This window comes from Aquarana catesbeiana, linkage group LG13 (assembly GCF_042186555.1).
Source record: "Aquarana catesbeiana isolate 2022-GZ linkage group LG13, ASM4218655v1, whole genome shotgun sequence".
NCBI classification, from domain to species: Eukaryota; Metazoa; Chordata; class Amphibia; order Anura; family Ranidae; genus Aquarana; species Aquarana catesbeiana.
Window position 1 is genome coordinate 182,728,350 of NC_133336.1, and position 109,287 is coordinate 182,837,636.

At 43.8% G+C, this 109,287-nt stretch overlaps 1 protein-coding gene across 9 annotated transcripts; it reads left to right on the forward strand.

The window, feature by feature from the left end:
* Nucleotides 1-8,815: 8,815 nt before the first annotated feature.
* LOC141117115 (coagulation factor XIII B chain-like) lies at nt 8,816-99,942 on the forward strand. Of its 9 annotated transcripts, none has more exons than XM_073609746.1 (12): nt 8,816-8,973; nt 13,665-13,847; nt 25,912-26,121; nt 28,889-29,068; nt 29,674-29,859; nt 35,175-35,384; nt 44,432-44,611; nt 48,039-48,248; nt 50,984-51,163; nt 82,080-82,262; nt 94,464-94,672; nt 99,484-99,942. In XM_073609746.1, exons 1-11 carry the CDS (start codon nt 8,889-8,891, stop codon nt 94,667-94,669), a joined length of 2,013 nt encoding a protein of 670 aa, XP_073465847.1. In that variant the 5' UTR covers nt 8,816-8,888; the 3' UTR covers nt 94,670-94,672; nt 99,484-99,942. The 9 variants fall into 9 exon arrangements, 8 of the variants coding, with proteins under 8 accessions (XP_073465847.1, XP_073465843.1, XP_073465844.1 ...); XM_073609742.1 differs by lacking the exon at nt 99,484-99,942 and adding an exon at nt 97,944-98,492; XM_073609743.1 differs by lacking the exon at nt 99,484-99,942 and adding an exon at nt 98,003-98,492.
* Nucleotides 99,943-109,287: the final 9,345 nt, after the last annotated feature.

A 109,287-nucleotide genomic window follows, 5' to 3' on the forward strand; every position in this document is an offset into this window, starting at 1 on the left:
GGGGTGAAAAGTGTGCCTAGAGTGTTCTACTGTAAGTGTTGTGTTGGTGCAGACTCACTTCATCTGCCGCTGTTTACATTACAGCAGCAGAGGAAGATTTTCATTCGTTGGGAGCGATCGCAAGGGGGTGGCCACGATTGAGTGGCCTCCCCCTCAGCACGGATCGCTCCCCTATCAATGCCGACTGCCTCGGGCACCGGGGGGGCGTGATACCAGGTACGTGATTTTGCCTGCCCTTGCCATTCTGCCGCAGTATATCTGCATTAGGCGGTCGGCAAGTGGTTAAGGAGAGCAGTTTCCATTGAGTGTTGAGGGCAAAATCCGAACTGAATGGGATCAAGAAGTTCGTTCTCAGTCAGATGGTCGCTCAGTTGTAGAGCAGACATTCAAGTAGTTTAGAGGAAAAGGGGAGTAGGGAGATGGGGCATAAGTTGAATTGATAGAACTGTAAGCAAAGCTAAAGTCAGGGATAGGGGCACGTGTGGGAAGAAATATTATGGGCTCAGCTTTGGATAGATTGAGTTTGAGGAAGTGGTGTGACATCCAGGCTGATATGCCTGTTAGTAAATTATGCGTGAAGAAACTGATGGAGCATGCTGAGGAGTAAGAGATAGATTTGGGTGTCATCGGCGTAGAAATGGCTATTAGCTGACCCAAGGAGGAGATGTAGATTGAAAATCGGAGAGGTCCAAGAACAGAACCTTGTGGAACCCCGACAGAGAAAGGAAAAGGAGAAGAGGGAGTAGAATTGTAAGTGACACTGAAGGTGCGGTGAGATAGGTAGGATGAGAACCAGCGAAGTGTACAGTCACGGAGACCAAAGGAGTGGAGTTTTTATGAGAAGAAGGGGGTGGTCCACTGTGTCGAAGGCAGCAGAGAGGTCCAGGAGTAGAAGTACAGAATACAGAATACAGAATAATGTACATTGGCCATTATTATATAATTTGTGATTTTAAGGAGAGCAGTTTCCGTTGAGTGTTGAGGGCAAAATCCGAACTGGATGGGATCAAGAAGTTTGTTCCCAGTCAGATGGTCGCTCAGTTGTAGAGCAGACGTTCAAGTAGTTTAGAGGAAAAGGGGAGTAGGGAGATGGGGCATAAGTTGTTACAATTGGTGGGGTTTAGTGAGGGTTTTTTAAGGATGGGAGTGAGTAGTGTAGGTTTTAGAGAGTTGGGGAAGATGCCAGAAGAGAGGGAAAGATTGAAGATGTGAGTTATAGAGCGTAGAATGGAGACAGAGGGTGACCGTAGCATTTGCAAGGCAGCAGGGTCCAGGGGGCCAGGTGGTTAGGTGGGCATTAGAAGGAAGTTTAGCAACTTTGTCAATAGTAGCAGGGTTGAATGAGGGAAGTAATGATTGTACCTGTGGACATGGGGTGTTAAGTGGGGGAGGTATTTGAGTGTTGGAGATCTCCTCACAAATTGTATCAATGTTATTTTTGAAGTGTTTGGCGATATCCTGGGCAGTGAGTGACTTAGTGTGGGGAGGCAGTGAGGGTGAAGAAGAGAGTTGTGGGTAGAGAAGAGTTGACAGGGACTGGATGAGAAGGTGTTAATGAGAGCAATAAAATAGTATTAGCGGGAATAGTATTTTTAGAGGGCAGATTTATATTGGTTAAAGCCTTTCTGGGACTTCGGATGTCATCTGTTTGCCCTGGTTGTAGGTGTCGGGCCTGATTGTGTGTGTTTAGTGAGAAGGGGAGAGCTTGTCTCTGGAGGATGACAGTGAGCTGTTGTAGACAGAAGTGGCTAGGTTGGGGCAGGACAGGGGTGAGATTTTGTCATAGAGGTGGTCGGTAGCAGAATAGAGATGAAAAGGGTTGAGGTGTGAAGGTTTCTACGGGTAACTGGTAGGCAGTTGGAGGGAGAGGAGGTGGAAGATGGGGAGAAAATGAAACTAAGAAGGTGGTGATCAGAGTGGGAGAAGATGATTTGTAGAGGTTACAGGGAGTGCATAGATAGGAGAATACAAGGTCAAAGGTGTTGCCATTGGACTGAATAGGAGCCTGTATACATTGCTTTAGGTCAAAAAAGGAGGTTAGGCTGAGAAGTATAGAAGTAGCAGTAGCATTTTCATTAACAGGGATGTTAAAGTCACCAAGAATGATTGTGGGGATTTCAGAAGAGAGAAAGTAGGGTAGCCAGGCAGAGAAGTCATCAAGGAAGGTTGATACCAGTCCAGGGGGCCAGTAGATCACAGCAATTCTTAGAGAAACGGGAGAACATAGACAAATACAATGTGCCTCAAAAAAAGGAGAGTGCCAGAGCGGGAAGTTGATGGAGTACCTGATGGGTGCTGCGTGGGGCTAGAAGGATTCCCACTCCGCCTCCTTTCCATTCACTGGGTCTGGGGGAGTGAGTCCAGAGTAGGGAGAGGAAAGCAGAAGAAGCAGTGTCAAATTCATGAAGCTAGGTTTTGGTAATGGCAAGTAGGTTAAGAGAATTTGTGATAAAGAGGTTGTGGAGGTAGGTGAGTTTGTTACAGACAGAGTGGGCATTTCAGAGGGCGCAGGAGAAGGGGGAGGCTGGTTTTGGGAAGAAAAGGAATGGAAACTAAGTAATGTGAATTGTGGCTGCTGCCAGAGGGTGTAAGGTGATGGGAGTGTTGGGCACAGTTAAATGATGGAGCCCCAGGGTTTGGCGATATGTCACCAGAGGTTAGGAGAAGCAGAAGGGTGAGGGAGATAATGTAAAGGGAAAAATTCATAGCGCAATAATGCTGATAAAAGCCACATTTATTCAATATCAAAAATTAATCTGCTCACATTTAGCCAAAAATGTAATTGCATAAGGTAGTCAAACAAGATGAATTCCTGTTTCCAGGCATTATGATCAGGTCCACAGAAGAGACCCCTCTAAGACATTATTTGTAGGGATTGATAAGTACAAACCCCACTGGCGAGGCAGTTCACTTATTAGGGAGATCTCCAAGTTAGAGATGTCCTGGATATATAAAGTCAAAAGTTACGTGCCATTTGGCATGAACGTTGATACAGACGTGAATGCCTTTATTAATAACGCCTAACCTACTGTTGGTTCCTATTTTCTTCCCCCCCCCCCCTTTTCCGCTCCCCCCCACCCCTTCCCCTCCCTTTACAAATACATAATGGTGTTTGATTATGCAGTGTATACATATTGAATTTATGAATTTATTGTCAAAGTCATCGCTCTGGGTCCTCATAACTGGAGCACCGGATGAGCTTTCGATTTTTCCAATCACAGTGTTTTGGTGGTATGCACCAACATTATTACCTCCTCCTTTTTTTGGAGATTGTGGGAGGGAACTCTCATTAGTGTTTCTTTGGGTCTAGCCTACATTTTAATACTTTGGGGCTTTTATATTTTTAGTATATACTGGCCCATTGTTTTATTTTATTTTATTTTTATTAATCTTTTCATCTTATTTAAAAATATTTTTTGTATTTTTATATATTTCCATTTTTATATTTATACATGTACCTACATGTATATCCATCCACTCATCGTTCATGCAAATATAAAAACATTTTTTGCATGCAAATTCTAGGATGGCCACCAGGGGTCCCTTCTTTTATGTCCCCGGAGGCCCCAATTTTATGCTTCATGTATGTGTGTCACCACTTAGACTTTTAACAATATGTTGCGGTGTGGACTTGGATTGTCCGCCCCGGTGTGGACACATGTTGTCGTGATGGAGCGTGGGTCCTTCTGGGGTGTGCACTTTTTGCTTTGATGAGGCATGGTGCGTGAACTCGATGGATCCTTTATGAGTGGCCGGCGTTTATCTATTTCCTTTTTTTCGGCCTTGGCTGCCCATGCGCAGTAGAGCGACCCAGTCAGCCGTCTGACGCAGCATCACGTGATGCAGGTCAGGGTTTAGGGCGCGCAAGCGCACATGCATTCTGCCAATCCTCATCCTGGGTGTCTCCAGTTAACCGTCCGACGCAACATCATGTGATGGAGGTCAGGATTCAGGGCGCGCATGCGCGCCTGTATCTAGCCATTTGCGCTCCAAGCTAATGTGGAAATCCGGTTTAGACGGAACCCAGAGTGAGGCTTCTAATTTATTATATTTATTATTTAAGGGAGGTGACGTAATGTGCCGCCCGTGCCCCTGGAAGACGCAATTTTCTTGCGAAACGCAGTGTAGGGCTGAGCGGTGTCATCGTGTCACCTCCCTCTGTCGTTGTAACTCCAGCAGGACGGGCTGTCTGTGAACATCCGGCCGGTGCCACAGACTGTCTTTCTTCAGAGGACGTTTTACCTGTTTTATATGTGAGTGTTTACTAACTTTTTAATAAATATCACCTGATTTTACACTATTGGAGCCCTCTTCTGTTTTCCCTTTATGATGATATTACTCCGCTGAGGGCTGAGCCTCTTTTTCCCTGTGGATCCATCCATCTGAACCACAGCTCGTGATGTCCCATTCCAGCTTTCATCTTGATTCCCTGGCGGCCCGGAGTAGCAGGATTTCACAGCTCATTTAGACCCCCTGTAACGGGGGGTCATGGGGTTCTGGTAAGCGGCCAGGCACTTCATCTATGGTGGTGGACCCACACACCTGGGATTTCATACAATCGGACAATTTTGTATTATTACATCACTTTTGGGTGTTTTTGTATATGGACTTCTTTTTTTATTATTTTTAATTTAGTCATCTGCTTGCATTATATATTGCAGCCCTTCAATTTTATGTTTTTGCACTAATGTTTTGACATATCATAATAGATATATTTTTTATATATTTGCTTAAGGGGAGGTTGGATCACTTTTCAAACCTTGCACCTGGTTTTGTCTATATTATTATATGCTTATATTTTTTCTTACATTTTGCTCTCAATGAGGTTGGGAATACTTTTCAGGTATACACATTGTAGTTTGTTTTAAGCGCGAGTCATCAATTTTCTAATCTAACTTTTGTGTGTTTGTATCACATATAGGATTCTGCAGCACATATTATTATCATTATTTTCTTTTGATGCGCAGTTATTTTTCACTTTTTTCTTTATCCTGAGATTCACTACCCTTCCAGGTACCGGAGTCACCGGAAATTACGTCACTGGCCCGACCCGATGCATTACATCACTGGTCACGTGAAGGAACCCTGAAGAAGTCATGTGACCAGTGATGTCATTTCCGGTGACGCTGGTACCCAGTTACAATACAAATCAATACAGGAGGGTTCAGAGGGCCCTATTTGTTAGAGCTTTCAATCTAGAAGGGAGGGTCAAGTGGAACAAAAGGTAATAACTGTGGGGGATGAGCTGATGGAGAAAATGAAAATACAGTTGTTAGGTGTGGGTAGGATAGGCTTCTCTGAAGAGGAGGGTTTCCAGGGATCGTCCGCAAGCTAATAGAGTAGGAGATAATCGGACAGATTGGGGTAAGGCATTCCATAGGATTGAAGAGGCTCTGGAAAAGTTCTGGAGGCGAGCATGGGAGGAGGTGACGAGGGAGCTAGAGAGCAGGAGGTCCTGAGAGGAATGAAGAGAATGAATAGGTTGGTATTTAGAGAATAGGCTAGTGATGTAGCTTGGGGCTAAGTTGTGGATGGCTTTGAAAGTAGTTGTTAGTATTTTGAATTTAATTTGTTGGATGAGTGGAAGCCAGTCGAGTGATTGACAGAGAGGGGTAGGAGACAAAGAGCGATTCTTAAAGTGGATATGTCTGGCAGCAGCATTCGCATTCATGATGGGGGATAGACTATGTAGAGGTAAGCCAATGAGAAGGGAGTTACAGTAGTCGAGGCAAGACCACTTGTTGTGTCATTGGTTAGAAAGAGGCGTATTTTGGAGATGTTGCAGAGGTTTAGGCGGCAAGATTTGGACAGTGATTAGACGTGGGGAGAGTTCAGAGCCCAGGACTACATCTAGGACCTTGGCATGTGAGGATGGGATTATAGTTGTGCCATCGATTTTGACAGAGAGGTCAGGGGAAGGGGCACATGGGGGAGGAAAAATTAAAAAGTTTGGTTTTGGATTGATTGAGTTTGAGGAAGTGGTGTGACATCCAGACTGATATATCTGTTAGGAAATTTGTGATACGTGAGGAGATGGAGGGAGTGAGCTGAGGGGTAGAGAAATAGATTTGGGAGTCATCAGCGTAGAGGTGGTATTGGAAGCCATGGGAGGCTATTAGCTGACCCAGGGAGGGGAAGGTGTAGATTGAAAATAGAAGAGGTCCAAGAACAGAACCTTGGGGGACCCCAAAAGAGAAAGGAAGAGGAGAGTAGGAAGTAGAATTGTAAGCAACGCTAAAGGTGCGGTTGGATAAGTAGGAAGAGAACAAGCGAAAAGTACAGTCACAGAAACTAAAGGAGTGGAGTTTTTTGAGGAGGAGGGGGTGGTCATCCGTATCAAAGGCAGCAGAGACGTCCAGGAGTAGGAGCACAGAATAGTGTCCATTGGTTTTGGTCCATAGTAGATCGTTTGTTAGTTTTAGGAGAGCAGTTTCTGTGGAGTGTTGAGGGCGAAATCCAGACTGAAGGGGATCAAGAAGGCTATTATCAGCAAGGTGGTCGCTCAGTCAGTTGTAGACGTTCAAGTAGTTTGGATAAAAAGGGGAGCAAGGAGATGGGGCGTAGGTTGTTAAGATTGGATGGGTCCAGTGAGGGCATTTAAAGTACTAGTGCAGTTTTAGAGTGTTGGAAAAGATGCCAGAAGAGATGGAGAGATTGAAGATGTGGGTTAGAGAGTGTAGAAAAGAGCCAGAGGGTGAATATAGCATTTGTGAGGGAACAGGATCAAGAGGGCAGGTGGTAAGATGGACGTTAGCAAGTAGTTTAGCAACCTCATCTATAGTGGTGGGGTTGAGGAAGGAAGACATTATTGTACCTGTGGGTATGAAGTGTAAAGTGTGGAGGGTATCTGAACAGCAGAGATCTCCTTGCGAATTGTATCAATCTTCTTTTTGAAGTGATTGCCGATCTCCTGGGCAGTGAGTGAGTTAGTGGGTGGAGGTAGAGAGTTGAAGGTAGAGAAGAGTTGACGGGGACAGGATAATAAGTTGTTAATGAGAGTGATAAAATAGGTCTGCTTGGCAGATTATAACAGATTCATAAACAATAGATCAAACACATATACATAAGTGAAAAGTGATTAAAAACTTCTCAAAGGTCCGCCATCTATCCAGAGTCCAAACGGGCTCAATGGATACAACTGGTCGGCCTGAATAAAGGTAAGGCAATCAGCCCAATACAATAATATATGAGATAACCAGAACAGGTCAAATCTTAAAATGGTTGATAATGAATAACGGTAGCCAGCTCAGGAAATGTCAGTTCTGCTTTTCAAAGTACAAATGACGTGCTCAACTAGTTTTGTGACTGTATATGCACTTCTTCTGGAGCTGAAACGATCTGATAATAATTGTTATACAAAGAAAAAAATGCAACAAGTGCAAATTTCTGAGATATAGTATATAGTAAAACAATATTGGGGAAAAAACAGTACTTATACATATAAAACAAAATTTGCTGTCAAGGCGGCAGAAAACCCAATTGGTGATGAAGTAAAGGTAGGGCTGTCAAGGGGACAACCACACAGGTTATATGGAACAGTAGGAAATACAGGTAGATATTATCAACCATTTTAGGATTTGACCTGTTTGGGTTATCTCATATATTATTGTATTGCGCTTATTGCCTTACTCAGGTTTATTCAGGCCGACCAGTTGTATCCATTGAGCCCGTTTGGACTCTGGATAGACAGCGGACCTTTGAGAATTTAATCACTTTTCACTTCATGTATATGTGTTTTATCTATTGTTTGTCTATGAATCTGTTATAAATAAAGTAAACTTTGTTATACTGCTTTTGTTATACTGCATTTAAGTATGCTTTTAAGTATGCCTATAAAGTCCATTCTTTCTAAACTAAGTCTTGAACTAATCTTAGGACGTGGCATATGATATTCTGTTAGGCTGTTCACAGCACCCTCCTGTGGGGACAGCATTAACATTGATAGGTGGCACTGATGGGCACTGATGAGGCGGCACTGGTGGGCACTGATCTGGAGGCACTGATGAGACTGCACTGATGGGTGGCACGTATAGGTACTGATAGGTGGCACTGATGGGCACTGATAGGTGGCACGGAGAGGTGGCACTAATGGGCACTGATAAGTGGCACTGATGATGAGGCACTAATGGGCACTGATTGGCAGCACTGATGGACACTCATAAGTGGCACTGGTGGGGAATGATTAGCAGTACTGATGGGCACTGATAGATGGCACTGGTGGGCACGGATTTGCAGCACTGGTGAGCTCTTCTGTTTGCTTCCGTGATCAGCTGTCATTGTCTGACAGCTAATCATGAGGCAAAGGGCCCGCTGGGATTGGCCCTTTACCCTGCTCTGTGATCAGTCGAGTCCCAAGAACCCGGCAATTACAGAGCGCGCCTAGGGGGCACGCCGGTGGCGCGAGAACCGGAGAATGTACATGGACGCCCTCCCAGCAGCTGTAGCTGTCATTCAGCTATAGCGTTGATGTCAAGTGGTTAAGGTAAACACATATAGAGAGTTATTTGTGTACATGAATATTTAGTTTTTTTTTATTTACTCATAATTTTATATTTCCACAGTGAGACTGCAAACTTTCAAGAGTAATTTGCTTGTTTAAATTGAATGTTGATTGGCATATGTCGCAATGTGCTCCCAAAACGTACAAGGAAGCTAGCGTTACCAGTAAATCTGAAATAAAAGTTTACATTGTGCAATTCTGGATTTACCAAAGAGTACGAGACAAAGTAGGACCGAATACAAAGTACCAAAGCGTACCTCCCATTTCATTCTTTAACAGGGATTGTGTAATAATTACGCAAGAGTATAGTTCATATAAATACAAAGACAAGGCTAGTGAGGGGCCCAGAACATTTTGGCACCTGCTGGAGCACCAGATATCTTATATAATGACTTTACCGGCATATTTACTTGTATTTTTTGGCGTGTTATACTGTACTGCAGAACTGGCATCTGTATCTGAAGCAGCTCCAGGTAAGACATACAGAAATCCAATGATAGTTGTCTATAAGATGTGTAATATGTGATATTACATTATTATTTGCATTTGAGGTGCACAACTGTATTATATACACTATGAGGTGGATTTAGCAGCCTATGTGCCTTTAATAAATGTCCAGTGCCCATTAGTGCCTCATCATCACTGCCTCCTGATCAGTGCCACCTATCAATGCCCATCGGTGCCACCTTGCATTAGAGGTACTATTATATACAGTATGAGGTTGATTTATTATAGGCACAAAATAACTCAGCACACAGCCATTAATGTCTAAACCGCTGGCAACAAAAGTGAGTACACCTCTAAGTAAAAATGTCCAAATTGGGCCCAATTAGCCATTTTCCCTCCCTGGTGTCATGTGACTTATTAGTGTTACAGGGTCTCAGGTCTGAATGGGGAGCAGGTGTGTTAAATTTGGTGTTATCGCTCTCACTCTCTCATACTGGTCACTGGAAGTTCAACATGGCACCTCATGGCAAAGAACTCTCTGGGGATCTGAAAAAAGAATTGTTGCTCTACATAAAGGTGGCCTAGGCTATAAGAAGATTGCCAAGACCCTGAAATTGAGCTGCAGCATGGTGGCCAAGACCATACAGTGGTTTAACAGGACAGGTTCCACTCAGAACAGGCCTCGCCATGGTCGATTATAGAAGTTGAGTGCATGTGTTCTGCATCATATCCAGTTATAGTCTTTGAGAAATAGATGTCTGAGTTCTGCCAGCATTGCTGCAGAGGTTGAAGGGGTGGGGGGGTCAGCCTGTCAGTGCTCAGACCATACGCCGCACACTGCATCAAATTGGTCTGCATAGCTGTTGTCCCAGAAGGAAGCCTCTTCTAAAGATGATGCACAAGAAAGTCTGCAAACAGTTTGCTGAAGACAAGCAGACTAAGGGCATGGAATACTGGAACCATGTCCTGTGGTAGGAGTGTCATGGTCTGGGGCTGCATGAGTGCTGCCAGCACTGGGGAGCTACAGTTTATTGAGGGAACCATGAATGCCAACATGTACTTTGACATACTGTAGCAGAGCATGATCTCCTCCCTTTGGAGACTGGGCAACAGGGCAGTATTCCAACAAACCAACCCCAAACACACCTCGAAGACGACCACTGCCTTGCTAAAGAAGCTGAGGGTAAAGGTGATGGACTGGCCAAGCATGTCTCCAGACCTTAACCCTATTGAGCATCTGTGGGGCATCCTCAAACAGAAGGTGGAGGAGCACAAGGTCTCTAAAGTCCACCAGATCCGTGATGTCATGGAGAAGTGGAAGAGGACTCCAGTGGCAACCTGTGAAGCTCTGGTGAACTCTATGCTCGAGAGGGTTAAGGCAGTGCTGGAAAATAATGGTGGCCACACAAAATATTGACACTTTGGGCCCAATTTGGACATTTTCACTTAGGGGTGCACTCACTTTTGTTGCCAGCGCTTTATGGTTGTGTGCAGTGGCGTCGCTAGGGGGTGGCCTTTGGGGCTATAGCCCCGAATCTGGGGCCCATAGCCCCAAGTCTCTCAGAGACAGCCGTGGCCTCTCTGCAGCTGGGCCACAAGTGCGGCAGGCAGCACGGGAGAGCCGGGCAGGCGAGAGAGCAGAGAGATATCATCTCTCACTGCCTGCCCTGCATCACCACTGTTCCGCTCCCACTGTGCAGCCGCAGACAGCAGAGAGATGACATAATCTCTCACTGACCGCCCTTTCTAGTGACCCTGATGTAAGGAGCATCTCTCTGGGGACTCTGAGGTAAGAAGGGGCTCTCTGGGGACACCTGATGTAAGGAGGGGCTCTCTGGGGACCCTGATGTAAGTGTGTGTGGGGGGGCTCTCTGGGGACCCTAATGTAAGGGGGCTCTCTGGGGACCCTGATGTATGTGTGTGGGGGGGCTCTCTGGGGACCCTGATGTAAGGGGGCTCTCTGGGGGCCCTGATGTAAGTGTGCGGGGGGGGGCTCTCTGGGGACCTTGATGTAAGGGGGCTCTCTGGGGACCCTGATGTAAGGGGGCTCTCTGGGGACCCTGATGTAAGTGTGTGTGGGGGAGGCTCTCTGGGGACCCTGATGTAAGGGGGCTCTCTGGGGACCCTGATGTAAGGAGGAGAATTTTTGGGGACCCTGATGTAATGGGGGGCTCTCTGGGGACCCTGATGTAAGTAGGGGGGTTCTCTGGGGACCCTGATATAAGGTAAGGCTCTCTGGGGACCCTGATGTAGAGGGAGGCTCTCTGGGGACCTTGATGTAACGAGGGGGGCTCTGGGGACCCTAATGTAAGGGGGCGGTTCTCTGGGGACCCTGATGTAAGGGGGGCTCTCTGGGGACCTTGATGTAAGTGGGGGGCTCTCTGGGGACCCTGATGTAAGGGGGCACTTTCTGGGGACCCTGATGTAAGTCAAGGGCTCTCTGGGGACCCTTATGTAAGGAGGGACTCTCTGGGGACCCTGATGTAAGTGGGGGGCTCTCTGGGGACCCTGATGTAAGGGGGCACTTCCTGGGGACCCTGATGTAAGGAAGGGCTCTCTGGGGACTCTCATGTAAGGGGGAGGCTCTCTGGGGATCCTGATGTAAGGAGGGATCTCTCGGACCCCGATGTAATGATAATATATAATATTATTGATCGGACATTCCGACAACAAAATCCTAGAATTTTTTCAGACGGATGTTGGCTCAAACTTGTCTTGCATACACACGGTCACACAAAGTTGTCGGAAAATCCGATCATTCCGAACGCGGTGACGTAAAACACGTACGTCGGGACTATATACGGGGCAGTAGCCAATAGCTTTCATCTCTTAATTTATTCTGAGCATGCGTGGCACTTTGTCCGTCGGATTTGTGTACACACGATCAGAAATTCCGACAACGGATTTTGTTGTCGGAAAATTTTATATCCTGCTCTCAAACTTTGTGTGTCGGAAAATCCGATGGAAAATGTGTGATGGAGCTTACACATGGTCGGAATTTCCGACAACAAGGTCCTATCACACATTTTCCGTCGGAAAATCCGACCGTGTGTACAGGGCATAAAGGTGCCCCTATGCTCCTTCATCCAGAGTGGACTCTTTATTACCGATACTTGTATAGTGCTGTCAATTTACGCAGCGCTTTGCATATACACTCACCGGCCACTTTATTAGGTACACCTTGCTAGTACCGGGTTGGACCCCCTTTTGCCTTCAGAACTGCCTTAATTCTTGGTGGCATAGATTCAACAAGGTCTTGTAAACATTCCTCATAGATTTTGCTCCATGTGGACATGATAGCGTCACACAGTTGCTGCAGATTTGTTGGCTGCACATCCATGATGGTAATCTCCCGTTCCACCACATCCCAAAGGTGCTTTATTGGATTGAGGTCTGGTGACTGTGGAGGCCATTGGAGTACAGAGACCCCATTGTCATGTTCAAGAAACCAGTGGTGAGATGATCGGAGCTTTGTGACATGGTGCATTGTCCTGCTGGAAGGAGCCATCAGAAGATAAGGACACTGTAGTCATAAAGGGATGGACATGGTCAGCAACAATACTCAAGTAGGCCGTGGCGATTAAACAATGCTCAATTGGTACTAAGTGCCAAGAAATGATCCCCCACACCATTACACCATCACCACCAGCCTGAACCGTTGATACAAGGCAGGATGGATCCATGCTTTCATGTTGTTTACACCAAATTCTGACCCAACCGTGTCGTAGCTGAAATCGAGACTCATCAGACCAGGCAACATTTTTCCAATCTTCTATTGTTCAATTTTGGTGAGCCTGTGTGAATTGTAGCCTCAGTTTCCTGTTCTTAGCTGACAGGAGTGGCACCCGGTGTGGTCTCCTGCTGCTGTAGACCATCTGCTTTAAGGTTCGATGTGTTGTGCATTCAGAGATGGTATTCTGCCTACCATGATTGTAGCGAGTGCTTATTTGAGTTACTGTCTGCCCATTCTCCTCTGACCTCTGACATCCACAAGGCATTTTCTTCCACACAACTGCCACTCACTGGATATTTTCTCTTTTTCGGACCATTCTCTGTAAACCTGAGAGATGGTTGTGCGTGAAAATCCCAGTAGATCAGCAATTTTTTAAATACTCAGACCAGCCCGTCTGTCACCAACAACCATGCCATGTTCAAAGTCAATTATATCCCCTTTATTCCCAATTCTGATGCTCGGTTTGAACTTCAACAAGTCATCTTCACCACATCTAGATGCCTAAATGCATTGAGTTGCTGTCATGTGATTGGCTGATTAGCAATTTGTGTTGTCAAGCAATTGAACAGGTGTACCTAATAAAGTGTCCGGTGACTGTATATTAGGGCCAATTAACCTAGCATGTCTTTAGAGTGTGGGAGGAAACCCAGGCAGGCACAGGGAGAACATGGAAGCTCCAGGCAGGTAGTGCCGTGGTTGGGACTATCCCAGTGCTGCTAGGCAGACGCGCTAACCACTAAGCCCCTGAGAAGTTGACCATTGTAAGCAACCCCAGTTGGGTACTACAGTATGGTTTCTCCTAACTCCTGTTAATGTCACTTTCACTGCATAGCTTGCATTGCAAGAAAGATATAAACAAAGACGTGTGAAATTAAAAAAAAGATTAAAATGAATAAACAAAATACTATCTTAACAAGCATTAACCCGTATTCTTATTAAAACGCATATAGCAAGCCTTTAATCCATCTGTGTTTTTTTTTGTAGAACTTGGGCAAAGCTGTGGTCCACCACCATCAGTCCAGAATGGAGAGAATGTAGGAGTAAAAAAGCTTAAGTATCCATCTGGTTCTATTGTATACTATAAATGTGCCGAGTGGTACACCCTTGAAGGAAAGGCGACAACAACATGCAGGCATGGAAAATGGGATGCAAAACCAGTTTGTCGAGGTATATTTATTACTTTGAGAAGATATAATATACCGTATATACTCAAGTATAAGCTGGGTTTTTCAGCACATTTTTTTGTGCTGAAAGTGCCCCCCTCGGCTTATACTCGAGTCAAGCACTTTTCTGCAGCAAAAAATGTCATTTTCCGAACCGAATTTGGGGCCCCGTATCTCGGTGCTTGGTGTGCAAACCCAGTGGAACTAGAATTACAACATACCCAAAGCTGGGGTTCCTAGCCCCAAGTGGCACCGAGATACGGGGCCCCAAAGTCGGTCAACTGTGTCCATCTGCAGCAATGTCATTTCGGGACCCTTTGTGTCCAGAGACCCCAAATTTTGGCTGCGGCTAGGGGGCATCTAGGAACCCTTAACTATCGAGTTTGAAGTTCAGGGGACCTATGGCTGCAAATAGGCACAGTGAGGCTGCAAATGGGCATTGTTGACCCTCTTTTCCACTTACAGTAGCTGCGCATTTCTCACCCTCGTCTTATACTCGGGTCAATAAGTTTTCCCAGTTTTTTGTGGTAAAATTAGGTGCCTCGGCTTATATTCGGGTCGACTTATACTCGAGTATATACGGTATACAGTAAAGAATCCCAACTTTAAGTGGAATTGGCAGAGTCCGACACACGGCATAAAAAACCCAGAATTCAAAGAACTAATGAACACTTCTAATGTGGGATGGCGACAACTATATATATATATATATATATATATATATTCATAATCAGCTCCCCCACCCTTATTTTGAAGAATAATCGTTTTATTTTCTGCTAGGTTAAAAAAAATGGGTTGAAGTTTAGCATTTCAGGGTTTTAATTTTTCCATGTCCCTTGGGTAGGGTTGCCACCTGTTCAGGATTCACCCGGACAGTTCAGGTTTGAAATCTTGTGTCCGGGTTTCACACTGTCTGAGACCTTGACAAATTATTCAGACCGGACTATGGCTTCCAAGCAGGGTTGCTGGCTGCAGTTGTCTAAGCTGAGAGTGTCTGTTACATTCTCTTTCACACTGCCCAAAGCCAGCACTAACAATCCCCTCCAAACACACACACCGATGGGAGAGGAGAGAGGGCTCACTCTGCTCCTCTTCTGCCCTCCCCTACCCCTCTGTGTCTGCCCACACTCCAGTCCCTGGCACTGTGGCTCCGAAAAGGAAAGTGGGGGTGGGAAATTTGAAGCCCAGCAGCCTTAGATACATCTGATGAGAGGTGCTGACTGCCAAGTTGTGAGTGAGCTCACCATCCATCCCTGTCTGTGACTGAAGTCTCCCCCCTTCTCTCTCCTGCCTCTAAGTCAGTATGCTAAGGTACATCAGGGTTCTCAGAGCACCCCTTACATCAGACCTCCCCTTTACACCGGAGGCCACAGTGTTCCCCCTTACATCAGAGTCCTCCATAGCATCCGTTATGTTAGAGTCCCAGAGTTCTCCTTTACATCAGAGTCTGCAGAGTCCCCCCTTACAGTGAAAGGGAACTTTGCGAGTTCAGATGTAAAAGGGGAATTCTGCAGATTTAGATGTAAAGGGGGAACTCTGTGGACTCTAAAATAAAGGTGGAACTCTGCTGACTCTAAAGTAAAGGGGGAACTCTGTGGACTCTGATGTAAAGGGGGAACTCTGTGGACTCTAAAGTAAAGGGGGAACTCTGTGGACTCTGATGTAAAGACTCAACATCTATGCATAGTTTATCTATGCATACTATGAAAAAAAAATAGCTGTGCGATGCTGAAGTGTTCGGGTTTGACTTGAAGAAAAGGTGGCAACCCTACCCTTGGGGCACCCCAATGTCTGATCAGTTTTGATCAGACAGGTGCGCCAATTGATTGTGGGAAATTCCTAGGTTGCACCCTCCCTTCTTTTTCTACTTTGGGTAGCAAGGTGACCCTCATTTCCACCCTGATGTGTGGGGGGGAGTTCTAATGGCATGGACGCCAGATTAGATTGCCTGCCTCACTATTGCAGTCCCATTATAAGTCACTGGTCGCCGTCATTATTAGTATAAAAAAAAAAAAAACTTTCTTGAAAAAGTATTCATACCCCTTGAAATTTTCCACATTTTCTCACTTTTGTCATTTTGTTACAATCAAAAGCGTAAATGTATTTTATTGGGATTGTATGTGATAGACCAACACAAAGTGGCACACAATTGTGAAGTGGAAGAAAAATTATAAATGGTTTTCAAAATTTTTTACAAATAAATATGTGAAAAGTGTGGTGTACATTTGTATTCAGTCCCTCTGAGTCAATACTTTGTAGAACCACCTTTCACTGCAATTACAGCTGCAAGTCTTTTTGGGGATGTCTCTACCAGCTTTGCACATCTAGAGAGTGACATTTTTGCTCATTCTTCTTCGCAAAATAGCTCAAGCTCTGTCAGATTGGATGGAGAGCGTCTGTGAACAGCAATTTTCAAGTCTTGCCACAGATTCTCAATTGGATTTAGGTCTGGACTTTGACTCGGCCATTCTAACACATGAATATGCTTTGATCTAAACCATTCCATTGTAGCTCTGGCTGTATGTTTAGGGTCGTTGTCCTGCTGGAAGGTGAACCTCTGCCCCAGTCTCAAGTCTTTTGCAGACTCTAACAGGTTTTCTACTAATGCCACGTACACACGACTGGACTTTTCGGCAGAAAAGGTCCGACGGAACGAATCCGTCGGACATTCCAATCGCATGTGGGCTTCATCGGACCTTTTCTGTCGAAAAATCTGACGGACTTAGAAATAGAACATGTTTCAAATCTTGTCCATGTTTCACCCTGGACAAGCTCGCTCCCCTCACTACACACAGAATCAGGCCTCGACCCCTACAACCCTGGCAAACAGATGACACTAAAATTCTTAAAAAACATAGTTGTGCTCTTGAGCGTCTGTGGCACAAGACTAAGTCTCTCAAAGACATCAACCAATACAAATCTGCCCTCCAAAAATACTATTCTTTCCTCCACACTGCCAAGCAAACCTATTTTACAACGCTTATTAACACCTTTTCATCCAGTCCCCGTAAACTCTTCTCTACCTTCAACTCTCTACTTTGTCCTCCACCGCCTCCACCCACTGACTTACTCACTACCCAGGAGATCGCTAATCACTTCAAAAACAAGATTGATACAATCCGTGATGAAATCTCCACTCTACAGGTATCTCTCCTAGCTAAGACCCCATGTCAACAGGTACAACTGACACTCCCCCTATTCAAATCTGCTACTACAGACGAAGTTGCTAAACTCCTTTCTATCGCCCACCTAACCACCTGTCCCCTGGACCCTATTACCTCTCAAATGCTACGGTCGCCCTCTGACTCCATCCTACACTCTCTAACCCACATCTTCAGTCTCTCCCTCACCTCTGGCATCTTCCCCAATGCTCTAAAACATGCACTGGTCACTCCCATACTTAAAAAGCTGTCCTTGGACCCTACCAATCTTAACAACCTACGCCCTATCTCCTTGCTCCCCTTTTCCTCTAAACTACTTGAGTGCCTGGTTTACAACTAACTGAGCGACCACTTCATTAAAAACAACCTTCTTGATCCCCTTCAACCTGGATTTCGCCCTCAACACTCCACAGAAACTGCTCTTTTAAAACTCACAAATGACCTACTAACTGCAAAAACCAACGGACACTATTCTGTACTCCTACTTCTGAATCTTTCAGCTGCCTTTGACACGGTTGACCACCCCCTCCTCCTCGAAAAACTTTACTCCCTCGGTCTCCGTGACTGTGCTCTTCAGTGGCTCTCATCCTACCTATCCCAACGCACCTTCAGTGTCACTTACAATTCTACTTCCTCCACTCCTCTTCCCTTTTCTGTCGGGGTCCTCCAAGGTTCTGTTCTTGGACCTCTCCTATTTTCAATCTACACCTCTTCCCTGGGTCAGTTGATAGCCTATCACGGCTTTCAATATAATTTCTATGCTGACGACACACAAATCTATCTCTCCACCCCTCAACTCACTCTATCAGTCTCCTCACGCATCACTAACTTACTAACAGACATATCCGTATGGATGTCACACCACTTCCTCAAACTCAACTAGTCCAAAACTGAGCTTATAATATTTCCTCCCCCACGTGCCACTTCCCTTGACTTCTCTGTCAAGAGCAATGGCACAACCATCCACCCGTCCCCACATATCAGGGTGCTAGGTGTTATCCTGGACTCTGAACTCTCCTTTCGGCCCCACATCCAATCACTTTCCAAAGCCTGCCGCCTCAACCTCTGCAACATCTCTAAACTACGTCCCTTTCTAACCAATGAAACCACAAAGCTCCTGATTCACTCCCTGGTTATCTCTCGCCTCAACTACTGCAACTCCCTCCTCATTGGCTTACCTTTAAATAGACTATCCCCCCCTTCAGTCCATCATGAATGCTGCTGCCAGACTCATCCACTTTACAAACCGCTCAGTGTCTGCTACCCCTCTCTGCCAATCCCTCCATTGGCTACCACTCACCCAACCAATTAAATTCAATATACTAACAATAAGTTACAAAGCCTTCCACAACTCTGCCCCCAGCTACATCACTAACCTAGTCCCAAAATACCAACCTAATCGCCATCTCCGTTCCTCCCAAGACCTCCTGCTCTCTAGCTCCCTCATCACCTCCTCCCATATCCGCCTCCAGGACTTCTCCTGAGCCTCGCCCATCCTCTGGAATTCCCTACCCCAATCCGTCAGACAAATTTATCCACCTTTAGGCAATCCCTGAAAACTTTCCTCTTCAGAAAAGCCTATCTTGTCTCCATCTAACAACTGCACTATTTTCTCCATTAGCTCATCCCCCACAGCTATTACCCTTTTGTATAACTTGACCCTCCCTCCTAGATTGTAAGCTCTAACGAGCAGGGCCCTCTGATTCCTCCTGTATTGAATTGTATTGTACTTGTACTGTCTGCCCTAATGTTGTAAAGCTCTGCGTAAACTGTCGGCGCTATATAAATCCTGTATAATAATAATAATAATAATAAAAAATCTTTCCGACGAATTTGATTCCTATTGAAAAAAAGTTTGTTTGTATGCTAGTCCAACGGACCAAAAACGACGCAAGGACAGCTATTGGCTACCAGCTATTGAACTTATTTTTCTAGTCTGATCGTACGTCATCACATTCGAAACGATCGGACTTTGGTGGGATTGTGTGTAGGCAAGTCGTTTCGTCGGAACTCCGTCGGAACTCTGTTGAAAAGTCCTTCGGAGTTCAGTACGATGAGAAGTCGATTAGAATTAGATTGCCCTGTATTTGGCTCCATCCATCTTCCCATCAACTCTGACCAGCTTCCCTGTCCCTGCTGAGAAGAAGCATCCCCACAACTTGATGCTGCCACCACCATGTTTCACAGTGAGGATGGTGTGGTGTAGTGTTCGTTTTACACCACACATAGTGTTTTACTTTTAGGCCAAAAAGTTCAATTTTGATCTCATCTGACCAGAGCACCTTCTTCCACATGTTTGCTGTGTCCCCCACATTGCTTCTCACACACTCCGAACAGGACTTCTTATGGCTTTCTTTAACAATGGCTTTCTTCTTGCCACTCTTCCATAAAGGTCAGATTTGTGGAGAGCACGACTAATAGTTGTTCTGTGGACAGATTCTCCCACCTGAGCTGTGGATCTCTGCAGCTCCTCCAGAGTTTGGTCTGTCAGTTTAGGTGGATGGCCATGTCTTGGTAGGTTTGCAGTTGTGCCATACTCTTTCCATTTTCAGATGATGGATTGAACAGTGCTCTGTGAGATGTTCAAAGCTTGGGATACTTTTTCATAACCTAACCCTGCTTTAAACTTCTCCGCAACTTTATCCCTGACCTGTCTGGTGTGTTCTTTGGCCTTTATTATGCTGTTTGTTCACTAAGGTTCTCTAACAAACCTCTGGGGGGTTCACAGAACAGTTGTATTTATACTGAGATTAAATTACACACAGGTGGACTCTATTACTAATTAGGAGACTTCTGAAGGCAATTTGGTCCCATTAGATTTTAGTTAGAGCTATCAGAGTAAAAGGGGGCTGAATACAAATGCACGCCACACTTTTCAGATATTTACTTGTAAAAAATCTTGAAAACCATTTATCATTTCCCTTCCACTTCACAATTATGTGCCACTTTGTGTTGGTCTATCACAAATAATCCCAGTAAAATACATTTACGGTTTTTATTGTAACATGACAAAATGTGGGAAATTTCAAGGGGTATAAATACTTTTTCAAGGCACTGTATATACCATAGGTTGTGGGGCGCTATAACTTTCATGCAAACCAATCCATTTACACTTATTGGGATTTTTTTTTTTTTTATCAAAGACATATAGCTGAATACATTTTGCCTAAAATTTATGAAGAAAGTTGTTCTTCAATCAGAAAGTAAAAAAATGGGGTTTTTTTTAACATTTTCGGTCTTTTTTCATTTATATCGCAAAAAATAAACCCAGTGGTGATCAAATAGCACCAGAAGAAATCTGTGTTTCCATGAAAAAAAATATATATAAATTTAATTTGGGTACAGCGTTGCATGACTACGCAATTACCAGTTAAAGTAACATAGTGCTGAATAGCGAAAAAATGATCTGGTCATGAAAAGGGTTAAACCTTCCGGAACTCAAGTGGTTCAATGGCATTCTTCCATTCCTGTATCTACTTGAATAATAGATTTTGTTTCCGTTTCAGTTGCTAGGGCCTATTTTTTATTTTGGGGTGAGCAGTGTACACTTGTTGCTGGCACAGGCAAAGCTGCTCTTTGTTTTCAGTTTGTCACTGGCACATACTTGTGTGGTAAGGTAGTGTGTGCCAAAGCACGGTATCATAACTCCAAACTTTTTGAGATGGGAATGAGGGACACCTATCAGCAAAAGTATGTAGGCATAGGACACGCCCCCTTGCCACGCCTCCTTAAAGGAGAATTATACAAAAAAATGATTAGGTAAACCCACAAGCATAGCGCCCAACTGTCCCTGATTTCGAGGGACTGTCCCTGATTTAGAGCAATGTCCCACTGTCCCTCTTTCCCCCTCATTTGTCCCTCATTTTGGTCTGATCTATATAGTTGTATATAAAATGCACTTTTTATCTTTCAAAAAGTGTTTCCCTCCCAGTGCTAAACCTTTCATCCAAATTCTAAATTGCTGCTTTTGTAAATTTTAAAAGCCAGTATAAAGAAATAGTAGTGGTTAAAAAAAAGCCCCTTGTGGATTTAATTAACCTTTTTTTTAGGTTAATTCTCCTTTAAGGGGGTGTGGCAGGGGGTGTGTCCTATGCCTACATACATTTGCTAGTAGGTGTCCCTCATTCCCATCTCAAAATGTTGGGAGGTATGTTTTCAGTATGTCACTGGCGCATACTTGTGTGGTAAGGTAGTGTGTGCCAAAGCACGTTATCATACCTCCCAACTTTTTGAGATGGGAATGTGGGACACCTATCAGCAAAAGTATGTAGGCATAGGACACACCCCCTGCCACGCCCCCTTAAAGGAGAATTATACAAAAAAAATGATTAGGTAAAACCACTACTATTCCTTTATATTGGCTTTTGAAATTTTCCAATGCAGCAATTTAGAAATTGGATGAAAGGTTTAGCTCTGGGAAACACTTTTTGAAAGATAAATAGTGCATTTTATACACAACTATATAGATCAGACCAAAATGAGGGACAAATGAGGAGGAATGAGGGACAGAGGGACATTGATCCAAACCATGTACAGTCCCTTCAAACCAGGGACATTTGGGATATGCGGTATATTTATCCCCCCCCCCCCCCCCCCCATTGCCAAAACTGCAATTCAATTTAGGTAGACTCCTTCAATAAAAAAAATGTCAGGCTGACCTAAAGTCAGAGGAAGAAGTTCTGTGTGGTTGTAGTAGGGGGCAAGCAGGTTCTGCAGGACAAAGCAGTGGTTGGGGTGCTCCAAATACAGTCAAGGCATTACTACCTTTTCTATTAGGTCTGTTTCACACGTGTTTCAGCTTATATAAGAGCAGTGTGAACAGCAAGTGTTTACCAAGCATTTGCAGAGCTTTCAGCAAACTTTGTTGAAGCTTTTAAAGTACCATCCAGCTCCAGTTTGTAAATGCTGAACACAGACCATCGTGGGAGGGCTGATTGCCACTTTAACCACTTAAGGACTGAGTATGGTTGCCACCTCATCCCTTTAAACCCGAACACATATGAATTACACAGGTTCTGTGGCTGATTAAGGTGGTAATTAAACTCACTTGGTGCCTTATGTGCATTTAATTAGCCTCAGAACCTGTGTAATTCAAAGGTGTTCGGGTTTAAAGGGATGAGGTGGCAACTCTAGGACTGAGCCTCTTTTTTAGATGTGTTGTTTACAAGTTAAAAACTGTTTTGTTTTTTTTTGCTAGAAAATTACTTAGAACCCGAAACATTATACTTTTTTTTTCCAACACCCTAGAGAATAAAATGGCAGTCCTTGCAATACTTTCTGTCACACCGTATTTGCGCAGAGGTCTTACAAGTGCACTTTTTTGGGAAAAATACACTTTTTTTAATTAAAAAATAAGACAACAGTAAGGTTAGTCCAATTTTTTTTTATATTGTGAAAGATAATGTTACGCCAAGTAAATTGATACCCCAACATGACAAACTTTTACCCTTAAAAATCTCCATAGGCGACGTATAAAAAATTCTACAAGTTGCATGTTTTGAGTTACAGAGGAGATCTAGGGCTAGAACTATTACTCTCGCTCTACCGATCGCGGCGATACCTCACATGTGTGGTTTGAACACTGTTTTCATATGCGGGCGCTACTCATGTATGCGTTCGCTTCTGCACGCGAGCTCGGCGGGACGGGTCCCATTTAAAAAAAAATTTTTCTTATTTTTTTACCTTTTATTTTTTATTTTTACACTGTTTAAAAAAAAAACGTGTCACTTTTATTCCTATTACAAGGAATGTAAGCATCCCTTGTAATAGAAAAAAAGCATGACAGGACCAATTAAATATGAGATCTGGGGTCAAAAAGACCTCAGATCTCATATTTAGACTAAAATGCAATTAAAAAAATGTTAAAAAATTTGTCATTTAAAAAAATAATTAAAATAAAATGTCCCTTTAGGAGCTATGGGCGGAAGTGACGTTTTGACGTCGCTTCCGCCCTGTAATGTCATGGAGACGGGTGGGGGCCATCTTCCCCTAACTCATCTCCATGCCCAGCCACAATGAGGACCGGATCGCCTCTGCTGCTGCCGATGGCTCCGGTAAGCGGCGGAGGGCACCGGAGCGTGGCTCTCCCGCAGCCAATAAAAGTGATCTTGCGGCGAATCCGCCGCAGAGACCACTTTTATCTTGTAGCGGACCACCGGCCGAACACGAGGATACCGGGGTTATGGCAGCTAGCTGCTGCCATAACAACGATATCCGTCCTCAAAGTAAGGACGTATATCGGCGTGCGGCGGTCCGGAAGTGGTTAAACAAGCTGCTAGCAGACTTCAGCACTTCTTGCAACTTGTTGAAGCCTGCTGAAGCCTGCTGAAGCCTGCTAGCAGCTTGCCTAAAGTGACAATCAGCACTCCCATTAAGAGCTCTGTTCAGAATTTACAAACTGGTGTTGAGTGGTACTTCGAAAGCTTCAACAAAACTTACAGAAAGCTCTGCACTTGCCTTGTCAAAGCTTGCTGTTGACACTGCTGTTACGCTGGCTGTGCTAGAAAAATAACACACACACAGGAGGTAGCAAAATGGCTGACAAAGCTTTTCTCTTCTTTTTCCTCCCAGACACAGAGCAGCGTTGTGCCAGTTGCTGCTGCTAATGCACTCTCTTCCTCCAACTCCTCCTCTTCTGTTAATCCCACCATGGCTATAAGGAGTCAATGGAATCATTTGATCAAACCATTGGTCATGCATAAGCATTTTTCCTTTTGGATATTGAGGATGAGGAAGATGAGGAAGATAGCACCATGACTATAGAGGGAGGGGACATCAGGCAGGGATGTTGTAGCTGCTGGAGCTTACGGCAATGTGAGTGCCAGCGATAGGGAGGGGGTGGATAATGAGGGGGCCATGGGTGCCACCAATTTGAGAGGTGGAGAATTCTAAGGCAGAACCACAGCAAGGGAAAAATTTGTCCTGGGGCAAGCAGAGCTCGCAAAGGGCTAGAGGGAGCAACCATGCTAATCCATCTAGTGTCACTTTTCCACAGGCACAGACTACTGCTATCTCCAGGGTCTGTCCACAAAGGTCTGCAGTATGGGCCAACCCAGCGTATCAACCAATGGCGGCTGGTGCTCAAAATTTTTGGGGTGGCGCAAACAAATAGAAAAATTCTGAAAAAAACCTTCAAAAGCAGCCACTGTGCCCATCAAACGCAGCCACTGTGTCCATCAATAGCAGGCACTGTGCCATCAAACGCAGCCACTGTGCCATCAAACGCAGCCACTGTGCCATCAAACGCAGCCACTGTGCCCATCAATAGCAGCCACTGTGCCATCAAACGCTGCCACTGTGCCCATCAAGTGCAGCCACTGTGCCCATCAACATAGCCACTATGCCATCAAACGAGGCCACTGTACCATCAAATGAGGCCACTATACCATCAAACGCAGCCACTGTGCCCATCAAATGCTGCCACTGTGCCATCGAATGCTGCCACTGTGCCCATCAAATGCCACCACTGTGCCATCAAATGCTGGCACTGTGCCCATCGAATGCCGCCACTGTGCCATCAAATGCCGCCACTGTGACCCCCCGCCCGCTCGCCGTCTGCCCGGCACTTACCCTGTCTCAGTGGCGCAGCGGGTGACAGCAGCAAGCGGTGTCCTCCATGCGTCTCTTCCCCTCCTCTCCTCCCATCCTCTCCTCCTAATAGGTGTCCAATCACAGCGCCTGTTGTTTCAGCCAATCAGGTGACGGGTAACAGACCCGAGCACCTGATTGGCGGAGAGGCGGTTCAGTGTTAGGAAAGCAAATATTCATTCGCTTTTCTAACACACCTGGGTGGACTGTGAGCACCAAGCATGGTGCTCGCAGTTCACCTATTTTGAAGCCTATTAGAGCCTATGCCTCTAATCAGGTGCTTCAAAAACACCTCCGCCGCTGTAATTCAGGCACCGGGCACCCGAAAAGGGGCCGGGTGCCTTAATAGGGGGTGGCAGCGGTGGCCATGGATAGATTCATGCTATGCGTGAATCTATCCATTGGTCATAGAGGGGGTGGCTGGAGAGAGGGGGCGGCGCTCGTGCCCCCCTTATGGACTGGTACCAACCATTTGGGTACCCCATGTACAAGTAAACACGAGTCTGCACCACAGAGCAGCGCCTCACTGAGACAAGTCAGTAGCAAAAGGTCCACACTATTCCTCCTTGATCCTCACTTTCCACATCTCCTCCCCTAAATAACAATCTCCTTCTGCATGTCAGCCGGCTTCCCGACCCCTCCTTAGCAACCAGCCATATAGAGTGTGTTTACAGTGTGTTTAAAGAGAAAAAAAAACATAAAACGCAAAATGTATGAAAACTGCATGCAAAAACGCATAAAAAACAAGGGTTTAAAAAGCAAAATGCACAGCAAAACGTTCCTGAAAAACGCATCAAGCGCAGCCGCATAGATGTGAACCTAGGGTAAGTGCATGTATTCTTCCATGTCTAGATTTGGTGGCCTCTGGTCTCACATTAGTTACCAGTATGCTGGTACATTTTCAAGAATTTTCTTTCATCTTCTTTCTATCCTGTAGCACAGTGGTCTCCAAATTGTGTCCCAGGGCCCAGATGCAGCCCTTTGCTTGCTTTTAACGGGCTCTTTGGACATTATTTCCTCCACTGACACAACGAAGGGGCCAATGATGGGGCACAATTATTTCTCCCGATGACACCAACAATGCGGCCCAGTGACACTAATGAAGGGGCATAATTCCTCCCAATGATGCCAATGTTGGGGCACAATTTCTCCCACTGAAATACCAAAGATAGGGCATTATTTATTTTATTCCCAATGACCACATTTCAGCCCCTCTAAAGTCCAAAAGGACAGTATACTGCCCCTTTGTTGAGAAGGTTTGGAGACCCCTGCTGTAACATATTGACATATTTATTGTATGTGTTCTCTACTCAATTGCAGCGCCTTGTATTGTGAGATCAACTGATATGTTACAAAACAACATTAGGCGGAAATATACAATTCCAGAGCATAAAATGAAGGAAACATACTCTGTGCATCTTCATAACGAAACATTTGAGTGCACACCTGGATATGGCATTCCCGATGAAAAAAGTCTGACGGTTCAGTGCTTGGAAGGTGTGCTAAAATACCCAAAATGCTTAAAGGAAGGTGAGTAGCAGATTGCCTCCTAAATACTTCAGATTATGATTGTCTATGTAATACATTCCTTCTCTGTATGTATGTTATATTGCAGAGTAGGGATGAGCCGAACACCCTCCTGTTCGGTTTGCACCAGAACATGCGAACAGGCAAAAAATTCGGCAGAACACACAAACACCGTTAAAGTCTATGGGACACTAACATGAAAAATCAAAGGTGCTACCTTTAAAGGCCTATATGCAAGTTATAGTCATAAAAAGTGTTTGGGGGCCTGGGTCCTGCCCCAGGGGACATGTATCGATGCAAAAAAAATTTTTTAAAACAGACGTTTTTTTCGGGAGCAGTGATTTTTTTTTTTAATGCTTAAAGTGAAGCAATACAAATAAAATATTCCTTTAAATATTTTGCCTGGGGGGTGTCTATAGTGTGCCTGTAAAGTGGCGCAGTTTTCTCGGGTTTAGAACAGTACCACAGCAAAATGACATTTCTAAAGGAAAAATTGTCATTTAAAACTGATCGCGGCTATAATGAATTGTCGGGTCTCGGCAATATAGATAAAACTCATTGAAAAAAAGAGCATGGGTTCCCCCCTCCCAGTCCATTACCAGGCCCTTTGGGTCTGGTATGAATATTAAGGGGAACCCCAAACCAAAATTAAAAAAAAAATGCGTGGGGGTCCCTCTAAAATCCATACCAGGCCCTTCAGGTCTTATATGGAAATTAAGGGGAACCCTGCACCAAATTTAAAAAAAAATGGCGTAGGGCCCCCCCTCCAAAATCCATACCAGACCCCCCAAAATCCATACCAGACCCTTCAGAGTGCCCCCCCCTGAACCGTACCAGGCCACATGCCTTCAACATGGGGAGGGTGCTTTGGGGTCTGACCCCAAAGCACCTTGTTCCCATGTTGATGGAGACAAGGGCCTCATCCCCACAACCCTTGCCCGGTGGCTATGGGGGTATGCGGGCAGAGGGCTTATCAGAATCTGGAAGCCCCCTTTAACAAGGGGACCCCCAGATCTCGCCCCCCCCATGTGAATTGGTAATGAAGTACCCAATTGTACCCCTACCATTTCACAAAAAAAGTGTCAAATGTAAGTTCACGCCGCCCGACGGACCAAAAAAAAAAAAAACACAACCGATCCACCTCCACGGGAAGCTCCCACCGAGGGATGCGTCTTCTCTGTGACAGGACCACCTGGGGGGGCAGGGCCACCCGGTGACGTAAACGGGTGGCCCTGCTCCCTCTGACACCACATGGAAGCCATAGGGAAGTCCCCATAGCGTCAGAGGGGGGCAGGGTCACCCGGTTACGTCATCGGGTGGCCCCGCCCTCAGTTGTATAAGAATTGCGACAGAGAAGACGCATCACTCGGCAGGAGCCTCCCATGGAGGCGGATCGGTTGCGGCTTTTTATTTTTTATTTTTCGGTCCGTCGGGCGGCATCAACTTACATCGTGGGACATTTTTATTTTTTTTATTTTTTAATAAAGGACTTGTCCCAAGCTGTCTTTTTTTTGTTAAATGGTAGGGGTACGATTGGGTACCCCATTACCAATTCACACAGGGGGGAGGCCGGGATCTGGGGGTCCCCTTGTTAAGTATTTCGGACACCTGTCTTTACACGCACATGAACTTTAATGGCATCCCAGTCTTAGTCCGTAGGGTTCAAAACTGAGTTGGCCCACCCTTTGCAGCTATAACAGCTTCAACTCTTCTGGGAAGGCTGTCCACAAGGTTTAGGAGTGTGTCTATGGGAATGTTTGACCATTCTTCCAGAAGCGCATTTGTGAGGTCAGGCACTGATGTTGGATGAGAAAGCCTGGCTCACAGTCTCCTCTCTAACTCATCCCAAAGGACTCTATGCAGGCCAGTCAAGTTCCTCCACCCCAAACTCACTCATCCATGTCTTTATGGACCTTTTTTTTTAGCACTGGTCCAAATCAGTTAGTGGAGGGGGGATTATGGTGGTGGGTTGTTTTTTAGGGGTTGGGCTTGGCCCCCTAGTTCCAGTGAAAGGAAATCTTAAGGCGTCAACATACCGAGACATTTTGGACAATATCATGCGCCCAAGTGGTACAAAAGCTAATAACTTTGGCGATGTAGCTCAAGGCAGTGTTGTAAATGGCTTTGTATGTTGTTGTTAGTATTTTGAATTTTATTAGTTGGGTAATTGGAAAACAGTGGAGGGATTGACAGACAGTGGTGAATTGATGGTGACTGGCATTGATCCAGTGTGGGAAACCTCCAGTTACTGCACATAGCATATACGGACTCTTAAGGGTTGATTTACTAAAGGCAAATAGACTGTGTACTTTGCAAGTCCAGTCACATTCTGCAAGGGAATTTGCGTCAGAGCTTAGTAAATGAGGTAAAGCTTCAATTTGCTTCAATGCAAATTCTCCAGGCATGTGAATACCCAATCACATGCAAGAAAAAAAAAACAGCCTTTTTGCTTGCACATGATTGGATGATGGAAGTCAGAAGAGCTTCCTTTCATTTACTAAGCTTTGGAGCAAATGCAAATCAGTGGCAAAAGTCCCTCGAGGACTAGGAATTTTTGGTCCCCTTTAGAAATACAGCACAAAATATTGCACACTGCACTACCAGCCCTCCTGGCTGTTTATCTACCAGCCCACCTGGCTGCTCTGAAGATCTCCCAGGGCAAGGGATAGAAGGGTTAAGCACAGCGATGTCCTCCTGAAAGCTTGCTACATGTGGCAGTCTCTCCCCTTGTAAATCCCCAGGTGTACTGATGTACTTTGTTTGGCTCTAGGTTTCTGTATAATACAACAACAAGAAATGGTCTTAAATCACATTCGATACAGTAAAGGCACCGTGATTGAACATGGACAACCGGTTGTATTTGAATGCACTGAAGGAATGGTGCCACTGAACAACCTGGAAGGCAAATGTGAAAAAAGATACATACATTACCCAAAATGTGTCTCTACAAGTAAGTTTACATTCGAGGTACAGAGATGTGAGGGATGAGTGTGAGATAACTATAACCCTAAGGCAGGGGTAGGCAACCAGTAGCCCTCCAGCTGTTGTGGAACTACATTTCCCATGAGGCATTGCAAGGCTGGCAGTTAGAATTACTCCCAGAGGAATAATGGGACTTGTAGTTCTGCAACAGCTGGAGGGCCCCAGGTCGCCTACCCCTGCCCTAGGGGGTACCATCTCATATGATATATATATAAGACAATACATTGAAATTTGTGGGCCTTTACATGTGCCCTCCGGGGTTTAATAAATGCTAAACCAAATGATTAAAAATAAAAAAAAACATTTTATTGAAGATTACATATAGATTGTCTAAAAGAGAAACAGGATTGATTAGAATTTAGTTACAAGCTAGTTGTCCAAGGTATGACCATCCTGGCTAAAAGATCCGGTTGGATTGGCCGACATGTTTCATGGGCTAACCCGCTTCGTCAGGGCCTCGGAAATTCTCAAAGTACTCAAAATACTGTAACAATATTTAAACAAGATATTATCACAAAAAGACATTTGATATAAAGGTACGTTCACTTTTAGACATTAATTTTTTTTGTTTAGCTCTAGGTTTCTGTGTAATACAACAACATGAAATGGCCTTAAATCACATTCGATACAATAAAGGCACCATGATTGAAAATGGACAATTGGTTGTATTTGAATGCGCTGAAGGAATGGTGCCACTGAACAGTCTGGAAGGCAAATGTGAAAGAAGACACATAAATTACCCAAAGTGCATCTCTACAAGTAAGTTTACAATAATCTCAAATGTCTGTTTTTGACTTTTTGCATTTCTTTTTTGACTTTTAAACATCACTCGTTCTGCTCATTAAAGGTCTTGCACCTATACAGATTAATCCCAGGGAATAAAACGAATGCAGGGCAAAGCAGATTCACTCACAGTAGAATTTAAATTGTTGGAAACCCTTCCATATAATTAGTGAAGTCCTCCCATATAAATTGTACCTATTTATCTGCAGTCTTCTCTTCTTTACATCATTGTCAAGTGCTGAATATTTTAAGCTTGTCTGAGAGTTCAGAAAAAAAAGGGGGCGGAGAGCTGAAGTCACACTCAGTGAGGAGAGCTCTGAGAGCCAGGGGTGTTGCTAGGTGGCAAAAAGACCAGAGGCTTCAGCCCGCAGTCCAAGGCCGGCACGGGGGTGGGGGTGACTGTGCTTTTTGGCTGGGCGGTGGGGTTGTGTGGCGGGGGGTAAGCTCACTTGCTGATTGCTGCCTGGCTTACCAGTGCCCATCAATGCTGACCACTAAAATCACCTACCTGACATACACACACTGACTTACCTGATATTCACACACTGACCTACCTGACATACACACGCTGACCTTCCTACCTGACCTACACACACTGACCTACACCCACTGACAGGGCCGTTAAGTATGCTTAGGCCTGGTAAGCCACCAAACCCTTCATCCAGGCCAAGCACGTTCCCCTCAAGGACGGTTACATCATCTGCACCTTAATAACCAGGTCAAAGCATAACAGAGAACCGGGCAGAATATATCATCATCACAGAAACGATTTGCTTGACGAGATTATTGGATCATCTTCACCACAATAGCTGCTTACAATCCTTTGTTTAAAGAGGCCGCTGTCTCAGCATCCCTGGAGTGCAGGTGTCTCCCATACTCAGAGAAGGACAATGCTTTGCATATCTCCTGGGGAGGAGCTGATGCCATAGAGGCACCTCATATCATGCATAGTGACTGAGCCTACCAAGGGGCTACTCCACAATATAAGAAGATCAATAAAATCAGTTCAATCAGGAAATTTATGAAGCATTATTAACACAAAATTGGCCTGTCTAATTCGTCTGATCCCAACAATTACCACCCTGACATTTCCAATGGTGTATATATTTTCTATTCCCGTTGGTCTATGCATCCAGCTTGGCATATACAGTTTTTTTTGTGATAGAGGTCTACTGTAATTCTTCTCTGTACCATTACCTGTTACCATTACCATTACCAACAATGAGAGACATACACTGACCTACCTACACTGACCTACCTACCTGACATACACGCACTGACCTACCTGACACGCATTGACATACACTGACCTACCTACCTGACATGCACTGACATACACTGACCTACCTACCTGACATGCACTGACATACACTGACCTACCTACCTGACATACACTGACCTAACTACCTGATGGTGGTGTGCGAAGCAGCCCAGAGGAGAGGAAGAGAGCCGAGCGCCGAGCGGGCATCGATGAGGCTGCATTGTAATTACCGCCTTCTGGAGCCTGCAGCGCCTATGATGGACGTCACACGTCCCGTGGTCCCGCCATTGGACCAGTGGGACGTCCATCAATGGCGCTGCAGTCTCCAGAAGGCGGGACCTACTATGTGACTCGGCCGCACTCGGCAGAGCTCGGGATCAGATCGGTCCCCGCTCGGCGGCAGACGGCGGCGCTCGGGGCTAATGATAAAACAGTACCCACCCTAGACCCGGGGCTTGTTGGCGACCCACTCGGGGCTTCAGCCACAGTCAGCCCCCCCTGCTGACGCGCCTGCTGAGAGCTGATTGGACGGAAAGGGACAAACCCCCCTTCACACAGTTCACAGGAACAGAGCCGAGGCTGTCAATCAGCTGGAGTTTCCTCCCCTGACACCATTTTTCTCTTGGTGTCAGGAAAACTTTTTAGAAATTACATTTTTTTTTTATTTATTTATGAAAGCTAGTGGGGGAGATCTCCTGCTAGCTGTCAAAATTGACTCAGGGGGGGTGTGGGGGCTGGTGAATTTGTTGTATGTTCCATGTTACACCCTGAACATGTTACAAAAGGTGAACCTATCTTTTGAAGCCCACCACACAACAAATGCTTGGAGGTATCTTTTTTTGTTGTTTTGTTTTTCAGCAGAAGTTACATTGTATTTCTCTTCTACCAAAAAAAGCACTGCAGTGTACACTACCGGCATGTAAGATGCTAACCATTCAGAAAGGTGGTATAATATAAATCCAGTTACATCATCATCGGTCGCCCAATGGCCGAAAAAAAAATACCGGTCTTGAAGAAGCAGAGGAAGATATGGCGTGTTCCTGCTGCAAATATTGCCCCATTCTTAACCAGAAATGTACTGTAACAGCTCTCTACACATTTCATGAACAACATTCACTTCTTCAGGAGACTGTAAATATGTGGTGGTGTTACAATCTGAAGTCAGGCATGGAGACCAGTAGCTATAGCAGTAGCGAGGCTCCTTAGAACCAGCAATATCCTGGTCCTCCTCCCATTCTGTCAACTGATTATTGATTTTCTCACAATATATGCCCATTAAATTTTTGGCTATGGGAAAAGTATTAATAATTGGGTCTTCCTGGGACCACAGTTGTCACCTAATGTTCCCATGAGTGAGAAGTGGCTATCTCACAAGGTTATCATTTGGGTGGGGACTAGCTGGTATAACCCTAAGTTTACACCTATGCTTTTATTAGTGCATTTTGCAGTTTGCAGAAATGCACCACAGTCCATTTAACATGGTTTCCTATGGTACACATTCACATCTACTGCCGTGAACACACGGGTGGACTTTTCGACCAGACTGGTCCGACGGAATGAATCCGTCGGACAATCCGACCATGTGTGGGCTTCATCGGACCTTCAGCTGACTTTTTCTGTTGAAAATCAGATGAACTTTAGATTTGGAACATGTTTCAAATCTTTCCGCCGGACCCAGTTCCTATCGAGAAATCCGCTCGTCTGTATGCTAGTCCGACGGACGAAAACTGACGCTAGGGCAGCTATTGGCTACTGGCTATGAACTTCCTTATTTTAGTCCGGTCGTACATCATTACGTACAAATCCATCGGACTTTGGTGTGATCGTGTGTAGGCAAGTCCGTTCGTTAGAAAGTCCGTCGTAACTCCGTCGAAATCCGTCGGAAAGACCGTCGGACGGCATAAGTGGCCTGCGGTCCCCACAAAATCCATACCAGACCCTTTTCCAAGCATGCAGTCCGGCAGGTCAGGAAAGGGATGGGATGAATGAGTGCCCCCCCTCCCCAAACCATACCAGGCCACATACCCTCAACATGGGGAGGATGGATGCCCCCCCCAAGTGAATGGGTATCGAGTACATCGTCCCCCTACTCATTCACCCCAAAAAGCAGTGAAATGTAAAAAGAAAACAAGAGCCAGTTTTTGACAAGTCCTTCATTAAAAATAGCTCTGAGTCTTCTCACGCTGCTGTCTTCTCCCAGTGCTGTCTTCTCCCACTTCCGTCTTCTCCCAGTGCTGTCTTCTCCCACTTCCGTCTTCTCCCAGTGCTGTCTTCTCCCACTTCCGTCTTCTCCCAGTGCTGTCTTCTCCCGCTTCCGTCTTCTCCCAGTGTTGTCTTCTCCTGCTTCCGTCTGCTCCCAGTGCTGTCTTCTCCTGCTTCCGTCTTCTCCCAGTGCTGTCTTCACCCGCTGCTGTCTTCTCCTACTGCTGTCTTCTTCCTCGCCGCCGGTTACCCGCTAAAAAGAAAAAAATCTGCTCTTTTGTGGCTGTCTTCCTCCATTGTGTTGTCGCCCGCTGTCTGGTATCTCTTATATAGCCATGGGGTGTGGCCATCCGATGACATCACCAGGAGCAGACGGCAGCAGGAGAAGATGGCTCGGAGCGTTTTTTTTTTTAATAAAGGACTTGTCAAAAACCTGCTTTTTTTTTGCTTTTTTTTTTACATTTCACTGCTTTTTGCAGGGAATGGGTAGGGGTACCTGATACCCATTCACATAGGGGGTACCGGGATCTAGATTTCCATAAGCCCCCTCCCGCAGACCCCAATAACCACCGGCCAGGGTTGTCGGGAAGAGGCCATTGTCCCCATCAACAAACACCTGCCCCCCATGTTGAGGGTATGTGGCCTGGTATGGTTCAGGAAGGGGGGGCGCTCGCTTGTCCCCTCCCTTTCCTGACCTGCTGGGCTGCATGCTCGGTTAAGGGTCTGGTATGGATTTTGGGGGGGACCCCACACCATTTTTTTTATATTTTGACATGGGGGGGTGGTATGTCCTGGTATGGACCTTGGGGGGGGGACCCCACGCCGTTTTTTTGAGAATTTGTTTTTGCTGGCAATTTTGTTTTTTTACATTGAGCCGTCAGAAAGGAACCCAGCTGACAGCTGATGACTCATCGGTTGTTAAGTGCCGGTTCACTACTACGGAACCGTTCTAATAGGAGCGACGTAAGTCGCTCCGACTTAGAAAAAGGTTCCTGTAGTATTTTTGGGGTGACTTCAGGCGACTTACGTTGACTTCTATACAGAAGTCGTTTTGCAAGTCGCCGCTGAAGTCGTGTGCAGGTCGCCTCGGTGAGGTGACCTGCAAGTCGTGCCACCCCTGTGTGAACCAGCACTAAGAATGCAGCAGCTGGTTTCCCAGCCCCCTCCTTAGCAACCAGATATATACAGTGTGTTTACAGTGTGTTTAAAGAGAACAAAAAAAAAACATAAAACGCAAAATGTATGAAAACTGCATGCAAAAACACATAAAAAAACAAGGGTTTTATAAAAGCAAAACGCACTGCAAAACTTGCCTGAAAAACGCATCAAGCGTAGCCACATGGATGTGAACCTAGGGTAAGTGCATGTGTTGTTCCATGTCTAGATTTGGTGGCCTCTGGTCTCACATTAGTTACCAGTATGCTGGTACATTTTCAAGAATTTTCTCACAGTGGACTCCAAATTGTGTCCCAGGGCCCAGATTCAGCCCTTGCTTGCTTTTAACCGGCTCTTGGAACATTATTTCATCCACTGACACCAACAAAGGGGCCAATGATGGGGCACAATTATTTCTCCCGATGACACCAACAATGTGGCCCAGAGATACTAATGAAGGGGCATAATTCCTCCCAATGATGCCAATGTTGAGGCACAATTTCTCCCACTGATATACCAAAGATAGGGCATTCATTTTTCTATTACCAATTGACACATTTCAGACCCTCTAAAATCCAAAGGACAGTATACTGCCCCTTTGTTGAGAAAGTTTGGAGACCCCTTCTGTAACATATTGACATATTCATTGTATGTCTTCTCTACTCAATTGCAGCGTCTTGTATTGTGAGATCAACTGATATGTTACAAAACAACATTAGGCGGAAATATGCACGTCCAAAGGATAAAATGAAGGAAATATACTCTGTGAATCTTGATAACGTAACATTTGAGTGCACACCTGGATATGGCATTCCTGATGAAAAAAGTCTGATGGTTCAGTGCTTGGAAGGTGTGCTAAAATACCCAAAATGCTTAAAGGAAGGTGAGTAGCAGATTGCCTACTAAATACTTCAGATGATGATTGTCTATGTAATACGTTCCTTCTCTGTATGTATGTTATATTTCAGAGACCGTGTCTAAGGCCTCATTCACACGGGCTGAAAAAAACCCTATTCAGAGGCATTTTGGGATTTTTTTCCACCACTAAATGCACTTGCATGTTTGTTAATGTGCTCATGCAGAGGTTTTTATGCCTTCTGAGGCACAAAAAATGGCCTAAGCACACATTTTTGCATTTTTTCCACGAAAACGGTCATACGTTTATTCTAGTGAATGAGTACATGAATATTCTAGCCAATAGAATTAGCTTATGCTCAAAAACTTCTGTCCCACACCACCAATGGCTCACCCTCACCAGGATCCAAGTAACACCAAAACACCATTTAAACCTTTAGCTGGACTTTATAAGAACTAGCAATAAGCCCTGAAAAGAGATAAACTGATTAACAGAATACCAATATTAAATGCAATGATATAATACAACTGCTCAGTAAAGGAAAACAGGATTTGTGTTTGTTCACTTTAACCACCAGTGGGAGGCCTTGCCTGAAATGCACTGAACGAGTGGTGAACGAAACTGTACAATACAATACAAAAATAATGTTCAACAATTTCCCAAAAGTGATATTACAGACTATAAGATCCTACCTAGGTCTTGTAGCTTCTAGCTAACCACTGGCCAGTGGGAGTTCTATTCACACAAACACACACAGAGTCTGCCAGCGTTGGGGCCCCTTAAATCTTGTGATTGAGTACTCAGACTTTTGTGAAGTAATATTTGTAATCCACAGAATGGAAAGGGGTATCTTCGCGAAGTGTCACAAAGATTAACAGATGTGGTGATCCACCTTCAGATAGAGCTGCATTAGCAGTAAATAGAACCTAGCAGGATTAAGCAAGATCCACTTACACAAGGATGGCAGAAGATCTCTCACCATTAGATGCACTTGATATATCTTCCTTCCAGCAATTGGTAGATTGATCGCTGTCTCAGTCAACAGGATGGCAATGGGAGCAACACATGCCACAGAAACCTCCAAACAGGATAATGATGATGATTGCTGCAGTACTGAAATGCGTCTCTAGATTTCTCTGCACTGTTAGCACATCTTCAGTAATCAGGCAGCATAACACACTGCAAACTCCCCTCTCAAGTGTGCACCTTCCTTTAGGAGAGTCACAGGCTCTGGAAGTGCTCAGGAGATAAACACATGGGATACTTTTTCTGTCTGCCTGCCACAATGCCAGTCTGTCTCCCTTCCTTTGTCCTCCTCTCTCTCCCCCAATCACATCTCTCCTGGGCTGCTGTCCAATCCTGTCCTTACTTGTTTTTGTTGTTAGGGGTGGGCTTCCTACTTAGCTACAGCAGGACCCAATAGAGTCTCTCCTCCTGCTATCAGTTTAGCCAGAAAATGCAATGCAATGTTTCAGAGAGCAATACTCTGCATATATTACAGAGACAATACTAAGCCAGTGCTACATCCACCCCCTTCTAAAAAATCTTTGGTCCCCCAAAGAGAGAAATTAGTGCAGTTAATAATAACATAGCATTTTTACAGTAACTTTACACATGGACCAACAACTTAGGCCTATGATCTTAGGCTGATTTTATGACATTTCCTAACAAATGCATTAGGTAATGGGACCTGCCACCAAAGTATGTTGGGAGATGGGTTGGGGACATCAGTCACTGGTACCACCATAGAATGTGCCTGGGAATCAGGAAGTCTGCGAACAGTGGGAATAGCTTCTTCTGAGCTTGTTCCAGGGGTGTCATATGTTAATCTGAGTGGGGGTTTCACTGTTCTCTTAACTCTCTGTTCTTTGGGTTCAAGACTAGTCTCTTCACAGGATTCTCCATCAGGTTCAAGGTGGCTTTCCTCAAACAGTTCTTCTTCAAGTTCAGAGGAACTCCCATCTGGAAACCTTTCATCAGGTTCATGGACTAACTGGTAGGCTTGCTCTACTAGCTCTGAATTGCCTTGCACCTGGGGCACAAATTCTGATGCATCAGGCCGAAGCACACTTGAGGGCTGATTAGCAGTTGATGTGGAGGGAGTGGCATCCAAGGGCTCAGATGGCCACAACCATCCTACCCCCAGATCATCATCACTGTCATCTTCTATTGGTGTGGCCTCATCTGGCAGTAGAGGTTGAGACCTAGTAACTGGAACTTGCCTGGAAGCAGATGGTTTGGGCAATGAAGCCTCAGTTCTCACAGGTACCCTGACGGTTTCACTCAGAGGCAGTAAATGATTTCGATGCCAGGTCTTCAGGGGACCTGTTTTCCCATCAGGCCGATTTGGTATACAGGAAGACCAGGCAGTTGCTTACAGACGACATATTGTTGAGAACTCCACCGGTCAGCTAACTTATGCTTTCCAGAGAGACCAAGATTCCTCAGCAACACCTTGTCACCCGGCTGTAAATCATGAAACCTAACTTTCAAATCACAATTCTTCCTGTTCCGCTGACCTCTAACACCAGAAGCTTCTTGTGCACTGGCAGACGAGCTCTCTTCCAAACATCAGTCTATATGGTGAGTAACCCGTTGCAACATTTTCAGTACTATTATAGGCATGAACCACAGCGGAAATGTGCCTGCTCCAATGCTGTTTTCTATCAGATGGAAGGGTTCCAAGCATGTTAAAGAGGGTACGATTAAACCTCTCTGGTTGAGGATCCCCTTGAGGGTGGTAAGGTGTTGTTCTCGATTTCTTGATGCTCAGAAGATCCAATAGCTGTTTAATGAGCCTGCTTTCAAAGTCTCTTCCTTGGTCAGAGTGAATTCTCTGAGGTAATCCATAATGAACAAAGAATTTCTCCACGAACACTTTGGCGACTGTGGCAGCTCGTTGATCTCTTGTTGGATAAGCCTGGGCATAACGGGTGAAATGATCGGTCACTACCAACACATTCCCTTGACCACTCATTTCGGGTTCCAGACACAAGAAATCGATGCACACTAGATCCATAGGACTTTAAATCTGTAGATGGCCCATTGGGGCAGCTCTGGAAGGCAAAGTCTTTCTCTGGATGCAGCAAAGGCAGGAGTGACAGTAACTTTCAATTTCAGTTCGCATACACGGCCAGTAGAAACGATCCCTAACTAACTTAAATGCTCTATCAGGTCCCAAGTGTCCATGTTGATCATGTAATGCATTCAGCACTGTCCTCCTATGCTTCTCTGGGAGGAACAGCTGCCAACTCTCCTCTGGATCATCCGAGGGGCCCCTTCGGTAGACCACCCCTTCTGAGAGCTGCAGTCGTTTCCACTCCTTGTGAACCAATCGAGCCTCCTTTGGGGAGTCTGCTGTGAGTAGAGGTTCTGGGCGACCACTCTCCAAGGCTCTCAAAGTCAGAGAACAAAGGGGATCTTCTGTTTGATCCTTCCTCAGGTCTTTCTTGGAAAGGGTAGGCAGTCCCTCATCCCTCACATGGGTCAAGTCACAGTAGAGCTTTGGGACCCCAACAGTGGTGACTCCAATGGCTTATGCCCCTGTCACTCCTCTGGCTCGGTACTCAATCCCTTGACACAAAGCCTGAATGCCTTCTGTCATCAGTTGAGTCCACCCTTCCTTGAGTTAGTGGGTCATAGGGTTTCCTTGACAGAGCATCGGCATCCCTATTTCCAACTCCAGGTCAGTACTTCAAGCTGAAACGGAAACTAGAAAGTGCTGCCAACCTTCGATGTCCCGTGAAATCCAGCTTGGCCGTGGTAAGGACATATGTGGGTTGTTATCCGTTTTGACTTCGAATTCTGCACCATACAGGTATTCTTTAAGCTTGTCCACGACAGCCCATTTCAACGCCAAAAAATCCAACTTGTGGGTAGGGTAATTCCTCTCAGATAGAGTAAGGATTAGACTCACATAATCAACATTTCTCAGATGTCCATCATGTTCTTGGTGCAACACACCACCTAGTCCTTCTCTGCTGGCATCAGCATGGAGCTCATAGGGCTTGTGGTTGTCAGCGTAGGCTAAAACTGGTGCATTGGTCAAGCTCCGTTTCAATTGAAGAAAAGCTTGTTCGCATTGATCAGACCATTCTCCCTCTATGGACTCCCGAGACTTTCTCACTCCACTAGTTTGCCGGACTACTTCTGGGACCTCTTGCTCTCCTAGACATGTGCATTTCGTTTCGTTCCGAATCAAAATTCAGAACGAAATTAAATGAATTTTTCATTATTCGGAAATTTGGATGCTCTTGAATTTCCGAATTACAAAAGTAATGAATTTAAACAAATCGGAAAAAAAGCGAACAAATTCAAATCGAATTCGAAAACAAATATGAATTGAATTTGAAAACATATTCGAATCGAATTTGAAAACAAATTCGAATCGAATTTGAAAACAAATTCGAATCGAATTTGAAAACAATAGAAATCGTTTTTCTAAAAAATACAATAAGATAGAATATAAAATCATAAAGCAATAGAATACATATATATAATATTTTTTTAATTCTGTTTTATTGTTTTTCTATGCTTTTCTTTTCTATTATTTCCTATTCTATAATAGTATTTTCTATTCAAATTCAAATTCATTCTATACAAAATTCGAATTTCGGAACATGATTTCTGAAGATCGAATTTCGTATAGAATGAATTTGAATTAGAATAGAAAAGATTTGAATAGAAAAGAATAGACTAGAAATTTTAACATCATGTAGAATTTAATCGAATTTGAATAGAAAAGATTAGAATAGAAAAGAAAATAATAGAAAAGAATAAACTAGAAAAACATATATTGTATTTTATTCTATTCTGTTCTATTGTTTTTCTATTCTATTCTTTTCTATTATTTTCTATTCTATTCTAATCTTTTCTATTCAAATTCAAAATCATTATATACGAAATTTGAATTTCGGAAAATGATTATAATATATTTTATATACATATATATATATATATATATATATATATATATATATATATATACCGTATATACTCGAGTATAAGTCGAATTTTTCAGCACATTTTTTTGTGCTGAAAGTGCCCCCCTCGACTTATACTCGAGTCAAGCACTTTTCTGCAGCAAAAAATTTCATTTTCCGAACCGAATTTGGGGCCCCGTATCTCAGGGCCACTTAATGCTAGGAACCCCAAATTTGGTGTGAAAACCCAGTGGAACTGGTACCACAACATATCCAAAGCTGAAGTTCCTAGCACTAAGTGGCCCCGAGATACGGGGCCCCAAAATCGGTTCGGAAAATGTCATTCTCTGCTGCAGAAAAGTGCTTGACATTTTCTGAACTGATTTTTGGGGCCCTGTATCTTGGGGCCACTTGGTGCTAGAAACCCCAGCTGGCAATTTTATGCTGATACGGGGCCCCAAATTCGGTCAACTGTGTCCATCTGCAGCAATGTCATTTCGGGACCCTTTGGGTTCAGAGACCCCAAATTTTTGCTGCAGCTAGGGGGCATCTAGGAACCCTTAACTACCGAGTTTGAAGTTCAGGGGACCTATGGCTGCAAATGGGCACAGTGAGGCATGCAAATGGGCACAGTGATGCTGCAAATGGGCATTGTTGACCCTCTTTTCCACTTACAGTAGCTGTGCATTTCTCACCCTCGTCTTATACTCGGGTCAATAAGTTTTCCCCATTTTTTTTGTGGTAAATTAGGGCCTCGACTTATACTCGGAACGACTTATACTCGAGTATATACGGTATATATATATATATATATATATATATATATATATATATATATATATATAACCATTTTCAGAATTTCTAATTTCATATAGAATGAAATCGAATTAGAATAGAAGAAAATAATAGAAAAGAATAGACTAGAAAAACAATAGAATAATATATATATATTCCAAGGTTGCTGCACTTAAAAAATTGCTGCATTATTCCATCTAATCTTTAGAAAATTATCTTCTATTTTCATTTTATTATATATACAAAATATAATATTTTTTATCTATTCTGTTCTATTGTTTTCTATGCTATTCGTTTATTCGTTTCTATTATTTTCTATTCTATTCTAATCTTTTCTATTCAAATTTGATTTCAGTCTATATGAAATTTGAATTTCGGAAGATGGCTTTCGTATAGAATGAATTCGAATTTGAATAGAAAAGATTAGAATAGAAAATAATAGAAAATAGACTAGAAAAACAATAGAACAGAATAGAATAAAATATAATATATATATATATTATATTTTATTCTATTCTGTTCTATTGTTTTTCTAGTCTATTCTTTTCTACTCTATTCTAATCTTTTCTATTCAAATTCAAATTCATTTTATATGAAATTCGAATTTCGGAAGATGGTTTTATATATATATATATATATATATATATATATATAATTTTTTTCTATGCTGGCCTATGGTTTTTCTATGCTATTCTTTTCTATTATTTTCTATTTTATTCTAATCTTTTCTATTTGAATGCAAATTCATTCTATACGAAATTCGAATTTCGGAAAATGGTTATATAGAAATAGAATGAAATTGAATTCTAATAGAAAAGACTAGAATAGAAAAAACAATAGAACAGAATAGGGAAAAAAAAAAAAATATATATATATATATATATATATATATATATATATATATATATATATATATATATATATATATATATAAAAACATCTTCCGGAATTGGAATTTGGTACAGAATGAATTCGAATTAGAATAGAAAAGATTAGAATAGAATATATTATATTTTTTTCTATTCTGTTCTATTGTTTTTCTATGCTATTCTTATTTTCTATCCTATTCTTTTCTATTGGAATTCGATTTCATTCTATATGAAATTTGAATTTCGCAAAATGGTTATATATAGTTTACGTTTTCAAATTCAGTCAAATTTTTTCGAATGCGGTAGAATTTTTTCGAATTTGATAGTTTTTTTGAATGCGGTAGAATTTTTTCGAATTTGATAGTTTTTTTAGAATGCGGTAGAATTTTTTTTGAATTTGATAGTTTTTTTCGAATGCGGTAGAATTTTTTCGAATTTGAATACGAAACGAATCCCAAAAACGAATGTAACGAATGCAACAAATTTAACTAAACTAATTTAGTTAAATAACTAAACGAAACTAAACACATTTTTTCATCCTGCACATGTCTAGCTCTCCTTCATTGTCTCCAGCCCGCAAAAGTTCAGTGAGAGGTCTGGCTATTTTGGCAAATCCCTCCACAAACCTCCTGTAGTAGGAGCAGAACCCTGGAAAAGATCTCAGCTCTTGCACATTTCTGGGCCTGGGCCAAGTGGTAACGGCTTCCAACTTCTTGGGGTCAGTGGCCACTCTCACTTAGGCAATACTAAGCCAGTGCTACACGCATTTAGGCATTTAGAGGCATATTTTCTGCCACCTTCTGACAGCATAAATTCATACACTTATATGCATAAGGCACTAGCTATTCCTTTGACTGAATACAGTATGTACAACAGGTACTTGCTTATTAAAACACACATTTTTGAGTCATATATACACTATATTACCAAAAGTATTGGGACACCTGCCTTTAAACGCACATGAACTTTAATGGCATCCCGGTCTTAGTCCATAGGGTTCAATATTGAGTTGGCCCACCAACTCAAGCTATAACAGCTTCAACTCTTCTGGGAAGGCTGTCCACAAGGTTTAGGAGTGTTACTATGGGAATGTTTGACCATTCTTCCAGAAGTGCAATTGTGAGGTCACGCACTGATGTTGAAGAGAAGGCCTGGCTTGCAGTCCCCTCTCTAATTCATCCCAAAGGTGTTCTATCGGGTTGAGGTCAGGACTCTGTGCAGGCCAGTCAAGTTCCTCCACACCAAACTCGCTCATCCATGTCTTTATGGACCTTTTTTTTTGCACTGGTACAAATCAGTTGGTGTAGGGGGAATTATGGTGTGGGGCTGTTTTTTAGAGGTTGGGCCTGGCCCCTTAGTTCCAGTGAAAGGAAATCTTAAGGCGTCAACATACCAAGACATTTTGGACAATATCATGCTCCCAAGTGGTACAAAAGCAAATAACTTTGGTGATATAGCTCAGGGCAGCGTTGTAAGTGGTTTTGTATGTTGTTGGTATTTTGAATTTTATTAGTTGGGTAATTGGAAAACAGTGGAGGGCTTGACAGACAGTGGTGATGGTGACTGGCATTGATCCAGTGTGGGAAACCTCCAGTTACTGCACATAACATATACAGACTCTTAAGGGTTGATTTACTAAAGGCAAATAGACTGTGTACTTTGCAAGTCCAGTCACATTTTGCAAGGGCATTTGAGTCAGAGCTTAGTAAATGAGGTGAAGCTTCAATTTGCTTCAATGCAAATTCTCCTTGCATGTGAATACCCAATCACATGCAAGAAAAGAAAAAAAAAAGAAAAACATAATTTTTGCTTGCACATGGTTGGATGATGGAAGTCAGAAGAGCTTCCTCTCATTTACTAAGCTTTGGAGCAAATGAAAATCAGTGCAAAAGTCCCTTGCTACATGTGGCAGTCTCTCCCCTTGTAAATCCCCAGGTGTACTGAATGTACTCACACTGTCCTCTTTGCTTCCTTTTGCTCCTTAGGCAGGATTCCTTCTCAAACCATTGTGCTGAGCGGGTCTTCCCAAGCCCAGCCTGGAGGCAGAGCCACCCTAGACCCAGGGGTTCCCTCCTGGGCCACAATAGCCTTATCAGCACATCATCTTCCACCTAATTCCCCTACTGGCTAGTCTCTCCCATATTGAAGGGCTGATCCATCACCCTGCCCAGACATTTCACCCAGGGATTGGTCAGATTCCCCTAGTTATGCAGATAAGCACTTCCTGGCCCCTGCCTACTAACTTCCAGAAGCTTCTACCAGCTTCTAGAACCAGGGGGAGGTACAGGAGACCCGCCTCTGTAAAGCCATTCTGCCTGACCTGCAATAACCCAACCCAATTTCTGACTCACATAATTTACCATGAGTCATAGCTTAAATTTGCCTACACTGGCACTAGTGGCACACTAGAGGGTGTTACATAGATAATACAATTTCAAATGTTCTAAAGATATTTTTTACAGATGTATGGATATTTGTTTGGCTCTAGGTTTCTGTGTAATACAACAACAGGAAATGGCCTTAAATCACATTCGATACAGTAAAGGCACCGTGATTGAAAATGGACAACTGGTTGTATTTGAATGCGCTGAAGGAATGGTGCCACTGAATAGTCTGGAAGGCAAATGTGAAAGAAGACACATAAATTACCCAAAATGCATCTCTACATGTAAGTTTACAATAATCTCAAATGTCTGTTTTTGACTTTTTTCATTTCTCTTTTGACTTTTAAACATCACTCGTTCTGCTCATTAAAGGTCCTGCACCTATACGGATTAATCAAAGGGAATAAAACGAATGCAGGGCAAAGCAGATTCACTCACAGTAGAATTTAAATGGTTGGAAACCCTTCCATATACCTAGTGAAGTGACTGGTCCAAGATTAAACAAATCCTCCGGTCTTCTCTTCTCTAAATCAATTTAAAGTGCTGAATATTTTAAGCTTGGTTGAGAGTTCAGAAAAAAAGGGGGCGGAAAGCAGAAGTGACACTCTGCAGAGCTCAGTGAGGAGAGCTCTGAGAGCTGATTGGACGGAAAGGGACACACCCACCTTCACACAGCTCACGGGAACAGAGCCGAGGCTGTCAATCAGCTGCAGTTTCCCCCCTTGTCACCATTTTTCTCTTGGTGTCAGGAAAACTTGTCAGAAATGACTTTTTTAAAATTTTCCTTTATTGTTATTTTATGAAAGCTAGCAGGGGGAGATCTCCAGCTAGCTGTTAAATTGGACTCAGGGGGGTGCGGGGGCCATTGCATTTGTTGTATGTTCTATGTTACACCCTGAATATGGGTGTAACATGTAACATGTTACAAAAGGCAAACCTATCCTTTCAAGCCCACCACACAAAAAATGCTTGGAGGTATTGTTTTTTTTTTTTGTTTTTGTTTTCTTTTTTAGCAGAAGTTACATTGTATTTCTCTTCTGTACACTACCGGCATGTAAGATGCTAAGTGTTCAGATAGATGTATAATGTAAATCCAGTTACGGTCGCACAATGGCCGCAAAAAAAGATACAGGTCTTGAAGAACCAGTGGATAATATGGCGTGTTCCTGCTGCAAATATTGCCTCATTCTTAACCAGAAATGTACTGTAACAGTTCTCTACACATTTCATGAACAACATTCACTTCTTCAGGAGACTGTAAATATGTGGTGGTGTCACAATCTGGAGTCAGGCTCAGAGACCAGTAGATATAGCAGTAGCGAGGCTCCTTAGAACCAGCAGTCTCCTGGTCCTCCTTCCATTCTGTCAACTGATTATTGATTTTCTCAGAATACATGCCCATTACAGTTTTGGCTATGGGAGAAGTATTAATAATTGGGTCTTCCTGGGACCATATTTGTCATTTAATGTTCCCATTAGTGAGAAGTGGCTATCTCACAAGGTTATCATTCGGGTGGGGATTCAGCCAGTATTACCCTAGTATAACCCTAGGTTCACACCTATGCGTTTTTTTAGTGCATTTTGCAGTTTGCAGAAACGCACTACAGTCCATTTAACATGGTTTCCTATGGTACACGTTCACATCTATGCGTTTTGCGGCCGGTGTGTTTTTGAAATAGGTCGGGGAATTTTTTTCTGTGTTTTGCATGTAACACACTGGAATTGCACCTGGGTCCCCGCCAGGTCCATATGAGGCCCTTCAGGTCTAGTATGGATTCGGAGGGAAGCCCCCCACGCCAAAACATTTTTAGAAAATGGCGTGGGGTCCCCCCAAAATCCATACCAGACCCTTATCCGAGCATGCAGCCTGGCAGGTCAGGAAAGGGAAGGGACGAACGAGCGCCCCCCCCCCCCCCGAACCATACCAGGCCACATACCCTCAACATGGGGAGGATGGGTGCTCCCCCCATGTGAATGGGTATTGGGTACATCGTACCTTTACTCATTCACCCCAAAAAGCAGTGAAATGTAAAAAAATAACAAGAGCCCGTTTTTGACAAGTCTTTCATTAAAAAATTTAAAAAGCTCTGAGCCGCCTTCTCACGCTGCTGTCTTCTCCCGCTGCTGTCTTCTCCCACTTCCGTCTTCTCCCAGTGCTGTCTTCTCCCAGTGCTGTCTTCTCCTACTTCCGTCTTCTCCCAGTGCTGTCTTCTCCTACTTCCGTCTTCTCCCAGTGCTGTCTTCTCCCGCTTCCGTCTTCTCCCAGTGCTGTCTTCTCCCACTTCCATCTTCTCCCAGTGCTGTCTTCTCCCACTTCCGTCTTCTTCCAGTGCTGTCTTCTCCCGCTTCCGTCTTCTCTCAGTGCTGTCTTCACCCGCTGCTGTCTTCTCCCACTGCTGTCTTCTTCCTCGCCGCCGGTTACCCGCTAAAAAGAAAAAAAGCCGCTGTTCTGTGGCTGTCTTCCTCAGTTGTGTTGTCGCTCGCTGTCTGGTATCTCTTATATAGCCATGGGGTGTGGCCATCTGATGACGTCACCAGGAGCAGACAGCAGCAGGAGAAGACGGCTCGAAACGATTTTTATAATAAAGGACTTGTCAAAAACCTGCTTTTGTTTTTTTTTTACATTTCACTGCTTTTTGCAGTAAATGGGTAGGGGTACGATGTACCTGATACCCATTTACATGGGGGGGTGGGATGTAGATTCTGATAAGCCCCCTCCCGCAGACCCTGATAACCACCAGCCAGGGTTGTCGGGAAGAGGCCCTTGTCCCGATCAACAAGCATCTGTCCCCCCCTGTTGAGGGCATGAGGCCTGATATGGTTCAGGAGTGGGGGCGCTCGTTCATCCCCTCCCTTTCCTGACCTGCTAGGCTGCATGCTCGGTTAAGGGTCTGGTATGGATTTTGGGGGGGACCCCACACCATTTTTTTTCTTTTGGCATGGGGGCGTGGTATGTCTTGGTATTTTTTTACTGGCAAGTTTGTTTTTTTATATTGAGCTGTCAGAAAGGAACCCAGCTGACAGCTGATGACTCATCGGTTAATAAGGATGCTGCAGCTAGCTTCCCAGCTCCCTCCCTAGCAACCAGATATATACAGTGTGTTTACAGTGTGTTTAAAGAGAAAAGAAAACATAAAATGCAAAATGTATGAAAACTGCATGCAAAAACAGATAATAAAACAAGGGTTTAAAAAAAGCAAAATGCACTGCAAAACTTGCCTGAAAAACGCATCAAGTGTAGCCGCATAGATGTGAACCTAGGGTAAGTGCATGTGTTCTTCCATGTCTAGATTTGGTGGCCTCTGGTCTCACATTAGTTACCAGTATGCTGGTACATTTTCAAGAATTTTCTTTCATCTTCTTTCTATCCTGTAGCACAGTGGTCTCCAAATTGTGTCCCAGGGCCCAGATGCAGCCCTTTGCTTGCTTTTAACGGGCTCTTGGGAAATTATTTCATCCACTGACACCAACGAAGGGGCCCAGTGACACTAATGAAGAGGCATTTTTCCTCCCAATGATGCCAATGTTGGGGCACAGTTTCTCCCACTGATATACCAAAGATAGGGCATTCATTTTTCTATTACCAATGACCACATTTCAGACCCTCTAAAGTCCAAAAGACAATATACTGCCCCTTTGTTGAGAAGGTTTGGAGATCCCTGCTGTAACATATTGACATATTTATTGTATGTGTTCTCTACTCAATTGCAGCGTCTTGTATTGTGAGATCAACTGAAATGTTACAAAACAACATTAGGTGGAAATATGCACCTCCAGAGGATAACATGAAGGAAATATACATTGTGAATCTTGATAACGTAACATTTGAGTGCACACCTGGATATGGCATTCCCGATCAAAAAAGTCTGATGGTTCAGTGCTTGGAAGGTGCGCTAAAATACCCAAAATGCTTAAAGGAAGGTGAGTAGCAGATTGCCTACTAAATACTTCAGATGATGATTGTCTATGTAATATATTCCTTCTCTGTATGTATGTTATATTTCAGAGACCGTGTCTAAGGCCTCATTCACACGGGCTGAAAAAAACCCCATTCAGAGGCATTTGGGATTTTTTTCCACCACTAAATGCACTTGCATGTTTGTTAATGTGCTCATGCAGAGGTTTTTATGCCTTCTGAGGTACAAAAAATGGCCCGAGCACACATTTTTGCATCTTTTCCACGAAAACGGGCATAAATTTATTCTAGTGAATGAGTACATGAATATTCCAGCCAATAGAATTAGCTTATGATCAAAAACTTCAAAACATCATAGGCATGTAAATACGCATTTAGGCATTTAGAGGCATATTTTCTGCCACCTTCTGACAGCATAAATCCATACACCCATGTGCATAAGGCCCTAGCTATTCCTTTGGTGGAATATGTAAAACAGGTACTTGCTTATTATCACACACGTTTTTGAGTCGTATATACACTATATTACCAAAAGTATTGGGACGCTTGTCTTTACACACGTATGAACTTTAATGGCATCCCAGTCTTAGTCCGTAGAGTTCCACAAGGTTTAGAAGTGGGTCTATGGGGATGTTTGATCATTCTTCCAGAAGCGCATTTGTGAGGTCCGGCACTGATGTTGGACGAGAAGGCCTGGCTCGCAGTCTCCGCTCTAATTCATCCCAAAGGTGTTCTATCGGGTTGAGATCAGGGTTAACTTGCTCATTCATGTTGTTATGGACCTTGCTTTGTGCACTGGTTCAAATCATTTGGTGGAGGGGGGATTATGGTGTGGAGTTATTTTTTAGGGTTGGGCTTGGCCCCTTAGTTCCAATGAAGGGAACTCTTAAGGAGTCAGCATACCAAGACATTTTGGACAAATCCAACTTTGTGGGAGCAGTTTGGGGATGGCCCCTTCTTGTTCCAAAATAATTGTGCACCAGTGCACAAAGCAATGTCCATAAAGACATGGATGAGCGAGTTTGGGATGGAGGAACTTGACTGGCCTGCACAGTGTCCTGACCTCAACCCGATAGAACACCTTTGGGATGAATTAGAGCGGAGACTGTAAGCCAGGCCTTTCCTCACAAATGCGCTTCTGGAAGAATGGTCAAACATTCCCATAGACACACTCCTAAACCTTGTGGACAGCCTTCCCATTAGCGTTGAAGCTGTTATAGCTGCAAAGGGTGGGCCAACTCAATATTGAACTCTACGGACTAAGACTGGGATGCTATTAAAATTCATGTGCGTGTAAAGGCAGGCATCCCAATACTTTTCGTAATATAGTGTATGTAGTGTACCTTCACATTGCCCACATTCTAAAATGCTCCATTTAGAATGCAGGCTGCTGTACATTTTGTTAGGCAGTGATTTTCATTATTAATATTATAGCGTTTTTTAAACGCACCAACAGTTTGCACAGCACTTTACAATATAAAGAGAGACAGTACAGTTACAATACAATACAATTCTATACAAGAGGGTAAGGAGGGTCCTGCTCGTGAGAGCTTACAATCTAATAGAGAAGGGAAAGTGGTACAAAAGATAATACCTGTGAGAAGGATGAGCTGATAGAACTATTAAAAGTTCAGTTTTTAAGTAGAGATGAGATAAGCTTTCCTGAAAAGAGGAGTTGTTAGGGATCTCCTAAAAGATGGATAGAATGGAAGATAGCTGGACGTATTGGGGTAGAGAGTTACAGAGGAAGGGAGAGGCTCTGGAGAAGTTCTGAAGAGGAGCTTCGGAGGAGGACACAATCGATCTAGAGACCAGTAGGTCTTGGCAGCAGCAGAGAGGATGATTTAGGTGATATATTTAGACAAGATTGGAGATACAGTTCATGGTAGAGTTGTAAATGACTTCGTAGGTTGTTGTTAGTATTTTGAATTTTATTTGTTGGTCAGTCAGAAGCCAGTGGAGGAATTGACAGACAGGGGTGGTGAGCACTAAGCCATTGGTAAGGTAGCTAAGCCTGGCCGCAGAATTCATCATGGACTGAAGTATATATAAACTGTCTGGAGGTAGGCCTATGAGAAGGGAGTTGCAGTAGGCAAGGCAAGAGATAGCAAGGGAGTGAATGAATGGTGAGATGAGAGATGAGATGGTGGTTTTAGTGGTTAAGAATGGGCATATTTTGGAGATTCTACAAAGGTGACGGTTATTGGATATGAGGCTAAAAGAACAGGTCAGAGTCAAGGATTCCACCTCCGGTGCCATCCAGTGCACTGAGGATAATGCAGCATTTCTGCATTTTTCCGCACTGCACATCATACCAATGTTATAGTATAAACGGGTCACAATTGTTTTCTACGTACCCTGGCATTGACTGGCATTGATCCAGTGTGGAAAGCCACCAGTTATCGCATCGTGAACAGACTCTTAGGTTGATTTACTAAAGGCAACTTTGCAAGTGCAGTTGCGCTCTGCAAGGGCATTTGCTCCAGAGCTTGGTAAATGAGGGGAAGCTTCACTTTGCAAAAAAAAAAAAAACAGCATTTTTGTTTGCACATGATTGGATGAAAGCTTCCCCTCATTTACTAAGCTCTGGAGCAAATGCCCTTGCAGAGCACAACTGCACTTGCAAAGTGCACCGTCTATTTGCCTTTAGTAAATCAACCCCTATATGTGATATAGATAATACAATTTCAAATGCTCTAATGATATTTATATATATGTATGGATATTTGTTTGGCTCTAGGTTTCTGTTTAATACAACAAGATGAAATGGCCTTAAATCACATTCGATACAGTAAAGGCACCGTGATTGAAAATGGACAACCGGTTGTATTTGAATGCGCTGAAGGAATGGTGCCACTGAACAATCTGGAAGGCAAATGTGAAAAAAGATACATACATTACCCAAAATGTGTCTCTACAAGTAAGTTTATATTCGAGGTACAGAGATGCGAACGATGAGTGTGAGATAACTATAACCCTAGGGCAGGGGTAGGCAACCAGTAGCCCTCCAGCTGTTGTGGAACTACATTTCCCATGAGGCATTGCAAGTCAGGCAGTTAGAATTACTCCCAGAGGCATAATGGGGCTTGCAGTTCTGCAACAACTGGAGGGCCCCAGGTTGCCTACCCCTGCCCTAGGGGGTACCATCTCATATGATATATATAAGACAATACATTGACATTTGTGGGCCTTTACATGTGCCCTTCTGGGTTTAATAAATGCTAAACCAAATGATTAAAAATAAAAAAACATTTTATTGAAGATTACACATAGATTGTTTAAAAGAGAAACAGGATTGATTAAAATCAAAGTTACAAGCTAGTTGTCCAAGGTATGACCATCCTGGCTAAGAGATCCGGTTGGATTGGCCGACATGTTTCGTGGGCTAACCCGCTTCGTCAGGGCCTCAGAAATTCGCAAAGTACTCAAAATACTGTAACAATATTTAGACAAGATATTATCACAAAAAGACATTTGATATAAAGGTACTTTCACTTTTAGACATTAAGTCTTCTCATTATAACTTTCTGACATAAATCTTTATGACATGTTAATGATATATGTTAAATAAGCAATAGGATTTTCTCATCTCCGTTTTCGGTTTTTGCTTACCTGCCTGTTACATGTAAAAAAAAAAATTAAAGAGAATAGATAATTTAAAAAAATATTTTTTAAAAATTGACAGCGCCCCCATCCCCTTGTGCTCATGCACAAATGCAAATGTGTACATTGGTCTCGCACACATATGTAAATGGCGATTGCACAGTGTTCTAACCTCACTACTATCAAGGCCACAATCTCTGAATCAATGGACAATTTTTCTTTAACTTATTGTATATGTAGCGCTTACCCACAAAGGAGACGCTTTTTCTTGGGCCTCCCGTTCCTGTGCCCATGACTCTGCAAACAGCCCCACGGACTCTGATACATCTGGCTGTGTGGGGAATTTTCATTGCATATGTGCATGCAGTGCCCCAATGGAAAAATAATATTATATGAGACAGCAACAATAATACAGCAAACAGCTAAACCCTAGCAGGGAATATATTGCAAATAGGTGAACAATAGAACGAAATACACAGTAAAGAAAACAATCAATTTGTTGTAGAGAGCAACTCCCTCCCTAACTAGGGAGAATTACATCACACTAGCAGTTCAGCAGTCTGTAATATACTTGCATCTGCTGGCCAGTTCGTTGGGGCCCAACTGCTATGTTGGAGCATTCAGGATAATGTCCCTGTAAGGGTTAATTCTGCTTAGACCTGGACAATCAGTAGAATTCTTTCGGAGCTCCAGAAGCATTCAATGCACAAGACAAGATAGTCATTGAATGAATGCTTGGCTTTAATGGTAAGACTTGCATCTTTATACAAATTATGAACAAAGAATATTGCACAACTTACAGAGGAGGGAGGGAGGACAGAGTTCATCACATGACACATAATCCTTATACAAACATATAGCCTCTCAGACATAGTCTTAAACTAGTATTTTAGCTGACAGGGGATATTACCTGAAAACATAATTTAAACTATTTAATGCTGACGTTTCTGACTTTGTCTGAAGACATCATTTCAAAACCAGTTTTTACCAGACCTTATCTATACTGTGGTCATCGTGAAAAACAAGACCCTAAAATAAGAAATATTCCTCTGTCAGCTATATTCAAGTTTCAGTTGTAAATAAAGTTGCATTAAATTGAAAAATCTCTAATAAGAGACCAAGTGGAGGTGAAACAAACAAAAACAAATCAATCGAATAGTACAAACATATGCAATAAATAAATTGAATATTAAAAATAAGTGTCCATATGCATCAATAGTGCGTTAAAAATAAAAATATGAAAATAAAATGAATGTCCATATACACCAATAGTGCAAGAAATAGTGTCCTTTAGAATTGTGTACACAGTTGATAAGTGTATGGAGGAATAGGTAAATTTGGGCAATGAGGGCCACAGCAGGTAGGGATTCCGAATGACCACCTTAGCCCTTTAATACCACAACTGACAAAAAGGGGACTCAACCTGGAAGTGAAGCTCTATATATGAGAACCCTTACCAGAGCTGGTGGACCCCCTAAAGAGCAGGGTCATAAAATCAGACAGATTAAGCCCTCTGCAGGGACACGTGGATCCTCCAATATCTCCGATCCTTCGATTGCCTCAGATGGTTGGTGGAGAATTCGCCAAATGTGATGATACACTCACCAGATGGATGTTCACAATCTGAAAAAAACACACTCGGGCTTAAGGCCACAAGTGAGCAAACAGAGAGGGACTCCGATTGTGTAGTAGATTAAAAACATAAAGCTTTAATGCTAAATAAAACAAGCAGGAGCTCGCAAAAGGACATATACAGATGGGTTATATAAAAAGCCGGCTAACTAAAAGCAAACAAACAGAACACCAGTGTGCTGGGGTTACATGTGGCGTGATTGCGTCAGCACAACGCACCGCCCTACATGTTTCACAATACCTTGCTTCTTCCTGGGGCACGGGCGAGGTGCTGACACATCACTCGGGCACCATATTGGAGCTCAAACACATACAGCAGAGACCAAGCCTCATTTTCACCTGGGCACCATATTAGAGCTCAGAGAACACATGAAACGCAAACAGGAACCAGACCTCGATCTGGAGCTCATATGGAACGCAAGTGGGAACCAGACCTCAATCTGAATTTCATACAGGTCACATGATAGCGCCTCTATTTTATATTAGTACATACATATCATGAATGAACATATAAAGCATTATAAACTTATACAGCAATGCCATCAATCTATTACAAACTTGGTAATTACTCCAGATGTAGATAAGGTAAGGGAAAAAAAGGGCGAAAGGGAAAATTGTCTCCAGATTAACTTCACATCAAAAACGCTTATGTAAGGACACACAATTGTAAAATCTGTACATAACAGAAATACTGACAAACTATTTAGCTCGGCAATACTCATGAAGTTTTAGGAATTGTCAATAAAAGAATTAATTTCAACATCTGTATTCAAACCGGAAGGTTTGAGGCATCTAATTTTATATATCCAGCTCATTTAGAGCTTTGAGATAGCCCGCCTCTTTGGTCCACCCCTCCAAGGTAATCTAAGCCTATCCATCCCTATCATAGAGGTACCCTTATGCCGCGTACACACGGTCAAACTTTCTGTCCTACTTGGCCCGGCACACTTTCTGACTGACTTTGTCCGCCAGGTGCGCCGGACTTTAAAACGGACGGACTTGCCCACACACGACCGGACTTTGCGGCGGGCTAAGTCCGCCCGTTTTTCCGACGGACTTTCGCCGGAGTTACGGCGGACTTTCAGAATGAACAAACTTGCCCACACACGGACAAGTCCGTTCATTTTGAACGTGACTCAGGTGCGACAGGACTAGAAAAGGATGTCAATCTTGCCGCTTTTATCGGCGAGATTGACACCTTGTGAGCCCCGTCACGGGGCATGCAAGGCCCTTAGGTCTGATATGGATTATAAAGGGGAACCCCCCTATGCTGAAAAAATGGCGTGGGGTCCCCCCTAAAATCCATACCAGACCCCGATCCGAGCACGCAGCCTGGCCGGTCAGGAAAGGGGGTGGGGACGAGCGAGCGCCCCCCCCCTCCTGAACCGTACCAGGCCGCATGCCCTCAACATGGGGGGTGGGTGCTTTGGGGGAGGGGGGCGCCCTGCGGGCCCCCCCACCCCAAAGCACCTTGTCCCCATGTTGATGAGGACAAGGGCCTCTTCCCGACAACCCTGGCCGTTGGTTGTCGGGGTCTGCGGGCGGGGGGCTTATCGGAATCCGGGAGCCCCCTATAATAAGAGGGCCCCCAGATCCCGGCCCCCCACCCTATGTGAATGAGTATGGGGTACATGGTACCCCTACCCATTCACCTAGGGAAAAAGTGTAAATAATAAAACACTACACAGGTTTTTAAAATACTTTATTAAACAGCTCTGGGGGGGTCTTCCTCCGTCTTCGGGGGTCTTCTTCCGGCTTCGGGGGTCCCTTCGGTTCATCTTCTCCCGGCGTCCGGTTGGTTCTTCTCCACTCCACTCCACTCCAAGTCCTCCGCTGTCTTCAGGTAGCTCTCTTGCCAGCAGAGGTCCGGACTTCTGGGCTTCTCGTCTTCTCTTCTCCAGATGTTGGCACGACGCTCTCTCCGGCTGGACTGTTCTCTGAGGGCTGCGTTGTGACTTATATAGGCGGAGACCCCGCCCCCTTATGATGTCACAGTCCCTGGGCATGCTGGGACTGTGACGTTTTAGGGGGCGTGGTCACTGGGTGATGTTGACCACGCCCCCTAAAACATCACAGTCCCAGCATGCCCAGGGACTGTGACATCATAAGGGGGCGGGGTCTCCGCCTATATAAGTCACAATGCAGCCCTCAGAGAACAGTCCAGCCGGAGAGAGCGTCGTGTCAACATCTGGAGAAGAGAAGACAAGAAGCCCAGAAGTCCGGACCTCTGCTGGCAAGAGAGCTACCTGAAGACAGCGGAGGAGCCGGCCGAAGGACTGGAACACCGGGAGAAGAGAGCGGAGAAGAACCAACCGGACGCCGGGAGAAGATGAACCGGTGGGACCCCCGAAGCCGGAAGAAGACCCCCGAAGACGGAGGAAGACCCCCCCCGGAGCTGTTTAATAAAATATTTTAAAAACCTGTGTAGTGTTTTATTATTTACACTTTTTCCCTAGGTGAATGGGTAGGGGTACCATGTACCCCATACTCATTCACATAGGGTGGGGGGCCAGGATCTGGGGGCCCTCTTATTATAGAGGGCTCCCGGATTCCGATAAGCCCCCCGCCCGCAGACCCCGACAACCAACGGCCAGGGTTGTCAGGAAGAGGCCCTTGTCCTCATCAACATGGGGACAAGGTGCTTTGGGGGAGGGGGGGCCCACAGGGCGCCCCCCTCCCCCAAAGCACCCACCCCCATGTTGAGGGCATGCGGCCTGGTGCGGTTCAGGAGGGGGGGCGCCCGCTCGTCCCCACCCCCTTTCCTGACCGGCCAGGCTGCGTGCTCGGATCGGGGTCTGGTATGGATTTTAGGGGGGACCCCACGCCGTTTTTTCAGCGTAGGGGGGTTCCCCTTTATAATCCATACCAGGCCTAAGGGCCTGGTATGCCCCGCGCTCGCCGCAATAGGAAAATTTGTTTTTCCTATTGCAGCGAGCGCGAGATGCAATACCCTGCCCTCGCGTCGTATCTGGTCCGTTGGACCAGCATACACATGAGCAGGCTTTCTGTCGGACCAGCACACAGACGAGCGGACTGTCCGCCAGAAACTGAGTCCGACGGAAAGATTTAAAACTTGATTCAAATCTAGGTCTGGCGGGCTTTTGGGAAAAAGTCCGCCGGCGCCTACACACGGGCGGATTGTCCGGCACACTCTGGTCCGCCGGACCAAGTATGCCGGAAAGTCCGACCGTGTGTACGTGGCATTAGGGTTTTGTTGGTGAACCTCTAGATAGTGTCTGGAAAATGGATGACCTTTAAACCCTCTCCTAATGTTTCCTATGTGTTCATTCAACCTGACCTGTAGTGGGCGTACAGTGCGGCCCACATACTGAAGCCCACAAGGGTAGATCAGGAGATAGACCACACAGGGAGTAGAGCAGGTTATAAAGGATTTAATGGGAAAAGCTTGGTTCGTTCTTCCAGAAGTAAACTGTGTGGTCTTCCTAACCTTAGTGGCATTGACAGAACAGACAGCACAGTTGTTACATCTATAGAACCCAACTAGGTTCTGAAAGAACGTTGATTTATTTGTGGGTGGATCACAAACACTGGGGGCCACCAGTTGTTTGATTGAAGGAACCCCCCTAAATACCACATGTGGCCTATCGGGGAGGACTGGACCCAACAAATGGTCGTTTTTAACTATGTGCCAGTGCTTGCGTATGAGCTTTTTAATAGAAAAGTGCCCTTGAGAACAGCATGCAATAAAAGGGCAAGAAAAATTATTAGATTTGCAGACCAAAACAGTAGGTTTATCTGCCAATAGAAGATCACAGTCTAACATTCGAACTTCCGCAATTCTATCATTAAGTGTGGTCATATCATAACCCTTGTCATTAAGTCTGTCTCTGAGTATTCTACTTTGTAAATCAAAATCATTGACTTTAGTACAATTTCTTCTCATACAAATAAATTGACTCTTAGGGACTGAGTCTAGCCATGAGCTATGATAGCAGATATCTCGAGGTATAAATTAATTTCGATCGGTCGTTTTGAAATACGTGAAGGTGACCAATGTGTTACCTTCACTACGAATAGTCAAGTCTAAAAAGTTGATGGTGTACTGACTAGCTTCGTATTTGAATTCTGCCTCGATGCCTTCTTCTATGCCTCGATCGTTGTTGTTAAGCAAGGTCATAAATATCTGTAGGGATTCCAAGGTGCCATCTCATAGGAGGAGGACGTCATCTATGTACCTGGCCCAGAGAATCAGTTCAGGTCTCCTATCGGCATAGATGACGTCCTCCTCCCATTTGCCCATAAACAGAATAGCCAAACTGGGGGCAAACTTTGCCCCCATGGTTACACCCCTCCTCTGAAGGTAATAGCTGTTACTATGCCAGAAAAAAATATGTGTGGTGGCATACTCTAAGAGCTCCATAATGAACTCTCTTTGTCTTCTAGACAGGGTGGTATCTTTCTTTAGAAAGTAATCCACTGATAACAACCCCCAATCATGTGGAATTATGGTATACAGGGGCATCACGTCTGCCGTGACTAGCCACAAACCCTCCCTGTACGCACAATCTTTAAGAAGATTGATTGTATGTCTGGTATCTTTGATAAAGGCAGGCAGGGATCTCACCAGAGGTTGAAGGAACCCATCAATATATTTACCCGCTCGTGAAGTAAGGGAATCAATCCCACTAATAATGGGTCGGCCCATAAAAGACCAGGCAGCCAAAATAGACGAATTAGAAAATAGAAATCGAAGAAACAATGTAAGAGTAATTGGCATGCCTGAGCGGAGTGAGGGTCCTAACCCCATAGAATTTTTGGAGGGATAGGTTAAAGAGACATTTGGGGCCACAACTTTTTCTCCATTCTTTGGTATTGAGCGCGCACATCGAGTCCCCTTTAGATCTCGTCAGGGCAAAGAGTACCCAAGGCTCATAATCATAAAATTGTTCAACTTCAGAGATAAAATATCTTTGCTCCGGAAGGCAAGAGAAATGAGAGAGATCCTCTATAAAGGGGTAAAAATTTCATTATATCAGGACTTTTCTCCAGATCTGCAAAAACGCTGAGCGGCATATATACCAATTAAACGCGCGTTACAGCAAATCAAGATGGACTATGCACTGCTATACCCTGCCCGTATGAGAGTAACTACTACAAATGGCATACACTTTTTTGATTCCCCATGGAGTGTAGAAGAGTGGTTGAAGGACAACGGGAAAACAGCACAGAATATAGAAGACGAGAGATCAGAGACTAATTAGACTTTTTCTTTTCCCCTTTTTTTTTTTTTTCTCTATCCCTTTGGACCCTGCAGCGGACATAATATAGAAATAAAATAGTTTTTTTTGAAAACACAGGGGTAGTGGGAAGGGAAGGGGAAGATAGCGATAATAATTAATAATTAAATAAGAAATAAATAAATGTTTAACGTTGGTAAGTAAAACACGGACCAGGGGGTGGAGTGGGATTAAAACAAAATAGTAGATTAGATATATATTAACTAGATTAAAATGGGGCTGATATGATGAAAGTATTTATCCTTAAAACACAAAAATTCATGCACATGAATAGCACTAAAAAATGGTTGGAGAGGGGGGGAGGGGGGGAGTTAAGGACCCCAGGAGCAAGGGGGTATAGAGATGTATTGTATAAATAAGGTTGGATGGTGTATGTTGGGGAGTGAGTATAGGTGGGAGGTCAGGAACAAAGCCCCTAGGGTAGGCCCAGCTGGGCGGGGGGAGGGGAGGGGGAGAGAGGAAGGGGGGGGCAGGAACGGGAGGGAGCAGGGTGGAAAGGGGGGAGGGGGGAAGGCATGAGAGGGGGTGGATTTATGCAAACGAGAAAGGGAAGATATCACAAGTATAAGTTTTGCCACAAATGTTTTTTATATCTCACAACCGATAAACGGGGGGAACAAGGAATGGCATGTAGAAATGTATTGTACGCTGGCAGGGTCCTAGGGATGGCTAAAATCCAGAAGGATAATGGTAGTGTGATTTATTATTTATGTCGCTGCTTTCGGCTCTATGAGTACAGAAAATGGTTTGCTCTCATGCATGAGTAAGGGGGGAAAAAAGAGGTATCCTATTAATGACATGGAATGTAAGGGGGCTGGGGGATAGGGATAAGAGAAGTGCAATGTTTAAATATTTTGATAAAATGAAACCCCAGATAATTTGTCTGCAAGAAACACATATGTGGCCCGATTCTGTGCATTTATTGCGCTCAAGGAGATACCCGATACAGTTTCATTCTATGTATACCTCATATTCAAGGGGGGCTAGAGTAATGATCTCCTCGGATGTCTCCTTTGAGTGCTTGCAACAGAGGGTGGATAAGGAGGGAAAATTAGTTTTTCTACTGTGTAAAATTAATGGACTAATATGTATAATAGCCTCTATATATATTCCCCCGCCATTTTCAACAGTTCCCCTTGGGTGCCTTTCGCAATTTATGGCTTTACATCCGGGTGTCCCGGTACTAGCATTAGGAGACTATAATAATATCTTAGACAATTCCCAAGATAGAATGTCTTTGACATCTAAAAATACGAGACATACATCTGGTAGGACGGCTTTTGCTGCCCTGCTTGAGGAACTGGGACTTCGGGATGTATGGAGGGAGAGACATGAAAAGGATAGATGTTACTCTTGTTATTCTGCATCACATGGTGGTCTTTCTCGTATCGATCTGGGTCTGGGGAATGAGGCACTTTTGCAGTGGGTAGAGGACTCAGCATATGAGCCGTGCCTACTGTCTGACCACTCCCCATTCTGGGTACGGCTAGGCACTATTGGTACTTCGGGACGCCCCCTATGGAAAATGAACCCATATTGGTTAACCCTGTTTCCGCAGGTAGATAAAACGGGAGGGGCTTTACGGGAATTTCTGCAATTCAATGGGGGATCAGCCAGTGCAGCGGTAATTTGGGATACACTCAAGGCATTCTTGAGGGGTTGCCTCATTAAAGAAATTGCGGGAGTCAAAACTCGATCCAGAGAGTGGGAAACTAGGGTATGGGAAGAACTGAAAGAAAGGGAACAGGCTTTAATAATGGACCCATCACAATCCAATCAAGAGTCATGGAGGGAGGCACAGGTAGTATACAACTCGGTGTGGTTATCTGCAGCAGAGAAGAGAAGATATTTTCAGCAACAGAGCTATTTTTAAGAGGGGGAAAATACTGGTTGCCTTTTTAGCTTTAATAGCCAGAGAGCAACGGGAATCTACCAACATTCTAGCTGTAAGGACTGAATCTGGAGAGAAGCTGACTCTTAGCTCAGACATTTTAAACAGCTTTCAGCAGTTTTACAGGGATCTATATTCCAGTAAAACTAGGTACAAACCATCTGACCTGGAACAGTTTTTACAAACCTGCCCTTTTCCGCGGTTAACGGAGGAGAGGGAAATTTTGAACCGCCCAATTTCACTGGCTGAACTAACAGAAGCATTGGAGGGGGCAACGCATCATAACTCTCCAGGCCCAGATGGATTACCGGTGGAGGTATCCTCCCATTATAGGGAGGTCCTCCTACCATTATTGTTGTAGACTATAATGGAGGCTGGGGAAGTGGGTAGGTTACCAGATAGTATACAAGAGGCAATAATAACAGTACTTTTAAAGCCAGGAAAAGATAGACTTCTAATGGATTCATATCGCCCAATTTCGCAATTAAATACGGTTGTCAAGTTGTTTGCCAGTGTCTTGGCTAAGAGGCTTTCCCGGGTAATCGGCAAGCTGGTTCATTGTGATCAATCTGGCTTTATGCCAACGCGCTCCACGTCTGATAATATAAGGAGGCTATATATGAATCTACAGATGCCAGTGGACAATCCGGGGGTAGGGCCATTCTGTCACTGGACGCTACAAAGGCGTTCGATAGTGTGGAGTGGCCCTATCTCATGGAAATATTGGAAAGATTTGGAATGGGAAGTAAATTTATATCCTGGGTAAGGGTACTCTATTTTAAATCTAGAGCCAGGTTGCGCATCCATGGTGACCTCTCCTCTCCATTTGGATTGCACAGAGGAACTAGACAGGGTTGCCCGCTGTCTCCATTACTGTTCGCCTTGGCGATAGAACCCATGGCTATATTGATCCGAAACTCACCAGAGGTGGTGGGGTTCCGTAGACATCAGAGAGAGGAAAAAATATCTTTATACGCAGACGATGCACTCATATATCTAGGGGACATGGCCTCTTCTTTGCGAGCAGTGATGGAGATAGTGGGAAACTTTGGCAGCTTCTCGGGCTTAGCTATCAATTGGTCGAAATCAACCATAATGCCGTTAGATCAGCCGAGGGATAGACTCCCAGAGGGGGCGGAACAAATAGCTATTGTTAATAGCTTCAAATATCTGGGAGTGATGGTATCCCCAGAGCCGTCTGAGTATCTTCGACTGAATCTGGGGCCACTACTTACCAGACAGAAAGAAAAATGTAATAGTTGGTGTAGGCTTCCATTATCAGTCATAGGACGAGCAAATCTAGTAAAAATGGTATGGGCTCCACAGCAACTGTACGTTCTTCATAACTCACCAATATGGATATCAAAAAAGTGGTTCAGACTAATAGATACATTAATGAGAGAACCGATATGGAAAAAAAAGGCACCTAGAATTAGCTTGGAAACACTGCAATATGAAAAAGATAAAGGAGGGTTGTCAATACCTCATCCCAAGTTATATTTCTTGGCATCACAGTTACAACAAATGGCAGGATGGGGTCGAAAGGGAAATGAGGACCCTATATGCAAATTGGTGACCATATCGGAACCCACACTAGAGGCGGCCTCCCATCTAGAAATGGATTTACCAAGCATGAAGGGTTTAGAACCCACAAGCTCTCTTTTTAAAAGGGTATGGGAGGAGATCATGGTGTGTGTATTGCTGCTGTCTGTTGGTGTGTGTATTGCTGCTGTCTGTTGGTGTGTGTATTGCTGCTGTCTGTTGGTGTGTGTATTGCTGCTGTCTGTTGGTGTTTGCTGGGTTGCATTTTGGGGACTTTTCCTTTTAGTTTTTAACTTGCCTTTTGCTGTCACTTTTTAAATAGCTTTTTTTTTTTTTTTTTTTCTGTTTCATCAGTCTATCAATTAAGGGGTGTGGTTAATTGCTCCCAGGTGCCTATTTAACTTGTTGTAGGACTCAGTTGAGCGTGCTCAGTTTGAAGCTGTGGAGCTTGGTGTAAGTGGAGCTGGATTAAGTGGGAGTTATAAACAAGAGTTTAAAACAGGAGGTTATAACAGGGGTCATAGTACCTGTGTAGTGTGAGTATCTGAGTGTTGTCTGAGTAGTGTGTGTGGATCGTTAGTACTTGTGTATTGTGTACCTGTGTATTGTCTTGTCGTGTACCTGTGTATTGTCTTGAGTATTAGTGCCAGGAAGCTAGTTGTTAGGTAATTTGGACAGGGTAAAATCCCCAAATCCTCACTAAATTTAATAGGTACGATGCCCGGCGGGTGTGGAGAGGCGACTCTTTGTACATCTTGCCGCATGTATGCGTTCCTTCATCATCCGATCGAGGGCGAATACTGCTGTGCAAAATGTAAGCACATTGTTTCCCTGGAAGCCCAGGTTCTGAATCTGGGGAAGCAACTGTCAGCACTGAGAAGTCCCTCCATACTAAAGGTGAGCCAGGAACGTACACGGCAGGTGCCGGCAGGGGCCAGCACAGAGGCGGGTGGAGACAAAGAGGTGCAGGCACTAGCAAAGAGTAGATGGGTGACAGTCAGGAGGGGTAGAGGGGGAAGTGCCAGGGAGGCCGATCCAGGACTGGAGCATCCCAATAAGTACGCTCCATTGAGTGACATTGGTGTAACCAGTCAGGGACCAGCACTGCTGGAGTTGAGGGACTCTCCTAGCTGCCAGGGGAAGAACTCCTCCAGTGAGAGTGGGGGGGCAGCAAAGGGAAAGGAAAGACAGATTCTGGTGGTAGGGGACTCAATTCTTAGAAGGACAGAGAGGGCAATCTGTAACCAAGACCTGAAGCGCCGAACAGTATGTTGTCTACCGGGCGCTCGGGTTCGGCACATCACGGATCTTGTGGACAGATTACTGGGAGGGGCTGGGGAAGACCCGGCTGTCATGGTGCACGTTGGCACCAATGACAAAGTCAGAGGCAGATGGAGTGTCCTAAAGAACGATTTTAGGGACTTAGGAGCTAAATTGAGGAAAAGGACCTCCAAGGTAGTGTTCTCAGGAATACTACCGGTACATCGAGCCACACCAGAGAGGCAGAGGGAGATTAGGGAAGTAAACAAGTGGCTGAAGAGCTGGTGTAGTAAGGAGGGGTTTGGGTTCCTGGAGGACTGGGCCGACTTCTCAGTCGGTAACCGGTACTATAGAAGGGACGGACTGCACCTAAATGAGGAGGGTGCAGATCTGCTGGGAATGAAGATGGCCAAAAAGTTAGAGGGGTTTTTAAACTAGGCGATGGGGGGGAGGGTCCAGAGACAGTGATAGCCAGCGCGGAAGATACTCCAGAGGGTAGTATTGGGGGCATTAGTGGTAGGTTAACCAAAGCACAAAAACGCAAGGTGAGTATAGTAGCAAGTCCAAGTTGCAATCTTGAAACACCCAATACGAGGACAATATGCGACCGGTCTAAACTATGTGGCATGTTCACCAATGCCAGGAGCCTGGCGGACAAGATGGGTGAACTAGAGATACTGTTGTACAAGGAGGATTTGGATTTTGTGGGAATTTCAGAGACCTGGTTCAACAGCTCTCATGATTGGCTGGCAAACATTCAAGGGTATACCCTATACCGCAAGGATAGAGAGGGTAAAAAAGGGGGAGGGGTATGCCTATATATCAAGAATAATGTACAAGTGAATGTGAGAGATGACATCACTGAGGGGGCTAGGGAGGAGGTGGAATCTTTATGGGTAGAGCTCCAAAGGGATGAAGCTAAGGGGAAAATAATACTGGGAGTATGCTATAGGCCCCCTAACCTGAGGGAGGAAGTGGAGACGGATCTCCTATCACAAATTGGATTAGCAGCAAGGATGGGAAGTGTTATCATAATGGGGGATTTTAATTATCCAGACATAGACTGGGCGGAGGGAACCGCGCATTCATTTAAGGCTCGCCAGTTCCTTAATGTCTTGCAGGACAATTTTATGGGTCAGATGGTAGACGCACCAACTAGAAATAAAACATTACTAGATCTACTGATTACCAACAATACAGACCTGATAACAGATGTGGAAATACGGGGCAAAATAGGTAACAGCGATCACAGGTCAATTCGTTTCAGTATAAATCACACAAATATGAGACATGAAGGGAACACAAAGACACTGAATTTCAAAAGAGCCAACTTCCCTAAACTACAAACCTGGCTAAAAGGCATAAATTGGGATAAAATATTAGGAACAAAGAATACAGAGGAGAGATGGGTTTGCTTTAAGAGCATATTAAATAAGGGCATTAGCCAATGTATCCCATTGGGTAATAAATTTAAAAGAGCGAACAAACATCCTGGATGGCTTAACTCCAATGTAAAAATGCATATAAAAGCAAAGGAGAAGGCCTTCAAAAAATACAAGGTTGAGGGATCATCCACAGCATTCAGAATTTATAAAGAATGCAATAAGAAATGTAAGGGTGCAATTAGGATGGCTAAGATAGAACATGAAAGACACATAGCGGAGGAGAGCAAAAAAAATCCCAAGAAATTCTTTAAGTATGTAAACAGTAAAAAAGTGAGGACAGACCATATTGGCCCCATAAAGAATGAGGAAGGACATCTGGTTACAAAGGATGGGGAGATGGCAGAGGTATTGAATTTATTCTTCTCCTCAGTCTTCACGAGTGAATCGGGGGGCTTCAGTAACCAAAACTGCAGTGTTTATCCTCATGACACAACACAGGAAGCACCTACATGGTTAACAGAGGACGGAATTAAAATTAGACTTGAGAAACTTAACATTAATAAATCACCGGGACCAGATGGCTTGCATCCGAGGGTACTTAGGGAACTCAGTCAGGTGATTGCCAGACCGTTGTTCCTAAATTTTACAGACTGTCTATTGACTGGAATGGTACCAGCTGATTGGAGAAAAGCCAATGTAGCACCAATATTTAAAAAGGGCCCCAAAAACATCCCTGGGAATTACAGACCAGTTAGCCTAACATCAATAGTATGTAAACTCTTGGAGGGGATGATAAGGGACTATATACAAGATTTTAGTAATAAGAATGATATCATTAGCAGTAATCAGCATGGATTCATGAAGAATCGTTCTTGCCAAACCAATCTATTAACCTTCTATGAGGAGGTGAGTTGCCATCTAGATAAAGGAAGGCTCGTAGACGTGGTGTATCTGGATTTTGCAAAAGCATTTGACACAGTTCCCCATAAACGTTTACTGTACAAAATAAGGTGCGTTGGCATGGACCATAGGGTGAGTACATGGATTGAAAACTGGCTACAAGGGCGTGTTCAGAGGGTGGTGATAAATGGGGAGTACTCAGAATGGTCAGGGGTGGGTAGTGGGGTCCCCCAGGGTTCTGTGCTTGGACCAATCCTATTTAATTTGTTCATAAACGACCTGGAGGATGGGATAAACAGTTCCATCTCTGTATTTGCAGACGATACTAAGCTAAGCAGGGCAATAACTTCTCCGCAGGATGTGGAAATCTTGCAAAAAGACCTGAACAAATTAATGGGGTGGGCGACTACATGGCAAATGAGGTTCAATGTAGAAAAATGTAAAATAATGCATTTGGGTGTCAAAAATATGAATGCAATCTATACACTGGGGGGAGAACCTCTGGGGGAATCTAGGATGGAAAAGGACCTGGGGGTCCTAGTGGATGATAGGTTCAGCAATGGCATGCAATGCCAAGCTGCTGCTAATAAAGCAAATAGAATATTGGCATGCATTAAAAGGGGGATCAACTGCAGAGATAAAACGATAATTCTCCCGCTCTACAAGACTCTGGTCTGCCCGCACCTGGAGTATGCTGTCCAGTTCTGGGCACCAGTCCTCAGGAGGGACGTACTGGAAATGGAGCGAGTACAAAGAAGGGCAACAAAGCTAATAAAGGGTCTGGAGGATCTTAGTTATGAGGAAAGGTTGCGAGCACTGAACTTATTCTCTCTGGAGAAGAGATGCTTGAGAGGGGATATGATTTCAATTTACAAATACTGTACTGGTGACCCCACAATAGGGATAAAACTTTTTCGCAGAAGAGAGTTTAATAAGACTCGTGGCCACTCATTACAATTAGAAGAAAAGAGGTTTAACCTTAAACTACGTAGAGGGTTCTTTACTGTAAGAGCGGCAAGGATGTGGAATTCCCTTCCACAGGCGGTGGTCTCAGCGGTGAGCATTGATAGTTTCAAGAAACTATTAGATAATCACCTGAATGACCGCAATATACAGGGATATGTAATGTAATACTGACACATAATCACACACATAGGTTGGACTTGATGGACTTGTGTCTTTTTTCAACCTCACCTACTATGTAACTATGTAAGATCCAGAAAATACTAAAAATAACGGGCGTGCTCCCATTTACACCAATATGGCACAATAAAAGATATACTGAGGTCTAGGAATTGCAAGGTTTCTCATACTGGAAGGAAAAGGGGATCTGGTTTTTCTCACAGCTCTACGAGGGGGAAGTGTTAAAGACATACGAACAACTATGTAGGGAATTTCATTTGCATCCTAGGGGTTTTTACCAATACCCTCAACTTCGCCATGCGCTGCAGGCGCAACAAATAATTCATTCTTTAGGAGTAACAACAGTCCCACTATTGAGTGAAGTTTTAAAAGCAGACACAAGGAAAGGATTAATAACAAAAATATATAGGGAATTACTGACTGCGTCCCAGGATCATACATCATTAAAGTGTAGAAAAAAATGGGTAGAGGATGTAGGCGAGATAGATGATGATCAGTGGGAGATGGCGCTTGAAGCTATCCCAGTGGTCTCGTTATCCGCATCACAAAGGCTGTCACAACTATTTATTTTGCATAGGGCTTACAGGACACCAGTACAGCTTCACAAATGGGGGGATAGGGATTCCCCGTTGTGCCCTAAGTGTGGAGTGCACAGGGGGGACTTTATCCATTTAATGTGGAGGTGCCCAAAGTTGCATAGGTATTGGGATGAGGTATCTCGATGCATCTCTAGGTTGGCGCAAATCCCTATTCCCTTGAACCCGACAGTATACTTGCTCGGTGCTATTAACGCAGAGATGTTTCCGGGAGGAAAGTTTTTTATGTTAACCAGATTGACACATGGAACGCAAACAGGAACCAGATCTCGATCTGGAGCTCATATGGAACGCAAGTGGGAATCAGACCTCAATCTGAAGTTCATACAGGTCACATGATAGCGCTTCTATTTTATATTAGTACATACATATCATGAATGAACATATAAAGCATTACAAACTTATACAGCAATGCCATCAATCTAGTAAAAACTTGGTAATTACTCCAGATGTAGATAAGGTAAGGAAAAAAAAGGGAGAAAGGGAAAATTCTCTCCAGATTAACTTCACATCAAAGACGATTATGTAAGGACACACAGTGATAAAATCTCTACATAACAGAAATACTGACAAACTATTCAGCTCGGCAATACTCAAGAAGTTTTAGGAATTGTCAATAAAAGCATTATTTTAATATCTGTATTCAAACCGGAAGATTTGAGGCATCTAATTTTATATATCCAGCTCATTTCGAGCTTTGAGATAGCCCGCCTCTTTGGTCCACCCCTCCAATGTAATCTAAGCCTATCTATCCCTATCATAGAGGTACCCTTAGGGTTTTGTTGCTGAACCTCTAGATGGTGTCTGGAAAATGGATGACCTTTAAACCCTCTCCTAATGTTTCCTATGTGTTCATTCAACCTGACCTGTAGTGGGCGTACAGTGCGACCCACATACTGAAGCCCGCACGGGCTGGTCAGGAGATAGACCACACAGGGAGTAGAGCAGGTTGTAAAGGATTTAATGGGAAAAGTTTGGTTCGTTCTTCCAGAAGTAAACTGTGTGGTCTTCCTAACCTTAGTGGCATTGACAGAACAGACAGCACAGTTGTTACATCTATAGAACCCAAGTAGGTTCTGAAAGAACATTGGTTTATTTGTGGGTGGATCACAAACACTGGGGGCCACCAGTGGTTTGATTGAAGGAACCCCCCTAAATACCACCTGTGGCCTATCAGGGAGGACTGGACCCAACAAATGGTCGTTTTTAACTATGTGCCAGTGCTTGCGTATGAGCTTTTTAATAGAAAAGTGCTGTTGAGAATAGCGTGTAATAAAAGGGCAAGAAAAATTATTAGATTTGCAAACCGAAACAGCAGGTTTATCTGCCAATAGAAGATCACAGTCTAACATTCGAACTTCCGCAATTCTATCATTAAGTGTGGTCATATCATAACCCTTGTCACTAAGTATGTCTCTGAGTATTCTACTTTGTAAAGGGAAATCATTGACTTTAGTACAATTTCTTCTCATACATATAAATTGACTCTTAGGGACTGAGTCTAGCCATGAGCTATGATTGCAGCTATCTCGAGGTATAAACAAATTTCGATCGAATAGTCAAGTCTAAAAAGTTGAAAGTGTACTGACTAGCTTTGTATTTGAATTCTATGCCTCGATCGTTGTTGTTAAGCAAGGTCATAAATATCTGTAGGGATTCCAAGGTGCCATCCCATAGGAGGAGGACGTCATCGATGTACCTGGCCCAGAGAACAGTTTAGGTCTCCTATGGGCATAGATGAGGTCCTCCTCCCATTTGCCCATAAAAAGATTAGCCAAACTGGGAGCAAACTTTGCCCCCATGGCTACACCCCTCCTCTGAAGGTAATGGCTGTTACTATGCCAGAAAAAATTATGTGTGGTGGCATACTCTAAGAGCTCCATAATGAACTCTCTTTGTCTTCTATACAGGGTGGTATATTTCTTTAGAAAGTAATCCACTGATAACAACTCCCAATCATGTGGAATTATAGTATACAGGGACATCACGTCTGCCGTGACTAGCCACAAACCCTTCCTGTACGCACAATCTTTAAGAAGATTGATGGTATGTCTGGTACTTCTTAGGGACTTGGCCCTTCTTAAGGTTAAACAGGCTAAAATGACCAAACACTAATGCCGCGTACACACGACCGGACTTTCTGTGAAACTAGGTCCGACGTTCTTCCCGCCGGACTTTCCGGTGGACTACCGCTGGACTTTCTGAACGGACGGACTTGCCTACACACGACCGGACTTTCCGGCAGGCTAGGTCCGCCTGTCTTCCCGACGGACTTTCGCCGGAGTTACGGCGGACTTTCCAAATGAACGGACTTGCCCACACACGGACAAGTCCGTTCATTTTTAACGTGACTCGGGTACGACGGGACTAGAAAATTAAGTCAATCTCGCTGCTTTTATCGGCGAGATTGACACCTTGTGAGCCCCGTCGCTGGGCATACCAGGCCCTTAGGTCTGGTATGGATTTTAAGGGAAACGCCCTACGTCGAAAAAATGGCATGGGGTCCCCCCCAAAGTCCATACCAGACCCCGATCCGAGCATGCAGCCCGGCTGGTCAGGAAAGGGGGTGGGGACGAGCGAGCGCCCCCCCTCCTGAACCGTACCAGGCCGCATGCCCTCAACATGGGGGGTTAGTGCTTTGAGGGAGGGGGTGCCCTGCGGGGCCCCCCACCACAAAGCACCTTGTCCCCATGTTGATGAGGACAAGGGCCTCTTCCCGACAACACTGGCCGTTGGTTGTCGGGGTCTGCGGGCGGGGGCTTATCGGAATCCGGGAGCCCCCTATAATAAGAGGGCCCCCAGATCCCGGCCCCCCACCCTATGTGAATGAGTATGGGGTACATGGTTCCCCTACCCATTTACCTAGGGAAAAAGTGTCAATAATAAAACACACTACACAGGTTTTTAAAGTAATTTATTAGACAGTTCCGGGAGGGTCTTCATCCGGCTTTGGGGGTCTTCTGCCGACTTCGGGGGTCCCTCCGGTTCCTCTTCTTCCTCTTCTCCCGGCGTCCGGTTGGTTCTTCTCTGCTCTCTCTCTCTGGCCTCTTCTCCCGCTGTTCGACCTCTGCTCCCGGTGTTCCAGTTCTTCTGCCGGCTTCTCCATTATCTTCATGCCGCTCTTTTGCTAGCGGGGGCCCGGACTTCTGGCTTCTGGCTTCTTGGCACAATGGTCTCTCCGGCTGGAATGCTCTCTGAGCGCTCTGATGTGACTTATATAGGCGGATACCCTGCCCCCTTATGCCGTCACAGTCCCTGGGCATGCTGGAAGAGGGAAGAAGCCAAGAAGCCAAAAGCCAGAAGTCCGGTTACCAGTTGGTCTCGGCTGTATGTTATTTAAGTGATGTGTCAGTGCGAAACATGTAGGGCAGTGCGTTGTGCTGACGCAATCACGCCACATGGGACCCCAGCACATGAGTGTTCTGTTTGTTTGTTTTTAGTTAACCGGCTTCTTACGTAACCCATCTGTATATGTCCTTTTGCGAGCTCCTGCTCGTTTTATTTAGCATTAAAGCTCTATGTTTTTAATCTACTACACGATCGGAGTCCCTCTCTGTTTGCTCACTCGTCGCTTTAAGCCTGAGTGTGTTTTTTTCAGATTGTGAACATCCATCTGATGAGTGTATCATCGCATTTGACAAATTCTCCACCAACCATCTGAGGCAATCGAAGGATCGGAGATATTGGAGGATCCACGTGTCCCTGCAGAGGGCTTAATCTGTCTGATTTTATGACCCTGCTTTTTAGGGGGTCCACCAGCTCTGGTAAGGGTTCTCATATATAGAGCTTCACAGGTTGAGTCTCCTTTTTGTCAGTTGTGGCATTAAAGGGCTAAGGTGGTCATTCGGAATCCCTACCTGCTGTGGCCCTCATTGCCCAAATTTACCTATTCCTCCATACACTTATCAACTGTGTACACAATTCTAAAGGACACTATTTCTTGCACTATTGGTGTATATGGACATTCATTTTATTTTCATATTTTTATTTTTAACGCACTATTGATGCATATGGACACTTATTTTCAATATTCAATTTATTTATTGCATATGTTTGTACTATTCGATTGATTTGTTTTTGTTTGTTTCACCTCCACTTGGTCTCTTATTAAAGATATTTCAATTTAGCGCAACTTTATTTACAACTGTACATTAGCACCATTAGATATTAGATGGTTTTTGTTGCTGATTTTTTTATTTTTTTCTAAGCGTGGTATTCTTTTATTTTTATATTCAAGTTTCAGTCCTGTTAACTCTTTCTCCTCCTTCAGGCCCTTTATGCACCGATGATGCACTGGCTCTAGTCCCTTTAAACACAAATAATGGCACTGGCTCTGGTCCCTTTAAGCAGTGAGAAAGGCATTGGCTCTGTGATACATTACTCGTAGACAAAACAGTCCCTCTTTTGTCAAAATTTAGTGTGTATTTGGCCAGCGGCCTCTCACCAACTCCTATGTCAGGAAGTGATTCTCTCTATGTTCACTGTGTGAAGTGCAGCCAGCCAGTGTCCTCTGTGTCTGTCCCCTTGTTCAGAGAGTTGGCTCCTCCAACAACCGTGGCTCTCGCTAATGCCCCAAGATGTCTGTCACTGCTCCTCTCTCTCTCTCAGGTGCAGTGGTGAGCAGCCCTAGTGTCCATTCAGTCCTCTCAGAACAGCTTCAACAGGTCCTCTTCTCAGGCCATGAAAACAGCAGAGAACCACCTTTCCTCCTTAGCCCAGCGTCTTGTGGGATTTGCAGTCCCTCAACCAAGCCAGCTCCATCTGTCAGAACTATGCCTCCCACAATCCTTGCAGTCCACACCTGTCCTATTTGGTAGAGGACTTGACACAGAATAATTTTCTTGTCAGTGCTACAGACTGGGATATATATATATATATATATATATATATATATATATATATATATATATATATATATATATAAATATAAACTATATATTACCAAAAGTGTTGGGACGCCTGCTTTTACCCACACATGAACTGTAATGACATCCCAGTCTTAGTCGGTAGGTTTCAATATTGAGTTGGAATGGACACCCTTTGCAGCTATAACAGCTTCATCACTTCTCTCTGGAAAGGCTGTCTACAAGGTTTAGGAGGGTGTCTATGGGAATGTTTGACCATTCTTCCAGAAGCGTATTTGTGAGGTCAAGCACTGAGAAAGCCTGGCTCGCAGTCTGTGCTCAAATTCATTCCAAAGGTGTTCTATTGGGTTGAGGTCAGGACTGTTCAGGCCAGTCAAGTTCCTCCACCCCAAACTCACTCATTCATGTCTTTAAGGACCTTGTTGTGCACTGGTGTGCAGTTATGTTGGAACAGGAAGAAGCCATCCCCAAACAGTTCCCACAAAGTTGGGAGCATTAAATTGTCCAAAATGTCTTGGTATGCTGACGCTTTAAGAGTTGCCTTCACTGGAACTAAGGGGCCGAGCCCAACCCCAGAAAATCAACGCCGCACCCCCCCTCCACCAAATGATTTTGACTCGTGCTCAAAGCAAGGTCCATAAAGATATGGTTGAGCAAGTTTGGGGTGGAGGAACTTGACTGGCCTGCACAGAGTCCTGACCATAACCTGATAGAACACCTTTGGGATGGATTAAAGCGGAAACTGCAAGGCCTTCTCGTCCAACATCAGTGCCTGGCCTCACAAATGTGCTTCTGGAAGAATGGTCAAACATTCCCAAAGACACACGCCTAAACCTGAAGCTGTTATAGCTGCAAAAGCCTCATACACATTCTGATTGTTGGACGACCGAGCGCCTGATTTTTGTCAAAAGGGCGTGTGCCAGGATCTTGCCTTGCATACTATTGTTACGCAAATTGTCGTTCGACAACACGAACGTAGTGACATACTACGAGACTATAAAGAGGAAGTTCATTTCTCCAGCGCAACCCTTTGGGTTCCTTCTGCTAATTTCATGTTAGAAGTTTGATGAGTGTTGATTCCCGCTTTTCAGTTTGTGCTTTTCATTTCAGCCATGTTGTGTAATTGGAGAAGAGAACTTGTGATTATTGGGCTAGGAGTTATTGCTTTGACCCAAGTCCAGTCCAGGAACAGGAGGAGGAGTTCTTGGACCAAAAATTGGTTGCTTAATCGTGACCAATTATGTCATATGCCTTTGTGCAGGAGCTCCAGAAGAATAATACGTATGATTTTCGGAATTATCTCTGGATGACGGACCCCTGCTTTCACCACCTCTTGGCATTGGTGACCCCTATATTAAGAAGCAGGACACATGTATGAGGCTTTCCATCACTGCAGAGCAAAGGCTCATAGCCATCTTGCGGTACTTGGCGATGGGGCGAAATCTCCAGGACCTCATGTTTACTACTGGGATCTCCCCCCAGGCTCTGGGAATCATTATTCTAGAGACCTGCTTAGCCATCATTCAAGTCCTGCAGAAGGACTATATTAGGGTAAGTTTTTACCTTTATGATCACATTCTATGTATTTATGTTTGCTAATGTATTTTATTAATTTGTTGATTACATAATTATCAGTATTGTAATATTTAGTAAAGGAGGGGAGAAAGGGGAATAGGGGAAAATGGGACTTTATATGAACTTTTCCCATATTCCCCTTTCTCCCCTCCTTTACTAACCAATAGGGATGTTGACCTGTGTACTGGATAGTCATGGTCTCATATAAAGTGCCAACATTTAATATTCCTTTTACAATATTGTAATATGCTGTGAATGTCCTCTTTGTCCTCATGCATGCTGTAAGCTTTTTCTGCTCCTTTTTTGGTCTACATGCATATTTTCCTTCAATAACCTCCCCAACATGCTATCCTTGGCCCATACACACCTAGCCCGGTAACTTAAAAATGTTTTCTTGTCAGCTACATTTTGGGGCTTACCCTAAACAACCCCTAAAATGTGTACAAATGTTAAATTTGGACAGGGTGCAAGAGGCCATTTTTTTGGCCCAAACTCATTTGGAACCTTCCCTCCCCTCAAAAATGTTAAGTCAACAGATCCAAATACTTTATCTGCTGACTTGGAAAAACCCATACACACTATCCCTCTTTTGTGTTAACATTTCTGTATAAATTCCCCAAACCTGATTACCTACAAATTGATACTTCTTAAGTTTTTGTCTCCTCTTATATTGATTGGTTAAATCATAGTATCAAAATGTGCTGCAATTTGGACAGTGTGTATCCAGCTTTTTAGGTTATGACACTTCTTACCTGTCCACTGGGCTGCCAATATTGTAAGTAAGGAGGGGCTGGCCAAAGTATTACTGACTATTTATGCAAACAGCTCTCATGGAAGTGGAGAGGGTTACCTGTCCAAAACATCTACCCATTACCCCCCCCCCCACTAAAAGTTGTCTAATGGGCCACAAGAGGGGGGGAGGAATCAGATAAGTGGACTTTCCACTTTTGTCGTTAAATACTCATTTAAGTGTATCCTTATGTTGGCTAAGCATGTTTGTGTCAAATCTGATTGAAATGTTATGTGCAGAAGTAGTACTTTCTTTTTTCTTTTTTTTTATCCACAGTTTCCTTCCAACCCAGAGCAATGGCAGGACGTTGCAACCCAGTTCCATCAGCAGTGGAATTTTCCCAACTGTGGTGGTGCTATTGTTGGCAAGCATGTCCAGATTGTACCACCAGCAAACTCTGGCTCCTATTATTTTAACTATAAGGGCTTTTGCAGCATAGTCATGCTAGCTGTAGTGTCTGCCAACTACGAGTTCTTGTATTTGGATGTTGGGAAGAACGGCCGCAACGCTGATGGAGGAGTGATTATGCAGACAGAGTTCTACAAGCGGCTCCAGAATGGCACCTTAAACTTGCCACCTGCTGAGGAGAATGTTGAGGGCCTCAATTTTGTTTTCATGGCAGATGAGGCCTTTGCTCTGGGGGAACATCTGATGAATCCGTTTCCTATAAGGAACCTCACCCCAGAGCAGAGAATCTTCAATTACAGGCTCTCTCGTGCCAGAAGGGTGGTCAAAAACATCTTTGGCATCCTATCGAGTCGTTTCAGGCTGTTTTTTGATTCCAATCAACCTGCCACTCTACAAGATAAACTGTGTGGTCCTGTGCTGCTGTATCCTACATAATTTTTTAAGGAGGAATGCTACCAGCTACCTAGTCTCACTGCCAAGTGATGTGGACCCTGCAGTGGCAGGCCCAGCTGAAGAGGCTGCAACTTGTCCGTCTGTGGGCGTTCTGATGGTTATTGAAAATGCCGTGCTGGATTGCATTCCCAAATTGCCCAAGATTTTTGGCAGAAATACCTTGAATATTTTGTGGGTAGAGGGGCAGTGGCTTGGCAGCAAATTGTAGCTGATCATGTCTAATCTTTTTTTGAGATCATAAACTCATATTTCATTTGAACTACTGTTGTCTGTGTTTCTTATATGTCTAATATGTTCCCAAATGGGCTTTATTTTGGACACTTGCTCCAATAGTGCAAATGTACCTTAAAGCGGAGTTCCCTCCACTTTTGAGAGGTGGTCCTAAACTAAAGAAGTGTACTTCCGATTCAGCCGCGCCGCGGCCCAGGACGTCACGTCCTCTTCTGCAGCGAGCACCCCCATTGTCTTCTGGGACCTGTGTGTGTCCCAGAAGAAAAGCTGGCCATTCACAAAGCACCGCGGGGCTAGCACAGTCGGAACTCAGTTTCCCTTAGTTGGAAAGACGGCGCCTGCACCCGACGGGGGGGCGACATCGTGGGCTCACTGAACAGGTAAGTGTCCTATTTAAAAGTCAGCAGCTACAGACTTTTAAAAAAATATTTTTGCAGCTGGACCACTGCTTTAATTGCTACATGAGATGACAATATCTTCTATTTCTTATGGTGTGCTGTGGGTCTGCTACACACACACAGTGTATATAAAATACTCATGCGCTGCTAAACTGTGTAAACAGAATATATAGTAAAGTGCTGAAGTACAGATGAGAATATAAAGCAAGCTGACTTCTGTAGTGTTTGCCAGCATCAAAATAAATAATAATAAGTGATGAAGCAGCGCTAAATATCTCTTCAGAACTTACTTAAAAAAATTGATGGAGTCGCATCAGCTAGTTTTTGTGATTTGCACCAGTTTGCACACTAAGGGTTTTTCTATTGTCATTAGCACTTTATTATTAGTACTTTATATTGTCAAGATTGCTCTTTCAGAAGTATTCAGGAATTGCTACTAGTATTGTATTATTCCATTAATTTATTGAAGTAAGTTCTGAGATATTTAGCGCTGCTTCATCACTTATTATTACACACAAACAATGTTTTTTGTTTTTAATGAATCGAGTGCATGAAGTTCAAAAACATTATGCCTTTACAACTCCTTTAATGCTTTTGAGGCCTAAAAATTGCAGGAGTTGTCCACATTTAAGAGCACTGTAACTACAACTTACGAAATACACTGTTATTGAGAAATGAAATAATAAACCACACATTGTTTACTAAAATCAAAGCAAATTCACATGTGTGTTTTAAGGTTTTAAAACGAACCAACATCTTGGTGTATAACATGTATGTTTTGCATTATTTCTCCTTTTTTGTGACTAAACAGGCATGTTCTAAACCATTAGATACACATCCAAGACTCAGTAACATACAAATTTCGAGCTTGGTAAAGTGAAGGGCAACCGAGACATTAGTATCCCAAGACTGTGTGGATGTTGCCTTCCTCAGATGGGGTGATCTCACCCCTCTAAAAGCAAAAATTTGAAGCCACGTACACGTAGAGGCCTACCAATTAAATGTCCCCTATGATCCCATGCCTAAAATGTGTGTAGTTACAAACATCTATTTTTCTAAAGCCCCAAAAAACACACAGTGTGTCAACATGTGCTATCTCCCATCACGGGGTATCAATGGATGCATTTCAGGGGTGCAACCCCTTCCTCAGAGCTCCTTTAGTTATGAGGAAGGGGTTGCACCCGCAAAACGCGTCCATTGATACCCCATGATGGGCGATAGCACATATAGAAAAATAAATATATGGAACTACACACATTTTGGGCATGGGATCATGGGGGGGAAATAAGAATGTTAAGGCCCAATTTGTGGGCACCTTCAAATTTTGGGTTTTAGATTTTAAAAAACAGATATACATTACGATTCACATTAGTTAGGGCAGTGTTTCCCAACTCTCCTCCTCAAAATGCAAACTGAGGTCATGTTTTCTTGATTTCTTGAATTTGGCACAGGTGATGTTGTCATTTTCACTGTTAGTAATTCGCACAGTCATTTATAGACTGAGGAAAATCTGGAAAACAGGACCTGGTGGTGCACCTAGAGGAGTGGAGAAACACTGAGTTCTGTCCCTAAACTTTCACATTTTAAAGTCATAAAAACATGGTAATTAGTAAGGGCACACAGGAGCCAACAAGTGGAACAATAAACTTCAGACCAGGCAAGAGGAAATGAGAATTTGGCAAGCATGTCCACAAAATATCTGATTCTTCGCTGTAAAGCAGTGGCAGCCTCCTTGATTTGCTCCAGTTCCTTCAAACTCTGCAACATATGTGCACTTATTCTGCCAATAGTACATCATGGAAGATCATGACCTAGTAAGAAGAGTAAAAAGTATTAAGGGACCGATGGTCAAGTGGCGGAGGCCCTACATAGTGAGTTATGGTCAAGTAACTAGTCAAATTAAGGAAATACTTACCTACCCAGTCTATTGTTGCTTGCAACCTGCTTGCCCTTCAGACACCTACACTACTAGGAATGTACACACTGCAACTACTCTATAATCTTGGCCCTGGTGCCTGGGTCTCACAAACTCGGGTACCTAGCAACACTGCCAGCTCCTTCCACTTCTTCCTTTTCCATGCTAATGTTAACACACTACATACTTTGCTAATGTGCGGAGTGGGTGTTTGGTTTGGACATCTAAACACTCGACATGTATACACTTTTGAAGCAAGATTCCAAGAATACTTACTTGCGCAAACAAGAGGCTCCCGAATACTTTCTTCCTCTTCTGGTTCGCTTCAACCCTCACTGTGACTTGCGTCAGGGAATTTGACATCCACAATGACAATGTCTGTACTGGGCCCAGGAGACAGATCCCATGGCTCCAAAGAAACATCCTGGGTGAGCTAACCACACTCACTTTCCTCTGAGTAATGGCATTTTCCAGAGGGCAATTACTTGACAAGTGGCAACATTGAAAAAGTCCTGCAGTTGCCCCCCACCCCTCTTGTCTCCTATGGGATACGGGATATATGATGACCATTCTAGCAGGCGTGACTCTGTGAGACTGGGAGCCCTGGGGCCTCTCCTTTACCCATGTCTACACTGGCAAGGCTGCATTAATGGGCACTGATGAGTCAGGTAGCAACCAGAAAGTGTTCTTTACCCCTTATGTTCTGCCTTAAGCCCATGGCCTTTGGCCGACCTAGAAACACCCCTGTCGGTGGCTAAATGAGTGTATTTGAATTTGGCACTTACGTTTTTGGGGGGAAGATGGCCTTGTTGCCTCCCCTGTTGGGGCCCGAGCGAAGGTAGCCTCCCTTCGTCCCTTGCGGTGGCTTGGCTAGAGCATCCTTTTTTTGTGCCTCCCTGTTGAAAGAAAAAAAAACAATAAATACAAAAAATAAATGAATGTCCAAAAACATGACCAAATAAGAATGTTCATATATATGCTTTATATTCACCTTCATCTTTGCGATCCCAAGTCATACAAAAATTTTCTAAAAGATTCTATAGAATTCTCTAGAGCTACTTGGAGAAAGAACATACAGACAGCTAATTTACACATATACATATTGTTTAGATCAAAATATTGCTTACTTTTTTTTATGATCTGATGTATGTACTCCATCTGGTCTTGTTCCCAGTGTTTTAGATCAGACCATCGTTTTCGGATTTGGTCCTTTGATCGGTCCACAGAAAATTCTCTGTGCAAAACGGCAATGACCTTCTCCAAAATGCTGTCCTTTCAGCTGCTGGGCCTTTCGTAATTGCGCAACTTACAGTCATAATAGTGCTTCTCTAGGATGCGCACCATCTCCACCATCTCACCCTTGCTCATGGGGGTTGCTTTGTGCCTCCTATGAGCTCCACCACGGCGGGGCTGGCTGCAATCCGCCGAAACCGCCATGTTGTCCCTCCTAAATGTTCCCCTTTGTGTGTGTCGCATGCAGAAGAGAGATGGTCACACCCCAGCGTCATGACGCACTGAGAGCGGAGTTTGACGCATGCGCAGTGTGTATAAGGCCAGGACGCACGGTCGATGGAACGGCCGTAGGAATGATCTTGGAGTGGAGGATGATCAATCACTAACACACTAAAGGAGCAGAAAATGAAGGAATAATTGGAAATTGGGGCATAGGTGGCTAGTGGCCTATACTGTTAGATTGAGGCCTATATTGTGATCAGCTTATGGGTTAAGCCAGACATTATGGTTTGTCTTGTGTTCTGTCTCGCAGGCATCATATCATCATGACTGATAAATTCACCTCGCCAGAATTTCTCCCCCATTTCATTGACATGTACCAGGAGCTGCCCTGTCTCTGGAGGGTGAAGAGTAGAGACTACTCAAAAAAAAATACTGAGGAAGGCAGCTTTGGTGAAACTGGTAGAGTTGTGCAAACCTGTGTACCCCAGGGCAGACACCAATTCCATCAGGCAAAAGATAGCCAACCTTCGTAGTACATTTAAAAGAGAGCAGAACAAGGTCCTGGGCTCTGAGAGATCTGGAGCAGCAGCGGATGACCTATATGTCCCCAGGCTGTGGTATTACCAAAGCCTGCGGTTTTTGACAGATCATACTGAACCCAGGCCATTGCTGTCTATGCTCCCTTCTATGTCTGCTAAGGCCACAGCTCCTGAGGTCTGCACAGGTCCTGATGCACAGGATGAAAATGTGGAGGAGCCCAGCTTGACCCATGTATAGCATTGTTGAACATATTTGTATCCAAAAATACAATGATGATAACTAAATGTTATTGCGTTAACAAAGTGGTTTCCATATCAATAGACAGTAGGGACCAAAAATGATTTGAACAAGAATGAAAAATGCTTGGGTCAGAATGATAGTCTTTTCTATTTCTCCACATTCAAATTGCAACAGTGTGTGATTGATGACCAAACCAATAAAAAGTTTCTAATTGTATCCCATTTTCATACACAGGAAAGTGTCAGTCTGGAGGAGCCAGCAGCCATCAGCCAGACAAAGTCCCAGCTCCCTCCCCTACAACCTCCTGCTAAAAGGAAGAGCAGGAATCTGCAGGAGGCCACAGCTGACTTCTTTAGCCAGGCCACTACTGCTATCCCGACAGACCCAGATGAGTTTGAGGGATTTGGAGTGGTGACGGACAATAGGTTAAGGAGGATGGCCGGTGACCAGAGGAGAAGGTGCGAGGATCTCGTCCTGCAACTCCTCAACAGGGGGGCGACGGGCGATATCTTTGCCACCACCTACATGTGTGATTTTGTGGGCCCACATACACCACCTCCACAGCCAACCTACCACAGCCACCCCACCCACCACAGCAGCATGGCGGTCAGTGGCAATACCAGCCACAAGAACCGCAACAACCCGCTGGTCTGGGGATTATCATCCCTTCACCTCTTACTAATTTCTATTATTTTCAGTTTTTTGGAATAATTTTCTATATTTTCTATATTTCACATTTTAAAGTCATAAAAACATTTTTTGTTATATTGTTATATATTTTTTATATTTATGTTATGTTATATTTTCTATATTTTTTTATGCCTGGAACTTTTTTTGTTAAGTTCTTTGTATTTGGATGGCAGATAGCATCTCTATTTTAATTTGTGCTATTTTTTTTTCTGCACAATAAAAAAATTATGTAGAATAATACTTGTCTATGTAAGAACTGCAAAATGAGAAAATATAAATAAAAAATACCAAAATATAAAATGTGTGCACCAAAGTCCACAACAAACTTGGTGAGAAGTCCTGCAAAAATACTACAACCTATTCCAATGTGTATATCATATAAAATGTGGGTGTGCAAATCACCACCATTGGTAAAGAGTGAAAATAAGCATAAAATACATAAAACATGAAAAATAGATAGTGGGCCAACTCAATATTGAACCCTACGGACTAATAGGGCGTACACACGGTCGGACTTTGTTCGGACATTCCGACAACAAAATCCTAGGATTTTTTCCGACGGATGTTGGCTCAAACTTGTTTTGTCTACACACGGTCGCACAAAGTTATCGGAAAATCCGATCGTTCTAAACGCGGTGACGTAAAACATGTACGTCGGGACTATAAACAGGGCAGTGGCCAATAGCTTTCATCTCTTTATTTATTCTGAGCATGCGTGGCACTTTGTCCGTCGGATTTGTGTACACACGATCGGAATTTCCGACAACGGACTTTGTTGTCGGAAAATTTTATCTCCTGCTCTCCAACTTTGTGTGTCGGGAAAATCCGATGGAAAATGTCCGATGGAGCCCACACACGGTCGGAATTTCCGACAACACGCTCCGATCTATATATATGTATGTATATATGTATATATATATATATATGTATGTATATATATATATATATATATATATATATATATATATATATATATATATATATATATTTGAAAACTATAAATATCGTACAGATTAATTTTATTGGCCTAACATCTTTATTGTGTGTGTTCTTTGTTTAATTTCAGGATATGGAGAGAGCTGTGGTCAACCTCCAACGATCCTGAATGGAGATAGTGTTGATACAAAAAAGCCTAGCTATCAATCGGGCTCTAGTGTGAGGTATAAATGTACAAATTTTTATGTTCTTGAAGGGAATCCACGTATTACATGTAGAGATGGAGAATGGGGAAAAGAACCAACTTGCAGAGGTAAGTTAAGAGTTGATAGTTGAATGAGTAATAAATCAATGCCACAGATGCGGGATCTAATTAGTTTGGATCAGCAGCAGATACCATATTACAGTATTTGTGAAAATCAATATCAATATCAATATAATCAAGACCACAATAAAAAAAGTTAAATATGTTCAAAAAGTGTAAAAAATTATTATGAAACTTTCAAATTTCAATAAAGTGCCAATGCAACTCAGAATTAATGAAATAAAATAAAACCTGAATGGTTCCTTTTAAATATGTGCAAAGAAATTCGCCAAGATATATATATCTACTACAATGACAAATGCTGAATGGACCTTCAATCAAAAATAAAGTAACTGCAAAATACGAAGTCCAAATAAAGTCAAAAGTTCAATAAGTGCAATCCCTACAAGATGCAAGTCTGCAAATAAATCACAAAAAATGTCCTCCATCAAAAATATCCTTCTCTCACCTCCCAAAAAACATATCCTGGGAAGTGGCTCAATACATGTGCAGATAAAGATCGCTGGAATCTTCTCTCCCAGGAATCTTTCAGCTGAGAAAGACATGCCTCATCTCTCCACTTAGCATTGATAGAAATGTACCGTAGTCTTCTCCATTTTGGATAATTCAGATGTATAGATACTGTAGGGAACAGAAGCAGAGTGCAACATAATGTAGAACCAAACTTCAAGTGCATGCTCGATACAAGGGGGAAACAGCATGAGTAAGTACAGCAAGCACTGTTGGCTCCATGGGCTGATACGAGTTGGCGTAACTCGGAAGATCCGCCTTTCATGTTTCGCCATATATACGTCATTAGAAGTGGTATGCTGTACAACCGCTTCTGATGAGGACAATACGGTAAAACATGTAAGGTGAATTTTCCGCGTGACATCAGCACTGCGCCCCGAGCCCACTCAGTTGTGTGACATTAGCAAATTAATATTCGCTAATGTCTTCCTGTTTCTCCTCCCAGCTAATCAGTAAGCGGGTCCTGAGACCCGATTGGCCAGGGAGTCTTAGGATGCCCTGGCCAATCGGGTCTCAGGACCCACTTCCTGTTCAGCTGGGAGGAGAAGCAGGAAGACATTAGCGCCTGTAACAAGAGCTGCCCGGGAGGGAAGAGACGGAGCGAACAGATTGCAGATGGGAGGATGAGCCAGTGCGGAGAGCAGGAAGCAGGGTGAGTACCGAGGCATATGCACGGGTGGTGGCGGCGGTGATGGTATGTGCGAGTGAGGGGGGCAGGTTTGTTCGCCACCCCCCCCCAAAATATTGAGCACCAGCCGCAACTGGAGTACGGTACATTTCTATCAATGCTGAGTTGAGAGAGAAGGCATACATTTCTCAGCTGAAAGATTTCCAGGAGAGAAGATTCCAGCAATCTTTATCTGCACATGTATTGAGCCACTTCCCAGCATCTGTTTTTGGGGAGGGGAGAGAAGGATACTTTTGGTGGAGGACACTTTTTAGTGATTTTCTTGCACACTTGCACCTTGTGGGGATTGCACTTATTGAACTTTTGACATTATTTGGACTTCTTTTTGCATTGTTACTTTCATTTCTGTCTCCTCCACACACAAGCAAGAGGTTCAACCATACTGTGAGTACATCTTGCAAGATACATGGGTGACATTTGGATCCCAACTTTCCTTTCCAATTCCTTGCCATGCCTGCTCTATGTCTGGCCTTGGTCTTCCATGCTGTGGTCTCCATCCCTTCAGTTCTCGGGGGAGATGTCCTCCGCTGACCCTTGCCTGGGATCAGCCTCTGAAGCCAATTGTCTGACAAACATCAGATATACACATCAGCCCCTGAGGAAGCGAGTAGATCTCGAGAAACGCGTCGGGTTAGAGATGTTATTATGGATATCTGTACTATTTATACTCTGTGATGTTAATCAATAATGGCTATGTTTCGAGGACTATTATGTCATGTTGCTGTTTTATGAATCTGTTACCCATGCTCATGTCTTACACTGGATGAGTTTGTTTACCATTCAAATAAACTTTGCTACTTTTGATATTTGTATACTGTTTACCCTTTGATCATCATGAACACTTAATTTAAAGTCCCACGGGTGACTTCCTGTTTCTTCATGTAATATCGGGGTGGAAGTGTTTCATGTTAGGGTGCAGCTTTCAGACTTTCTTTCATATTTTTGATTGAAGGTCCATTAAGCATTTGTCATTGCAGTATATATATATATATATATATATATATATATATATATATATATATATACCGTATATACTCGAGTATAAGTCGAATTTTTCAGCACATTTTTTAGTGCTGAATGTGCCCCCCTCGACTTATACTCGAGTCAAGCACTTTTCTGCAGCAAAAAATTTCATTTTCCGAACCGAATTTGGGGCCCCGTATCTCAGGGCCACTTGATGCTAGGAACTCCAAATTTGGTGTGCAAACCCAGTGGACCTGGTACCACAACATATCCAAAGCTGAAGTTCCTAGCTCTAAGTGGCCCTGAGATACAGGGCCCCCAAACTGGTTCGGAAAATGTCATTCTCTGCTGTAGAAAAGTGCTTGACATTTTCTGAACTGATTTTTGGGGCCCTGTATCTCGGGGCCACTTGGTGCTAGAAACCCCAGCTTTGGAAATTTTATGGTGCTAGTTCCACTGGGTTTGCACACCAAATTTGGGGTTCTTAGCACTAAGTGGCCCTAAGATACAGGGCCCCAAATTCGGTCAACTGTGTCCATCTGCTGCAATGTCATTTCGGGACCCTTTGGGTTCAGAGACCCCAAAGTTTGGCTGCAGCTAGGGGGCATCTAGGAACCCTTAACTACCGAGTTTGAAGTTCAGGGGACCTATGGCTGCAAATGGGCACAGTGAGGCTGCAAATGGGCACAGTGAGGCTGCAAATAGGCATTGTTGACCCTCTTTTCCACTTACAGTAGCTGTGCATTTCTCACCCTCGTCTTATACTCAGGTCAATAAGTTTTTCCCATTTTTTGTGGTAAATTAGGGCCTCGACTTATACTCGGAACGACTTATACTCGAGTATATACGGTATATATATATATATATATATATATATATATATATATATATATATATATATATATATCTTGGTGAATTTCTTTGCGCATATTTTAAAGCAATCACTCAGTTTTTATTTTATTTTATTGATTCTGGGTTCCATTGGCACTTTATTGAAGTTTGAAGGTTTTAAAACATTTTATTTATAGTTTTTGCACATATTTTACTTTTTTCAGCATGGTCCTCATTATATTGAAGTTGATAGTTGCAATTTTACTTTTTGTGCAGCTCTGGTCGGATCACTGTTGCCGGGGTTAAAGAACACCTACTGGTTGAAGCACATTCCCAAAAACCATAGGTTGCAGGTAAAAAAAGAGGCAGAGAATATAAACAAAAGGCTATAAATCGATTCCATCCTCTTGCAAAATTCTGCTTTCTAAAGCGTACAAGCCAAAAATTTTTTTTTTCTAATCTTGGATAAGGCAGCAAAAGACTAGAACCCCTGATGGGTTTCTACTGCTATCCTGGGCTCAGTTGGAGAGATTTAACCTCACTTCCTATCCTGTTTGTGGGCAGGTGCAGTCTACTTTCTTCACTGCAGGTGGTGCTCTTCTGCAGTGGTACCTCAGCTGGGGAGGGAAATCCTCTATGGTTTGCTGGGTCACCAGGCAAGCACCCAAATAGATGCTGCCACTCCATGTTACTCCGGTAGCGATGTTGTGTCAGGCAGAGCCTATTTATGGCTCTGGCTTCCAGACTCAGCATGCATTGTGCGAGTAGGATGAATGGGGAAAGGTACCCCATCTGTCAGGGACAGTACTAGCATTAGGGAAAGGTTCCTGATGAAGAGGGAAAGCGTAGGGTCGCATCTCTTCTGGACACCTTCCCGATTGGACACTAGACAGCCAGGCTGCATTCTGTGCCCTCTCAACAGCCACTCAGTCCAGCTGGAATCTGCTTCTTCCTGGGGGTAGCCTTTCGATTAGGTTTGTTGTGGGCTGTTACTGCATTACTTCAATACAAGTCTCCTATTGGATCTGCCTGTGTGAATTATTGCCTCCGCACCACACTGCACCACACCTACATGTTTACAACAGTTTTACCAGACAGTGAGGAAGAAAAAATCTGCATCAGGGACATGAAATACTTCTGATATGAGTTCTAACCTTAGCCTACTTTAGTAAAGAAAGGGAATTTTATTCCTGCCTGTATGGCTGTTGAAGAATTGTTGAGAGAGTTGACTGTTGTCAGCAGGACAGAAAGTAATAGTAAATCACTCTTGATAGCAGTAAAAAACCACACTGGGGTCTCAACCCCTTCATGCTCTATTTAAAGCTGAATTGAATTTCAGGTATGGATATTTTTGCATAGTTACATTGGTCCATCTTAGACCATCGTAACTAATGTATGTGCCATACCTTGAAGACACCTACGGAAGATGGAAATTACTGTAGTAGTCACCTCTACATCAGTGATTGCCACTTCAAGGGCCCTTCTTGCGGGCGATCAGATATCTCTATGCCAATCCCTCCTCTCAAGTTAGGTCTCCCTTTGCCCTTTCCCCCTCTTTCTCAGTGGCTAACGGCACTAGGCAGAGGTGCCCACTCTCACCCCTGCTATTTGCATTATGCGTTGAACCCCTAGCTGCCTCTATCTGCGATACCCAGACGTAAGGGGCATATCGGTTAGGGGTAAAGAGTTCAAAATTTCCCTCTTTGCCAACGACATTATCCTTACACTGTCCCAACCCCACATATCCCTTCCGATCCTGCACACGGAACTAGACCGCTATGGAGCCCTCTCTGGATATAAAATGAATACTTCCAAATCAGAGGCCTTTCCTATTAACATTCCTGAAGTAGAGATCACACATTTAAAAAACAACTTTTCTTACAGCTGGAAAACCGCCGCCCTGAAATACCTGGGGATTCAAATAACCCCAAAATTCACCACCCTATACCAAAAAATGTCCCCCCTATCTTCCGTTTAATCAGATCTTTACTACTACAGTGGAAGAAACACCACATCTCCCTCCTAGGGCGGATCGCTTCAGTTAAAATGATGATCCTCCCAAAGCTTTTATTTCTTTTCCAAACACTGCCCATACCTGTCCCTTACAAACACCTGAAAAAGCTTCAATCCGACCTATTGCACTACATCTGGAACTACAAAAGACATAGAATACCTAGGTCAGTACTGATGGCAGCATGCGGTGATGGGGACCTCGCATTTCCCAACCTTATCAAATATTATTAGGCCATCCCGCTAAGAGCAGTTGCCTCATGGTTAACCCAACGGTCCTACAACAAATGAACAGGAATTGAAAAGATATGGCTAGCTCCGACACACCCGAATAACTTACTCTGGAGTGCGAATGCGGAGGTAGCTCCCGAACGCCTGCTGGGCTCCATGTCCCAACTTAGGCGGCTCTGATCACAATCCCATGGGTTGTCATCCGAGAGATCACTCCTGACCTCTTTTGTCTGTACTCCCAAGGTGCCAGATAGCCCTAGTCATCCGATGTCATATCCGTGGACATCGCAGAACCTATTTCACTTTGGGAACCTAGTGGACCCCAGGTCACGCAAATTATTACCCTTTTCCGAACTTCAGACCAAATTCGATCTACCACAACAGGTGTTCTATGGGTATCTGCAAATTCGACATTACGCACTTACTATAGCCCCTAACTTACAATTCTCCCCCCATCCCCTTCTAAAAATATAATTCTGGCTGGTACTGCACAGAAAGGCCTAATATCAGATATCTATAAGATACTAAATACTTGCCCCCTAGAAGAACAGGGTAAGCATCCCTATATGACTAGATGGGAGAAAGCCCTCAATGAGGAAATCTCCATAGAACAGTGGCGGGTGATATGGTCCCAAGCAGCAAAGAGTTCAATATGTACACTATATAAAGAAAACACATACAAAATCCTCCTATTCTGGTACATGACTCCACATGTACTCCACACCATCTATCCTACTAGCTCAGATTGGTGCTGGCAATGTCAGAGGGCGAAATGTACTCTCCTCCATATCTATTGGAGCTGCCCACTAATCAGCCCATATTGGACCACGGTCCAACAGCTATTGGCCCACCTTCTTGAGATACTGGCCTCCTACTAGGCCTGTCACCACTAAAGCTCCCCACACCCTAGAAAAAACGAGTGCGTCATGTCCTCACAGCAGCACGCTGGCTCATAGCCCTAAACTGGAAATGCTGCGCCCCCCCTTACCCTGAGGCCCTTTTCTCCAGAATAAAGGATGTTGAATTGATGGAGAAAATGACGGCTAGGATGCAGGACAGACTGGAGGCTCATAATAAGGTCTAGGAGCTGTGGCACCTTCGGGAGGACCCACCATGATCAGGTGAAAAAAAAAAAAAAGAAGGATTTTCTCAAATGTAAGAATTCTGTCACAGGTAGGGGATTTCCATCTAGAAATAAGAAAATTAGGGGTAATTTGATCTACCTTTGATTTCACAATTGGCACCACCAATTGGCTTCTGTGCTGTGCAATATACTTTGCAGATGATGAATGTTTTTGTACAGGATCTTCATTTAGGTCATTGTAGTAGCTTACTGAAAGCTTGAAAAGAAGGAGGCTGCTGCAGATATGAAAACCTACTGGATTGGCTATAATGACAAGTTTGGTGCAAATGAATGGCCATAAGATCAACTTTAGGCCTCAATCAGAGGGGTGTACCTATCCCGAGGTGCTGTCTTCACCTGCAAAGGATGCACAGGTGCTCCATGCACCTGAGTACAGGCAGTCCCATTTATGGACACAGCCGCTGGTCTCAATTTAACATCCTTGTTGGTTCATGTTCCCGAACACAGACAGTGTGCATTTGGGGACACGCACCCGCACAGCTGTCAAATAGGGAAATAGGGATAGTGGTTGTATTTGTGCAGTGCTGCATCCTAATACACTTGAATGGGACTTCCTGCACATGGATGCACAGAACACCCATGCATTCTGGGTGAAGAAGGCCCTTCACAGAAATGTAGGTATGCCGATGTTAATGAGACCATCAGGCAATCCAGTGGTAAGTTTGCTGCTTCCACCACACTTTGCAATAGGACTCACCAGAAGGTCAGACCTTGCTAGACAGAAGTAACTCACTTAAGATCTTCTCATTGTACCCTCCCTCTCCGGTGGGATTTCAGCCGATCTCTAAAAGTAGGTTTGAATGGAGCATATTTACAACCTTCCCAATTATTTATAGTACAATGTGTCCTTAGGAAAATCAATTATAATTAACCAATTCAGGCCCAGACCTAGCTTGATTTTACGCAGATACAACAAAATCGAAATATGAGGACACATACATGTATGGCCTTTCAAGAGGAGAGAAAAGAAAAACAAATTTTGGAAGGGGGATGGCTGAGAGAGAAGGACAAGGGTGGAGAAGGATGGGTGGTGATTATGGAAGGGTGTAAGGGACGGAGGGCAGACAGGAGAAACTCTAAGAGGCTGATGGGGGTCAGATCTGTGTTATGAAAAATGGATGAGAAAGGATGGGAGATCAAAAGTAAGTTGGTGCGGGTCCCCCCCAAAATCCATACCAGACCTTTATCCGAGGACACAGCCCAGCCAGTCAGGAAAGGGGGTGGGGATGAGCGAGCGCCCCCCCTCCTGAACCGTACCAGGCCGCATGCCCTCAACATGGGGGTGGGCGCTTTGGGGCAGGGGGGTGCCCTGCGGCCCCCCCACCCCAAAGCACCTTGTCCCCATGTTGGCCGTTGGTTGTCGGGGTCTGCGGGTGGATGGTTTATTGGAATCCGGGAGCCCCCTTTATTAAGGGGGCCCCCAGATCCCGGCCCCCACCCTATGTGAATGAGTATGGGGTACATTGTACCCCTACCCATTCACCTGGGGAAAAAAAGTGTCAATAAAAAAACACACTAGACAGGTTTTTAAAGTCATTTATTAGGCAGCTCCGGGGGTCTTCTTCCAACTTCGGGGTCTTTTCCCAACTTCTCCGCTCTCTGGCCTCTTCTCCCGGTGTCTGGTTCTTCTCCCGGTGTCCGGTTCTTCTGCCGGGCTCCTCCGCTATCTTCTGCTCTTTTGCCGCTCTTTTGCTAGCGGTGGCCTAATCTTCTCCGTCGTCTTGTTCCCTCTTCTCTTCTTCCGATGTTGACACGACGCTCTCTCTCGCTGTAATGCCGTGTGCAAGGTGCGCAACGACTTATATAGGCATGGGGCGTGGTCACCGGGTGATGTCACCCGGTGACCCCGCCCCTTATGACCTTACAGTCACCAGGGGATGATGGGACTGTGACGTCATAAGGGGTGGGGCCACCACTAGCAAAAGAGCGGCAAAAGAGCAGAAGATAGCGGAGGAGCCCGGCAGAAGAACCGGACACTGGGAGAAGAGGCCGGAGGGTGGGAGAAGAACCAGACACCGGGAGAGAAGGCTGGAGAGAGCGGAGAAGTCGGAAGAGACCCCCAAAGTCGGAAGAAGACCCCCGGAGCTGCCTAATAAATTACTTTAAAAACCTGTCTAGTGTTTTTTTACTTTTTTCCCCAGGTGAATGGGTAGGGGTACGATGTACCCCATACTCATTAACATAGGGTGGGGGCCGGGATCTGGGGGCCCCCTTATTAAAGGGGGCTCCCGGATTCCGATAAGCCCTCCGCCTGCAGACCCCAACAACCAACGGCCAGGGTTGTTGGGAAGAGGCCCTTGTCCTCATCAACATGAGGACAAGGTGCTTTGGGGTGGGGGGTCGCAGGGCGCCCCCCTGCCCCAAAGCGCCCACCCCCCATGTTGAGGGCATGCGACCTGGTACGGTTCGGGAGGGGGGCGCTCGGTCGTCCCCACCCCCTTTCCTGACCGACCGGGCTGCGTGCTCGGATAAGGGTCTGGTATGGACTTTCGGGGGGAACTCGCATGCCGTTTTTTCTGTGTAGGGGGTTCCCCTTAAAATCCATACCAGACCTAAGGGCCTGGTATGCTCTTGGAGGGGAACCCATGCCGGTTTTTTATTTAAAATTTGGCGTGGAGTTCCCCCTCATGATTCATACCAAACACCTGACGGCAATGCTTGTCGCTCATCACGAAAGGAAAAAACCCGATGAGCGAGCCAGCTCGGCGCTGGCTCCTGCTACGGGGCTCGCAGGTGTCAAATCTCGCCGATAACAGCGCCGAGATTGACACAATATCACGGTCACCTACTGTACAAACATGCATGCTCAGAACCAATGCAAAAGATCAGACAAAAATACAGAAGTTGACCAAAGGGTGGCGGTAAAGAGCTGAAAAACCACGTGATTTGGTGAAAGTTGGCTGAAAAAGTCCTGCCGTGTGTATGCTTAATTAGTTTACAGCCAACGCCCTTTGTACAAAAATCCACGGGAAAGTTTGTACAAAGTCCGATCGTGTGTATGAGGCTTTTGTCCTTAGGGTTCAATATTGAGTTGGCTAGAATTTGTTGTTAGATGTTCCGCGCTATGGATCTGAGAAAAAAACAAAGAACTGCTGCCCCTACAGATACAACCACCTGAGTGGAGTACAAGAGTTGATTGGGAAAGATGTAGGTGTGGCACTGTTCATATAAGGTCTATGCTTTCTGAAAAAATAGACTTAAGCCTCATACACACGATCAGACTTTGTACAAACTTTCCCTTGGACTTTTGTACAAAGGGCGTTGGCCGTAAACTAATTAAGCATACACACGGCAGGACTTTTTCGGCAACAAACACGAATGTAGTGACGTTTCAACGTACTGACGACACTTCAAAAAGAGGACTTTCAATTCTCCGGCGCCACCTTTTGGTTAACTTCTGTATTGTTGTCTGATCTTTTGTATTGGTTCTGAGCATGCGTGTTCGTAGTTTGTACAAAAGTCCGATGGTTTTGTGTACACACGATCGGACTTTGCTCCATCGGACTTTTGTTGCCGGAAAGTTTGTGCGTTCGCACAGCCAACAAAAGTCCCATGAAAACCGAAAAAGTTTGTCCGATGGAGCGTACACACGGTCGGATGTTGCCTTAAAACAGCTAATTTGCATGTTTATTGTCAAAAAGTCTGATCGTGTGTACGGGCCTTTAGATGTGCTATAAGGATAGAGAGGAAATGGTATACAAAATAAATTAATTTAACAAATATTTAAAGTGACAAAGTGTTTGTTTTTCTTGACTGCTGCAACATTGAAATAAACCTTATAGTGCTAAGTGCTTTAAATGCCCTTATATTACAACTCCTGCATTAAATATGTAACAATCCAAATAATACAGTGCATGATAATTGCATCTTTCAAACCATGTCCTAAAAAATCCATAGCAAAAGTTTGAAAATATTTGATATATGTTCACATATAAGGTGACTGTGCTCTTCAAAAAATAAATAAATATTATACCTTTTCTTGTGCTCTTCAGTCAATAGTGCTGATAGTTTTAGTCTTTCAAACAATATGCTAAAAAGTCCTTTACAAAAAATTGTATTTAAACAAAATGCCTTGAATACATATTCCCAAAACAAAGTGACTTGTGCTCTTCAAATAAGTGACTTATTAATATAAGGGCATTATAAGGGCATTCGAAGCAATTAGCACTTTAAGGTTTATTTCAATGTTGCAGCAGTCAAGAAAAACAAAAAAAATGGCACTTTGAATATTTGGTAAATTAATTTATTTTGTACACCATTTCCTCTCTACTCTAATGCCCCGTACACACGGTCGGACATTGATCGGACATTCCGACAACAAAATCCTAGGATTTTTTCTGACGGATGTTGGCTCAAACTTGTCTTGCATACACACGGTCACACAAAGTTGTCGGAAAATCCGATCGTTCTGAACGCGGTGACGTAAAACACGTATGTCGGGACTCCAAACGGGGCAGTAGCCAATAGCTTCCATCTTTTTATTTATTCTGAGCATGTGTGGCACTTTGTGCGTCGGATTTGTGTACACACGATCGGAAATTCCGACAACAGATTTTGTTGTCGGAAAATTTTATAGCCTGCTCTCAAACTTTGTGTGTCGGAAAATCCAATGGAAAATGTGTGATGGCGCCTACACACGGTCGGAATTTCCGACAACAAGGTCCTATCGCACATTTTCCGTCGGAAAATCCGACCGTGTGTACGGGGCATTATAGTACATCTAAGTCTAAGTATAGTACATCTAATACATCAAAGTATTTTTTCACAAACCATAGATCTTATATGAACAGTGCCAAACCTACATCTTTCCCATTTAATCAATATTGAGTTGACCCACCCTTTGCAGCTATAACAGCTTTAACTCTTTCTGGGAAGGCTGTCCACAAGGTTTAGGAGTGTGTCTATGGGAATGTTTGACCATTCTTCCAGAAGCGCATTTGTGAGGTCAGGCACTGATGTTGGACGAGAAAGCCTGGCTCGCAATCTTTGCTCTAATTCATCCCATAGGTGTTCTATCAGGTTAAGGTAAGTTCCTCTACTCCAAACTCACTCAATCACCCTATATTGCCAAAAGTATTGGGCCACCCTCCAAATAATTTGGTAGAGGGGGGGTTATGGTGGGGGGGGTGTTTCTCAGGGGTTGGGCTTGGCCTCTTAGTTCCAGTGAAGGGAACTCTTAAAGTGTCAGCATACCAAGACATTTTGGACAATTTCATGCTCCCAATTCGGTGGGAACAGTTTGGGGATGACCCTTTCCTGTTCCAACATGACTGCCCACCAGTGCACAAAGCAAGGTCCATAAAGACATGAATAAATGAATTTGGGGTGGAGAAACTAGACTGGCCTGTACAGAGTTCTGACCTCAACGCGATAGAAAACCTTTGGGATAAATTTGAGCGGAGACTGCAAGCCACGCCTTCTCGTCCAACATCAGTGCCCGACCTCACAAATGCGCTTCTAGAAGAATGGTCAAACATCCCCATAGTGATAAAATATATAAATACAGCGCTCACAAACAAAAACCCATAATAGGTGATAACAACTTTTTTTTTTCTAAACATCCCCATAGACAAACTCCTAAATTTTGTGGACAGCCTTCCCAGAATAGTTGAAGCTGTTATAGCTGCAAAGGGTGGGCCAACTCAATATTGAACCTTACAGACTAAGACTGAGATGCCATTAAAGGCCACGTAAAGGCAGGTGTCCCAATACTTTTGGTAATATAGTGTACATACTTTAAAAAATACACACACATATATATATATACACAGTATATATTTTTTTTAATGATCTTTTTTTTCCTTATTTGCAGCGCCTTGTACTGTAACCACCTCCACCATGCTAGCAAACAACATTCGTTTGAAGTATATGTTTGAAGAGGATAAAACTAAGAAAATATATCTTTCACATTTGGATTACGTGTCATTTGAGTGTGCTCCAGGATATAATATACTTGATACAAAAAATCTGAGAACCCAATGTTTGGACGGGGTAGTAACATACCCAAAATGCTTATAGTAGGTGAGTAATAGGTTACCCAATAATGCACCTTCTCCACCTACAATTGTACAAAATGTTAGATGGATTATAAAATCTGTAATTTTGTTTATAGAGAGCAAGATCTATAGGTGTGTATGCATACTACTAATTATTGAACAGCTTCAGCTTCACCATGAAGTAATGAATATAGTAGGGGTCTCCAAACTTTTCAAAGGTCCGGTTTACTGTCCTTTAGACTTTAGTGGTGGCTGGATTGTGGCCAGTGATAGAAATTGTCCCAGGTCTAGCATCAGTGTGAATAAACATGGTCTCTGGGTTGTCAGTGGGAAGAATAGTGCCTCATATCAGTAGGAGAAATAGTGCCCCAAGGGCCGGATAAAGGCTAGCAAAGGGCCACAGTTTGGAGACCCCTGGATTATAGTAACCAATCACAATTATTTTTTCACAAATTTTTACAGTAATTGGTAAACCTGTCACAAGAGAAATTTTGCGTTATTACCCTTTCCTTTTTAAATACGTCATAATTATCATTTCTCCAAGATGTCCATTGTGTCCCCTTCCTAGCACTGCAGGGTCTAGGGACAAAATCTTCATCAGTTATTATTATATTATTATTATACAGTTTTTATATAGCGCCAACAGTTTGCGAAGCGATTTACAACATGAGGGCAGACATTACAGTTACATTAAAATTTGGTACAAGAGGAATCAGAGGACCCTGCTCGTTAGAGCTTACAATCTAAAAAGGAAGGGTCAATTGATACAAAAGATAGCTGTGAGGGATGAGCTGATGGAGGAAGTAAAACAGTGCTAGTTAAAAGCAGGATAGGCTTCTTTAAAGAGAAGGGTTTTCAGGGATCGTCTAAAGATGGATAGATAAGGGAACAGTCGGACAGCTAGGGGTAGGGAGTTCCAAAGGATGGGAGAAGCTCTGGAGAAATCCTGGAGGCGAGCATAGGAGGAGGTGACAAGGGAGTTAGAGAACAGGAGGTCTTGGGAGGACCGAAGAGAGTGGCTTGGTTGGTATTTTGAGACTAGGTTAGTGATGTAGCTGGGGGCAGAGTTATGGATGGCTTTGTAAATTATTGTTAGTACTTTGAATTTTATTTGTTGGGTGAGTGGAAGCCAGTGGAGGGATTGGCAGAGAGGGGTGGAGGACCCTGAATGGTTGGTAAGGTGGATGAGTCTTGCAGCGGCATTCATTATTATGGACTGAAGGGGGGGATAGTCTATGTAAAGGTAATCCAATGAGGAGGGAGTTGCAGTAGTCGAGGTGAGAAATAACCAGGGAGTGAATTAGAAGCCTTGTGGTGTCATTAGTTAAAAAGGGGCATATTCTGGAAATGTTGCGGAGGCTAAGGTGGCATGATTTGGACAGGGTTTGTATGTGGGCCTGAAAGGACAGTTCAGAGTCTAAGGTTACCCCTAGCACCCTGGCATGTGGGGACAGACTGATAGATGTGCCATTGATCTTGACAGGGGAGGGGGCACGTAGGGGAGGAAATATTAAGAGCTCAGTTTTAGATTCAGTTTGAGGAAGTGGTTTGACATCCAGGCTGATATGTCTGTTAGTAAATCAGTGATGCGTGAGGAGATTGATGGGGTGAGCTGAGGGGCAGAGAGATAGATTTGGGTGTCATCAACATATAAATGGTAGTGAAAGCCATGGGAGGCTTTCAGCTGACCCAGGGAGGACATGTAGATCGAGAATAGTAGAGTTCCAAGGACAGAACCTTGGGGGAACCCAACGGTAAGAGGAGATGGAGAGGAGGAAGTGGAGTTGTAAGTGACACTGAAGGTGCGATGAGATAGGTAAGATTTGAACCAACGGAGAGTGCAGCCATGGAGACCAAGCAAATTGAGTTTTTTGAGGAGGAGGGGGTGGTCAACTGTATTAAAGGCAGCAGAAATGTCCAAGAGTAAGAGTACGGAATAATGACCGTTGGTTTTGGCTGTTAGTAAGTTGTTTGTGAGTTTTAGGAGGGCAGTTTCTGTGGACTGCTGTTGGCGAAATCCAGACTGAAGGGGATCAAGAAGGATATTCTCAATGAGGTGGTCGCTCAGTGGGTTGTAGACTAAACGAGTTTGGAGACAAAAGGGAGTAAAGAGATGGGTCTTAGGTTGTTAAGATTGGTGGGGTCTAGTGAGGTCTTTTTTGGTATAGGAGTGACTAGCGCATGTTTTATAGGGTTGGGGAAGATGCCAATAAAGAGTGAGAGAGGTTGAAGATATTAATTAAGGAGTGTAGGATAGAGTCAGATGTTGACCGTAGTATTTGAGAAGGAACAGGGTCCAGGGGGCAGGAGGTTAGGTGGGCATTAGAAAAAAGTTTAGTGACTTCCTCCATAGTAGCTGGGTTAAAAGAGGGAAGTATTAATTGTGCAGGAGGACAAGGAGTGTAAAGTGAGGGAGATATCTGTAGAGCAGAGATCTCGAGACAAATTGTTTCAATCTTATTTTTGAAGTGATTAGCAATCTCCTGGGCAGTGAGTAAGTTAGTGGGTAGAGGTAATGGAGGACGAAGTAGAGTAGTAAAGGTAGAAAAATCAGTTTCTGAGATGCTTATTGAACTGCACAATGGCCAATGTCCATGTCAGAGAAAAGTTCACCAATATATTAGGTTGAAGATAGGCTTTCAGATTTAATAAATTGAGGATGCTATGCCGTTTCCTGGGTACAATGTGAAGGTTTGGGGTGTTTTCGGTCCAGTACTTCGTAGGCTGACTTTCCTGATCTGAAAATGTGTTCAGGTTAGTGACTCAGACTACTGAGTACTGAGGATCAGCAAATAGCCAAGTGACTTCTGAAGGAGGTCCACAATGGTAGACACTAATAACCAAGCTCTGGGGAAACTTCCCTTGCAAAGTGAACAACCTATTTGCCTTTAGTAAATCAACCAATTCACAGCGCATTGTATATGGTAAATGATTTCACACATTGTTCTTGCCCATTCCTCAGGAATGCCAATGCATAGAGACTGAGCAACTCCCACCATTATGTGAGGGGGTTAAAGCCCGCCGTTTTCTGTGGAACTGCAAGACAAATGAGAACCTTAAACCAGTCTTTTTAGGAAGGAGGGGGGCACATTTTAGAAGTAAAAGCTAGAAACAGATACACAGTTGGGCAGCCTAATTTAGGCAGACATTGAAAGAAGCTGCCACGGCTACACACACACAAAGACACACATCTGATTCAATCTTCATCTTACATTATTGATGTTATTTTTACATTTTGCATTTTGATATTTGTTCTTGTAATATTTTGCTATTTTATTATTAAATCAATTTTTGAGTTTTTACACGAGAACTGAATGGATTTTCTTGGAACTTTCCTCATCAATATAATTTACAGAATATTGATATTAATACAGAAATAACAATTTTAACAATGCAGCAATTTACTGAGACATCCTTGATGAAAACCTGCTCCAAAGCGCTCTGGACCTTAGCTTGGGGCGAAGGTTTATCTTCCAACAGGACAACGACCCTAAGCACCCAGCCAAGATAACAAAGGAGTAGCTACGGGACAACTCTGTGAATGTCCTTGAGTGGCCCAGCAAGAGCCCAGACTTGAACACGATTGAACATCTCTGGAGAGATATGAAAACGGCTGTGCACCGACGCTCCCCATCCAACCTGATGGAGCTTGAGAAGTCCTGCAAAGAAGAATGGGAGAAACTGCCCAAAAATAGGTGTGCCAAGCTTGTAGCATCATACTCTAAAATACTTGAGGCTGTAATTGGTGCCAAAGGTGCTTCAACAAATTATTGAGCAAAGGCTGTGAATACTTGTGTTTTTGTTTGTTTTTTATTTTTAATAAATTTGCAAAGATTTCAAACAAACCTCTTTCACAACTTTATAGGGTATTGTTTGTAGAATTTTGAGGAAAATAATTCATTTATTCCATTTTGGAATAAGGCTGTAACATAACAAAATTATGGAAAAAGTGAACTGCTGTGAATACTTTCCGGATGCACTGTATTCTCAGTTTTACAGTTGCCCAGTTTCACTTAAAGAGGACCTTCACCGTATGAAGAAAAAATTAAAAGTCAGCAGCTGCATATACTGTACCTGCTGACTTTTAATAAAAGGACACTTACCTGTCCAGGATCCAGCTCTGTCCTCACCTGTGCCAGTTCTTTGCTGGTCTTCAGGTCCTCGGCGCCAGCATGCTTACTGTGGGTAGATGGCAGCTTCACAGCCAGATTCTCACTGTGCATGCACGAACCGTGCTGCGCCTTGTGAATGACCCCGCAGCCTTTTGGGACCTGTAATGTGTCCCAAAAGGCAAGGAGGTGGGCGGCAAACTTCCACTCATATCGCTTAGGCGAGGGTATCAAAGTTAGGTACCCACTCCTCAAAAAGGATTATAATGTGCCAAATGTGGTAGAAGAGGGATAAAGATGACTAAGTAGAACATTCCCTTCAGGGTGAAGTTCCGCTTTAACTTGGAGCACTGAGGATATTCGCTTTGTATGTCTTTTTATTACATGTCTTTAACTTCAACTTTAACTTCTAACTTCAGCTTGTTCAATTAAGCTCTGGCAATAAAAACTGGAAGCTGATTGATTTCTATGCAGAAGTGAGACTGATTCTGCACTCTCAAGCTTTAGTAAATAAACCCCGTTGCGTCCTGACTTGGATTCAAGCTGGTGATTCCAGTTTTGCGAGTGTTAACCGCTATGCCCAGAGCAGAGCTTGAACTGCTAAAAAGGTGGACATGCACTTTTTCCAAAGTCTTGGTCATTTTTCTTTAATTGACTAAACACATTTACTTAACTCAATGGTAATCCCTGTATTTACTGCTGTTCTGATTATAACTTTAATTTTTAGAGTTCTAAGGAAGATCTCCTATAGACCCACCTATGGTTTTACATTGGAGGATATGAGCACAAGAACAAAGAACTCTATTGAAACCTACTTTATGAATGTCTAGAGATCTATATTTGCTGATCTGGAGGGTCTGTACACTTGTTATTCTGGTCATTGGAGAATCCTTCTTTGCATGTGGGGTATGATTTGTATATAAGGGGCTATTGGACACATACAGAATGTGCCCCTTTTGTACTATTTTAGTTTGCTTAGCTGATATTTTATTCTGTTTGCAGGTATTTCAGTATTGTTAGTTTGTAATATTTTGTTTATCAAAAAATGAACTGTATGGTTCCGATTTTCTAAAAGCGTGACTGGCAAGTACTGCTGATCGGTTTATACCTACCATAAAAAAAATAAAAAAATAAAAAAATAAAGAAGAATTGACTTTCAAAAAGGTGAAGATTTTTTTCAAAACTGTTCTTGTATGGTACGGGTCTTTTTTGTGTGGAACATTTAACATTCAACAATGAGTAAATACAACTAGTATAGTATGCTTTATTCTGCATCAACACATCCCAAGTTTTTGGATTGGTAAAATGCTTTCACTTTTCCTAGGCTCAGACATGTAGACTGAGAAAATAGCAACAAATTATTGTTGGCACATGGCTTTTGCCACTGTACAGTAATTCACTATTTTATTTTTTTTTTTTATTTCAAATCTTTTTTATTGATAGCAATATAATAAAAGTTACATACATTTCGTGACGCACTGTATTAAAGTGTAATTAACGAAGACAGTAAGGCGTATTACAAGGGCAAAAATAGAGCTAAATAGCACCCATTTCTGCTGTGCGTTGTGGTAATTACAAACATTGATAAGGAAGTAAATGGTAACAGCTTGCAATATGTTATTTTTCCCCCTTTTTTCCCCCCCTGCTCTTCCCACCCACCCTCCATCTACTGCCCACCTTACCAACCCCCTCCCTTCCCTTGCAAACAGCACAAGAGTTAAATTTATTAGCACTGGGACTCACAGCATTCTGCACCTGTCTAAACCGTGGTGGAGCCTGTTCCTACTCCCGGGTTTATCCAGTTTGGGCCTTTCGCCCCCTTGTTCGTAAGGGGTCAGAGGGCAATTGGTTCAAAAGAGATGCCGTATGTTCAGCTCCTGGAGCCAGGGCTTCCATATGCTAAGAAATTTACTATAGTTCCCTTTTTTAGTATATACCGCCCTTTCTGTCCAGACCAAAGAGTCCATTGTTTTAAGCCATTCCCCTATAGTTGGAGGATTTGTTGAGAGCCAGGATTGTGCTAGCAACTTTCTCGCTTGGTATAAACACCTTGCTATGGCAGTGGTTGTGCTGGGATTACCCATGTTAGCTCCCACCAACCCCATCACACACACCTTAGCATCCAATTCCAAGTTTACCTTGAATCTACGGTTTATTGTCCCGACCACCTCCGACCAGTATCTTACCAATTTTGGACATCTCCAAACCATGTGTATGAGATCTCCTGACCTGTAACACCTAGGGCATCTGTCATCTGGCCTACGCCCAAACCTATACAGTCTTCTAGGAGTATAGTATGCTCTATGTAGAAGGAAGAGATGTGAGGCCTTCTGTGATGGAGAGACGGACACCGTCTGCCCAAGTTCCAATATTTTTTTCCACTGAGTGTCCGTCATCTCCCCCACATCCGCCTCCCATCCTTCTCTAGACCCAAGGGGCATGCCTTGAACCAGAATCTTGTCCGTTAGCTGTGTATACACATCTCCAATCAGCCCCTTAGTGTTTGTTGCTTTAACTATTTTATTAAGGAGCGGTGTTTTACACCACTTCATAGGGGAAGACCTAAATTGGGTATTCAGTGCATGCCTGATCTGTAAGTAATTATAGAATGTATTATATGGAACTCCAAATTCCATTCTCAGTTCCATAAAGGATTTTAGGTTAGTGTCGCTATACAGCTGAGCCAATCTATGAATTCCGTGACTTTCCCAAACGGGATTCTTTTCTATAGACATTAATTCCCCCAGAGATTCATTAAACCATATAGGTGAAAACTCAGTAATGCCTCTATACCCCATAATCTTCTTGACTGTCTGCCAGATCTTATTTACTAATTTATGTGTTGGCAACTTTCTCTGGAGTGATCCCGCCTCTAGTGCATTCACCAAACGCCTATGTGAGTTACCTTCTAGCATTATTTTATTGCTGGCACTTGCTTCGCCCAGGGATTCGTAACCCCCCAAGTGCTGCATTTGAGCAGCTAAATAATAGCCATACGGATGAGGAATTGCCAATCCTCCTTCCCAAGTAGGTCGCTGCAATGTCTGTAGTTTAATCCTAGCCTGACCCTTCTTCCAAATAAGTTCCCTAAATAAGGAGTTTATTTTCATGAACCATTTTCTCCCGATCCATACCGGGGAGTTATGGAGAATGTAAAGCAGTTGTGGCAACCAGATCATTCTAATCAAATTTGAACGTCCTGCCAGCGACAGGGGAAGCCGGCACCAGATGTCGCATTTTCTTTTAAACTTTACAAGCAAGGGAGCCAAGTTATCTCGGATATAGTTATTGGGATCGCTAGTCATTACTATTCCCAGGTACTTTATCTTTTCAGTTACGATTAATCCAGGGAGGCCATCAGGGAGGGGGTTATTAGTTGAATCAATCTGTAGTAACGATGACTTCTCCCAGTTAACTACTAGGCCCGATACCTTCCCAAATCCTTCTACCAGTTGCATCGTTTTTTCCAGAGATGGACCCATGTCCCCCAGGAATACCAAGACGTCATCTGCGTAAAGTGCGACTCTTTCTTCGCTACACTTCCTCCTAAAGCCCCGCAATCCCGGTGCCCTTCTTATAGCCTCCGCCAGCGGCTCCATTGTCAGAGCGAACAGGAGGGGCGATAATGTCTTGTGCCCCTCTCTAGTGTCAAACTATCTGTGTACTCGTTGTTGATCTTTAGCTTAGCTGATGGACGGCTGTACAAGATTTTTACCCAATTGATAAAAACAGGGCCAAACCCAAATGTTTCCATTATTCCCCAGAGATAGCCCCACTCCAAGCTATCAAATGCTTTAGCTATGTCCAGGGATATAGTGGCTCTAGGGTCCCTGTCTGCAACTGGGGTCTGCAGGTTCAGATATGCTCTCCTAATATTGACACTAGTAGATCTATGGGGGATAAATCCTGCTTGGTCTGGGTGTACCAAATTATTAATACATTTACTTAGCCTAGTTGCTAGTACCTTTGCTAGGATTTTAATGTCCAAGCAGAGCAAAGAAATTGGTCTATATGACGCTACATCCAGTTGGTCCTTCCCTTCTTTTTAAATAAGTATAATATTAGATTCTGTCATTGAAGCAGGGAGACCACCATCTATGGACGCCTCCTCTAGTGTCCTCAAGAGGGTGGGGAGCAAAGTCTCCCCATAATATTTATATATTTCCAGGGGGAGTCCATCTGGGCCTGGGGTCTTATGATTGGGCATACCTGCCACAGCACTCCTTAATTCCTCTAAAGTTATAGGGGATTCTAAGTTATCTCTATCTACTGTAGATAGAGTTGGTAACACGAATCCCTCCAGGAGTTTATCCATCTCTCCTCTTACTGTGGGCTGTTTCGACTTATACAGAGAGCTGTAGAAATCAAAGAATATCTCCTTGATTTTCACAGAATCCGTCACTATTTTATTTTTAAAGTCGAAGATACTCTATTCTTTCCATGAAGAGAAAGTTCCCAAAGCTGGAAATTAATAATGACATTGAAAAGTAGACAAAGGTACTACATATGCTTTGTAGCTTGGGGTGGTTCATTTAAGTCAACCTTTCTCAACTAGGATTTTGTGGAACCCTGAGGTTCTTCTAGAGGTTGTTAGGGGTTTCTGGAGCAATGGGCAAATATCTGCCTCCCAGATGAGTAATCAATGACACCAGTAATCCTTTTAGTTATATGTAAGGGGAATTCTTCCCAATGAGCACCATTGTAAGGAACATTTTTCTCACTGACCAGCAATGTAAGGAATAGATGTACTACTAACCAACAGGCTAATGTACTGTGAGATATAGATGAAGTAATTGTGGGCAGGGGTGTCCTGAGTCCTGAAAGTTATTTGAAGGGTTCCTCTATGTTAGTGAGGTTGAGAAGGGATGCTCCCAATGTATTTAGTGTTGTTTTACAATCATGGATATTTCACGTAGCTCCTTACTTCACATTTACCTTCTGTCCATCTGACTGTGTTATCAGAAAGAATAAAAGAAAACCTCTTAGGCCTTGGTCACGTGGGATTCACCTTGTATAAGAGAAGTGCGTACAGCAAGCTTATTCAAAGCATTTGGCCCTCTTTTAAGCCCAGCTCAGAGAAACTTGAAAATTCTCCCTTGTAGTAGGGTTGTTCTTTCACTGCAAGGGTTATTTTAAGTCTAGGAACCTGGAAAAGTAGATTTACTTACCCGAACCTGCGCTTTTTTGCGCTACTAGACCTGTCTCATCAGCATCTACTCAAGTATGTGGTCTAAGGTCCTGATGTCATCAACACTAATGCAGGGTACATAACATTGCAGTGAACATGATGACTCTAAGGGACAATGCACTGCCAGAACATAGGGGACAGCCTTCTGCTGGGGTAGTTGAGGATTGGATAAGTGATTTTACTTTTCCTTACGAATAACTGAACAGTTGGGTTTTGTTGCCGCTCAGTTATTTCAAGTGATTTTTTTCCTTTTAATAAAAAAAAGGCTTTACGAAGTTATACTTGCCTGCTCTGTGCAATGGTATCGCACAGAATGGTCTTTCCCCACCTTCTGGAGTCCCCCATAGGCACACTTTGCCCCTTCTTACAAATGCTGCTTAAGCAATCCATGTGCTATGAGGGCTATGAGGGCATGCTCCCAAACAAGGCTGTATGCATCCATAGATTAACACAGTGTGGCTCAGCCACACCCCCAACTCGCTCCTCACAGGATTTGACTGACAGCAGCAGGATCCTATGTCGCCAACTGCTTTTATAGTCTCCTATGAAGGCAGGAAGTGAGAGGATCTGTGTTGCAGCCAGGCACAGTGCTGGAATCGATAGAGGACCAAGGTAAGTGTTTAGAGACAGGGAGGGGAGACACCAGTATTGGAGTGTTTTTTTTTTTTTTTACTTTTGATCTCTGTGCAGGCCAGTCAAGTTCCTCCACCCCAAACTCGCTCATCCATCTCTTTATGGACCTTGCTTTGTGCACTGGTTCAAATCATGGGAATTATGGCGTGGGGTTGTTTTTAAGGGGTTGGGCTTGGCCCCTTAGTTCCAGTGAAGGGGACCCTTAAGGCATCAGCATACCAAGACATTTTGGACAATTTCATGCTCCTAACTTTGTGGGAACAGTTTAGAGATGGCCTCTTCCTGTTTCAACATGACTGCGAACCAGTGCACAAATCAAGGTCCATAAAGACATGGATGAGCGAGTTTGGGGTGGATGAACTTGACTGGCCTGCACAGAGTCCTGACCTCAAGACAATAGAACAACTTTGGGATAAATTAAGAGCGGAGACTGCGAGCCAGGCCTTCTCATCCGCATCAGTGCCTGACCTCACAAATACGCTTCTAAAGAGAGGTTAAACATTCCCATACACACACTCCTTAACCTTGTGGACAGCCTTCCCAGAAGAGTTGAAGCGGTTATAGCTGCAAAGGGTAGGCCAACTCAATATTGAACTCTACGGACTAAGACTGGGATGGCATTACAGCTCATGTGCATGTAAAGGCAGGCGTCCCAATTCTTTTGGCAATTTAGTGTATATTTAGACCGCCATTAACACCCTAATGTTGTAAAAAAGGACTGTTTAGTAGTTAGTCGATAACCATTAATTAATACATGTGCATGCAGCATGCTTGGTTTTGATTGGTATATGATAAAATAATGAAGGTATATCTGTACCCATTTTTTTCTTTATTTTTTGTTTTGGATAGAACAGAGAAGGGTTAGAGCGCCCCTGTAGGGTTTTACTTGGATATCAAAAGGCATTTTCAATATTAAAATTATGGCTCCTGCTGCTGTCAAACTGCTGTTTTTTATTCTTAGTTTACTTCTGCTTTAACTTGGTATCAGTGGGAGGAATAGTGCCCCATCGTTGGTGTCAGTGGGGGAAATAGTGCCCCAAAGGCCAGATAAAGGCAAGCAAAGGACCGGATTCGCCCCCAGGCCACAGTTTGGAGACCACTGGCCTAATATGTCCCCATGCCCTATTTGCTAGACTGTTAAAAAGCATCCTCACCACCAGTCCTTTTAGATGCCAGTATGGCTAAAAAAAATGTCGGCATTTTTATCAATAGTTACAGTGCCTTGCAAAAGTATTCACCCCCTTGGCATTTTTCGTGTTTTGTTGCCTCACAACCTGGAATTAACATGGATTGTTTGAGGATTTGCATCATTTAATTTACAGAACATGCCCACAACTTTGAAGATGTTTTTTTTTTTATTGTGAAGCAAACACATAGGACAAAATAACAAATAGTCAATGTGCATAACTATTCACCCCCCTAAAGTCAATACTTTGTAGAGCCACCTTTTGCGGCTATCACAGCTCCAAGTCGCTTTGGATAAGTCTCTATGAGCTTGCCACATCTTACCACTGGGATTTTTGCCCATTCCTCCTTGCAAAACTGCTCCAGCCTGTGAACAGCAAGTCTGACCACAGATTTTCTATTGGATTGAGGTCTGGGCTTTGACTAAGCCATTCCAACGCATTTACAGGTTTCCCCTTAAACCACTCAAGTGTTGCTTTAGCAGTGTGTTTGGAGTCATTGTCCTGCTGGAAGGTGAACCTCCGTCCTAGCCTCAAATCACACAGAGTGGTACAGGTTTTGCTCAAGAATATCCCTGTATTTAGCACCATCCATCTTTCCCTCAACTCTGACCAGTTTCCCAGTCCTGACTGCTGATGGTATTCTTTGGGTGATGTGTTGGGTTTGTGCCAGACATAGCGTTTTCTTTGATGGCCAAAAAGTTCAATTTTAGTCTCATTATACCAGAGCACCTTCCTCCATATATTTTGGGAGTCTCCCACATGCCTTTTCGCCAAACGTGCCATTTTGTTTTTTCCTGAAATTAATGGCTTTCTTCTGGCCACTGTGCCATAAAGCCCAACTCTATGGAGCGTACGGCTTACTGTCGTCCTATGTACAGATACTCCAGGCTCTGCTGTGGAACTCTGCAGCTCCTCCAGGGTTACCTTAGGTCTCTGTGCTGCCTCTCTGATTAATGCCCTCCTTGCCTGTTCCGTGAGTTTTGGTGTGCGGCCATCTCTTGGCAGGTTTGCTATTGTGCCATGTTCTTTCCATTTGGTTATGATAGATTTGATGGTGCTCCTAGGAATCATCAAAGATGGATAGTTTTTTAGAAACTAACCCTGACTTGTACTTCTCAACAACATTGTCCCTTACTTGTTTGGAGAGTTCCTTGGTCTTCATGGCAGTGTTTGGTTAGTGGTGCCTCTTGCTTAGGTGTTGCAGCCTCTGGGGCCTTTCAGAAAGGTATGTATATGTAATGACAGATCACGTGACACTTAGATTGCACACAGGTGGACATCATTTCACTAATTATGTGACTTCTGAAAGGTAATTGGTTGCGCCAGAGCTTTTTATAGGCTTCATAACAAAGGGGGTGCATACATACGCACATGCCAATTATCAGTTTTTTATTTCTGAAAAATAGTTTTATGTATATATTTTTCTAATTTTACTTCAACTTAGACTATTGTGTTCTGATCCATCACATATACCGTATTTATCGGCGTATAACACACACCAAGTTTAGGAGGGAATTTTAATGAAAAAAAAAAAAAAAAAAAAAACTTATTTAAATGCCCATCAATGCAGCCTTATCAGTGTCCATCTGCATGCTTGTCCAGTGACATTCGCAGCCTTGCCCAGGTTGCAGTTAAACTGCAGTGACTTGTCAGTGTCACTGCAGTTTGAAAATGGTGCCGCCGAGATACACAGAGCTGATCCTCGGCTCCTCTTGTAGTTCCGCCCAGTCCCACCCTATGATGGACCTAACACAGGTCCAATGGCGGGACTGGGCGTGACTGTGAGCGGAGCCGAGCGCCGCCCATATACATACATAGCCGAGTGTACTCGACTAGGTTTGGCTAGCTCCCTTCACAGTCACGGCCAGTCCCTGTCTTATGTCCATCATAGGCCGGAACTAGCCGAGTACACTCGGCTATCTATGTACATCGGCGGCCGGCGCTCGCTCCTCTCACAAGCAGCGGGGGGATCAGCGTATAACACGCACCCACGATTTTCCCCTGAATTTAAGGGTAAAAAAAAGTGCGTGTTTTTCCGCCGATAAATACGGTAATTCAGATTAAAAAATAAAAAAACATTGAACTAAAGGCTGTAATGTAACAAAATAGGTAAAAAGCCAAAGGGGGTGAACACTTTTGCAAGGCATTAATATATATAGCATAAATGAGTAGTAAAAAAGTCCAGCAATCAAACACTGAATCATAAATACTAAAAACAGCGCTAAAATAAAAGCTACAAAAATTATCACAGTAAGTGGCCAGAGCAAAAATAAGAGTCTCTATGTAGAAAGTAATGATGAAGACAGTTCAAGGTTTTTATAGGTGTAAAATCACTGATGTCCAAGCGTGCACCTTTCACCAGAAAGAAAGCATGTTCCACCACGTGATGCACACTCCCCCAGGGGGTCAAACTCACCAGAAGCCACTATTAAAAGAGCATTAAATGGGTATTCAGCTTCCACTTCAATAGTCAGTTCTCATCATCAGCAGGATTCACTGGTAAAGGGGCTCCATATATATCATAAAACACAAGAGCAACAGCAACATAGCGTAATCCTGTTTGTTCATGTAAAAATCCCCTATACAGCAGTGTTCCCCTTAATCCTAACTACATACATTGTAACATATTGAAAAAAGCAAATAATCAAGCCCAGAGGGCGCTGTCACCATGTCTAGCCGTCCAGGATGGGATGTGAGTTTCCCTGCAGACACCACACTATCTTCCTGGTGGATGGTAGCAGACAGTGGAGCGCAAGTGTCACTTCCGGATCGTCGTGTAGGCCACGCCCTGACTGGTTCCGTCATCAAGGACTTCTACAGAGGGCGTGGCTACACGACATTACAATTGATATAAATGTCCTAAAAATCTAGCCAATCAGGCTCATCCAGTAAGTGATGATGGCTGTCAGGCTTTGCAACCTGACTGGCCATAAAATCAAGTGCCTCTAATCTCTCAGCCAATCAGGCACTCCTAGCAACAAATGACAGTGATCAGCCACAGCGTTCTGATTGGACAAGAGCAGTGAAATATCATAAACAGCACAGGACAGATAGAAACATAGCAATGTCACTTGCATTTAGATAGAAGATATACATAAAGCAGTGAAGTAGCAGTAAGGGCAGTAGTCATGGTGAACGGTAGAGACCTTGAGCAGTACAGGCACATTGGACCATAAATATAACAATAAAAGTCGGACAAAATGCAGGTGCCCTAAGCATCTAGCCAATCAGGTTCGCCCAGCAACTAATGCTCTGGCCACTTACTGTGATAATTTTTGTAGCTTTTATTTTAGCGCTGTTTTTAGTATTTATGATTCAGTGTTTGATTGCTGACCTTTTTTACTACTCATTTATGCCATTTCTTCCTTTTTAAACAGCTGCTTGATACTTCTGAATATTTATTTATTGCTGCACATCCCATTCAATTCTAAGTGTTTATTTGTTTATTTTTTTTTACTGCATAGAGAACCGTAGGATTGATCTGGCGCTGAGCGAGTGTGTTATAGGCCTCATTTTACACACC

Bases quoted from the DNA above. Each gene is read 5' to 3' on its own strand.
- LOC141117115 (XM_073609746.1), top strand. From the start codon at position 8,889: ATGACTTTACCGGCATATTTACTTGTATTTTTTGGCGTGTTATACTGT. The intron at 13,848-25,911 runs GTATATTTATTA...ACTCAATTGCAG, and splicing joins TGCAAAACCAGTTTGTCGAG to CGCCTTGTATTGTGAGATCA. The intron at 26,122-28,888 runs GTGAGTAGCAGA...GTTTGGCTCTAG, and splicing joins CCCAAAATGCTTAAAGGAAG to GTTTCTGTATAATACAACAA.